This window comes from Amblyomma mixtum, chromosome 4, assembly GCF_055824585.1.
Source record: "Amblyomma mixtum isolate Tamu chromosome 4, ASM5582458v1, whole genome shotgun sequence".
Taxonomy (NCBI): domain Eukaryota; kingdom Metazoa; phylum Arthropoda; class Arachnida; order Ixodida; family Ixodidae; genus Amblyomma; species Amblyomma mixtum.
In genome coordinates this window covers 38,884,511-39,028,689 of record NC_143015.1, presented here as the reverse complement: position 1 = coordinate 39,028,689, position 144,179 = coordinate 38,884,511, and the positions used below count along the sequence as shown (strand labels likewise).

The following is a 144,179-nucleotide window of genomic DNA, read 5'->3' as shown; positions in this document are numbered from 1 at the left end:
ATCTATTTATGATATATGTATGAATATTGCTGACGTAACCATTAACTTATATAATTCATATATATTTACGCGGCGGTCGAATTTCGATTTAGGAAAAATTCTAGCGGCCCGCGTACCGTGCGATGTCAGTGCACGTTAACGAACTCCAGCTGATCGAAATTGCCGGAGCCCTTCGTTACGGCGTCCCTCATAGCTTGAGTCGCTTTGGGACGTTAAACCCCTATAAATCACACAAAAAAGAGATATCTTTACTTCACAATATTTCAAATTGAATGATAGCGCCAGTCATGAAGCGTAAATGTAACTGTGAGGTCACGGCAGGACCACGATACCTCGACAGTCACGTACGAATTCAACTCGTGTAACTACCAACCTGTTATATAACTAATAATGTTGTAAGAGAGTATTAGCTTGCATGACTTACTACAGCAGTAGAAAACTGATGTGAAAAATCGCAAATGTCTTTAAATATTGTTAAGTGTAAGGTGATGCGTTTCCATAGACGCTCCAACTTAATACCACATAGCTACTTTATCTGGGGTTGTCGTTTACATGCTACTAAAGCATACATTGGATTGCACCTGTATGACGATCTTAAGCAGTCAACGCACATCAACCACATCGCTGCAGCATCCAGCGATCCCTTGGCTATCTTCAACGCTCAATGAAGTTTGCCCCAGCACATGTAAAATTACTAGCCTACACCCCATTAATGCGCCCAAAATTAGATTATGCACCCATAATTTGGAACCTACATGAGGAATTCCTTTGTGGGAGCATAGAAGCCATCAAAATCTCGCCATTAGATTTGTTCATGCCGATTATTCATCCTAGACAAGTGTAACCGATCTTAAGGACCAATTCAGCTGGCCATTATTAAACCACCGTCGAAAACTAGCCAGTTCAGCCCTTTTTCATCGTTTCTACTATTCATTTTTATTAAACTCCCTTTTAAGCTTCCCTGTTTTCAGCTCATCACAGAAACAGTCAACAGGTGTCATACCCTTGCCCAAAAAGCGAAACATAGGCGCAGTCTTTCTTCATCCGAACAGTAAAAGATTGCAACGGCCTTCCCAATGCCACCGTAATAATAGAAGAAACATTTGAATACAAAGATAAGCTTAAATCATTAGACACATTTTAGGTTTTCGTGTACCTTTCCCCTCTAACGCTGACCTACTGCACTTAGTTTGACTATGCGGTGTTTACTGTTTTGTAATCTGTTATTGAATTCTTACCCACCGTTCAGCGCTTCTTCCTGTTTTTTATTCTTGTCTTGTTTTTTTCTTTTGTATTCGAAAGCATTTGAGCGTTGTGCATTTCCATTTACTGAGCTGTTTGCCTGTTTCATTTGTATTTTGAACCTTGATGTTGGCATTGTTCAGAATATGTTCGTTTTTTTGTTAATATTTCTGTAAAACCGACCTCTCTTGTAATGCCCCTTGTCTGCGGTCATTGAGGTACTAAAATAAATAAATCAATAAATCTGTGGAACGTAGAATTGAGTGAAATAAGGCAGCGAACACGGTGAATGTACAAAGTAGGGGACTATTTGAAGCATCACAGATGAAAAAGCTTTCCATTTCTACGTCAAAAGTCACTTTTCGCCCAATGAGAGCCCCGAAAAGAACGTTCGGGAAAATGTGCAAAGGCTTTCGGGGGGGGGGGGGGGAAGGGCGACCCCCCCCCCCCCCGCCCCCTTAGTACCGTCACTGGGTAGGATACGATAGGAAAAGACTCAGAGCGATTTGTCCAAGAGGCAAGTCATCGCGCTGTGCGGGCGAAGGCGTTCCCTGGACTCCCTGGCAGCGCTGCAACATGCTGTCGCGTTCCACTCTTTAAAGATGAAGTTTAAGAGTCCTTCAAAACTTTCGTGAAAGTTAATGGTGCAATAATTTGCTACATATCTCGGTGGACACCGGAACCGCGGCGTATGGGAAGGTAGAAAGGTGGGAGCGAAAGAAGAGAGAAAGAGGCACTAGCGTTTCGATGGAGTGGAAATGTAAAAAAAAATTCTCAGTGGTTTAGCTCAGCTATTCCAGGATATACGGAGCGAGAGGTGCTATATATCCCTGGTTGCGATTTGTTGTTTTGCTTATCGCCATGGCTACCTGTTCGACATTAAACACGAGACATCACGTGGTCAGTCACGCGCCGGTCCTTCACGGCCTCTACGTCTTCGGTCGTATCCATCTCGCCTCGGTCCTGCAGTAGGGCCAGGGCACGCCGCTGATTCCGCTCCACGTCCTGGAGTCTGCGCTTGGCGTGTGCGCTCTTCTTTCTGCTCCGGTGTCTCCGCATCTCTCTTCGCCCGGATCCTGTTGGGTTCGGCTCTGGTGCGACATTCCGTTCCCGTTCGAGCCGGTCCAGATTAAGAAAAGCAAATATTATAATAAAGTTGATTAAAAACCATCCTCGTTAAGAATTTTCATGGTCTGAACCCGTTTTTACCTATTCAAATTGAATCGCACCGGTTCAAACGGGTTCAGACCATGCAAATACTTAACGTAGGTGGTTTTTAATCAACCTATTATGTTGTTTACTTTTCTTTATGACGTCATCATGTAAAATAAAGACTGCAAAATTTGCCGAATGCGAAATATTTTGACTTTTTTAGTGTTCTCGCAGTTCTCGCACAGCTTCTGCCCACAGCGTGCGAACACTTCCTGTGTATTGCACTAAGGTATTTGTTTTGGCCAGTCGGTACATTGTTAAAACTGAAGGCACAGCGCACGAAGGACAGGACTGTCCTATGCCTTCAGTTTTAACTTCCTACGTGATCACACGGTGAGGGTGGAAGGGCGGGCGGTGATGCAGGACGTGCTACGTCCTCCGCTTAGGACGAGGGTGGGGCCGGCGAACACTCTCAAGGTTCGGCTACAATTCACACCTGCACACCGCCGAAAGGAGAATATTCGATAGCTGTCACCGTAGCTCAGTTGGTAGAGCAACGGATGCAGAATTCGGAGGTTGTGGGTTAGGATCCCACTGGTGTCATGTGTTCGCTTTTTCTTCACTCTAATTAATTATCTTTGAAAATAATTACCCTATTAAGGTCGCATTGATGAATACAAGAAATATTTAAAAAAATACACTTCCCATGTACCTTGGTTTGAATGAATGTTGGCTTCCTTCAAGTTTTCTTCGAGAGGCAGACACAAGCAGCCCGTCAGAGAATTCAAGATCCAGCAGTCGGAAAACATCAGGACAGAGCTGCCCGCTAGCGATTGGAATTCTTTATTTTTTTACAGCAGAAAAGTTTCAGTGCCTCGGCATAACGCACAATAATTTCATTGTAGTTCGATTTCATTGGGGTAGCATCTTTCTGGACGTAATCAATATCGCATGCCAGCTGTTGCCCCTTTGTGTAACCGCTGTTCATTAATTTTTTTCTCAGTATCTCAACCACTGCTATAAGGTTTTCCTCGCATGCTTCCGTCGCATTCAACAAAGAATGTTCCGATTCTGTAAAAAAAACACCAACCATTACTTCCTTTATTTTGTGGTATTAGTATTAATAAATATGTATTAACGTGTGAAACCGACGAGGAGTCTGTTAGGAAGGCTATATTGGAGGACTCCACGTTAACGTAGACCAGCTGCCGTTCCTCAAAGTACGCTCAAATCGCACAGCACACGCGCTTTTTTTGCATTCCGCCGTAATCGAAATGCGGCTTGGCCACGGGTATCGAACCCGCGGCCTTCGCATCAGCAGTCGAGTACCACAGCCACTGAGCCATCGTGAGGTGCCTGATTCAATATCTGCTGCCTGTGGCGAGGAATGCTTCTCGAAAGTAAACGTTGCAAGAGCTTGGTTGGGTCGTTGCGCCTATATTTCGTACATTTATTGTACACGACAGGAAGAAAGGGCAGCCATTCTCACTCATGCTTTATAAATTGGAGTAGTGCCAGTATATCCACTAAAACTGTATCTAAGCATGTCAAAGTGGGATACTATAAACCCAATATTTCGCATCAATCTGGCGTACAATGCTTTAGAATTACCGAAAGCACATTGCAGAACCGCCAATTAGTTTTCGTCCTAGACACCAGACTTCCTTCAGTTTTGATGTCGCATAGAATGGATGCCATTTTCGCACTGCCTGGCGCAGGCAGCTTTCGGTAGGTAAACCTACGCCCTGGCAGATGTCGCTTGGTGTAAAAAAAAAAAGTATGCCGTGTAGGAAAAAAAATATCCGGCTAAACAGAGTCATGAACCGGTTCGGAACGGTTCCTTTGAATCGTTCCGGTTCGGGCTCTGTGCCAAGATGGCGAAAGATATTTTGGTTCGGTTGGATTTAGGTTCGGTTCGATTTCGGTTCCAGGCAAAAATACCGTTTCGGTTCTGGATCCGGGCTCAGGTTCGGTTCTGGTTCGACCCCCTGTTGCCACCCGTGATATGCTTGCCTTGACTTGGACTCCACTCTGCTACCCTTAATGACAATTATTATCTTGCCTTCGCTTTACATAACCTGCCCAAGCCAATTTCTTTTTGATTTTGACTAGGGTGTCATAAATCCGCGCTTGCTTCCTCACCAACTCTGCCTTCGTCCCGTCCCTTGGCATTACACAAATCATTTTCCTTTGCATAGCTCGCTGCGTTCTCCTTAACTCACGCTGAACCCTTTTCGTTAGCCTCCACGTATCTGCCGGTACCGGTAGGATACAGCTGTTGTACACTTTTCTCTTGAGGGATATCGGTAAACTTTGATTCATTATGTGAGAGTGTGTACCAGATGCGCTGCACCCCGTTCTCATTTTTCTAGTTATTTCACTGTCGTGATCCGGATCTGTGGTCACTACGTGCTCTAAGTAGTCGTATTCCCTCGCCGCTCTCAGCGCCTTGCTACCAATCGTAAACCGCTGTTTCCCTCCTGGACTATTTATTTATTTATTTATTTATTTATTTACAATACTGCCAGTCTCAGTAAGAGACCGTAGCAGGTGGGCAATCAGTACAATATAGAGTTCAGTGTAATACAGATAAATTACAAGCAGAACAAAAATGAGAATTCTTACATAACTGTTACATAACTACTAGTAGCCAGGTTAGCAAAGAATACCTTGAAGATTCAGAACTGAAACAAAAATAAAACAACTACAGCAGGAGTCGTTCATTCCAGCAAACATGCTAGTATTTGAAGTATTTTACAATAGGAACTAGAAGAAGCGAAAAAGAAGTTAACGGGTGGCAATAGGCATGCAATCATGTCAAGAAATGTCAAGAAGTAACTGTTGGGCAGTCATCTGGTAAAATGTAGGACTATTGGTACTGATTCTCGTTACATTCTACTAATCTTGAGGTGAAGGAAGATAGTGAGTCTGACATGGTAATCGATGGATCGAGCTGATTTCATTCGCTGATGGCTAAAGGAAAGAAAGAATGCTTGAGAGTGTTCGTTCGGCATGAGTATTCAGTAAGCGTGTGTGCATCCTTGTGCCGGGGTTGCCGTGACTGTGAGAAGGATGCATATTTAGACACATCTGTACTGTAGGTGTTGTCTAATAATTGATATAAAAACTTCAGGCGGGATTCTTTTGCCCTAGGTAATAGTGACGGAAGGCCAGATGATGCGGCCAGATCGGTAGGGGAGTCAGAGGGTTTGTATTTGTTATGAATGAATCTTATAGCTTTTCGTTGTATTCTCTCAAGACGAGTGATGTTAGTGATAGAATGCGGGAACCAAACAGTGCTTGCGTATTCTAAGATTGGCCTTACGAGGGTTGTGTAGGCAAAAAGCTTGGTATTTTTAGGGGCCAAGCGTAAGCATCTTCTAAGGAAGAACAGCTTTCGCAAGGCACCAGAGGTAACATTGGCGATATGCGCGTCCCATCCTAGGTAAGAAGTTAAAATTAACCGTAGGTATTTGGTGTGGTTTAGTTTGGTTTATTGGGGTTTAACGTCCCAAAGCAGGGACGCCGTATGAGGGACGCCGTAGTGAAGGACTCCGGAAATTTGGACCACCTGGGGATCTTTAACGTTCACTGACATCGCACAGCACACGGGCCTCTAGAATTTCGCCTTCATAGAAATTCTGCCGCCGCGGCCGGGATCGAACCCGCGTCTTTCGGGTCAGCAGCCGAGCGCCGTAACCACTGAGCCACCGCGGCGGGGTAACCCTAGGTATTTATGTTCAGAGACCCTTGAAAGCGTTGAATCATTGATACTGTAGTCATAGTTATATGGCTGTTTTTTCCTGGTGACTGTCATGCAAACGGATTTTTTATTGTTTAACGTCATCTGCCAGGTGTTACACCATTCAAGAATTTTGTTAAGCGAGGTGCTCAGCATGAGGTAGTCTTCAGGATTTTTTATCGTTTTGTACAGAATACAATCACCAGCGAAAAGTTTTATGTTACAGTCAATATTGTTGGTAATATCGTTGATGAAAACTAAAAACAACCCTGGTCCTAGAACAGATCCCTACGGGGCTCCTGATGTAACGGGAACTGGTCTTGATTGAACTTGTTCGAAAATTACAAACTGTGAGCGGTTCGTCAAAAAATCCGTGATCCAGTGTAACACTTGGCCATCTCCAATTATCATACGTAGTTTTGATATTAGTTTGTTGTGGCTGACACTGTCAACTGCTTTAGGGAAGTCTAGTAGTATTATTTCTGTGTGACTGTAGTCGTCAATACTAAGGGCTAGGTGATGTAGAACCTCTGTTAGTTGGGTGACTGTTGTTAAGCCACGACGAAAGCCATGTTGATGAGGTGATAATAAGTTTTCGGTCTCCAGAAAGTGCTTTAAGTGTTTTGCTACAATGTGCTCCATGATTTTTCACGACGTACTGGTAAGTGAAATGGGTCGATAGTTGGAGGGTGAGTTTGTATCTCCGGATTTATGAATGGGTAGAACCTTTGCTTTTTTCCAGTCGTCGGGTAGCTTCGAAGTTGGTAAAGACTTACGAAAAATGATGCCGAGATATTTACTGCACCATTCTGCATATCGTTTATGTTACTGATTTGGGATGTCGTCTGGACCACTTGTTTTCTTTATGTCTAGGTTTAGCAGCAAGTTAAGAACACCATCATCTGTTATGTGGAGAGAACCGATACATGGCGTAGATGTGCAGAAACGGTTAGGGAGAATGCCGTTATCTTTTGTAAAAACAGATTTAAAGAAATCGTTGTGCATGTTAGCTTTCGTCTGTTTTTCCTCCATGGACAGGTTGGATGTGGCTGTATTGCCTTTGCGAAAATATTTCCAGAATCTATGGGGATTATTCCTAAGAAGTGTAGGGAAGGTCACGTTAAAGTAGTCTTCCTATGCATGCTTTGATATTTCTTTCAGCCTTGCGACTGCACTGGTTAGCTTTAATGATTTGCTAGCATTTCGCCCCTTTTCTTTAATTGATCTACGGAGCCGCTTGACTTGCCGTTGTGCGTGAATTACGTCCCTTGTGAACCACGGGTTGTTTCTCTTAGTCCGTTTTATTTTTCGCGGAACGAATGCACCTGCACAATAACTTACCGTATTTCTAAACTGTTCCCACAAGGTGTTCACATCAGTGGTCTCACGCGAAGCAATGTCGAAAAATGATTGGAATTCGTGCGCAAGATGTGTTACAATGCTAGTGTCGTCTGCTTTAGCAAAATTAGTTACGATCTGCATGCTTTTCTGATATACTATACTCCTCTGTAATGGTAATCGGCAGGTAGGTATACTGTGGTCCGAAATGCCTTCTATGACGTCTACCTGAGCACGGTTTTCAGGAAAGTGATCACTGATTAGTATCAAATCTAAGATATTACCAATTGTTCCGTGGGTACGTGTTGGTGCTGAAACGATTTGATGAAGATTAAAATTGAACATTAAATCGATGAGGGCCTCTGAAGCTCTTGATGTATAGTGCATTGTTGTCCAGTTTATGTCGGGCAGGTTGAAATCACCCATGATAATAATCCGTGAATTTCAGGCATGGTTCTGAAGGAATTCCTGAATTGTAGTGATGGCTTCATGTCCGGTGGAAGGACTTCTGTAAATGCGGCCGGTAACTATGTCTATCTTTACAAATTATCTTGCAGAAAACAGCTTTCGCGCAAGGAACTTCAAGGAGAATAACGAAAGGTAGCTGCTTCTTAATCAGTATTGCTAAGCCCCCTCCTCGTGAACCACGGTCTTTTCTGATGACAGAATAGTTCGGTGGAGCGATTTCGTGATTTGAAATTTCAGGTGAAAGCCATGTTTCGGTGATACCAATTACGTCTGGTTCATGACAAAGTAAGAGGCTTTCTAGTGACTGTGTTTTGTTCACTACGCTTCTTGCATTTATATTTATGATGTACAAGTCTTTGACTGAGTTTTCTGACGAGTCATTCGAGGGCTGAATTCTGCGTCCTTTTTTTTGCATAGGAACTCTGCTATTTTTTTCTTCGTCCCAAATATAAACGCGCTTATTAAGCCTTACTTTAGTTTTATTATTATTAACTTTTAGACCCACCGTTTCGCTTTCCAGTCTAACTCAATGATCATACTTGCCAATTCATCCCCCGAGTGACTTAGCAAGGCAATATTTTCTGTCCGCACATAATTAGCATAAGATCTTCATGCTTTGATCACTCTCACGTGTTTTTCTAAGGAATCTAATAGTCATATTGGTGCAAGCGCGGTAGGCATCGGAATCCATACGATTTCAGCAGCGCGAACACGGTTAGGAAAAAACAGACAGAAAGGGGGACAGGACAGAGCGCTGAACTATCAACTTTGAAAGCCATAGTTCAAAGTTGATAGTTCAGCGCTCTGTCCTGTCCCCCTTTCTGTCTGTTTTTTTCCTAACCGTGTTCGCGCTGCTGAAATCGTATGGATTCCAACCAACTAGCCCGCCAGATTGTGTTAGGCATCGGAAGAGGGAAAAGGCCAACTATACTATCGGCTAAATACAGACGAGGTTAATATATTTCTACTGCTCAGAGGTGTTCTTCCTGTGGTCTAAAATGATGATCCATGATGTGGAAACGGACAACAGAACATCATAACCAATACAGCGAGTAATTAATTAAACGAGGTTCATATAGTTTTTACAGCTCCTATGAGTTTTTCCGAGAGCTCAGTGGTTTGAACCGATGGTGGCCTCAGCTTGCTTCAAAAGTGGAAAGCCGATGACCTCTCTAATTGCTAATTTCCTGAATTGTTTAGATTCCAGGTCTGCTAAAAGAGAGAGGTATATTTGGGCAGAGTTATCTGACCACAAAAAGCGCTAAAGAAGAAGGAAGCTCCTCCGCAGAGGTACTGGCGCGCGCGTTCGGCTTGAGGGGGCCGAAGAAGGAGAAATCGAAAAGAGGACGAAGTCAGTTGTCGGTGCTTAGAGTGCCTCCCCGGATCTTCTGTGCCATGGGTAAGCTGAGAATGGCTTCATTATCTGGAAATGTGGAGTAGCGAGGAGCAGTGCAAGACAGCGCTGAAGGAAAGAGTGCAGCTGTGAGGAGTAGCCATTGCTCAGTCTGCTAAGTACAGGCAGAGGAGTTGACCGCCTGGTGTCCAGCCCCTTCGCTGTCTTAGCAGTGGTGAACTGGAGCGCACAATTATCGACATCTCCAGAAGGCGAGCAGTAATGTGCGTCCAGTGTATTCCATGCTGTGTTAGGCTGCTAGCCCTACCGCACCTGTGGCCTATTGGTTTGAGCCTCCGCTTCCCATGCGGTAGGTGCCGGGTTCGCTTCCCAGTGCTGCCGGGTACTCGGCGGTAATAGTTGGTAGAAGCTTTCCCCTTTTCTCGTGCTGGACTTATTTCGGGTGAAATGGTTTGAAAATGGGCCTTTGATCCCACCTTGTATAGCCGCTAAAAACTTACGGCATGGCGCTCAATGGCAAAAGATGCCCCTGCGCCATAAGAAAAATTATCATCACCTACTATGTGGTAAGCCATGACGGAATACTCCCGCATTCACTTTTTGCGCTTAGACAGTTACCTCAGGGGCTTTCAATCACATGAGACATGGGCGCCCTTCAGAAAACGTGTTGCGTTTCCTCATGGTCCAGGTGAACCACTTCAGTTGGCGCCATGATGGTGGCGGAAGGCATGAGAGAAAGCGCTGCTGAGATCATAACCTATCAGGCTGCAGTTGAAACGATGGCAGTGCGTTTTAAAGGAGAAATTAAATGGGCCTTCAAGGCTGCTAATGTTGACAAAAAGGGGAGACGGAACTGCATGATTGCTAGTTATTTTCCGAGTGCAAACAAAGCACGGCCACAAAAACTAACTTGCGAGTACTTCTTTACAAGACAACGAGCAGTTAAGGCACAGCGCAGGCTAGCAAGATTATCTATGCGTTTGTGTCGGCCTTCGAATGCGTCGTCTAGGCCAGCGTGCTAAAGGCGCGTCACCTTGGATGTTCAGGCATATTCTGCAGCTGCTTCGTGCTGTGTTTACTCGCAAGGTTCGTGTGACGGGAAATCTGAGACACTTGTATGACTCCAGGGTACGTAGCTGTAGAGTTGAAGCGTTGCTAAAATTATGTGACACTGTTTTAGAGAAAGCAAAATTGCCAAAACGCGGGCAGTTTGCGTGATAGATCGGAAACGATGCAAAATGTGCACTGTGTTGAATTCCCTTGTCTTTACGTGGCTTTGTCTTTTCTTGCCTGGCATATGTTAGTCAATACCCCCTTTTTCGTTTGATTCCAAACGATGCTGGAGAACTTTTTTTTTTAATATACAGAGCACACGGATGAAGCACACAGGACACAGCGCTTGTAGCGTATACTGTTCCTGCGTCCTTCGTACATGAGCCTGTATTTTGCTGGGGAAAGCTGTCTCTGGCACTAAGGACGCATAAGACCCTACTTTAACACTCTCTCTGTCTGACACTAAGGACGCATAAGACCCTACTTTAACACTCACTCTGTCTGAGACTAAGGACGCATAAGACCCTACTTTAACACTCTCTCTGTCTGACACTAAGAACGCATAAGACCCTACTTTAACACTCTCCGTGTCTGACACTAAGGACGCATAAGACCCTACTTTAACACTCTTTGTGTCTTACACTAAAGACACATAAGACCCTACTTAAACACTTTCTGTGTCTGACACTAAGGACGCATCAGACCCTACTTTAACACTCTCCGTGTCTGACACTAAGGACGCATAAGACCCTAGTTTAACACTCTTTCACTTCGTTTCAGATGAAGACACCGTCGTCGATCAGGAGGATAAGAGTGAGCTCGGTGGTGAGTCAGTTTGTGTGTGTGTGTCTTTTGGTGTCCGCACACGGTGGTACCCCCGCCCACGTGATTTCTCCTCCAGTCCTCTCCATTTCTAATTCGCTCGTGATGAAAACCAACTTCCTCTTACATAAGAAGTTGCTCAGTTCCACTGCCCGCGTACATGTCCTTTAGTGGGCTTCTCTCTCAGTAACAGAGAGTTCTGAGCACCGTCTTGATCGTTTTTTTCCTCCCGATTCTGATGCTCTCTTAAATAAGAACGGTCTCAAATTTACAAGGGCCATGAAGTAAATGCTATGCTGCTAGTCGTAAATAGTTTCATTCTCTGCACGCGTGTATTTTTTGCACGAGCATCGTTTTGCATTTTAAGTAGTCGAACTCCTGTGGCACTTCATGACACAAGTCTTCAAACCGAAGCCGACTTTAGAAAAGGCAGTTTTGTGGGAGGAGCTGACTGACGACATCTTGACATCTCAGCAGGATTCATTCTCCGTGCTGACAGCTACTGTGCACATTTAGGGAATAATACCACGTTTAGTTCTACCACGCAGATATAACGATTGGCTGGTTTAATGGGGTTTAACGTCCCAAAGCGACTCAGGGTATGAGGGACGCTGTAGTGAAGGGCTGAGGAAACTTCGACAACCTGGGGTTCCTTAACGTGCACTGACACCACACAGTACACCGGCCTTTAGAACATCGCCTCCACCGAAATTCTGCCGCCGCGGGCGGCATCGAACCCGCGTGTTTCGCGTCAGCAGCCGTGCGGCATAACCACTAAGCCACCGCGGCGGGGGCAGATTTAATGAGCGAAAAAAAGAGCAGAACGCTGAGGCAGCGTATGGGTATCGAGCGTTAGCAATATCGAAAGAATATGGCGTCATTAGCCGTCTTCGCTATGTCCGGTACAAATTTTTGTTACATCCGGATAACTATTTTTCTATGCCAACGTACACAGCGCCAGAAGACAAATTCTTTGATACTATTTATAATGTCCTACGTCAATTAGTTCCGTCGTAATGGACGTTTAAAGTTTTGAGAAATCAGAGTTTGAGGAACCAAAGGTCGTCGGTGCGAATCCCTATGATGAGCTACGCATTTATTCGACTAGTGATTGCGCCAAGGTTGCGAAAGGGGACAGTCAGTACCGATGTTAGCCTCGCCCCATGCGTCATGCAACAGATGTTTTCCTGCAAGAATGGACATTCCGTACTAACTGATATTAACAGTGAATTACAGCAGTATTCCATTCTCGACAAACTAGTACTTCGCGCCTATGCGGAAAATTCCATTAAGTCAACTATCGCTACGGACACGTGTAATTTGCTTCTTACTCTAAAACTCATCGCACCACCGTTAAACATTTGGGACAAAATCACGAAATCGTTACTGTAAAGAGTGGAAATGAATTTCGCTGTCTCATTTGTGCGTCCCATAGAACATGAGGTACTTAGAAAGCGGTCAGCTTCCCCTGATATAAGAAGTACTAGTTGGAAGCATGTAATAGCTGACGGATAGCGCTAGCATCGCGCAGCGCCCCTCGCAAAAGCTCTGGAGCACCGGTGTATTCATCGCAAAATGTTAACCGCAAGAGATAAGCCCGAATATTGCACTGGCGTACACCGGGGGAAATAACTCGTCGGGAATTTTTCTTCGATCGTAGCGCGATTGGTCTTTCTATATATTTTGCCAGATACCAGCAGCTTATTGTAAGATCTACCCGCTCTGTCTTCCCGATAGCAGACATCTAAAACTTTTTACAGCCAGATATGGTGGAAACATATGAGTAAAGAGGCTTCTGAAACGACATTTGATATTCACGAGCAGAATGTCTTTGGTCCCGTGCCCTTTCTGTAGAGCACGCTCTTTCAGTTCAGTCACCAAACACTCACTAGTCTCCAATGCTTCGCCTCCCGATTTTCCCAAAAGCTTAACGACCTAAGGGAACATACATTGGATAAATCAGGCTACATCTAATAATGTTCTATTCGTTAGCGTGTAAGTCAAATAATAGCTGCTTAGGATTAACTGAAACAAAGTAGATGAATATTCACCAGTATTATTTCATGTATTTTCAGAACTCTGAGTAATGGACGTCGGATTTCTTCCACTACTCGAAGATTTTGAGTGTAATTTTCGCCTTGCCCTCTTTTCCCACAGATGAGGAACCACGCCAGTAAGTATTACCTTCTACTTTGCATCCCAGCAGAATTACTCCACCCTGCAAACACTCCCGATAGACATTTAAAAAAAAACTTCCTTTATTTCGCGCTTCGATAAGGCAAGCACGAATAAAAATGTTGCGATACCCACCCCTCTCACAAGGATGCGCTCATTTTTACTCACACTGCTCCTCTGAGGACTGTGCCATACACGCAGTGTAATAGACATGGGTATCAACGGTGCGGGTAAGGACACGCCAATACTGCTCCGCCTCCTGACGCATCCAATAGATAACGTCACGACGTAATCACAAGTAACCAGAAGAATCAAAAGCGCTCCCTCCGTCCGCACCAGCCGCCTTCCTCGCTTCACCTTGTTTCGCAGAAATGGCAACAGGCGGCGTGGCAATCAAATCGAGTCTGCGAAGAGTGCTCTTCAAGCATTCCCTGCTTTGATGAAACAGCCGCATTGAAATATTAGCTTTATGCAGATCTGCATTAAAGGCTGAGGTATATGGCTGTCGAGCTGCTTTTGATGGAAAGGGGCCGAGAATGGCGTACGGTCAACGGTGTCCGGAAAGTGGATTGCTGTGGGCAAACACTCGGAGGCCTTAGCATACGAGAGGCGCTTTTGAACCTACCTAAATGCTTTCCTCCCGTTCGGCCTGATGGGTATCCTCCGCTTCTGATTCGACCCTGTCCCCTGGCGACCGAACCTCGCTTTGTCTGCTGTAGGGTTTGTTAGCAGGGACATGAAAAGGAAGGAGCGAGAAGCAGTAGCGACTTTTGATCATGCCTCGAAGACCTTTCCCTTTTAGATATTTTTAGCACCAGAGACCCCGTTCTCGAGAAAAGCCGGAGTCCGTCTGTGTCGCGAAAAATGCAGATGATCCACCTGCCACACACGGCAGGCGGCAATGAAGTTTAGGCAAATTAATTTTAGGGCAATTTCTGCCTGCGCACAGCGGCACTGCACATGAGCTCCTTCGTCGAGCTCGGGAAGAGCAACCTGTTTTTGAAACAGCACTGCCAGGGCAGTTGCGCATGTTAAACGGGTCGTGCGACGTTAATCAAGCATGTGGCGTTTATTCTTTGTGTGAAAAGTAAGGGACGCAGTGATGGCCGACCGCCAGTAGAGATCGCCGAAATCGTAATATTTGTTATTTTAATCTTGTCCAGAAATGCTCGTTTCTAGCGGGTGGTGGCCCAATGCAGCCAGGATTTCGGCAGCGGAAATGAGGTGGCATCGAGATTATGCGCTGCTTTTCTGACTGGTTGCGGTTCCAGTTTGAACCTAATCGGAAGCAGATCAAAATATTATGTCTCTAGCGCTGTAAGCTTTTGGCATGCCACAAAAACTGAAGAGAAGCAGTGAAAGCGAACGAAAACTAACAAGAACAACGCTACGGACGACACTTTATATTTCGCTTCAAACCTTCTTTCAGGCGAGCGCTGTTGTTTGAACAGCTTCAAGAAAGCTGCGAAAAAAAGCAAAAGCCAGCCGATGCGCTTTGCCCGCAAATAAGCAGCGAAAAGAGAGACAGTAGACAGGAGTCTACTAAAAAACCGGGGGGCACCGGTGTTAGCCTTTCATTTCTACCAACAAAGAAACACCAGGGAGCTTCCTCTGTTCAGTTATTCACCCCTGCCCTGTCTACAGCGCTTACACGGAGGGACGACGCCGTCAAAATGTTCGCCTGTGGGCTACCAATCTTCTTTCGCGTGTGTGCAAGGCGCGGTTCTGATTCGTAGCGCCCTTTCAGAACAGGGCAAGTTGGTTTGGTTTATGATCTATCGGGTTTAACGTACCAAAGCAACTCAAGCTATGAGAGATGCCGAAGCGAAGGACTCCGGAAATTTCGACCACCTTGGGTTCTTTATGTGCACTGACATCGCACAGTACACGGGCCTCTAGAATTTCGCTTCCATCGAAATTCGACCGTCGTGGCCGGGGTCGAACCCGCGTCTTTGGGGTCAGCAGCCGAGCACCATAATCACTAAGCCAACGCGGCGGCTCAGAACAGGGCGAGTGAAACGAGTCTTAGTCTGATTCTTTTTTATTTCGAATTTTCTAAGTGGAATAACTTTTCCTTTCCATGCTGCGATTTTAAACATTCTTGATGCACTGCACTCTGAAACGCGCAAGGGCCGCTTTTATTCAGACTAATCGGAAGTGAGGAAACAATGCGGTGCCCATTAGCGCTGCATCACTGGGCGAGTGGTGGAGTTAAAAAAAAAGGTCTCGAATGGCCGGTTGGTCTGATAGAAAGCACTTCACGTCTTCGTACGCTCGTCCGGCGACACGTTGCCGGTTGGGGCAGCAACTTCAAACTTCTTGAGACAAAACTGATTTATTGAAGACGGGACGAATACAAGAACTTGGAGAAAAAGGCTGGCTAAAAAAGGGCTTTTAAAGGGGCCCAGAAACACAATCTTAGTTAACTGTTTTACCTGTTGATTGCATACAGTGAGTTATAATGGTGCTAATAGCGTCGCTAATACCGCGTACATTCCGTTTTTTAATATTTTAATGTCCTCCCAAAAACAACTTCACGGCTCTGATGGTGTCGCCACACAGTGGCGGGTTTTTAGCAGCGGATATGACATCACCTGGCGCGAGCTTGATGACCGGACAAACAGTAGATATACTGCAAATTGTGTGAATAAATAGAGACACATTTTGTCACCTGTCTGCGTTTTATATTAGATGAACAAAAACAATTTGTTTGTCTTAGATAAAAGCCCTGCAAAGCAAGTAAAATAAAAATACACCACCAGGGGCGCTCTGGCATGGAAACAACGCTGCCAGTCTCAGCAAGAACGAGTTAGAAAGCAGGCAACCATGGAGTACAAACTTCCGCGACGAGCTCTGGCTGGCTGTTTTGATTGGTTGCGCCAGGTGCCGTCATTGGGAGAGCGAAATAGGAGTGGGAAGCCCCGCCAAAATCGAGTTGAGGGCAGCGTTTTGTTTGCTTGTATTTTCAAATTTCTTCACTGAATAACTCCCGTTCCTGTGCATCGATTCCTGTAATTCTTTTTAAGTCAGCATCTGTGTGACATAAAGAGCCCACCTGAAGTATAGCCGGTATTCCCCCAGGCAGTGTTTCGCAGCCCCTTTAAAAAGAAGGACCGAAAGAAAGCGGCCGAGACTGGGACTCGGTGCGCTCCTCCCGCTCTTTGTTTGCAGCGGTTTTTATCCCCTCGATAATTGGGCGGAGCTTTATTAAACCTGCTCTCGCCCAATTCCAACCAATACCGCTGCAATGACACTCTACATACAAGTGGGCGGAGCCCAGTGCTCGCCAGAGCCCGACTCTAGAGGCGCCAGTAAGTCCACTGCTTAGCTATTTCAGAAGTCGCCGACCTTACTGACCCCCACCTCCACTTGAAAGCTCATCTCTCTTCAATGGGAGACGGTCGCCACCCTTGCTCCCTGTTTCCCGCGGCCTTGGGCACCGTCCGAGGCGCGCGACCCGCTGTCGCCATTCCTAACCCCCCACCCCCCCCCCACCCCCCCGGCTTCAGACGGACACGGTAGGGGGGGAATTAGCTAATGGCGCCGTAGGCTTCTGCCTTAACACCTCCCCACCAAGAATGCTGGGTGGACGCTCGCCGTACACACAACATACAAAAGCGCGCAAAAGCACAAAAGACCTGGCAGTCAATAACAGAAAAAAAAAACCGCAACAGCACAGACCCGATCGTCAAGCGGGCGCTGCACCAGCAAGCTGCTTTCAGGTATGCAGATACAAGCACAATCCCTAGCTTGCACATTTCAAGGAGAGGCAGACGCGCACAAATGAAACCCTGTGGTAAAAACATTATAAAAGTGTACATGCAACAACACGTCAGTAAATACAAGATGAAGAAAACATATGACTGCACAGTTTTCATAAAGTTGCATATACACTGCAACACGATCCCGGCGTGGGCAAAGGACACAATATAACACGGCGCTCTCATATAAGACAAAACAGCTCACAAAAGACAAAATCAGCACAAGCACACCAGCATGGCTCTGTCCAATAATATTCAGAGTCTCTGCACTGTGAAGCGTTCACATTCCACCACGTTCCCCCACTCTCACCCACTGCCCCATTGTGTGCTCGAGCCATAGTTTACTCTTATTGCAACCTGACAGTGGCAGAGTGGGCTAAGGCTGTGGAAGTAGGCATCGTCGCCATCCACCCGGATCGAACACGTCGCCTGTTCGCATGAAAGTGAACATTACGGGCTGCAGCGTGCACAATTCTTGCATTCGTGCTGCTCCCCGGTTGTATCGCTCAGCTCCTACCGCAGCGGAGCTGCCGACCGTATGCGCATACGGTGTGCGAGCCTCCGCACAAGGCTCTCGGTGCTCGTCCCTAGACGGGCTCTTAGAATGTGGCATGGCCAGCTCAACCAATTCATCGCAACTGCCCTCTAGGTTTGCGATCCACCTGCTTCGGAGACCCGCCAGGAGATCGCAGGATGGGTCGCGTTTGGTCCCTGTCAGAGGCAGTGTAACCTTGCTCCTCTCAGGTAATGGGGAGAATTCGCCGGCCCCACGGCTCACATTCCGCTCGTTTACCACCAAGCTCATCGCGGCGTTACATGGGTCTGAGCTTTCCGGTTCGAAATAGCTTCGCTCACCCAGCTGTTCCGCTGGCTTCTCAGACGCTACAGCCTGTGCCGCGGATGCCCTTTGAGCCATGCCGCTCTCGCCACACCCTGCCTGGCATGTGGGTGCTTGAAATGACAACAAAAGGTCGCACTGGGCAACCCGGCCGGCCGTGCATTCCATGTCGTTGTTCTCATCAGTGTCATTAGCATCGCTAAAGACACGCTCGGCTGCCTCGCAGCACTCGACCTGCAGGGTCTGATCACAGGTCGAATTTTCCGCAGTCACATCCGTGCAGCTCACCTCCACCTTAGGAATTAAAAACTGCTGGTCTGGGTCAACAATCCTGTTTGACTCCGCAACGTGCGGCTCCTCGACGCTAATGATAGCTTCACTGTTTTCAGGAACTTGTGATTGCTCTTGTCTGTTCTCAATATGAACGGACTGAATTCCGCTGCTGCTATCATCTTTGCTCGCTACCTCGATCGGCGTTCGATCAGAGTACGACTGCGATTGTGCCGTCTCCGGCAGTATACACACTGCTCTCCTTGAGCATTCCTCCTCTTCGATCCTTTTCCTCTCCTGCCGTAGCCTCTCTTCGGCTATCGCTAACTGGCGCTGAGGTCTCGGATATAAGCGTCGCTTCTCTGCTTTTCTCTGGCTCGCTCGACATTGGCGCTCGCTCCTGGCCGTTACGATAGTCATAGCCATATCCACTCCGCCAACTGAATGTAGCCATTGTGCCTTGGTTTACTCTAACCTTGCGGCTCAAACACTCCCGTGGCAAGTGAAGTGAGAATGGAGAAATTCACTCTGTTGTCGGGCAGCGGCAGGTTGCGTCCTTGGGCGCAGATGAGTGGCCGCCATCCAGAGCTCGCAGCACGCCCATTACGTCCTCCCGGCAGACGAAGTCAGCAACCTCAGGTGCCGCGCCGAAGTCGCGGCACCTCGCCCCGTCGGTCTCGCTTCGCTCGCTCCTTGGCGCTGTCGTGGATTCTTGGCTCCGCGGCCCCTCGCAAGGGTATCGCCTCACTGGGACCTTGGTCCCCGGGACTCTTCACCAAGATGTTGCCCCGTCCGGCTTCCGGAAGGTACTGCCTCCAACCGCTCGCAGAAAGCCGCTCGGACGATCCTGGTCACGGCACCAGTTAAAAAAAAGGTCGGAATGTCCGGTTGGTCTGATCGAAAGCACTTCACGTCTTCGTACGCTCGTCCGGCGACACATAGCCGGTTGGGGCAGCAACTCCAAACTTCTTGAGACAAAACTGATTTATTGAAGACGGGACCGAATACAAGAACTTGGAGAAAAAGGCGGGCTAAAAAAGGGTTTTTAAAAAGAAGGGCCGAAAGAAAGCGGCCGAGACTGGGACTCGGCGCGCCCCTCATGCTCTTTGTTTGCAGCGGTTTTTATCCCCTCGATAATTGGGCGAAGCTTTATTAAACCTGCTCTCGCCCAATTCCAACCAATACCGCTGCAATGACACTCTACATACAAGTGGGCGGAGCCCAGTGCTCGCCAGAGCCCGACTCTAGAGGCGCTAGTAAGTCCACTGCTTAGCTATTTCAGAAGTCGCCGACCTTACTGACCCCCACCTCCACTTGACAGCTCATCTCTCTTCAATGGGAGACGGTCGCCGACCCTTGCTCCCTGTTTCCCGCGGCCTTGGGCAGCGTCCGAGGCGCGCGACCCGCTGTCGCCATTCCTAACCCCCAACCCCCCCCCCACCCCCTGGCTTCAGACGGACACGGTAGGGGGGGAATTAGCTACTAGCGCCGTAGGCTTCTGCCTTAACAGGTGGGATCACGACTCCCCGCGTTCAGTGAACCTACGAAAGAGAAGGATTGTACTTGCGCCGGAGGGATGTCTAATACTATCGCAATGTGGTTGCACACTTAGGGGTAACTTAACCGTCGTGCATTTTTTTTTTTCTAAATTCCCGCTGAGGCAGTGATTGCAGCACCTCCAGGCGTATATTCCAATGGAATCTCTTTGAGTGTGACCGAACATTTTTACATGTCCTTGCCCTTAAAATATTCCCCTTGGGGACACACAGACCGTATTTTGCAAAGAGGTTTCGGCGCGCTAAATTTTTTCCCGCAGAAATCGCTAGATTGAAGAATAATTGAAGAAGCTAGTCACCCGTCGGAACACAGTACGTCTCTGCTTATTTCACAAATTCTTCCACAACTTTACAGAAGCCAACCAATTAATTCCACGTGTCCATCGCATTTCCCGCCATAATCACCCGAACGCTGTTTACCCTGAACGTGCCCATACCACCACATTCCAGCAATCATTTTTCTTAAAGACTGCCCGTGACTGGAATAACCTCCCTGCTGAAGTGGCCACCATCATGATTCACCGACTTTTCAAGACCACCATCGAGGAAGCCCATTCATCAATGTAATTTTTGTCCATTTTCTTATTAATGTATAATATTTTTTTTGCCGGGTTATCCCCACCCCTCATGTAATGTCCCGAAAGGGACCTTTGAGGAATAATAAATAAATAAAAATAAATTGCAGCAACATCAATTCGAAGGGAGCAACAGACGTAAGGTGTACATCCTAAACAAAAAAGAGTATAAAGGGAGTAAGCCCTCCTCTAGCGCCCTCCCTTTTATAATAGGGAGTGCACTGGAGGACAGGTTACTCCCTTTTCACTCCAATACAGGCGTCATCATCATCATCAGCCTGACTAAGCCAGGGCAAAGGCCTCTCCCATGTCTCTCCCATTAACCCTGTCCTTTGCCAGCTGCAGCCACCGTATCCCCGCAAACTTCCTTATCTCATCCGCCCACCCAACTTTCTAGCGCCACATGCTACTCTTGCCTTCTCCTGGAATCCACTCGGTTAGCCTTACGACCAGCTGTTATCTTGCCTTCGCATTACGTGGCCTGCCCAAGCCAATTTCTTCCTCTTGATTTCCACTAAGGTGTGATTAATACACGTTTGTTCCCTCTCCCACTCTGCCCGCGTACGGTCTCTTAACACTGACACCTGCCATTTTTCTTTCCATATCCGGCTGCGTTGTCCTTAACATAAGTTGAACCCTTTTCGTTAGCCTCCATGTTTCCGCCCCGTAGCTTTCTACAGTTTTCTCTTGAGCGATATTGGTAAACTGCCATTCATTATCTACAGAACCTGCCATAAGCACTCAATCCCATTCTTATCCTTCTAGTTATTTCCCTCTCATGATCCTGATCGGCGGTCACTAGCTGCTCTAAGTAAACATGTTGACTTACTAACTTCCAGCACGTCACCATGAAATGTGAACTGCGGTTCCCTTGTTAGACTGTTGAACTATATTTTGGTTTCCTGCATGTTAATTTTTAGCCCCACCGTTATGCTCTGCCTGTCTTAACTCATTGATCATGCTTTGCACCTCATGTCCTAAGTGACCTAGCAAGGCAATGTCATCAGCGAATCGCAAATTGCTTAGGTATTCTCCATTACCTCTCATCCCCAACTGTACCCAATTAAGGCCTCTCAACACCTACGGCGATGAACAGCACTGGCGAGATCATGTCTCCCTGCCTGACACGCTTCCTTATTGGAATTTTACTGCTGGCTTTATGATGTATTATAGGCGTATTCCTGTATGTAGTGTAGGGTAAACACACAGGATATTGCTATGCTCTCTCAGGAGACGAAACACCTCATTACCAAGCCCCACACGTATAGCTGGCACTAGTGTCAAAGCTAATCAGTAAGCCTAAGGCAACCGACTTAAGGAAACAATATAATCTACAAAGAACCGACCCATTTCTGAAGAACGGAGGTCGCCTAAAAGCGCTCAAGAGAAATCGAAGCATGGGCGAAAATCGAATAAACTCCCTAAGATAAAGTGAAAGCATGGTCATTAACAGTACGGATAAGACAGTTAAAGTGGATAGGATGTCCACACAAATCCATGCTGTAAGTAAAATAATCAGGACGCAAATGAGGCATTGCTGTGGAGGAAATGGGCATCCCGTTAGTAACGAAATTGGGGGGAATGCGAGCTTTACACGCAACCCTAAAGAGAAAAGCCGCACGTTAGGACCACGAAACTTCATAACTGTTTAAGGACGGTCAGTTGACTGCGTTGAGCAAATTTGTCATCCTTAATGCGCGATGAAAAACCTTGGATAAGCCCATGCAGTGTTGCCATTAAAGTAAAGGTTCATTTTCTAAACGCTTCCCTTTCGTATGATGTCCTTGGCGTCACATTTGTATCCGCAGTAATTGTCAACGCTCAGAGGTAGGCAAGAATATAAATGTTAATACTGTTTCATTCTGTTTTTCTGCAGAGCCGAGGGCGGTGCCAAGTCCTACTGGCCCCGTCTGGCCCTCATCAACTTAGTCATCTTCGTTTGGGGAGTGGCCGCAGTCTTGGCCCTTACTTATGAGGGTAAACCACCCTTATTAGTAGCCTTTATACACATAACGAAAAAAAAAATTCTGGCCTCACTTCTCTCATAAAAATGGTCTGTAGACTTTGAATATACTTCTTATAGGCTGCATTGCCTTGTTATAGATATTTCCTTTCGTCTAGCCCTAGTCTGTACACTCTCTATACAGAAAAGTCTGCGAAACATGCACGACCATAAATCTTTGTATTTTCTATTAAGTATCTATAGGATTTGGTAATAGAAAGTGTATAAACTTTACTGACTGAAATTTATGTACAATCTATAGAGTGTGTAAAGAGGCTTTTGTGAGGGTCGGAGAAGTGATTAACGATTTCTATACTGCACTGGCTTCACAACTCTGGTCGTGATTCCATTTAATGTCCTTTCTCTTCTTATACGTTTTTTCTCTCAAGCCAAACACGGGGCACCCGCCAGAACAACTGAGCCTACCACCGAAGAGACCACCTTCCCCGACTACGAAGCCAAATGCGGTAACCACAATCGAGGCTGCCGCTGCGGAGTGTTTAGACCCACCACACTAAGATGTCAGCTGTTCTGTGTCACTGTTTCTTGTAATTTCAATCCAGGTAACGGTTTATTATTTGCGTTGCAAACTCGCAGTCAACCTGTCATTGTTTGTGATTTCACGTGCCGAGACTGGTGACCCTACTTCAGATTTCCCGCTAGTAGGAAGAGATGGTGGCTCACGGAGAGAGACACACACTGGACCGACAGGGCATTCCTTCTGCGTCCCAAGTGGCTGAACAGGAACGGGCTACGGGGGAGAAAAATAAGCGGGGAGCAAATAAGGGGCCCGGAAACGAAGAATTCCTATTGTTCATGACTGTAGCGGCTTTTAGAGATTGTTTTCTTTTTAATTTGTACGAGAGTGCAGAATGCACAAGGTTTCATGTCTTTGGCGGTCCTGGAGACATCTGTATTGAGAATTTCGAGAATTCAAGACAGTTTAATTCCAAGTAAAGTGGTGTAAGAATTGAATAGTTTTAATTACGCCTTGGTTGTAACTATCAAAAACACCACACGACAATAATTTTTTCACGCTATTTTTCAAAAACACGTCAACAACAGCACAGTAGACCCCCCGTACTGACCAAAACAGGTGTCGAGAGTAGCGGTACACCGTTCAGCAACGAGCTTTCACTCACACTCTCTACGCAAGCTAGAAAATATTCAAGCATAACATTCTTGTTCGTGTTGTCAAAAAACAAAATTATTTTGGGGGGCACGACCAATTCAGTGTCTACTTCTGTTGCCGCTCCCTTTCGGCAGGGTGCGGCAATGGTGCTCACAAACACTTAGAGGTCACTGCGGCAGCCAACATTTGAGCACTGCTAAAGCGAAACGTCCACATACTATATCGACGTCCGTGGCTATTTTGACGTCTTTGCATTTTTTCGCGTTTAATGAATACACAATTTACACCTCATCAACCAAATTGTTGAGCCGCCGCGGTGGTTCAGTGGTTATGATGCTCGGCTGCTGACCCTAAAGGCGCGGGTTCGATCCCGGCCGCGGCGGTTGAATTTCTTTGGAGGCGAAATTCTAGAGGCCCGTGTACTGTGCGATGTCAGTGCACGTTAAAGAACCCCAGGTGGTCGAAATTTCCGGAGCCCTCCACTACGGCGTCTCTCATAGCCTTAGTCGCTTTGGGACGTTAAACCCCATAAACCAACCAACATTCAACCAAATCGTTCACGGGGCACCATTTTATCACACACTGTCAGAATCACACTTTCACGCAGTTATCTTCAGAGAACGACGTAATCGTGTGAACAATAGATCCACATAATGCTCTCGCATTAATAAATACACAGCATGATTACAGGTGGTGCTTTGGCCACTGGAATGCCTGTTTGGTGTACACGCAGCCTTAAGTTTTATTTACAGCCGCTCTGATATATGCATTCGTGGGGCAACAAGGAGAAATTTAATGCACCTTTAGCGACAGTTGAAGCACTTTTAATGACAAAGGCTCTACTCCAGCTGTTAGCTTACCTAGAAAACTATAAAAAAATGAAAAGTTCGCGCCGCCACTCCTGGCCGTTTTAGGAAGTAAACAGAAGTGCGTCGGGGAATATTATCCTGCGGGGATTCCTGAGGCTATGCAGCACTGCCATTCGCTTCCAAGCGGGGTCGCGGAGGCCTTTTAAGTATGGTCGTGTAAAGTTTTCGTCAACCTATGACACGACTCTCGAAGGAAAAATATTTATTTGATCGAGTAAAATTTCTTTTACTGTTTAGAATTGTTAGGCCATCAGATTACAAAAATATTTTGTGATCTTTTAATCGTAACGTCTCCTTTTGAAAAGCACTAAATTTGCCTCTCACAACAACTGTGATAACCTGCCTACAATCTAATGCACTCCATCATGCTTTGAAATTTACACAGTTCTACCTACTGCTTGTGCATTTAGCTAGAAGAAAGAGTCTGTGATGAGTTCGAAGCCAATCATCAGAAAAAAAGTTGCAACCATACTTCAAAGTTTTAAAAAAACACGGACACTCAGATAACAGGTCACAACATGGATAATTGTAATTGGATCTCAATATTTGTAGCTCATAGTGTGCCTTCATTATCATCATCATCAACCTCACTATGCCCACTGCAGGGCAAAGGCCTCTTTCATGTCTCTACAATTAACCCTATCATTTGTAGGTATATAAATGAGCGCGCCAAGGTTTAAGCGAAACTTTTTACTGAGTGTAACGTTGTCCATGATCGCGTTATACAGAAAATTACGAAATATCATTTGGACCAATATGAAAATGAAAGTGACAAGTTCTACATAAAGAAGTTTCTATATAGACATGAAGTGAAGTCCTAGATTGTTGAAATGCTCCATAACTACAGGGAGGCTCTCCTTGAGCGTCTCCCTCGTCTCTTTTTAATCGTGCTGCAGCTCGCATTTTTTCTTTCCATTTCTTTTGGTGTCATTTTTAAGTAACAATTTAGCCTGTAACATTTGAACAGCACTAGCTAGAATTACAATTCTTTTTTAAAATGTAGAAGAATGTCTGTGGTTAGAAAAATTCAAACATGTAAAATCAACCTATTCAAGAGTGTTGTGTTACATCAGGTGGCGGGAAACTTCTAAACGTAATTTTCACGGCGATAAAACATGTAAAATCAACCTATTCAAGAGTGTTGTGTTACATCAGGTGGCGGGAAACTTCTAAACGTAATTTTCACGGCGATAAACGCGTCTTTCGCTGCGGAAAAAATGGCGTATCCAAAAACTGCCACCGAATCACTTTTAATTACACTCCATCATATGGAAGTTTACCATTCAGAAAATCGAGCATGCCCTAAAGAACGGAGATAACCTGATAGCAGTGAAGAGAAAAGTAGGCATCGGCAGAAATCAGGCGCATGCTTTAAGAGACACAGAGGGCAATGTCATCATCAATATGGATGACATAGTTAAAGTTGCCGAAGCATTCTAAACACATCTATGCATTATCCTGTTTAATCAGAACGTTAATGACAGAGGCAGTAAAGCACAGCAATGTGAAATTCCGCCAGTAACGAAGGAGGAAGTAAAGAAAGCCTTAGGAGCAATGCAAAGGGGGAAAGCCGCTCGTGAGGTGATCTCTTGAAGCACGTCCGGAGGGGAAGTTTTGTTAGAAAAACTAGCCGCCCTGCATACGGAGTGCCTGACGACTTCGAGCGTACCAGAAGCTTGGAAGAACGGCAATATTAGTCCATAAGAAAGGAGACGTGAAGGACTTGAAAAATTACAGAACAATCAGCTTACCGTCTGATGCCACAAGGTATTTACTCGGATAATTGCAAATGGAATCAGGGCAACCTTAGACTTCAATACCAAATTATTAAGCAGCTTGCGTAAAGGATACGCGACGATAGACCATATTCACCATATCAACCAGGCAATAGAGAAGTGCACACAATATAACCAGCTCCTATATATAGCGTTCTTTGATTACTAGAAATCATTTGACTCAGTTGAAACCTCAGGAGTCATACAGGCATTGCGGAACCAGGCTGTAGAAAAGTCTCACGTCAGAATGCTGTAAGATATCTACAACAACTGTACCGCTACCATAGTACTTCCTAAAGTTAGCAATAAAATTCTAATTATTAAGGGTGCAAGGAAAGGAGGCACGATATCGCCAATGCTATTCAACGCCTGTTTACGGGAGTTGTTCCGAGGCCGGGATTGTAAAAGTTGGGGATGAGAGTAATGGAGTAATTTACTAGTTTTCGTAAGTAATTTGCTATTCACTGATGACATTGCCTTGCTGAGCCATTCAGGAGATCAGCTGCAAAGCGTGATAAATAAGTTAGACAGGCAGATCAGAACCGTGGGGCTAAAAATTAACATGCAGAAAATCAGCGTCATGTTCGAAAGTCTAGCAAGGGAAAAGCAGTTCGCAATTGGTAGCAAGGTGTTGGAAGTAGCAAGAGAATATGTCTACTTAGGGCAGGTAGTGACCGCTTATCCGGATCGTGAGAGAGAAATAACTAGAAGAATAAGAATGGAGTGGAGCACATAAGGCAGGTTCTCTCAGATCATGAATGGCAGTTTACCAATATCCCTAGAGAAAAGTATACTACAGCTGTACCTTAGCGGTACTCACCTGTGGGGCAGAAACATGGAGTCTAACAAACAGGGTTCAACTTACGTTAAGTATATCGCAGCAAACTATGGAACCAAAAATGCTAGATGTAACGTTAAGCGATTGGAAGCGGACATAGTAGGTGGCGGAACAAACCCGGATTAATAATATTCTAGTCGAAATGAAGAGCAAGAAATGAGCTTTGGCAGGGCATGTAATGCAAAGGCAAGATAACCGCTAGTCCTTAAAGAAAACGGAGTGGATTCCAAGAGAAGGCAAGCGTAGCAGGAGGAGAGGGGGGGGGGGCAGAAAGTATGGTTGGTGGATTAGATTAAGAAGTTGGCGGGAATAGGGTGGCCGCAGCTGGCAAAGGACAGGTTTAATTGGAGAGACATGGGAGAGGCCTTTGTCCCGAGGTAGGAGTAGTATGGAAGTCAAAAGGGAGTAAAGTGGGAGTAAAGTGTCGAATACACTTGTCAGCGATGCTCTAATACTGCTTAGAGAGTTTTATAGCTAATCTTTTGTTTCGCGTGCAAAGGTCCTGCACAACCCCGCGGTACCCTCATCTGCACCCTAGGCGACCACTTCAACGCCAGCGCTCTGGGGACACTGCGTGACGGGCTGTGCACCGTCATCTTCTTCGACTCTCTCTACAAGCCAGGTGGCAGCACACTCAGGGAACCTTTCAAAGAGGAGTTTGAACACTTCCTTCGCCTGGCTGCTAAAGACGAGATCACCAAATACGGGATCGGCATCGACTACGCGTGAGTTGCTTGTGGGGCACCCCGCCCTGCTGATCTTTATACGCGCATAACGAACCAGGTTTTAATGTCGGGATATGACCAGAGGAAGAGCGCTGCGTCTTGACTGAAGCGCAAATCCGCTGCCTTGTAAGCGACAGTAGACGTCAGCATGCCATGCTGGGCAAGAGCGGCGCAGGACATTATAGAATTTGCAATAGATTGTGCTGACGACACACTGAACTGGGACTTTTGTGATCATGGGCCACATAATGATTTCGCAATAAAACGCCCTTTCACTGCGTTGTACCAGTGCACTTTAAGGAAGAGTCAGTGGTTGAAATGATCACCACGACCATGTGCAGCTGAGAAGTGCTGAACTCCACAAGCTATACCAAACAAATAATGCTTGAGAGCGAAATAGAATATTTAACACGCCTAAGACATACATTAGTAGAGGTAATTCCAAATGCAACGGAGATAAACCTGCAACGTCTTTACTGTATTTTTTGTGCCGCGAATGATGAACTGAGCAGCTTCTGCTGCTCCCACTTGGAAAAATTTGGATCGCATTAAGCGAAAGCCCCGAACGAAGGCGAACACCACAGGCATTAGATGCATTTTTATTTGATTGCGAGACATGTGCAGATCGCCCTTCGATTGGCGGACAAGAGAATCACGAAACACTTGAGAATGCAGGTGAGCGTGAATGAGCGAGGCATATAAAATGCAACCTCAACTCAGACTATATAGGCATTGCACGAGCTTTGTGGTCTTACAAACAGCTCATCGCGGCAAACTGAAATTTTAAAAAAATTCAGCACGCTTAATTCTCTTTTCCCAGTTCAGCCCTTGAGCAATAAGGGCACTACAGAAGTTGAAAAAAAATATATTATCGTTCAGGAGGCAAAAAAAGAAAATTCCATGGTGTTAAACTTCATTGCCTATGAGGTGGAGTTAAAACCGGTGGTGGTGGGATCGAACAGCTGTAGATGGGATGCCATAAACTCGTAAATCCTGCCATCTATCTTGAGCCTGAATCTGGCAGTCCCGACATCTTTCACGGGCTGCTTCGGCCTTGCACCCACAAGCTTTACGTTCTGCATTTCCGGATGATGGTGTCTCAGACAGGCTTCGGGATTGTTCTGTCGATGCGAAGGGGCTGCGTAGCTTTGGCATCTTCACACAACGCAGTCGTCGCTCGCCTTGCCCTAAATTCATATTCGCCAAACCAGATTGCGACGCTAGCACGAGGAGCGAGGCACGTTCTACAGACTGTTAAAGACGAGGTAGCATGGTCGTGTGCCGGAGAGGGAATGAGGGACGTCGGAGACGAGGCTAACGGAAAAGACAATGAGAGAGGACTTTATACAAAATTTACACTATTTACAAGTGAGCTCTGTAATGAGACGCTCACTGCAGGAACGCTGCATGACGACAGCTCATGAGGAGACCATTCGATGACAAAGAGCCCCCCGGCCGTGCCGCTGCCGAGGTTTTTAAAGAGTTCCCTTTCCCTAGGGTCCCTAGATGGGAGCCGGGCCTGCAGGGGAAGGAAGTTCTCACTGGCACCAATCACAAACACACACGCACTCACTCACTCCCGAGGGATCACACCGCCGTCACGCGCTGGGAGAGGGAGAACGATGCCATCGCACAGACACCGGAATGTCCTCGAGCGGCGTTCCCGCGCATTCCGAAAGCGCGTTCACACTCGGTGTAGGTGAAACGCTCGCTCCACCGGGCAGACGGACGCGGCTTCCGTGGCAACCCAGGCGCTCACCCAACGCGCGTCTCGGGGTTAGTCGGCGTTCCGCTGCAGCCATGCCGTTGTCTTCCCCCACGACGAAGGCGAGACGTAACAAGACCTTTCTGACAAGGGCTGTCTCGGTGCTGCCACATTGCGCGCTGGACTGCTGGCGCTTTCACGGTGAAAGGGGCAGTGGAACCGGTTAGCAACAGTCCAGAAAGAGGCGTCGCCCTCGACCGATGGAACGGTCCATATGCGCGGGAGGGTCACGAAATCGCGTGTGATCACGGGATTACGTTCTTACGTCGCAACTCGCCGTACAACTACCACGGATACCCAGATGCTGATAATATTGGCTTTATCTGTATTTATTGATTACCTCAAAGGGCCGTGGTACGGGGCCTTTGAAGAAAGGAGCGCCATAAAGAAAGTGTCGTCGAATTCCCGCCGCTCCATTAAAGTCATCCTACATATGTATTAAGCAAACTGCCTTTACGTTCGCATATGTGTTAATAGCTATAAACTGGCACCCTCATTAACCTCCTCGCAATACAGCGAAAAATTAAATGTAGTCTTAGCGCTTAGTTCCCCCTGAAATAGGCTCGTTGATGCCTCCGGTTTCTCTTCTTCAGTGTAGTCTTAGAGTAAAATCAGTGTGCTTACAGCGCTTAAATAGTTATACTGTACCTTTTTTGGGCAGGCAACGAAAAAATACATCATTAGCGGCTGACCCTACTACGAAGCGACAGTTGAATGTTTTGTGGGAGAACCGCATTTCCCATTATGGCCACATCAATACTCCAGCGTTTGGCGTCATGAAAAGCGACATGGTGGAACTGATTAAAAGCGTACGGGTAAGTGTCACACCTCATATGGTTTGTTTTCGCCACGCATTTTTATACCGTGCGATGGATCAGTGTTCTTGGTGTGTAGCATTGCTACGGATGCAATCAGTCCCTGACGCGGCAAAAGCATTTCTAAGGGTTCGAAATGCGAAAATTTGCTGGTGTTTAGCTTTGGTTAAACCTGGTGGGTTACGTAAGTATCCATAGCGTTCCATTCGGGATCATCACCGGTTGTAGACGATTCGGTTTCGATAGAGGAGCGGTGCGCCCGTCTAGCAGCGTCTTGAGCGCGCCGCTTAGAAAGGCGCTGTTCGCGTTCATCTGTCTCCGAAGCCCGTTGTCGTTTCCTGGCTTCGTAGCCTCCCATTCTGTTTATCAGGCGGCATAACGACGGAGCCGTCACGAGAGTGAACGCATTTTATACCCCCCCCCCCCCGTTCTCCAGCCTCCTCTCCACACTCCGCAGCTGGCGAGAGCGCGGCGAGGGCAGAGCCTCCACTCGGCAGCGGCGCGGCTACAGCTGTAGTGCGCCGCGCCTCGCGCCGCCCATCAAGGTCAAACGTGCCTCACGGCTGCCCCGAAGTGAAGGGCTGAAACCTGTCGTAGTATTGCTTACGCAATAAAAACGCCAATGTACTCGAATTCCTGTGCTTGCTGGGAAACGCAAGCAGTCTGCAGTCAATTCAATTGAATTCAATTTTATTTCCCAGAAGGTTCTGGTCGCCAGTATTCCGGGGAAAGTTTTTGCTTAATTCTATTTGTGCTACTTAGCGCAACATAAGAACGTTTCAAAGAGAGAAAAGTGCCCGATGAAAGTGTACGCTGCTTTTGTACGCGAAGATTCACCTCGCATGCATTTCAGCCTACTCTGCGTCCCTGCCATGTGGCTAGCCGCTGGAGTAACCAACTGAATCGCGGGTCGGCTACCACAATATTTAGCGCGTTAGATGCACACTTCATCCGAAAAATATATGTGGCCATTACATTGACCCTTGCCTGTGACTTATTTAAGATGTAATTAGTTTTCTGCTTTTCATTTACAGGCGCTCGCCGCTTTGATGCAGGACAAGGCGAATGCCAGCGTCAAAGCAGCCTCCACAGCAATCCTACTCCCCGTAATTGATGAAACAGTTGCGGAATTTATTGTACAGGAAATAAGGTGAGAGCGAGGAGACCACATTCATAATCGAACTTATATATGCTAAAGGTGAGCCGCCGCGGTGGCTCAGTGGTTGTGGTCCTCGGATGCTGACCGGAAAGACGCGGGTTTGATCCCGGACTCGGCGGTAGCATTTAGATGGAAGCGAAGTACTAGAGGCCCGTGTAGTGTGCGATGTAAGCGCACGTTAAAGAACCCCGGGAGGTCGAGGTTATCCGGAGTCCTACCCTAAGGCGTCCCTCGAAGATTTAAGTTGCTTTGAGACTTTGAACCCCATACAACCGTACATTATACGTAGTGATTGTAAATAAAGGGCCTTTAAAAAAAAGATCTGTACTGTTAGAATAGATAAATAAATGCCCTAAAAGAATGTAGAACCTGTGCGAAATACCGTCCTTATGTTCTGATAATTATTCGGTGGAAGCGAATTCCAGGAAACGGAAAAAAAAGCAAGGCACCCGCGGTGGTTCAGACAAAAAAATGTGATAGCGGTTAGTTTCGCCTAAATTAAATAGTCTTCTTTACTTGCGTTGGAATGCAAAACATATCTGCAGAAGAATCAAGAATGAGGACGTAAATGGCACGGGCTGTAGGAAGTGTGTTATACGCTATCGCTGAGTATCTACGTAGGATATACATGTATAATGCAGTGAATCCCCACTTTTACCTCGGTCACTCCCTATTCCTCTCCGTTCATAGCTGCCGCACTTTCGACAAAGGCGTTAGACCATGTGTTGTCGGCTGATGCAGTGTAGGTCTTCTTGAATTGCAACCCGAGTGGAAAGTTACGTTGGCGCAGGAAGGCTCCCGTGGACATCCTCGTTGGCATAGCACACCAGGTTGGCGAGGACAAGGATAACCCAAACTGCCTCATGATGCCCCCATCATTCTTGGACAGCCCCAGCGCTGATTACCCTTACTCACTGGTACGTGTCAGGAAAGTTATTTCTTCCCTCCGTAATGGCTTAAGCCTACAATATAAATGCCAAAGCACCTAATAAAGCACTGTAACTGTATGATCGCTCTTTCTGAAGCAAATTTCATTCAATGCGGACGTAGAATCTTGTCCAGTTGGTCTATCTGACAGACTGTCTACTCTGCCATGAAAAATTCTTGCGGTTGCAGCGGCAAAAGAAATTGCCTTTTAGAAATTGTAAAAACTAATATGGCTACTAACAACCGGCTACAAGTATCTAATTGCAACTAGATGCCTAAATGTTATAGTCAAAAAGTTGTTCATAGAAAATTAGTTAACTAGATTACCACTTCAGATGATTCATCGGTTTTCCGCTGTCTGCCAACACTGGTAATACTATTTCTTATAACCCATATACCTATATTTGTACTCTCAAAAAGCCTGTTGTTGAAAATCTTTGAAAGTGTTTGCTGAAACACCCGGTATGTGAATTGTTTTATTAATGGCGTATAAAAGTCAAGGAACTTGTCGCTTACGCTTCATTTAGAGCACGCAACGTTTTTCATCCCTACGCAGTATGTGCGCGCATTTGGGAAAGCTTGTTTTCACGTCTGACAATTTCGTTTTCTTGCAATACCTACAGCTCTTTCTTATTGTACGCTTTCTGAAGACTTGCCTCGAAATGACCGCGTAGAAAGATTCCTGAGCTTTTTCCTGGGGTGCCATGTCATCGTGGGAATATTGTGTGGTAGCTTTCCTTGGTATGAAATAACAGGCAAACAAAGAAATTTAAAAGAGATTGCATGGAAGGAAAAAAGCATTAATAACCAGTTTCAGGTATTTCTACAGGTCACTTCGCTTTTGAATATCTGGGCTGTAAATAATTTGGGTACTATGAATGTTAAACTCTATTTTTCCATTGAAAACGGACCCACTATTCATCCCTCGCTACTGCCTATCGCATGTCCTGAACAACAAACCAGCGCCTCTGGCACAGCGTCTTCCAAGTTATCAGCCAGGCTGGGCTGCCCACGGAGATTGCTCTGTCCGTGGGCATCGCCGCCCGCCGGTACCGGCCCCGCAACCAGCGCGACAATGGGACGCTGGACTACGCACTAACACAACAGTGCACGACCTTCCCGGAACCTCAGCTCATCGAACCGCTCCAGGTAAGAGCTCCACTAGGTTAACTGTACCATGCTGAATATGAATAGGACATAATTCATAGGGGATAAAAAATTAGTTCTAGTCAGGCGTAAACGTGACTGGGTCTCTCTGCACGTACTCGTATCCTGAGAGCAGAACACTCAGGGCAGGTGGTGAATCTGTAATGGGCTTGCATGCACACCGCTGTCATTTCCATACCGCTTGTCGACGGTTTTCACGCGGCCATGACCGTAAACCGGTCACTTGGCGCGAAAGCAGGGAAGCCTAACCATTAAAAAGATGTGAATGGGTAAAATAAAGCCTTTATTGCAGCGAAGATATGGCACTCGGCCGCTGTTGGCGAATTATCAAAAGAGAGAATTCCCCCCCCCTCCCCCCAATTACAATCAGTGAGGCGTTGTATTGGCTAGGGCTGGGCCTCACCTTGGCCGTTACTTGGGACCGAGTTGGCGAATCTCGAGAGAGTAAGAGGTTAGAAAATGACTTCACATGGGCTTGGCTTGAGGACGCCAGCCTAGTGATTTAGCCTTCACTTACGAGTTTCTTGTCCTCTATGCACGACATGCGCGCGGGGATATAAATGGCGGAGAAAGAGACAGGAAGCAAGAATGTCATCGTGCCGCCGCTCCGAGGTTGCATCAAGAATGAGTGAGACGCTTGTTCAGTACACAGCCGTCTTTCATTCAGAAAATAAAGTTGAGACCGGCAGAGTCAGTTGAGACAAAAGTTCTGTTGTTGGCCTTTCTCTAGATTTTCGCTTCCCATTATTCTTTATTCTAATCAGTGAACAGAAATGCGGTTGAAATATGATTAGCAATCGAGCACACTACCCACAAAGTGCTCCGAGTATAATTTTAAATCCCAGATACCCTTACTTGAACGTAGCGTTAGATGGGAAATAAACTTTGATTTGATTTGATTTGATTTGAACTGAAAGCAATTTCGGCCATTAGGCATGAACAGTCTGTAATTTACAAGCTTAAGTGAAATTTTCGTTTCACGGCCGCATTTATAAAATTTCTAAAGGAGTGCTTGCAGGCGCGTCGGTATGCTTTACTGCGACAGTGTTACCAGTGACACTTGAAAAAAATCCTGCCGTTGTCTGAGTGAGGCGTAGCAGAGAGAAGCGTCCACTCGGCGGAAGCATCACCCTCCTCCCCACCGCTCCCCCGTAGCAACCCACCAGTACACCCTCGACCCACATCACCCGTTTTCACCCTACAGAGGCACTACCCACCACTAGCTCACCTAACATAGTCCTCCACAAGGCCTTAACCCACTATAAGCCCGCGATCATGTGGATTGATGCAGAGAAAATGCGACTGCATTCTTCTTTCACTCGCCAGTCTATTCCATACATGATTCTATTCCTATTATGAGTCCATTGTCGTTCACTCCTTAATCTATTTCAATTCTAACTACGCAAAATGAATCACACTGTTAGATCGAGGCGCGCCCTTACAGCTTGCAGATGGCTATTTCAAGCACAACCACCGATAGGGCTTGTGAGAACCACGTTGCTCTTCACGAGCAATGCGAGAAGGCGTACCTATCTGGAGCCACATTTTATCACACATGTCTCTAAAGTAGGAAGAGGAAAGTACATAGCAGCTGTCTCTCACCGGTACTCACCTCTGGAGCAGAAACATGGAGGCTAACAGACTCAACTTAAGGACGGTATACCTTGTGCTTGGCGCATGGCCTTAGCTGCCTATGTGCCAGTAAACACAACACACACACATTCAACTTAAGGACAGCGCACAGAGCTAGGAAAACAAAAATTATATGTTTAGCTGTTTTGCTGTGAGAGAGAGGGCAGCGTTGGTGAAGGATGAAACATGGGTTAATAACACCCTAGTTGAAATAAAAAGGAAGACATGGGCTTCGGCAGAGAGTGTAACGCCAACACAAGATAACCGGTAGTCCTTAATGGTAATAGACTGGATTCCAGGAAAAAGTAATCGTAGCAGGGGCAGCAGAAAGTTAGCTCATCAAATGAGATTAAGAACCTTGCGGGGAAAGCCTGGCTGCAGCTGGCACAGGAATTGTTATTGGAGAGATATGCGAGCGGCCTTTGTCCTGCAGTGTATCAGGCTGATGAAGATCTATATAGAAGGCTGTCTATTTTGGACGTGAGCCTGCTGTTGTCTAAAGCATTTTCCTCTCAGACTTTTCCACTTCTGCTGAGTCATTCTTCGTCCGGTGTCTCCCTCCTCTACAAGTGCGAAGGGGGAGGGGGCAGAGAAGGAGAAGGAGAGAGAAAAAAAAACACCAGTCCAGTGAGCGGCCGGCGTTTCCTTCTACCGGACCACTAGCAACTTCGCATGCACAATACAACCACGATTAATTTTACTGTTTCTTCACCCTCAAAGCGGCAGTCACTGGGCTCTATCGTTTGCTTGGGACGTGGGTTGTGCCCAGACTTATCTCGAATGATCAGTGCCAAGCGCAAATGCCTCCATATTGTTCCATATGGTTGTAGCTGCTTTGGCGCCTTATCTCGACGGTTTCGTGCCAGCTTTAAATTGAGCGTGGCCAAGAGCGGCAGGCATTCTGTTCGACGATCACCGATCACTTTTGTTTCTCTCGTTGCCGCAGAGTTATTCGTTCTTTGTTCGCGCGAGTCAGCCCAGTAAAGCAAGCCTCGCGAAAAGAAGCCTTTTAGCTGTCTTTCTGACTGCTGGAATCCCTTCGCCTCTACGCGATAATCCAGCTTCAATGGCCAGACCACGTATACTCTGCGTTTACAGTGTCCGCGCGTTTGTGTAATATGATGAGTGGCACCGTAACAAAGCCGGCAAGCCCAACGATCTCTCTTCGCCCCTTGCGAAGTGCCCGGTCACGCAGGTCCATACTTTATTGCTTCTGATTCACCCTCGCAGTGAACGTAGCCATGCCGGAAACCGTATAAGCCCACAGTCTAACCGGACTAAAAAGAGACAAAACTGTACCCTGGCGCACTCAGTTCTTTGCTCCTCCTGTTGCGAGTGTACCACGCGATAGCGCTGTATGCACTCGTGGCCAAGCTGTCACGCGCTTTTCTTAACACGTTGCACATCGGAGCCTCGGACGGGGTGTTGTGGTCGGAAGTTTTTACAGCCAAGTGTGTGCCTCCTCTCCCCTGCGCAGATATGCAGGATGCGTGGAGGACTTCCTTTCCGAGAGTATTTTCTCTTCGACAATGACACCAAGAGCGACTTCGCATTCAACGAGACGGACGGCTGGTTATTCACGCACGACGGTGTCCCAGGGCTTCGAGCAAAGGTAGGAATGGGCTGCCCATAAGAGAGGACTCTCCGTCCGCCACAGCGCCGAGAGAGCTGCAACGTCTGTGGGACTGCTGCACAAGGTCGCATTCGTCCATGGGCGCCAGTTTTATGTGCATTAATTTTTATCTACCAAGGCACATGACGCTTGAAATTCAGTTGAGAATTCACTGGAACGATAGATGGCACCTACAGTCTGTAAAATGCGATCATTTATGTTAAACGCTTCGCCTATTCACACGCACATGCTGATGGAACGAGCATGAAGGAAAATATAGGACTTTCTATAAAGGGCTCTACGAACACTGTTTTGAACATACTTTCAGGCTCACTTTCATACTACATTCTCGCAGATCCAAGCTGACGAGTTGATGACGTGAATGGTCAGCCTTAATGAATAAAAAAATAAAATTGGCAGTTGGGAATCGGCGGATGCAGTAACTGCCTCATTCTATGAACACCTCAACTACGCGGTGAAATAAGGAAGAGAGGAGGCGTCGTAGGGGTGGCCTCCTGGTTAATTTCGACTACCTGCCGGTTTTTTAACGTACAGTGACTTCACGAAGCTTGCAGCCGCCTTTCTCATTTCGTCTTCATCCAAACACGCCGGCCTCCGCAAAAATTTGCTCTTTCGTCATAAAAACCAAATAACAGCATCATTTACATCATTGTATAGCGGCAAGTGTATTGCAGCGAATTACATTTATGGCGAAGCACCACCACTTTCATGCACTTTTCAGAAAGCCTTCACTAGTTTCTGGCTGCATTCGTGGAATATTTACACATGATGCTTTAGTGAACGCTACTGATAAAACTTTGATTGCTCCAAAGGTCCACGATAGAGCATGGCTTTATCAGAGATTATGCTGAGACAGGTGAGGTTCTGAACAAATCACTGGCAAATTAGCACGCACCCAGAGTCCAATTTTATACTTTGATTTTTTTTTCCAAGCTACGCTAGTCATTTCCTACCTTCGCCCCACACTATGCTCCGTCTCACAAGATGTTTGCAGCACTAGGAAAGGTTGGCCTCTCTCGTCCATTCAGGATGGCGCGCTCTACATTAGTGTGTCCCTAGGATCTTGTCGCCCCGCTAATTACTGACAGGTGGCTCCATCTATGTCAAAGAAGGCGTACTAGTAGTTAGCATTTTTCTACCTCTAGCAGGTGGCGCTTGATGTCTTTTTATTCTTTCATGTTTGTTTTTATACAGGCGGACGCCCGTTCCAAAGAGACTGGCCCCACTTTCTTTTTTTTTTGTCGCCACCTGTTCGTATCAGTTCCTCTGTTGTCATGTCACAGTTATTGTCAATGTTCCTGTCATGTGTATAGAAATTTATTCCCGCCTGGTCATTACACTATTAGGGCGAAAGCCTTTAATGCCTCATACTGTCGTCCGTCCGTTAACACAGCGTGCGCACGCGTTTAACTCGGGAACCAAAAAAAGATAGAAGAAACCCAATGTGTGCTTCAGATAGCGAAGAGAAAAATAAACCTAGGGGCCAAGTTTGATGACTGTAGAGGGATTATTTAATTAATTATAGTAAAAAAAACGACCGAAAGTGGGAATGGTCGGGGCGGGAGTGACGCGAAATTTGAATCACAAGAAGTGCCATGTGAGCGGAAGTGTAGGCGCAGTCGACGTGTGCCGCAAAATTTGAATGTTTACAAGAGTGTGTAGATGGAGCGAGGTTATTCGTGTGGAGTAATTGTAAATTAAGTGTAATTAATCGCAATTATTCGCAAAAGCAGCATGGCAAAAAGTCGTTCGCCTCTCAACACTTAAGTTGCCAAAGTGTCCTCAAAATTTTAAGCTGGGTCGAATGCAGGCCGGGGCAGCCGAATTTCGATGGTGGCTAAATGCAAAACAAGCTCATGCGCTGCGCGAAAGTCAACGCACAAGCGGTCAAAATTAATCCGGAGCCCTCCACTACGGCGTCTGCCATGTCTCATGAGAGACGATGTCGTTCTCATTTTCGTTACTCTCACTGCGACAGAACTGAATGGTCCCGACTTTTGCGCGCACGTTAACACGCTAATGGGGCTCATCTCAGCGTCCTCATGAAAACTACATTCTCACTTTCTCACTATATCTTTCTCACTAATAACATGTTTCACGTAATCCTTCCATTTATCAGCAGTCACTTGCATAATGCCTTGCCAAACCAGAGGCTCCACGTCTTCGAGCTTAAACGTCTTGTTTTGACTGGCCAAGAAACACTTTACATCGCTCCAAAGAAGCTCTATCGGGTTCAGTTGGCAGTGGTAGGGTGGCAGGCGCACAACGAGATGGCTAGCAGCTTCGACGATGTAGTCCACACGGTATCGGTCCCCACCTGCTTTCACGTTGCTGACAAGCTTCATGAGCTCGGCCTTCACCACGTCGCTGCTCCAAGCGACTCTTTTTCCAGACAGCCAAGTCTGTGTGTCCTTTTTTGAGGCTACTCATCCACCGCACTTTAGCCTGCTTCTCAATGATATGGCGCGTTGTCCATCACTGTAGGCTTCTTCGGGGACAACATTCGGTCCGCCTTCAACGTCTGCGTTGTCCACTGGTAAAGCTTTCGCTCGCTCACCTGGGTGAGTTTTGCCGTCCTCTTGATGAGCACATTCGTACTTGAACTGCCCCTGCTCTCGACGCGAAGCACTTCAAGAGTCCAACTGCGATCGCCTGCTTTGGAAAACAGCGCACTGTCGGTGTAGGGCCCACAGGCGACACAACCGACTCCGCCGAAGCCATCTTGGAAAATGGCGACGCATCACTACCTCGCAGCAGGCCACCGCAGAGCTGTGTCCGTACGGACTTTGTTGAGGTTATTTCCTGCATTGTCTCGCAAAGCTCTATAACGCCACTTGATCATTTCAGAAATGCTCGACGATTCAACCACCAAGCTCTCGTGATATAATCTCAACATAAATAGGATTCTGAATAAGAAATAGCAAAAGACAGTTTCCTCCGCTCTAATTAGTGTTTATATCCCCAGATCACCTCATATAACAAGAGAACATGTGTCATATTGTAGATTTAAATTTGGGCTACAATAGAGCGTTCTCTAATATTACTGTTTTTCTGTCAACAGCTCTGCGAGGTCAAGAAGAACTATACTTCGCTGAAGTACGCCTTGGCACCCATGGGCGTCGAGTACATGGACCTGCATTTTGAATGCTACCATGACTCGTTCTACAAGATCGAATTCCTCAGTGTACTAGCCGGCTTCTTCGACCGGAACTACACTTCGAAAGATGCGTTTGAGGAGTGCTCATCTCTGGAAGTGTATCGGTGCTGCGACGGCCAGGTGACTCCCATGCTGCTCAAGAAAAATCTAATAAATGGATGTTTTTAGTCTCATATTCTGTCATAATTTCGCACACTAATAATTTCCAGTCGCTCCGTATACCTCACCTCTTCTCTTTTCTACGTCTTTTGAGTTGCTTATTTAATGAAGCCTTCATTATGCTTGCTGTCACAAAAAGCAAAAAATTTCGTTATAATATGACCCCACAACACTGGACGATGAATATACTTCATATTAGATGCATGGGCTTGCCCATTCGATAAGGTTTTCTCGATAATAGTTCTGTGCTATCATTAAATTAACCGCTAGGCAGTCTCAAATTTTTATTTCATGAAACATTGGTTTAGCATTACCGTTTTCGCTCTCATTACTCACTAGCATTACAAGCTTATGTTCTAGAGCTCGTCAATGTGTCCCTGTAGTAAGCTGCATTGCGATGAAACGCGGCCTCTTGCGCCGTTGTAGCTCGCTGTGTGGTTGGCGCCCTGCGCTTTCTGCGAATCGCTGGTGGCAAAAATCTTTCTGAGGGGGAGGGGGGGGGGGGTGATTGCACATGTCATCGTTCAAGAGCGGTACCGGGCAGCTATAGCTTGACCACCGCAACTGACAAGTGTAAATCGCCCGATAAACGGACTGTTTGGGCCTGTCCTTGACTGACCAATAATTAGAGACCGCACTGCAGGTCTCATATCTCAACCAATCAGCGGCTCGTTGAAAATGATGCCGGGACAACTCACTGTTGTTTACAGAGCCGCAACCCGTAATGCCAGCCTTAATTGACAATAAAGCCCTCTAGAAACAAAAGACGAACGCAGTGAGCCAGTTACCAACCCCAAAAACACTCCAACTTTGTCCCCCCAACAACCCCACCGCTAGCTCTCTGCGGCATTGGGCCGTGTACCCGCAAAGATTTTACGGCGTGGGCCGCTGTACGGAGCACACCCCAAGTTGAGGCGTGGATGAAGCCCGTCCAAGGTCTCCGATCAGAGCGGCGAGGAAAGAAAGACGATATAGCGAATAGAAGGACGGAGATGGGAGATAGAATGAAAGAAGTAGGCGCAGAAAATGTAAGGGAGCTGAGCCAGGCACAGGGATTGAAAGAAGAGATACAAAAACATTGGCGAGGAGAGGAGAGAGTCAGAAATAACAAACAAGGTGGACGGCCAAGAGAGAAAGAAGCCAAGAGTGGCCAGATACTGAACAAATATTATGGTGGAAAGAAAAAGCTTAATATAAAGTATGCGCAGCTCGCTATAGGACCCGCGAAGGCCATCGGCCAAGTCAGCCGGTCTAATCAGTTCTGTGTTTCTCTCTGCCCCGGCCGTCTGCAGCTCTCAAGCGAAGTGTTCGGTGAGAGAGAGCTCCGTAGAGATTCCTACTGCGGGCGGCCGAAGAAACAAAATGACAAACCGAAAATCCAGAGTGCGCAGAACGCACAGCAGCTGCCGGACTGCTATGGGGGATGCGGAGGGCGATCGTCGCGCTCGCGAGGCTTGCCGTGGACACCACCCAGTTGTTCTTGCCGTCGAGCGAGAATCCAATCGGCAGCGTACCCTCACTGAGGAAGGGCGGGCGACAAAGACCTCGCAGTGGAGCGGCGCAAGCGACAACTCACAGAGGGCGATCCTTAAAATTCTGGAAGTGCCGTCTCGGAAGAGGTCCGCGCTTGGATGGCTGCGCTGGATCGAGAGCTTACGAAGCTTCAGCGTGGATCAGCCACCGGCTAACGCCAATTGTTTAACTGAGCCGTAGCCTTGTATAACCAATTTTTAAATTAATTCTATTATTGGGCGGGTACTTTTGGGAAGGAGCTACAGTTCGTCTCCCAACCTAATTCTTGCCGTTTGCTGTCGTTAGCGCCCACAGTCAAATACAACTCAAGAACACCGCGGCACCTCCAGCCAATGGCGTCGTCCGATTTTCATGATGTCTTGCTTAATCCCTTTTCACGGGGGATCCTGCAAGCTACTTGCGATGTTACGCTAGGGGAACCGTGACGTGATGGCATACAGGTCGGAGCCATTTGCTTCGTCTTCTCTCAGGGGAATTTGCCGCTGCATTGTCGACTTGTACCCGACCATAGGAGCTATATCAATTTTGCAGTAGGGTTGGTACTCCGCATGAGATAATAAAGATTGGACCCTGGTCGGAAAGTCGCGTTCAGCTCCACCGCGTCATGCAGCGTGCGACTACAGCCGGACGGAGCATTTCATTAGTTTCCAGTAGATTCCGTGCTGACTTCACACGACAGGATTTTTTCGCGTCGACACCGAGTTCGTTTTTCACGCCAGACATTCATATAAGTAGGGACGAAATATAAATGCTATGCGTAAATATTACGTGTTGCTGTTCTACGCATACCTCTGTTGTCAGGCATCGTTTGTACAGTGGATCGAATTGTTGGTGTTTGTCCCCGTTTCCAAACTGAAAGCTGCACGATATATCTGCATGTAGTAAAATATTATTGGGAAGTAGAACCGACGTCATTTCGGTAAATGTTAGTTTCTGTTTACAAGTTTGCTTTAGGCAGCACAGCACAGGCATCCACGGAGACGTTCGAAGCCCGCACTGTTCAGATCCATGTGCTTCTGAGTTGCCATATTTGCAGCTGCGGCAAACTGCAAAACCAAAAATTTCTGCAAGACTACACAGTGGAACTATAAAGTTAAACTGACGCACAGTTTCCGCTGCCAAAGGCTGTTGTTGTTTCCTCAAAAACGATATGACACATACCCACGGTGGGGTATGGCCAGGGTTGGTGCAAATCCAAACAGCAGGTTTATCTCAAGCGGCTTTAAAATATAAATATAGGAATCTGTGAAAAATAAAAAAATCACGAATTTTGAGAGATCTTGAAAAAATCCGAACGAATATCGAGGAAACAAAGCGATGTGGGCTGAATAACCATTTTAAAGCAATAATCAGAAATAAAATAATGTTGAGAGAAAAGTAAAGGCATCGAGAAGTTAACACGGGAATGTCCCGGTTTCAGTAATATACTTGCGAAGAAGCTGACACATTTTCTTAAGTGCACGCCCACCGAAAGAGAGGAGGACGGGAAGAGTAATCGGCAGCCCTAATTGAGCGAGAGGATTTTGCGAAAACTGAATTCTCTGCCGTGCAAACCGCCGGCAGTAGAGGATGAAATGATCTGTCGCTTCAACGTCCCCGCATGACGCACATAAATTCCACGGCGTGAAACCGAAATGCATAAATATAGGTGATATGCACCGCCGCACTGACACACAGCCGCGCCGTGGCGCTGCGGTGCGTTGCCGCTGGCCGCCATGATTGAGGTGCACGCGGCAGACGAACTCCTGCTCTGCAAGCATGTTTTCTTCGCGTGTCGCATTCAGACTGCCGTTTGGAATCCCCGTGCATCGGAGATTCGGCCGGTAGTCGCTGGGTATGTTAGCCGCACGTAACTACGTCGTAAGTGAACGCCACTTTGATTGGGCAGCTGCGCTTGTTAGCGCTGCTCGAGCCTGTCGAGGAAACGGGCGCAGCAACGAAAGGTGGTCGCGGGTTTGTTCCCCCCCGCTTTTGGGATCGAAGCTCGGGTAGTGGTCGCTGACAACAACACTTCCGTGAAACCGGAGAGCCTCGTGTAGTTCTGGCACATTCGCGGGGAAAAGATCGGAGACCCACGGCGCCACTCGATAGTTGCAGCGCATCTGCTGTGCTCCTTGCATAACTGTTCACAGCGTATGCATGCGCAAACCTGTTGATTTCCGAGCTGTGCTAGATATCCGACCTTAATATGATGCTTCAGACTTTAATCTTGGGTTGAGCTGCGAAATGTTTTGGAAGTGCATCCTAAACAAGCTCAGAACGACCACCAGTTTGCTTACAAGTGAATGAAAGGATGTGACATCGTGCTTTCTTTGACTTTGAAATGAAGTCTTCGGGCATGCGCCAAAAAAATTTTCCTCGCAGTCGTGCCCACTCAGGCGGAGTCTTTATTCGTGGACGATGTGAGCTCTGTGCTTGCGTCAGGGTGATAGTGCAAACTCACGAGCTGGCGCGGCAACCTTGATACCTACCAAAACAGCACACTAATTTCTGAGCCGTGCGCTGTGTTGTCAGATGCCGGCACGAAAAAGAGACACGACGCTGACGAAGTGCGGACTACCAAGTGTCAGCTAGCAGGTACTCTCGTGGCGTATTTTGTCAACACGGCGCGCACAGTGAAAAAGTGAGCAACTAACACGGGCCCACTAGTGCTACAAGTATACCGTTATAAGGTTTTCACAAATCTGCCACTTTCCAGACTCTCGATGGCCTTCCACGTGTCACTTGTGGTTTAAATAAGGATGTTCACCATCTGCCACCGTGGCCTGCATATGTGATCCTGGGGACCGCACTCCATTTTAAAGGGAAGCTGAAACGGTTTTTTGAGATCTCGAGGTCATTCAAGAATTCGAATCTATCAAGCGTCTAGATAAAGCATGAAAAGTATTTTTGCATTAGCATTTCAAATGGTGCCATTTTAAATGCTAATGCAACGTTTAGGCGTCTCCTCACTACGTTGTAGGAGTGCGGGGAAACTCAGCAGTGACGTCAGTGTTGCCGAAATTTCAGATGTCCGCTGCTTACGGCTGCATGCTGCATTGTGTCGTCAGATGGCGCCAAACAATGCATCGTGAGCTTCACCTTCGATGGCGTCGGTTTTCTTCCATGGAATAACCGTTTATTCGCTGGAAACGTAGTGCCGTCATATGTGACGTCATTATCGGGACCTCTGCCCGTCGCTGTGCACTTCAGAGAAGCCTGAACGCCGACGACGACTTTATTCGGCGATTACGCCACCATTTCAAATGCTAGAGCAAAACGATTTCGCAGGCTTTACTAGCACATTTCGCACATTCGGCAACCTTAAACTCATCGAATTCTAAAACCGCTTCAGTAGCCCTTTAAGGCAAGCCGCCGCGGTGGCTAAGTGGTTTTGGCGCTCGGCATTTGACCGAAAAGATGTGGGTTCGATCCTGGCTGCGGCGGTCGCATTTCAATGGAGGCGGGATGATAGAGGCGCGTGTACTGCGCGATGTTAGTGCACGTTAAAGACCCCCGGGTGGTCGAAATTTCCGGAGCCTGAACTTCAGTACGGCGTCCTTCATAGCCTGAGTCGCTTTGGGACGTTAAATCCCTACAAACCAAACCATTATAAGCCACCCTGTATGTGGACACTTCAGGAAGTGGTAACCAAGGCAGACCACTGCTGTACGCAGCTCAGTGGAGCACGCCACATGAAATCATAGGTTGGCACACTCACTCAGGAGTGCACTCATATCGCCTCACTCACACTCACGTCTGTAAGTGTGAGTGAGTGGTCGTGAGCGTGTGGACGTGAGTGTGGGTGCGAGTGAGTGGATCTGAGTGTGGGTGGTCACGAGTGTGAGTGCGAGTGAGTGGTTGCGAGTTGAGTGGATGTGGGTGCGAGTGGACGTGAGTGTGAGTGAATGGATATGAGTGTCGGTGGTCATGAGTGTGAGTGCGAGTGAGTGGATGTGAGTGTAAGTGGAGATAAGTGTGAGTGCGAGTGAGTGGATGTCAGCATGGGTGGCCATGAGTGTGAGCGTGAGTGAGTGGATGTGAGTGTAAGTGGAGATGAGTGTGAGTGCGAGTGAGTGGATGCCAGCGTGGGTGACCGTGAGTGTAAGTTAGTGGATGTGAGTGTGAGTGCGAGTGAGTGGATATGAGCGTGAGTAGAGGTGAGTGGACATGAGTGGCAATGAATGGTTGTGAGTGGACGTGAGTGGCAACGAATGGATGTGAGTGGTGGGTGGACGCGACAGCGAAGTTGGTCGCGTATTTTTCGCGACGACGATGCCCGCTTAGCTGTTTCAATGTTGTTGACAGCTGAGGGAAGCAAATATTCACTACTGAGGCCGCTCGAGGCAGCATAAGACTTCATGCCGGTGTTTTTGAACAACCGAAGCAGAGGATTCCGCTGGCACGGGAACGGCAATCTTTTGTTGCATTTGTAGCTCACCATTGGCATGAGCGCAGACACTTCGCGGATGCAATGAAACGATACGATTTTTGTGAGATCATTTATTTAATTTCGCATTGCCAGTCCTGAAAATATAGACAGGTGTATCTTGCCATGCTCCCCGCAGGGCTCGATCTCATATACACAAGACTTACAATGCTTACTGCTTAAACGACTGTCCGCTTCTTGGCAATAACTATCATAAGATGGGATTTCGAGTAATGCAATGGACTCAGGTTTTTTTATATGCCCCGGTTGCGCATTGCAGAGCTCTGCTCTGGCCGCAATTTGTTGACTCGGCCGGACTCACGCGAAAACATGACCTACTTGGCCCAGCTATTGAACTTTACAAGCCTTGCTCAGGCCCGAAAACGAAGCAAAAACCAAGTGCGCTTTTCGGTAACGCCAGAGGGTTCTTGTTTCTATCATGTACCTGAAGGCGCCCAGCATCGCAAATCAAGCATGTGGTTTTTATTTTTTTTTATGCATACCATCAGACATGGTGATTCCCCTGACGCCCAAGGAGATATCCAAAATGGTAGTATTTTATGTTTTAATTTGCGCCAGATATCATTTATTCGTGCCGATGGTGACTGTGAAGTTCACGGTGCTGAGCATTGTTTGAACGGGTGCGTACTTGCCTGAAGAAGAGGGGACACAACAAAGAAACACGCACATTTGTTGTGTCCAGTCTTCTTCGCGCAAATACGTACTCGTTCAAAGATGAACCAACTCACCCAAACAAGAGTATTACTTGTGCATTGTTTGCCACGTCCGGGTTCGCGATAAAGGAATGTCCACTGAGTTTTTTTCCTCCCCTCCGCACAACTGCAGAGAAGGGGGTGAGTCACACTCGCTACCCAGAGGGATAAGGGGAGCCGGACAGCAGAGGATTCCGAGAATACGGGAAAAGTCAAATGCTCCCCGGGAACGCTTACGTGAGGTCGCAGCATCCCAATGTGCACGTTCTTGCGGCGAGGCGCATCCGCGTCGCGTCGCGTGGCTTTTGTCCTATGCCTACACCAGCGCGCGTTGACAGCTTGTAGCTTTAGCGATCACGGAAGCAAACAGAAACAAGAGCCACACAATAGTAACAGTCTCACAGGCTGCATGCAGACGTTTCCTAAGGGGAAGAATAAGCAAGCAGGCCGGCACTCTCCTCAGGGAGGCGACAAAACTAAAAAAATGGCTGAGGCTTAGCTAAGGTTAAGCCTAGTCAGATGCGAAGCATATTGATGGCTAGGCTTGGTATACATGGCTTTCCTTGGTTGACGTTCATCCCGCTCTTCATCGGTCTCTGTGGCACGCTGAAGCTTTCGCTTCTCGTTCAAATCAGCCCTGCTTCTAGGCGGCATCCCAACACCTGGCCGCCTCGTAAGTGCCCGGAGAGCGAGGCAAGCTCAGCTTTATACCGCTGCTGTAGCGTCACGTGGTCAGCTGCAGCGCCTCTGATGTGGAGCCTCCACCGCCGCGGCCGACCGCGCGAACCGGCAGCCCATCTCTCCTCTGCTGTGACGTCATGTTGTCACGTGGTCAGCCGCCGCGGCTCTGATGTGGAGCCTCCACCGCCGCGGCCGACCGCGCGAGCCGGCAGCCCATATCTCCTCTGCTGTGACGTCATGTTGTCACGTGGTCACGCTAAAGGTCAATGGTAGCTCCACCGCCGCGCTCGACGGGCTGTAGTGTAGCTCTAGTAATATGCTTCGCATAAAAAAAACCGCGCGAGCGACGACAAGGGGGAAACCAACACTACTCCGAACAGCTACGGAGAGCTCACCATGTTTTGGAACTTAGGACGCCGTAAATACCCGCTTCCCCAGACGAAGACAAGTCCTCTTGTCGAAACGTTGGCTCAAGCAACCTGAGGTTTTCCCCTCCCTTGTTCATTTTGTGATCGCCATGGACCATCTACCACACCCTCTCTCTACCATTGACTCGCTTCCCCGCAAGACACTCACAAGACATCAGGCAACTAGGTGGAGATGGCTACAAACAAAACTCATACCCAAGTCGCTACATATACAGTAAGACTTGGCCTACGCAATACACTCCAGAATGGGTGTGGTGCGGAGAGATAGCCACCCTCTATTACTCCATGTCAGACACGCATCGCAGTGCGGTGATAAAGGGAACGGCCCCGTTTATCCCGATCATGTGCAATATATACAGAAGCGCTGATCACATGACTTTTGTGATAAGTGCTGGATGTCTGAGCCAAAGAAGCGTGCTCGTTTTTATCTGCAGGCTGACGTCACATCTTTTCCTCTTTGCAAGCAAAGTACATACAAAGCAACACTACAACACAGTTCATAGTTAATCTTTAATTCCAAGTCGTTTCGGCGTCTTGATGAGGCGACTGTAGCGATTGACTCTACGAATTCCGGTGGCTTCGCTGGCTTGACTATCCGACGGCTACTGCACACCGGCATTCTTCACTGGCGTCTTAGCCGGCGATTTGGCAGGCGACGCCGAAACTTGCGGCTTCGGTGTTGCATCGATCCCTTCTTGATGCTGATCCCGTTGAACCGCTGATGGTGCACTATCGTCGTCTAACGTCTCTGGAAGTAGGAAGAGATATGGCGTCTATTCCGGCGAACGGCTTCGTTGTCGGTCCCAACCCAGTAGGACCGTGGTGTTTGGGACGCCCGCAGGACAGTTCGGGGAGCACCCTTGTCTTTCAGCCACATCCGATTTTCTGCAAAAAAGTCTGGGCAGAGACCTGGCAGCATGACACTTGTCGAAGTGTCTTTTTGCTTGTTTCTGTATTCCTCATCCATTTTCTGCCACGAAGAACTAACGACACAGGGTTTTAACAGAGATTGAACGCAAGGTATTCTTGAGCGCAATCGACGGCTCATCAAAAGTTGTGCTGGACTGTAACCTGTGGGACCCGGCGAGTTCCGGTAGTTCAGCAAAGAAATGTAGGGGTCCTCTGCTTTCTTTAAAAATAGCTTTAACGTGACCGTGGCCGTGTTTTTCTATCGGAAGTCGTCGCGGCGCTGCTAAATTAATTCCAAATCGTTCATCGCTGTACCAGCGCCTATCACCCACAAACTAACGGCATGACTGAGCGGTTCAACCGCACACTCAGTGACATGCTCGCCATGTACTTACGTTGATACCGCCTACTCCAACTAGGACAAAGTACATTCTTTCGTAACCTACGCCTATAATACGGCTACGCACACAACGACGGGATTTTCCCCTTTCTGCCTCTTATATGGTCGCGAGCCTATATCCACCATGGACACCATCATCCCCTACCGTCCTGAGCCTTCCGAGACCACATCGCTTTCCGAAGCTCACATGTGTGCCAATCAATGTCGACAACTTGCGCGCTCTTTCACCACACAACTCCAGCGGCACCAGAAGCACCGTCGGGACCTCTCGGACCCTCCCATGTCATATCCCTCCGGTGCACTCGTTTGGCTCTGGGTGCCTTCCTCCACTCCCGGCCTCGCCTCCCGCTATCACGGCTGTTTCGTTTCGCCTTCGTCGCGTGGAAGAAAACGGCGTGGCTGCAGCGGAACGCCGACTAGCCCCGAAAGGCACGTTAGATCAACGCCTGGACACGGAAGCCGCGTCCGTCTGCCGGGATGAAGTTTTGAGCGAGCGTCTCCCCTACACCGCGTGCGAACGCACGTTCGAACGCATGAAATGCGCGGGAACGCCGCTTGTGGACATTCCAGCGTATGCGCGACGTGGATGGTATCTTTCTCCCTCTCCCAACACGTGACCGGGGCGTGATCCCTCAGGAGAGAGTGTGTGATTGGTGCTACAGTGAACTTCCTTCCTCGGCAGGCCCGGCCCCCGTCTAGGGAACCTAGGGAAAGAGAACACTTTAAAAACTCGGCAGCGAGTACGGCCGAGGGGTCTCATCTCAGGGTCTCATCATGTGCTCTCCTCATACAGCGTTTCAGCATTGAGCGTCTCGTCATCGAGCTCCCTTGTATATCATGTAAATTAGCTGTATAAAGTTTTCTCTCTGTCTTTTCCCGCAGCCTCGTCTCCGACCTCCCTCATTCCCTCTTCGGTCCGACCATGCTACCTCATCTTTAACACGGCTCTTACCGCGTTCTACAACAAACTTCTCCCGTGAATTACATAGTTGAGCCCCTTGACCCATCTCCGGATCATCATCGCCGGTGGCGTGAAACTGTACACGTCGAGCGTCTTAAGCCCTACTATGACCCGACAACTGTTTCGTCCCCGTAAGTAGCCAGGATGGCTCCTTTTCGCCGGGGAGGTAACTGTAATGGGGACGACCGGCATCCATACACGCGGTGCGACGAAGAGGTGAACGAAGTGCTGTGCTGGTTCCGGAGTGACTCCCTCTCCGTGCCCTTCTTGTGGTAGACTCCCCGGTGTTCCTCTCCCGTGTGCTTTCCTTTTGCCTTTACTACGTACAGGTAAATACCAACCTTTACCACCCGATTCTTGGCAGATCCCCCGGAGTGAATATGTGCCATTCTGTCATAGGCTACAACAACGACTCCTGGGTGTGTGCCTGCCGTGACGCGTCTTCGATCAACGGCCTCCGACCTGAGCTTCGAAGACGCACCCGTACAGTGGGATGTTTCTTGAAGAAGGAATATGTGTGAAAAATAACAAGTTGTTTTTAACTGCATACACATGTCTTGCTCGAATTATTTGCCTCAATCTAGCTAAAAGCTGAAACAGCATACGAGCTGCGCTCAAGTTTCGCATTAGGAAGTATCGTAATCGTCGGCATTTTTTTTTCTTTTCCTCTGCGTAGCGAAAACCATTGACTGCAATGGCTCTTTTCACCAACTTTGAGTGAGCGATATGGCTATTACTATCGGCCGGCTCCAAAGCTCTAATTGGAGTCAGGTGCCTGTCGGTAATAGATAAAAAATAACTATTATTATTTAGTTAATCACTTTGCTAGTTCACATGACTCGCCTATTTTTGACGTTCACAAGAAGTGGAATTACTCTGCGGCAAAAAAGCTTCTCTTTACCTCAGAAAAGATTTTTTATTTTGTACTTTAAAAAAAATCACCTGGTATGTTTTGCATGGATTGATTTCCCTGTGCTGCCTTTCAAAGGCCGCCGCTTCTTGGCTGGGCTCTAGTTCCTGTCATGTAATGCCCAATGTCGCTTTCTGGAGAGAGTGCAGTGTCAGTGAATGGGTTTTTGTTTTGTATTTTCCTTTAGAAGGGTTGCACTCCAGTCAACATCGAGCAACCACCCGGAGGCTTGCAAAACAAGAAAACGAGCCAGCAGGACGACAATGTTCGTTCCGTACGATCCCAGTACTCATTGAAATCATTTGGCAGGGCTTAAAGTGTCAGACAGCCGCACAGATTCACGAAACGCTGCAGTAATTTGGAAGAAACATTTGAAATGGGTATCCTTGTAGAGAAAGTGGTTCACCCTGCACCTCTGGGCTTGTTAAATTTGAGAACTTCAAGCACCTTTCCTTATCGTCTTCTCAAGTTAGTGCGCATGTGAACAGGAACAGCTTTGCCTAGTTACATAGCACGCATGTCCTTACCTGGTGTTCCTGCTGCTCACCCCACCCCTCTCTTCTTTCCCTCGTACGTCCCCTCCTCCCTATCCCCAAGTGCAGGGCAGCCAATTGGAACGTCCTTCTGGTTAACCTCCATGCCTTCCTCTCTCTTCCAAGTAGCCATGCTGCGCGAATGCGCATAGTGCGAAATATGTGTCGAAATTCAGCGAGAGGGCGGGAGTTTCGAAGGCATCAGCGGAACTGAAGCTGGACCATTCGGTGCTCGAGCCGGCTGTCGCTTCAGAAGAAGGGTGAGATCGTGCAGTCCATGTTCCAGGGAAACCACCAGGTCCGGGATCCGCTGCTCAACGAGTAAATGCAAGGTTTGCCGGAACCAGTTCCGCAGTCTCACCAATCTGTTGGCTCACAAACGCGTGTACTACGAAACCCCTGTGAGAAGAGATGGCGGTCTTGGCCTTTTCCGGCGAGCAGGAACAGCCGCTAGAAAATCAGAACGGCCTCGAGCGTCCGACCGCGGCAGAAGCGTTTCGATGGAGGCGAAACGCTAAAGGCGCCCGTGTGCTGTGTGATGTTAGTGCATGTTAAAGATCCCCAGGTAGTTGAAACTATTCCGGAGTCCTCCAATACAGCACCTCTTCCTTCCTATCTTCTCTCAGTCCCTCCTTTATCCCTTCCCTTACAGCGGGGTACACGTGTCCGCCGATATATGCGAGACAGATACTGCGCCATTTCCTTTCCCAAAAAACGAATTGTGCAATTTTTTTTCTGCTAGCGGGGTGTGCGAAAGCCGCCAACGAGACGAAGGTGCTGCAGCCAGCGGAGGCTCCGCGTCAGTGCACCGGTGTGACCAGGAGGGCCGGGGCCGCCCATCGCGCCCGGATTGGCCACCGCGCGGGGATCGTCCGCTGCTTTTTAGTCACTCATCGTCGAGCCGAGGCTCGTCGTCAGGCCGTGGTCCTCCGTTGGTGCGGCATCCCAATCCTTCACGCCGGGACACCTCGTCGAGCCGCGATCGTTCGATGCGTCACAGTCGCTCCGCAGGAAGGGATACGTCGTCGCGTCGTGGCCATCCGTCGCCCGCTGGCTTTGTGTCAACAGCACGGCGACTGTCGGCCAGAGCACCAAGACAGCCAATCGACGGGCACGCCGGGAAAAGTACTCAGCCTTGCATTGTGGCACCCCGATGGGCACTGAAACTACATCGGATGTCCGGATGATATCCAAACGTCCTGCTCTAGGAAACGTTGTTCTGCGGACATCCAGTGGTTATCACACGTTGCCAATTATGGAGTCCGTTTTTTCTTTCTCCTGCGGACGTCCGTAGGTCGTCAGAAATGGACTTTAATGTCCCGAGCCGGAATTTCTTCGGATTTTAGTCACTTGAATTTTGCTCCTTTCCTGAGCACTTCTATGTTCGAAAATGCCGACAAAACCACCCCTGGGTTCATTCAGGCTACGTGTACGCCACCAACCTTTGTCAGCTAAATTTAAACTGGCTGTGGGCTCATATGAAGAGTAAATCAGCATAAAAAAATGCCAATAGAAGTATTCTTTCTAGTTGAGTGCATGCAGGGACTAGCTCGGAAGCGTGTTTCTAGATTGGCTATATTCAGGGAAGTTACAAGCGCGAGTGGTAAGCTTCCAGGCTTGTGTGTGACTACCTCGTTACATTATTATTAACGTCCGCAGAACCACTGAAGTTTTCTGTGCTAGCGCTCAATGGATATTTAAGGGAGTAGAGACACCAAATTTTCGTATTGTATTCTGTCTATGGAATGATATGCTGCATGTTACCGAACATTACTAGCCACGTGAATTCCGCGAGAATGCCGTAAATAATTTATAACTTATTATTTTCTTCCATGCAGTTTTGGTTTTAAGCGCCAAAAGGTGGCTCTGACGTCATAGATGCGTAAGGTCATGCAAGGTGTTCAAAAACTGCAGTATTTATCGTTGCTTTATTCATCGTAATTCGAGCGACTGCTTGCGAATGCCGGCCCAAAAGTATACTTCAGTTTTCTTCATCACTTACGAGTACTGACCAAAGCGAGTTTATAACATCACAGTCGTGGCTCAACAGCTGGAACCGAAACTGCACGACAAAATTTTCATCACAATATTTAGCTTGGTGAATTCCGCATGGTGATTCATGTCTCGCGGACTATTGCAAAGAAAAAAACGCGTAAAAAATTTTGGTGTCTCTACTTCTTTAAGTACACGTTCCTATTCGGGCCATCGCGCGCCAGACTTTCAGAAGTGCATTAATAGTCACGCTTCTCAAATAATAATAATGGCATCAAATAATATCCCTGAGGCACAGGCGGAATGAATTCATATTCGTACCGAGGTGCACATGGTGCTCAAGTTCCATGGGCTGCACGCCAAGGACGTCGGAAATTTCCATCGCATGCGTAACGCTGCGCCGCGAGCGAAACCGAAACCCTAGAGGCGAAACCGAAACTATTGCTGCTGTGTCACAATAAACCGTCGCATTACAATAAAGAAAAAGAAAACACTTTGACAGCAGATATACAGTATCAACTTACACTATAATACATACAAAAATTAAGCCATTCAGCACTATGGCACGAAATATAGCAACAGATAAGGTAAAATATAAAATGCAAGTTACAATAGTACAGGTATGTTAGCTGTTTACATTTACATATGCACAGAATGGGACCTCGGCTCTTGGGGACTAAAATCGGCTGTGTGCTTATATTAGCATAGGTCCTTCAAATCCTGCAGAAGGCTTGATTTTGGAACTGTTCACATCAAAGATTATTAGAAGAACTTCCGTCTGGGCTAGATGGTGCATAGTACTTGAGAAAGCAAACAATAGCGCCTACAATGACAAACACCGCGGAAGAACGACGCAGGACAAGCGCTATCCTGCGCTCTACGGTATGGAACTTTGTTACTGAAAAATAAACCTTCACGTCAGTGCCATATAAGTCTTTAGGCTTGCTACAAAGCATTATTCACAGAAAGAGAAAAAATCTTAGTGAATGAATATTTTTGTGTGCGAAGCTTGCATATTATTCTGTATTTGTTTATTTATTTACGTTACCACTCAGGGCCAGTGGCATTACAGAGGGGGAATGATAAATATTCAAAAACGGAGAGAAAGATACAGTTGATTACATGAATGTTAAAGAGCACCTGAATATACAATGTTAGCTAGTACTACGCGGAACTGCCCATAATTTTCAATGCCAGCAACTTCTGCGGGAGGTGGTTCCGGTCACATGAGGTTCGCGGCAGGAACGACTGCGAGAAGCATTTCGTATTTCACAATTCCGACTTTGTGATCATGATCAATGCGGGGGGATACAGAAATCGGCTGGGGGATGAGGTGATCGCGAAGAGCGGGATGATGGTACAACTTGTGCAACAGGTTGATACAAAACACTTTTCTACGCGATGTCAGCGATGGGAGGCAGGTATTAGACTTTATTGTAGTTATACTCGCTGTGCGGTTGTAGTTAACGAGGATTAAACGCACAGAGTGATTTTGCACCAGCTCAAGATCATTAAGTTGCGATGAGCACGGTGCCATACACGTGTTCCATACTCGAGTTTGGATCGTATTTGTGTTTGATAAAGGAATATTTCAAATTAGAAGGAACGTTAAAAAAGTTGTGACGCAAGTTGCCAAGCATGCGGTTAGTATTTTCAATCATGTTCTCGGTATGAAGAGACCAGTTAAGATAAGAAGTAATGTGGATGCCGAGGCATTTATATGACGAGACTGATTCCAACGAAGTTTTATCGATGAAGTATTGAGGTGCGACGGATATTTTTCTAGACACACGCATGACTTTGCATTTGTTAATATTTAGATGCAATAATCATTCTTCGCACCAGTTCCCTTATTGTGTTGAGGTCTGAGTGAAGTAATGTAATGTTGTTAGCGTTCGTTATTTCTCTAAAAATGACGAAAACATCAGCGAATAGGTGAATATGAGAACCACAAGAGAGGGGGTCATTAATGTAAAATAGAAACAGTAGGAATCCAAGAACTGAACGTTGTGGAACTCTGGAAGACACCTATCTAAAACTGGTGTTATAACCGTTAGCTAAAACAAATTGTGAGCGATTAAGTAGACATTCAATTCATTTCAATAAGTTACAGTCAATATCATTTGTTTTAGTTTGTGAGGCAAAAGTTTGTGACATACATTGTCGAAAGCCATTGAACAATCTAGAAATATACAGTCATTTAGTGATGATAGGTCTAGAATACGATGCAATGCGTGTGCAAACGATATTAACTGTGTTTCGCCAGAGTAAGGTTTTCGAAAACCATCTTGCGCTGACGTAAAAAAGGAGTTCAATTAAAGGAAGTTAACAAGGTTGGTGAAAACTATGTGTTTGAGCATTTTGGAACAAGTACTGGCAAGGGATATGAGACGATAACTACTAGGGGATGCTTTGCTTCCGGATTTGTAGTCTGTAACCACCTTTCCGATCTTCCACTCAGTAGGTAGCGTTGACTGGTCAAGTGATTGCTGGAAAAGTTTGGCTAGCGTAATGGGGGAATATGCTGATGTTCTTTTTAAGAACTTGGGGTTAACGCAGCCATAACCCGGAGCGGAATGAACACTGAGTCCATCAACAAGCTTATTGACTCCAGTAGTAGCAGCAGTTATGGGTGCCATAAAAACATAGTCGAAGGGGTGAGTTGCAGTCATATGTATATCAGATATGGCTGCAAAGTTGTCAGTGAATGCGCGGTTAAGAATCATGGCGCAAATGTCTGAAGGAATGGGGGGAGGGGGGTCGCCTGATGGGTCAGATAAGGCAAAGCTATCGTCGGTGGAAGAGTTAATGACACGCCAGAATTTTTCACATTCGTGGTTACATGTGAGTGGAATTGCTTTTAGCGCTTTTGAGCGTCTGAGAATACGTGTTGGAAACCGCCGAATGCGAAGTCAATCGCTCACTAGTTGGTGAGTACTTTGCGATGCGGTACAGGCTTTATTTTTGTTAGATAAACGCTTAATGTAATTATTACACTAGACATCGTTTCAGTTGGTGGTAACAGTGCGTTGAGGTGTGCATTGTGCTGTGAGTTGAGTGAATATACCTGTGAACATGCTCCAGTTGATTTGAACAGTGCGGACATCAAAGCTATGGGAAAGCATCGATAAAAGAAAATAGTTCATTATTTATCGCCTAAAAATTTGCTCTGTTGTAGACACGTATTATTTTTTTTCTTTTTGTTAGTGTTCGGAGGGGCTAGATTAATGTCAAAGTGCATTAGCAAGCGCTCGCTGATGCCCAGCAGGTATGCAATAGGTGAGACTATGTGAGATCGATCTGTCAGGATTAAATCTAGCATATTCACCGCGTTGGCTGTTATTCTAGTTGCTTGTGTGCACAACTGCACTAACGAGAACACTGAGCACACATCTAAAAATTCGCGACTTTGAGACTAGAATAGGGACATAAAAGGGGAGTTGATATTATTCCATGTTATGTTCGAAAACTTGAAATCGCCGAATAAATCAATGCTTAAATAGATCATGGTGCTTTGTTTTTAAGTGTTTCCATAAAAAACTGTGGCAACAGCTAGGGAAAGGCTTAGGTGATAGGAGGTTAGACTGAAATATACTATAACAGCTTGAAACAGGTCTCAACATCATTCATACATACTAGCACATTACACGATCACGGACAAAGCAAAATGTCCAAACACAAATTACGTCTGAATTGAGATCATGCCAGAAAAGTGGATGAAATGTAGCTAACAGAAGCATTATGAACCGAAGCAAAGAATGTAATGAGCCACAAAGATACCTATCAAAGAAGACACTGCACTGAGAAAATGTACAGCATGAAATAAATGTGCAGCACAAGAGCAGCGTACAGGTCTTCAACAAAGAATTTACTGTTATTTTTATTTACCACTTCTTCATTTTACCACTCTAGCTGCGTAAAGCCATTTCAAAATTATCAAAATTGCCAGTTTTATTTGCATAGGAAAACGTTAGAGTATTAAGAACTTGATTCATAAATGCACTTCAAATATTACCATAAATCATCATACTCTTCGTCCTGGGCAACAAGAGCTGGGGCTTCGTGAGATAATTAATGTGGTGCATTAACAAAAACTTCAACATACTGTCAGCATGTAAGGATTTTATGCTGGTGCTGAAAAAAAACGCGACATTTCTTAAATTTTCACTGGCAGGAGGGAAACTTTCTTAACTGCGCTGATTTGTTCCTAAGTAAATGAAAGGCGTGTATGCTGACCTCTTACACCTGTTTTGCAGCAAAAACAGTTCCAAAATATGTAGCTTAAGATATAACACTAGTGCACTGTGAAGCTTAATGCCTTAATTCGTCCAGTAGAGTGGAGAGCTGGGCGGATTAATTGGTGCACGATTGTAGAAAGAAAACCAGCGGAAAGCACGGACACAGTACTCAGAACACAGCGTCGTCCTGTGTTCCTGTTCTGCGTCCCCGTCCTTTGCGCTGTTTTTTTTCCTTAAGTGCACTTCCTGTGAAGTTTGCACAAAAGTAGTGTATTTTTGCATTCACCATTTTTACAGACTGAGTTGTTTTATCTTTTCGACACTTCAGAAGATATGAGTTAGTATAGAAGTAATTTACGTTTAGAATACAAGGAAATACCTTGCAATGAATTTTATCATGTTTTAATTCTGTCTGGTGGGTATGCATTACGTGCCATACGGTGTTACTGAGAACCCAACACCCAAGACTCTAAGCTGGACAAAACATGTATCATATGCGGAAGTGCAAATACGGCCATGGTGCGCTGGGAGTCTTAAATGCACAGCAGGATGTGCTTTGTGTCTAGACCATCCAGGAGGGAATGTACAAGGACAGGAGGATAGTACAAACGCTAACAAAAAACAAACAAAAGCTAGCTGGGGCTCGAAACGCATTTTCGGTTCTAGCAAGTACCAACGTTGGGGAAAGCCACCAGTTTTGGGCGCCTTGCAGTTGGAAGGGTAAGAAGAATGAAAGGTCCTGGAAAGCGGAGGCGAGGCTGCATACGGCGCACGCGAGGTCGCGGTGTCACGGCTCCAGGGAAGCTTTTCTAATGAATTGTGGTATTGCTAGAACACTGGTCGTTGACCGAGGTCGACAAAGGAACATGTCATTGCCCGCGAGAGATGTCGATGTTTTCTTGCAGCAGCACCTCGGGAAAGGGTCAAAATCTTCCACTCGCCCCTGTCGGTATCCAGCGAAGGTAACGATGGGACGTTTTGTGGTGCCATTCTCGGGAAGACACTTCACAACGCACACAAGAGCCGGCTGCCTTCTCTCCTGACGATCTACCCGGCAGGAGCTACTCACTCCGCTCCGGTTCCGGCAGGAGAGACGGACAATAGTCGCGGGCGAGAGCGAATGGGGCGGGGGGGGGGGGGGGGGGATCACATGAATGGCATTAGAAGAATGCCACTGGTGCCTCCACCGCGGCTCGTACTGTTCTGGCGCAGGCTTGGTTGTTGCATTTCGCCGTAATCCCTTGTCTGCGAAGTGAACGCAGCACCGTGCCTTCCCGTGAACAGCAGAAACAGGGACGTCGCGGCCACATCGGCATTCGCCGGACAGCGCCGTACTGTCGCTTATCCTCAGACAGTCAAAAAGTCTTCGTGTCGTGGCACGCCATCTATGGATTACTACACCACGCCTGTCACTCCCCTTCGTACTTCAAGCGTTTCTCTTCTCGCTATGAAAGTATTAGCCATTGCGGCCACCAGTTCAAGCAGCGAGAAAATTTTCAGCTCCGCAGGATTCGTAGCGAGCGCCGCTCTTGTTTCGATCAAGCCATCATCAATGGACATCTTGTTCTTGCATATTAACTTAGAGTGATAAATCTATACCTTTATGCGTTGTGTCTGGTGTATATTCGCAAACTGTCATCTGGAGTGCGAGGTCAAATGTCATTGAAATAAACTCATTTTCCTGAAATTATCTGTTTTTGTGTCGTCGTCACTTTAAAGGTCGGGTACGGGTCGGGCCTTCACTAAGAGACCCTGGCCAAGCCCGAGCGGGTTCAGGGTCCTTCATGTCGGGCCTGGCGCGGGTTCGAAATTGTGGCCCGTATTGTGGAACCTAACCACACTTCCTGTTATGAAAAAAGAGTTATGTGTAGAGTTTAAATGGTGCAAGTATGAGGCTACAATTAATGAACCTAATTACAGACTTCTGTACAACAGCTAGAGGAATTTCAAGATCGTGCTATACGTGCTGCTATTTGTCTGTCACAACTGATGCAGTCAACTATTATTTCATACTTTTTTTGCCCAACAGACATGAAATGTGTGAAGATGAATAAGTACCAAACACATCCAAGCATCAATTGTGATGCCTGAAGATAGTTGTACTTCAACATATAAATGCTCAAGTCTCGATAAGCAGGAATACTGAGGAATTAAGAAAATAAAAAAATTCCCTTTGTCCGGGCTCACGCACCTGCTCCAAACACATTCTTTATACATAGCAATAAAACTTGAAATAACTCTGTAAGAAGCCTTTTGGTTAAAAAGTATAGCTAAGTATGACAGAAAGGAGTCTGTAGGAAATACACAGAAGCAGGAGTGCAGTGTGACAGCGCAGCGCGTCAGGTGCGCTTTTTAATCTCGCGCGCGCACTGAAGAACATAGCTTTATGGTTTATGGGGTTTTAGCGTCCCAAAGCGACTCAGGCTATAAGGAACGTCGTTGTGAAGTGCTTCGGAAATTTCGACCACCTGGGAATCTTTAACGTGCGCTGACATCGCGCAGCACACTGGCCTCTAGAATTTCGCCTCCATGAAAATTCAACCGCCGCGGCCGGGATCTAACCCGCGTCTTTCGGGTCAGCAGCCGAGCGCCATTACCACACAGCCACCGCGGCGGGTCGAGAGCCATGACGGGGCAACGCCGGGGAGGCAGGGCGCTGAGGCAGCGCACGCTGCCTCCTCGCCTCTCGTCTTCGCGCGCGCAGCCTCCTCCCCGTCCGCTATCACGTGACTAAATATCACGTGACGTTTAACGTCACAAATATGACGTCATGTTTTTTTGACCAATCAACGTTTCTAGCCTAAATACCCGCAAACGCTTGTTCCTGCGATGCTTAGTCTGTCACATGGTGTTCTCTCGCCTAAAGCGAGAGTGTTGCCAATTTAGCTACTTTGTAGCTAGATATAGCTACTTTTGGACTCAACTAGTTACCAAACATGTAATTTAGCTACGAGTAGCTATTTTAGCTCCTTTTTTTCAAAATCCAGCTCCTAATCTAGCTATTTTAGCGAAGTCTAGCTTTAGTACAGTGACATTGTCAAAACCTCGAAAAACTTATTGCTACAGCTGCAGACGATGGAACTGATGATGATGATGATGATTTGTGGCTGTACCCTTTTTACCGGGTGAGCGGGTTCGCGCCCGAGCCGAATGAATTAAAAGGTCGAAGGGGGGGGGGGGTGCTGCTAACGCCGGGCGAGTGTCCACCACATTCGCAGCCGGGCTTTCGTCGCCGACACTGCGCTGTTCCGTTGGCCGTCTTCTACGTCGCTTTCCGCCGAAGAAAATCCCAGTGTCATGAGTATCGTGGTGCCCTCTCGCGGCTTGGGCGACAGTTGTGGGCACTGCAGAATGATGTGCTCCGCCGTGTCCTCTTCGTTCCCACACGCTCGTTTTCGATCTGCGGCTTCCTTGGCTCCCGGTCAGTGGGAACACGCGCTTGTACCGCCGATGGTAGATGTTTGTGCGCCTGTATGCTTTTGCGCAAACGGACAAACACGCCATGACCTGTAAATAAGAAGCAATGAGTGCCGGATATCAACTCGCACCCATAGTTTCGTTTCCGAAAAGCGCTACCGTGCGACCTCCGGTGTTTCGACGCTGCTGATGTCCAGCCAGCACGGGGGATCGAGCGTGCACCATTTATTGGGGCGGCCACATCATACATGATCCTGCAGCGGTCATCCCACTTTTTAAGTGACTGGTGAAATTTCTTTTTTCGTTTGCCTATCTCGCTTGTTAGGGCCCAGTTGTTGCAACAGCTCTTTCTGTACTGTCGCTGCTGCTCGATATTGTTTTGCATGCGCAGTGCTTTGTCGAACACTTTGCCTTTTTATGTGTGATTTGTAATTTCTATTTATCAGTGGTCTGATTGCAAAACGGAATTTGAGAGCGTGGCGTACATATACTTGTAAGATTGTTAGAGATTCGGACAACGTGGCAGACAAGAGCAAAACGTACAAACAGCGCTTCAGAGACTGAGAGACTGCTGGCTTAAAGAGGATAAGTACAAGAACTGGCTCATGGCGATGTCCGAGGACCCCTTCAAGGCTTTTTGCAAATTTTGCAAATGTTCAATCGAGGCGAAGAAAGCGAGCATCGATAAGCACTCCACGTCTGAAAAACACCTGGCCTCGTGCGCCACGCAAAGGATTTCAGCAGCGTGCTCTAACTGATGTCATGCCACGTGTAACGTAAAGTCCTGTGCAGCAAGCAGAATCCACCCTTGCTATTTTTGTTGCTGAACATTGCGCGATGAATACCATCGACCACTTGGGCGAAGCTTGCAAGCGGATTTTTCAAGATGGCAAGGTCGCGTCTAAGATTAAGATTCACCGCACAAAGTGTACTAATCTTTTAGACCGCATTTTGAAAAATCGTTGCGGGAAGACATTGCGAAACAGAAGTACACCATTCTGATCGACGAGTCGACCGATATTAGTGTCGTCAAGGTACTCGGCATCGTTATCAGGTATTTTTCCCAGTCAAACGGTGAGGTCGTTTCGACTTTCCTTACCCTGCAAGAACTCGAACAGTGCAATGCTGAAGGCATCGCCTCAGCGCTTTTAGAAGGATTGCGGTCTAAGGGCTTGAACCCCCAAAACCTTGTCGGCATTGGAGTAGACAATGCAAGCGTCATGACGGGCGTGAATAGTGGCGTCTACACTCGACTAAGAAACGAAATGCCCCATCTTGTTATGGTGCGATGCGTCCGCCATTCTCTTCAGCTTGCAGTTTCGCATGCGTCCGTTGCCTTGCCACGAAACATAGAATTTCTGGTCAGAGAGACATACCGATGGTTTGCTCACTCCTCAGCAATGAAACTGGAATACCAAAGCTTATACCGCGAAATAAACGATGGCGAGACTCCGCTTACTATACCGCTAGCCTGTGACACACGCTGGCTGTCAATACACACGGCAGTAAGTAGGATACTTGCCCAGGGGACTGAACTGAAGGAAGTTTTTGAAAAAGCACAGACAGACAAAAATTGCTACACGGCAATGATGCTTTATGAAATGTACAGTGGCCCCAAGAACAAATGCTACGTATTATTGCTGGACTGGGTTTTAGCGGAACTTGAGCGTGTCAACAAATGCTATCAAGCGGAAAAACAACACCCGATGAAATTGTTCGAAGACCTGATTATCCTTGTGAAATCGACGGCCGCAAAAGTATCTTTGCCAACCTCCCGATACGACGTTTTAACGAGCATCTCGACCCAAAGCCGCACTTTGGTCACCGGTTTGAAACAGCACTCCGAGACGCATGCTTGCCACACGACGATTAAAAGGAGCTGCGCCTTCGCTCGCGACGTTTCATTGTGGAACTCTTCAACCAGCTGTGTCAGCGGCTTCCAGAAAACATTCAGTGCTTGCAAAAGGCTTCCCTCCTCTTAGTATAGAGCACGCCCTGAGAGCAACACGTGAGCCAATTATGGAATTGGCGTTCTCTGCGTGGAAGCCGTGTCCGCTTGTGAAACTCAGTGGAGGAATTTGCGGCACGTAAAATGGTGCTCCACGAATACAACCGATGGTTTCTGGGCAGAAGTCGGTTCCTATAGGGACGCGCAGGGTGAAAAACCCTTTGCCGAGCTGGCCACTCTCGCCATGACAGTGCTGTCATTGCCTTTCTCAAACGCTGGAGTAGAAAGGTACTTTAGCGACATGAGCATTGTGAAGAACAAGCCTCGTAATAGGTTAGACACTGACACACTAAATGCGCTACTAAGTGTGCGGGACGGGCTTCGGAGGCACAAGAAAAAATGCCATGAATATAGCTTGCCAAAGTGACGTGGTAGCAAAAATCGGCACCTACTCAACGGCAGATGATGATGCTCTGCAAGCTGCAGATATTATTCAAGAACTGTGTGTACAGCACGACTGATTACGTTTATGTACTCCTGTATAGTCCCAGGTAGCACACGGCAGCGGGCCAATATTGGAAATCCACTGGCAAAGCGTGGCCCTAACTAGGCCCAGAGTTGCCAGTGAGCATCCGATATTGGTTGTGCCACTCCTTACCACATCCAACAATGGCCCTGGTTGTCCGTCGCTTTACCAGTATTGGCTGAGCCGTAATTAGATCCTGGCTATCATGGGCCAGGTTAGCCAGGATTGCCCCACTGTTTGCCATTGCTGGCTGTGCCATCATCGAATCCTGGCTATCATGGGCCATGTTAACCAGTGTTGTTCCACTCTTTGCCAGAATTGGCTATGCCATTTCCGGGAGCTGGCTATATTGGCCTAGGATTGCCACCGCTTATCCAGTGTTCAAAGAATACTGGCAAACGTTGGTAAACATTGTGTCATCCATTAAAATGGGTTCGAAATTATTTTTATTGTCGAGTACCATATCGGCAGTCCATAATTCTCGAACGCGCTAAAACATGCGAGTTCAAAGATTTGTTTTTATTTATTATTATATTTTAACCGAACACTTTTGGAGTTTGTGAGCAAAGCTACCCGTGATTCCGTTGGAAAAGCTACACTCTGGTTGCGCAGTGAGCAGCAATAATACGTTTAGGAGAATTGCGATCGAAGTCCTGTTGATCAGAATTAACGTTCAGATTACACCCGAGACGCCTTCAACAAAAATTGTCAACAGGCGCCTTCAACAAAAATCAAATAAGTTTGATTTGATTAAATTTTTGGAATAAAAAATCACTTTTTTTTATTCGCTCTAGGAATTCACTGCCGCAGTGCGCAGCTGGTGTCTGCTTCATGGAAATCGCGATACAAACGTAATAGATTAGCGCAAGTGCATTCGCTAAACCGAAATTGTGCTCAGTTTTGGCAACGTCCAGAAACGAAGCAGTCGCCTCGTAATTTCGAATTATGCGTTGCGCTCGTGAAATATTAGGTGGGTGCTTCATAAACGCACGCGGACACGTGCTAAGCGATTCCTACGCTTCCCTACCTAGTGCCCTGTGATCGCGCCTTTCCCGTGTTTTCTGATTTGCTATTTCCTTCCCTTTCTGCAAATCGTAGTGTTGGAAATTGTTGTTTTTGACCATTTTATTCTTCTGTTGCGTAATTTCCATTGGGGGCAATATAGCTCTTGCTCACGTCCTTGCATATTTACTCGCAAGTTTTTTTTTCTTTCGAAGATGACCTTTATTGATGAAAACCATCGAAAGTAGTTGCGAACCACAATTCAACATGCCTTTGTTTGTTTTTGCTTTTTTTTGCCCGAAACTTCCACACCAACAAACAATTTGAGTATTCCTCGACGACCACTGAATAAATGAACTGACAACTGGCGTTAGACGCATGTTAACCTAGCTTGTTTGGCGTAGGTACGGTACATGAAACTATGAAAGAGCACGCATTCTGCTTGGATATTTTTTTGCTTTATATTTTTGTTATTATGTGGTAACATTTTAAGCTATCTTGAACTAACAGAAGCCACATCATACGGCCCCACAAAATACGCGAGTGTCTGAACTCGTTTTGGCGAAATTCATCTTGAAGCTCCAAGTTTTTCACTTCAAAATTTTCGGGCTTTTGCTGCAGCTTTTTAGCAATACTTTGGCGCTTCCGTGTTTCCCATCCACTTGTTCCTTGTAGGTATTGCTTTCCGTACTGCCTGTGGCCATGTGACTCATTCTCCAAAAATTCCAAACCCTTTTCACGTGTTTTGGCCCCTTTCCCTCTCTCTTTCAAGTATTCCCATATCTCCCTACCTGTTCTCCCGGCCGCGCCCTTTTCTTAGGTAGCGGATGCATTCGGGAATATGTCCTTTACCGCTTATGCACGACGGAAATCAGAACCGTTTAATTAATTTTTCACTGCAGACCAGTTGGTAAGAATATGTGTAATACTTCCGTACTGTTTCTTTTTGCCTTCTACACTTGCAGACTCAATAGAAAATCCGCAATTTCTGGTTAAAGCTTTTGCCCAAGTTCTCTCGCAATGAAAAAGGGCATTACTCTGGACTATCAGACTAGTATTTTTGTGTGGTTTGCAAGTCGCAGTTTCGAATCCGATTATAGCATGCATGCGAAGCGACTAAGGTAAAACAAAGGTGCCCTGAGTTCCTTGCGTTCAGCGTATTTCGCAAGAAATCGCAAGCCGTATTTTTAACCCTATTAAAAAAAACTAATCAAAAATGTTGTTTTGACGTCCATGTGGAAGAGACGCTACAACCTGTGCATATTTACTTGAATAAAAAATTAGCTCGCAATTTAGAGATACGAGTTATGATATTAAAACAAAATAATACATTAATCTGTTTTCAATATCACATTAATTTGCTTATCTCGCATTGAATATATTTACTGGGAGTGCGACACGACGCACTGGACTAAATTAAACCATTTGGTATAAGGGAAGTTTAGTAAATTAAATTCCACTTTGTGCAACTAATGTGGTGCTGGTTCTTAAGAATAAATTTAAAATTATCCTGTAAAATATGTTGCTAGTGTCTTCACGATGACTGTGTTTCACAAAATTCGGTGTTATTTAATCATTTTTGTTTTTATTCTGTGATAGCCATAATTCAACTTACCATGACATCATGCATCTCGATCGTTGCAGGCTTGGCGCTTCGTGAGGCCATCGTGCAAGAGCTGGACGAGGAATTTGTTTGAATGCAGTCCAGCAGCCCTCTTGCAAGTGGAGTGCAACGATTACTTCGGATATGACTAATCAGTTCACTGGAGGACAGCTCCATTGAGCATTTTATGGATGCCTTAGCCGTGCTGCAGCAGCTTGCCCAGATGCTTTGCCCAACCTGATCGGCACGCACCAAACTTGAAAATAAATTGTTTTCCCACAGCCTCTACCACCATGCTCTTGGGCCCCCTTTCTTTACTCCCCAGGGTGGCTGGTGGTAGCGCAAACCATCCTGTGCGGGCTAAAAGCATGATTCTTGTAACTCAAAGCAATAAACGGGTCTTTTTTCTGGAATTCTTTCGCACCCTCTATTATGAATATTTGCTAGGTAGAATGGTATGTACATCCATCCACAGTGCCGGTCATTGGCTAGTGGGTTAATTGCATGTGCCAGCGTTCGAAAGCTGGATGCCATTATTCGAAAGCTGGAAACCATTATTCGAAAGCTGGATGCCATTATTCGAAAGCTGGAAACCATTATTCGAAAGCTGGCTACCAATGTTTGAAAGTTGGCTACCAATGTTTGAAAGCTGGCTACCAATGTTTGAAAGTTGGATACCAGTATGAGACCCTTGCTGGCCCATGCTGCAGAACGAACATTGGTACTGCGTTGGCCGTTTGATCGTCCGAACATTGGCCCAAAACTGGCATGAAAGTAGGTCCAATGTGTAAAGTGGTAGCGCTCGGCCCAAATGCCAGTGTAGGACCGATGTTCGTGCCAATTTTCGCCAACAGTTGACCGACCTTCGGCCAATGTTGTTGTGCTGCCTGGGGTTGTACGTTTCCTGCTTATTGTGCTGTATATATTGTATTCATCCGGTTTTGCTATTCTCATGAAAGTTCGGAGATTTTTATCACTCGGCCTTACCATATGTTATGGGTTGCGGTTATGTAATATAGTGCTTTTTTTTTGTTCGCCAATGTGTTTGACTGTACGCTCAAAAGTACCTACGATAAAATCTCTATTGCACGTTATGTGTATCAAATGCTATTCTAGATTGCTTCGTTCGTTGCAAATGTGCAATTTTGTTTTCAATTTATGGCATCTTGCAATTTATGCGGACGGAAAGGTTTTCCACTCCGTACGAACTGCGCAGCCTAATTCGTCTACGTTAACGTTTGGTTTTCCCGGTGCGGAAGATTGCGCTCAGCTTTGTTTTTCTATAGTAATGTATTTTGCTTATGAACACATGAAGCAGTGAAATATGCATTTTTCATGTTTTCTTCAGCAAGTCTGTTGTTAGCTTTTGTGTAATCAGTGTTCTAACGATCGGTTGAACCTTTTTGCCGAGCGTTCATGGCTTTCACATATGTCTGCATGTGTAGACTTTCATCAAAAGTTTTTTGTTACTAAAATCAACATCCAAAAAGATTTCAAGTGTTTTTGTGGTGATTTTTTGTTCATCAGCCTGAAGTTGACGTTAGTTTACTAATGTCAGACTTTTTTTTAAAGTGTCTTCTAGCAGTGTATTTTTGTATCTGATCATTATCTGATGAATATACCACAACTGGGCATCCTCCATGCCACTGAATGGCAATTAAATGTGGTTTACAAACAAGGCAATACAATATATAAATGCTTGGCGTAGGGCTACAGAATAGGCACTGTTATGCCGGGAAACCCGCCCGGATTCCAAATCTGCAGGCCGCAAACTTTCTGCTGCGAACGTCCCTTTGACAAGCCCTGGTGCTGCGCCGCAAGGCAACGCGCCCTAACGCTCCCTTGACAAGCCACGATGCTGCGCCGTAAGTCAGCAGGGTCTTAAGGAGAAGCATCGCCGAGCAGCGTGCCTGGACACGTCGCTGGGTGCCAGACTACGAGGCGCCCGTTTCCCTTTCCTCAGGGCGTCACCGCGCGCGGAAAAATTTGAAGCGGGTGGCCGGCGCGGTCGCTGGTTGGTCCTTTCGGACTGCCGTCGAGTGCTGCCTTTGGATTGGCCAGTTATGCCCTAGGGGCCACCGTTCCTGAGGCTATATAAGCCCCACCGCTGCAGCTTGGGAAGTGAGAGTCACAGAGTGTGACCGAGTGACCGACCCACCGTGAGTCGAGTGCTGCTCACGAGTGGAGTCGGATGGTGTGACGTGCTGGTGTCTCGCTGATCGTCGCTGTGCGAGAACAGTCGCGTTGTGTAGCTCTCGGCCCCCGTGCCGATGTTGAACTATATTATGCCCTGTACATAATGTATAAAGCGTTTTCTTAGTCTCACCGACGCCTGACTCGGAGTCTTCACTACCGCTAAGAGAGCTGGCAACGCTCAGTCACAAAACGGGTGGCGAGCGCAACGGGACCACCTCTATGGCACAACATTGGTGGCAGCGGTGGGATGCCCAAAGTCACAACATTGGTGGTAGCGGTGGGGTGCCCAAAGTCACAACACTGGATGGCAGCTATGGGATCGACCGACATCAGCTACCTCGGCGCGGTGAGTGCCTGAAGTTTTCCTCAGACGCCAGACTTTCTCTAACACAGGTTATAGTAGCTTAGAGAAAGAATTGGTGTAGCATTGTGTTAACCTTGTGTGTTTCAAGCCTAGGAAGAGTGTTTTGAAAACCAAGGGATGCTGAATGGGTAAACAAGGCAGTGTGAGAAATGCTTGCGCGTGTCTAACTAGTAGCGATATAGTAGTGTACGGCAAGTAGTTTCTAAAAGGGCAAACAGCAAGAGCCAGTGTGAACGATGGAGAGTTACAAGGTTAAAGAACTTCTCCAAATTTGTGAGGAGTTGGGCATTGATTTGGGCTCAACAAAAAGAAAGAAAGCGATCCTTGAGGTCATGAGGACTGCGGACGTGACGGCTGAGGAAGCCGAAGAGGCCTGGGCTGATATCAATGAAAGGCGTGAACGGGAGGAAAAGAGAGAAAAGGAACGTCGCGAGGAGGAAATGAAAGAAAAGGAGATGCGAGAGCGCCAGGCGCTTAGAGAGCACGAGGTTAAAATGAAAGAGCTGGAGCTCCGAAAAACCTCGCCAGCGCCTAGTCTTGCTTCGACGACGGTTCCCTCTAACGCTCCAAAAATACGCGACCAACTGCCGCCCTTTGTAGTCGGCGAGGATATGGCTAAATACCTCGTTAAATTTGAGCATGTGTGCGAACGGAATGACATTGAGCGATCCCTCTGGGCACAGAATCTGTTAGCCTTGCTTCCCGGGGAGGCATCTGACGTGATAACTTGCTTATCGAAAGAGGCGTTTGAGAGCTACAGTGATGTGAAGGAGGCGCTATTGCGAAAGTACAAACTGTCGCCCGAAGCTTTCCGGCAGAGGTTCCGGTATGCACAAAAGGGCAGGTAGTCACATGTTGACTTCGCGTTTCGTCTAAAAGCCGACCTGGTTGAATGGCTGAAAGGCGAAGAGGTTTACGACGACCGCGATAAAGTCGTCGAATGCATCGCGTTAGAACAGTTCTACCGTTGCATTGATGAGGATGTCAAGCTCTGGCTGCAAGATAGGCTAAAGGAGGTTAAGCTAGACAAGGCAGCAGAATTAGCTGGAGAGTATTACCTCCGCCGCAGCTTGCACAGCAGGGCAGTGCGTGTAGAAAAAGCAGATAAGAGAGACGGGTTTTCAAGGAAGCCCGACGATCGGAAGCAAATCAAGCGTCGCGAGTTTCGGAAAGACGAGTCCCTTACCAAAGAAACTGTGAAGGAAGGGCAGAATGCATCTCAGAATGCTAGCGACGGTCTCAAGCAGCGAAATGATGCGACGCGTTCTTTTGAAAAACGGAAGCCGTTAATCTGCTACAACTGCAAAAAGCAAGGGCACATCGCGGCGAACTGCCAAGAGAAAGTTGCTTTTGCAACGATACGGGAAACAAACAAAAACATGCGACTGTTGGAGCCATACATGCAGGAAATTAAAGTAAACGGCAAGAAGTGCAGAGCACTTCGGGACTCGGCAGCAACTATGGACGTCGTCCACGCGTCTTTCGTCTCCTCTAGTGACTTTACAGGAGAATGCGCTTGGATACGGCAAGTGGCCGAGGATGAGAGTGTCTGCTTACCGATCGCAGCGGTCATCATTGACGGAGAGTTTGGAAAACTTAACACAGAAGCCGCTGTGTCTGCCGCCCTTCCGGAGCACTTTCCCTACCTGTTCTCAAATAGCTCGGAGCAGATGCTGAAGGATCAGGGCAAATCATTCTTTGCCGACGTGGCGTACATGGCCCTCACGCGATCCAAAGCGCGCCAACTGTCGAGGGAACTGGACTTTGAGTCGGTGAACGAACAGCCGTGCGGCACGCGGAGCGATCAAGGTAACTTGAGTGGCGGGCAGACACGGGAGATGCAGAGCTCAGAGACTGGCTTGGGAGAGCGTGGTTTGGACGAGACTGAGAGGGATACGTGCACTGCTAGCCGCGATCTAGACACGACGCCGCAGTTAGGCGACGCGGGCTCAATACTCGCTCCGGTTTCCGCCGGCTGGCAGGAGCTGGCCGTCGTTGAAAAGGAAACGCTCATTCGCGAGCAGCAGCAAGACTGCTCAATAGCCGATCTGATGAAGAGCGTCAGACTGGGAGTGGAGAAAAAGAGGGTTTCATTTTACGAGAGATCTGGCTTATTGTATCGCTGCTACACCGATAAGCAGGGTCGCAAATATGAGCAGATTTTGATCCCTCGAAAGTATCGCTGTCAGTTACTGGAACTCGCGCACGAAAATGCGTGGGCAGGGCATCTTGGCTTAAAAAAGACCAAGGCTAGATTGGCTCAGGAGTTTTATTGGCCGTATTGTTGGAAGGATGTCGAACAATTCGTGCGATCTTGCGAAACCTGCCAGAGAGTGGGCAAATCCACTGACAAGTGGAAGGCGCCGATGAAGTTAGTGCCAGTCATAACAGAACCTTTTCGGCGACTGGTAATTGATATTGTAGGTCCTTTGCCAGAATCAACGAACGGGTGTAGGTATGTTCTGACGGCCCTGTGCGTCGCGACCAAGTTCCCGGAGGCGGTACCACTTAAGGAGCTAAATTCTTCCCAGGTCGTGGACGCTCTGCTCTCAATGTTCGCACGCGTCGGGTTCTCTTCTGAGATCCAGTGCGACAATGGCAGCGTCTTCACCAGCTGCCTAACTTCTACCTTTTTGGAAAGATGCGGCATTAAAGTGGTGCACAGTTCTATCCATCACCCGCAATCTAATCCAGTAGAGCGAATGCATTCGGTGCTGAAGCGCATATTGAGAGCCCTGCGCTTTGAGCGTCACTGTGACTGGGAGGCCTTCATTCCCGCCGCTATGTTCGCCTTGAGGTCTGCTCCCCATGAGAGCACAGGCTTTAGCCCCGCGGAGCTCGTGTATGGCCGAAGCCTTAGAACTCCGCTGCGCATGTTGCGAGAGTCTTGGGAAGGCAGTGATGACGACCCAAATGTAGTCTCCTACGTCCTCGACCTTCTTCAGAGGCTCGGGAAAACAAAAGATATTGTAGAGAGGCACATGAAGGCGGCGCAAATCTTGTCAAAGGGATATTACGACAAGTCAGCAAAAAAACGCACCTTCGAAGTAGGTAGTCAAGTGATGTTGCTGCGTCCGTCGAAGAAAAACAAGCTCGAGGTTCACTGGGAAGGACCCGCGAAGGTTGTATCGAAGCTTTCCGATACCAACTACGAAGTGAAATTAGGGAGACGGCCCAACAAAATTTATCACAGCAACTTGACGAAGCCCTACATTCAGCGTCACGCGATTGTAAGCATGACGATAAATGCTGCCGATGAGGAAGGGGCGGAAATCCTGACGACAGCTGACATGAAATATTGTGGTTTAGAGCTAATGTTGGAACAGCTGACTTTGGACGCGCGTCTAAGTACCACCCAAAAGGAGGATTTAAAGGGAATAGTTTCCGAGTTTAAGGAGGTTTTTTCGAACCGTCCCGGAAAGACCACGGTCTTAGAGCACGACATCGAGCTAACATCTGAGCAACCGATCCGCAGTAAACCGTATCGTTGTTCACCCGTGCAGAAAAAAATCATGGCTGAGGAGATTCAGCGCATGCGTGACTTGGGGGTTATAGTGCCAAGTGAGAGCGACTACACATCGCCCCTGATACTTGTCCAGGTTCCGGGAAAGGATCCGAGGCCATGCGTCGATTATCGACGTCTGAACGCGATCACCCGAGATCAGACATATCCGATACCGAACCTAGAAGGAAGAGTGGAGACGGTGTCGAAATCAAATTATATATCTACGCTGGACCTCGTCCGAGGCTATTGGCAAGTACCCCTTACGGAACGGGCTAGCCGTTGCGCCGCGTTCGTTTCCCCGTTCGGAACCTTCCGCCCACTCATGCTGAGCTGCGGACTTAAAAACGCGCCGTATTGTTTCTCTAGCCTGATGCACAGAGTGCTTCATGGTTTGGGCGAGTTTGCATTGCCATACCTCGACGATGTTGCCATCTTTTCGGACACTTGGGAAGAACATCTCGAGCACTTGCGAGTTGTATTGTGCAGGTTGAAAGAGGCAGGCCTCACTGTGAAACCAGCTAAATGTCACCTAGGTTGCGGTGAGGTGACTTATTTGGGCCATGTGGTGGGGCGCGGCCGGCGTAGACCTTCCGACATCAAGGTAGCCGCTATTGTAAACTATCCCCAGCCAACCACTAAGACGGATATAAGGGCCTTTTAGGTTTAGCTGGATATTACCAACACTATGTGAGAGACTACTCTGACCTTGCCAGCACGCTAACAGACCCGCTTCGAAAATCGGAGCCCGTTAAGGTGACGTGGGACTCGAAGAAAGAGAATGCGTTCCAAATATTGAAACAAGCCTTGAGCCATAAGCCGATTCTAACGGCACCAGACTCCGAAAGGTTTCATCTTTGAATGTTACGCGAGCGATCGCGGAATGGCAGCGGTGCTATGCCAAGAAGATGCTAGTGGTCATGAACGACCAATTTTGTATTTGAGTTGCAAACTAAGTTGTAGGGAGGAGGCAGAGGAGAGAGAGTGCGCCTGCCTTGTGTGGGCAGTTCAGAAGCTGGCTTGTTGTGTCTCCGGTTCTGAGTTTGTTGTGGAAACGGACCATTTCCCTCTAGCCTGGTTAAGTAACATTTAGTCTAAAAGCGGTCGTTTGCTGAGGTGGAGCATGACCCTCCAGCAGCACAATCTCGTTGTCCGCTATAAGGGAAGGTTGAACGCGAACGCCGATGCTCTAAGTCGTGTATTTTAGGCCTCGCTTCTTTCAGTGACCTCCTCGTTACTTACCTTATCTCGCTTTGCGACAAACTATCATGTTCAAAGGAAGAAAGGGGCAAAAATGAATGACCTCATTTGCTTCCTCAGTAGTGTGTTTTCGGTCCAAATGATTTCAAGGGGACCAATATGATTGTCATTATTATTGCAGATTATTAAGTTCTCCTGCTATTTTGGTGTGTGGATACCTTGCAAAATGGTTGTTTGAACCTTGTGTACCAGATCGTACACATGCCTCTTGTTGCAGCGGGAGAAAAAGTGGGACATCAATTTAGTTAGGTTGATTTGGATTATGGCTTTGTCTGGTGTTTGACGGGAGACAGAGGGCACTTGCTCGTTTTGGGTGTTGCCTTTTGCCGGTCGGTTTTGTAGTCTGCAGAACGACCAACCATGACCGGTGGCGAGAAGCAAGGGGATCGGAACGAGAGCAGCGAAGCTGGTCGAGGTGCCTTGGCGACAACGAGGTGAACAGAGCTCCTGGCCTGCGAGTGGGACCTGGTGCTCGTGAAGTTACCAGGACGTGAACTTGGAAGAGCCTGAGAAGAGGCGCGCCAGGCATCCGAGCCACGTGGAAGCAGCTCGTCTTCCCGGCGCCTTATCTGATGGCGGGGGTGCTGTTATGCCGGGAAACCCGCCCGGATTCCAAATCTGCAGGCCGCAAACTTTCTGCTGCGAACGTCCCTTTGACAAGCCCTGGTGCTGCGCCGCAAGGCAACGCGTCCTAACGCTCCCTTGACAAGCCACGATGCTGCGCCGTAAGTCAGCAGGGTCTTAAGGAGAAGCATCGCCGAGCAGCGTGCCTGGACACGTCGCTGGGTGCCAGACTACGAGGCGCCCGTTTCCCTTTCCTCAGGGCGTCACCGCGCGCGGAAAAATTTGAAGCGGGTGGCCGGCGCGGTCGCTGGTTGGTCCTTTCGGACTGCCGTCGAGTGCTGCCTTTGGATTGGCCAGTTATGCCCTAGGGGCCACCGTTCCTGAGGCTATATAAGCCCCACCGCTGCAGCTTGGGAAGTGAGAGTCACAGAGTGTGACCGAGTGACCGACCCACCGTGAGTCGAGTGCTGCTCACGAGTGGAGTCGGATGGTGTGACGTGCTGGTGTCTCGCTGATCGTCGCTGTGCGAGAACAGTCGCGTTGTGTAGCTCTCGGCCCCCGTGCCGATGTTGAACTATATTATGCCCTGTACATAATGTATAAAGCGTTTTCTTAGTCTCACCGACGCCTGACTCGGAGTCTTCACTACCGCTAAGAGAGCTGGCAACGCTCAGTCACAAAACGGGTGGCGAGCGCAACGGGACCACCTCTATGGCACAACATTGGTGGCAGCGGTGGGATGCCCAAAGTCACAACAGCACTTAAAATCCTATTTTGTTAAAGTGCTCAGAATTGAGCACTTCATCAGTTTTTCTTTTTTTTCTGTTTTACAGTTGAACATTTTGTTGAAAATTTGAGTTTCGATTTCATAGGCCTTTGGGTACACCTATAAAATATACGTACTTTATTTTTACATGTTTACAGAGCAGTACGTGATGCATTCGCTGCACGGCTTTCGTGAGCTCGCAAGCCTTGACGCCTTGCAAAAACTGCGCCTGCCCTAAATTATTGGAACAAGAACCCGGAGGACATTTATTATTTGTGCATACATGTTCTGCGTGGTTGGCTTCAAAGAAACATGACTTGAGAGCTGTATTTGCTTTTTAGGGTGATACAGCTGCAAATAAATGTGTTATACACATAAAGTATATTTTCAAAAATCGCTTGAAAAACATTTAGCTACTGTTAGCTCCTTGCTGGATTTTTTAGCTACTTCTAGCTACTTTCAACCTGACATCTAGCTACGTTTGCTCGCCAAAATTTGGCAACACAACGAGTCGCTTTTGCTAGACACCATACCAGGGCTGTGGCATGTTGCAAGTTGCGCGTCCGCGCCGAGGATGGCGCCCCGGTCGAAACGATTGCAGCGATCCTGGTATCGGCGGTAAACGGGGCTGCACTTAAGCCTAACAAAAGAATTTTTCGACCACTATCAATAATAAAAACATGCTTATGAACTAAATTATAACCAGCCATAGGTATTAAAAATAAGACATCAAAGAAATTAGTTGCGAAGATGACGACGCGGGTAACGCGGCAGCAGACGACAAGCAGACGACGCACGGTCAGCCGCGCAAGCGAAAACGGCGACGTCGGCGACATTCGCACTGCAGCAGCGTCATTGGCGTCATGTCGAGTCACACAGTGAGCTTTTCTTGGAGTCTTTATACTAAGAACTAGCACTGCAGCATATTATGTTGTCCCTAGCTCAATGCACTGTGATTTCTTCTACACGAGTCAAAGGTTGAAAATTTTCTCTGCCTTTCTCTGCGTGTGTTTATTCATAGCCACAGACTGATGCGTTTCAATACAGGTCAGATGTTTTACTTCCCTGCTATTTACCTAAATCTCTTACAAAGTCGCGTACAAACGTATATTCAGTCATGTAGCATTTTATTATGTATACTGTACCTTGATACCTTTTTTTATCCCCTATATATTCTCTGTCTTCTAGGTTTACATAATGGCGTTTTTTATTTTGATTTTTAGGATGCCTGTTACTGATACTGCAAAGTCACTCATACTTAAAATCACTTTTTGGATATCGATTGTCACTGCTGATGTTCTCTTAATAAATTGTTATTTGTACAAAACCATTTACGCTTTTCGTTCTCGATCGAGCGCAGCTGCTAAGCAGTCGCGCCGCTCGCCACCATACACCATGCTACATCAACAGACACATCGAAATACAAAAGCGAGTGAGCAGATTCCGTAAGTACTTAGGAAATCAAGCGTGAATGCAGCGCGGGATCAGTTAATCACCACTATTTACAAAGCTTGGATCGAGCTAGCGGCCGCCAGCACCAGGAACGCGCGAGTACAGTGCACTGTAGCGCGAGCAACCGGCCACAACCAGCCGCCTAAACGCGCGCCGCCATATTGGATTTTTGATGCGTTTACCGCCTCTCCCAACGTTACTAGAACCTACTCAGTTTCGCAGCTCCCCATACCGCCCAGCGGAGGAGAGTGTCCCAAGCGGCGGTCACGAGAACTAACGGCGCTGCAGTCGAGTCTTGCTCCCTGCCGGGCGCGTCGTCTGCTACACGCAGCGCGGAAGCGTGGAGCGGCCGGCACATATGAGATTTTGGCGAGCCGCATTCGGGCTCTACATGGCTGCAGTAAAATAATACTTCCATTACGGCAGCTTTTGCTTCGAAGCTGCGTGTTATCTTGGAGAACACGTTTGTGTGATGCGAAATTAGGCTGTTAATATTGGGAAAAAATTGCAAAAACGCTGAAATGACTGTCCGTGGAGTCATCGTTGGGATACCCGCTATTGCATCCCGGTGCAAAGCAGGTCAGCATGAAGAGGCCCGATGTCCCAAAATACTAAAAAAAAATTCAGGGGCCACTTTGACGATCTAAAGTGCGCGAGGCGAAAGCCCTTCCACGCAACTTTGGCCGCTCGGCCGTTGGCACACACGAGGCGGCTATGGGGCGACTTGGTTTGGCTAGCCATGACAAATTGGGTCGAGACTAATTAGTCATGACCCATGAATAACTAGTCATGATTGATTAATTACGAACTAGTTATGTCCGGTTAATGACTGGCTAGTCATGACAAACAAGTCATGACTAGTCATGACTAACCAGTCAACTACTAATGGCTGGTTAATGACTAACTTGTCATGACTGCTTAATAACTAACCAGTCATGACAATTAGTAATTGGTCATGGTTAGTGATGATTAATCCGTCATGACTAATGGCTAACCAGTCATGACTAGCCATGACTGGTTAATTATTAACTAGTCATGACTAACCATTAATGACTAATTGGGTCATGACTTGACCCATGACTTACTAGTCATGATTGGTTATTGACTACCTAGTCATGATTGCTTATTGACTAACTAGTCATGTCTGGTTAATCACTAACCAGCAATGACAAACCAGTCATGACTAGTCATGATTAACCAGTCATAACTAGTCATGACTTGTTAAGGACTAACTAGTCATGATTGCTTAATGACTAACCAGTCATGACTAATGGCTAACCAGTCATGACTGCTTAATGACCAACTAGTCATGACTAACCAATCATGACTAATTGGGTCATGACTAATGACCCATGACTTTCTAGTCGTGATTGGTTATTGACTAACTAGTCATGACTAGTTGGTTAATGACTAGCTAGTCATGACCAACTAGTCATGATTGGTTAATGACGAACTAGTCATGTCTGGCTAATGACTAGCTAGTCATGACCAACATTACTAGAACTTGGTTCTAGTAACATTGGTCATGACAAAAGAGTCATGACTAACCAGTCATTAACCAGTCATGACTGGTTTGTCAGCGCTGGTTAGTCATGAATAGCTAGTCATTAACCAGACATGACTAGTTAGTCAATAAGCAATCATGACTAGTTAGTCAATAACCAATCATGACTAGTAAGTCATGGGTCAAGTCATGACCCAAATAGTCATTAATGGTTAGTCATGACTAGTTAGTAATTAACCAGTCATGGCTAGTCATGACTGGTTAGCCATTAGTCATGGTTAGTCATGACGATTAATCATGACTAACCATGACCAATTACTAATTGTCATGACTGGTTAGTTATAAGCAGTCATGACAAGTTAGTCATTAACCAGTCATTAGTAGTTGACTGGTTAGTCATGACTGGTTTGTCATGACTAGCCAGTCATTAACTGGACATGACTAGTTCGTAATTAATCAATCATGACTAGTTATAACCAGTCATAACTAGTCGACTGCTTAATGACTAACCAGTCATGACCAATGCGTCATTAGTCATGGTTAGTCATGGCTAACCAGTCATAACTAATCACTAACCAGTCATGACTAGTAATGACTGGTTAATGAATAACTAGTCAATCATGACTAACAGGTCATGAGTGATTAATGACTGACCAGTCATGACTGGATAGTTAGTCATTAACCAATCATGACTAACTAGTCATGAGTTAATGGCTATTTGAAATGCCAAATGAGTAGTGACTTCAAATGCCAAAGGCCCTGGTTCGATTCTCAGCCTCGTCAGTTTTTAAGGCGAAAGCCTTTAATGCCTCATACTGTCGTTAGCAGAAACGTCGGCAGGAGTGTCGACAGACGCGTCGGCAGAAGTGTCGACAGACGCGTCGGCAGCCGTGTCGACAGACGCGTCAGCAGATTCGTCCGCCTTTCGGCGTCACTGCTTAAAAGGTTCAAGGTTCCAGCATGAATAAAGGCGCATCTAGTGAATGCATGGGCATCATAAATAAAATAAAAGGAGTAAAGTCAGGAAAAGGAAAATAAAAAATAGAAATAAGAAAATAAACAAAAATAAAAACAAAATAAAAATAAGATGTGAAAATATAAGTAAAACAATGAAATTAAGGAAAGTAGCAAAAAATAAATAAGAAACAAATAATGAAAAATAAAAAGTAAATAAAAACAAACAGTGGCCAGGAAACGCTTTCGCCTTGCAACACTTTAGAGAGCCAAAGTGCCCCCTGAATTTTTTTTAAGTAGTGACGCCGAAACGAGGACACATCTGCCGACACGGCTGCTAACGACAATATGAGGCATTAAAGGCTTTCGCCTTAAAATTAACCGAGAAGCAGACGACACAAAACGGCTGTTGCGAGCGCTCTCTTTAAAAAGGGCGCAACAGGGCCAGCGAGCCGCACCGAGCGGCGACGAGGGAGCAAGACTCGATCGCAGCGCCACTAATTCGCGCGACCGCCACTTGGGACAGCTCTCCGGGCAGAGCTGTGAAACTGAGTTTGTTCTAGTAACATTGGCCTCTCCCAGGTGCCGCCACCATCGCCTTAGAAAAAAAACGTCCCCATTGGCTCTATGAGAGTGTCACTCCCTTGACCATACTTTCATGCAAGGAAGCCGGGGAAAGAGCGCGGTTTCACGTGTGGAAGAAGTGTCATTTTTTACTGAAGGTGCGGCTGTAAACCTTTGGCCCTTTGGTACCTGCTGCTCTGGAAGTTGCTCAAAGCGGCTTCTTCGGTGCTGTTGCATGCACGCAACGCATGTAGTGGAATTCTATCCTCCACAAAGGTAAGCTGAAGTGCACATATAGCAATGCCTATGATCATAGTCATGTGTGCGCTTTGTTACAGTCGCGCTTGCTGTGTGCTGCTGTACAGTACGTGATTGTTCGCAGCGTGCTGCGCGGTGTCGGTACTGTTTGGCGTGGTGGAGTTATGCAGAAAGAAGGCAAGTGATGACCCGAAGAGAAAGCGGCGCGAGAGACAAAAAAAAAAGCTTTTCAGCTTCTTCATTCTGTGCGCACTCTCCAATAGGGTTCTTCGACCGGTACGTCTTCTGTTTCGCAGTATTTGTCCGGACGTTTGGAAACCATACCTGTCGTGGACGTAAATGAGTTGCTCAGAAACTGTTATAGCGGGACAATCTTTAGGGCCAAGCAACCCTGAGCTACCATGTGTCACGTGTTGGCGGCTTTCCCGCCAGTCTGTACCCTGCCACCAGCAATAAAGGACGCAACATATAATTGGCGACGAGGTAAAAATGGCAACTGCGCTGGGCACGATTGGGGAATTCGTTCCAACAGAGGCGACGTCTTGGCCCTTGTATTTGGACCGCCTCGAATTTTTCTTTCAAGCAAACGACATCGACGGTAACGAGAAGAAGCGAGCAACGCTCTGCAGCGTTTGCGGCCCAGCAACGTATGCCATCGTTCGCTCCCTTTGTTCTCCGGATGCGCCGTCGGCCGTGGCCTACGATGAGATCGTCAGGCGTCTCTCAAACCACTTCTCGCCGCGACCGTCGGTGACAGTACAGCGTTTCAAGTTTGGCACACGTCAACAGCAGCCCGGTGAGTCAATTGCCGACTACATCGCAGAATTGCGACGTCTCTCGGAACACTGCGATTTCGGTGCGTCGCTCGATGACATGTTGCGCGACCGGCTAGTGTGCGGGGTGCGAAGCGAGACCCTTCAGCGTCGGTTGCTGGCGGAGCCGGAGCTTACGTTTGCTACAGCTCGGGAGAAAGCCATTGCAATGGAATCTGCGCAGCGACAGACCGAGCAAATTCGCGGCAGTGCCGCATCGTGTGAAGTTGGCAGCGTGAGCGGGCAGCGTTTCGACCCGTGTGTTGCGAAGGTCTCTGCGCCAGTGACAGCCAAGGAGGGTACCCATAAGCAGGCTGGTTCGCCTGGAAGCACAAGCGTATGTTTCCGCTGCAAGGGTGCGCATTCGCCAAGCAGTTGCCCATTCATGAATATGCAGTGCCACTTCTGCAAGCAACGAGGGCACATAGTGAGAGCATGCAGGAGGAAGGCGGCAGCTCGCGCTTCGGCTGAACCCAACTCTCAGAACAAAAAACGGGCCAGTGGAGGCCGTCACAAGAATGCTGCGTCGGACGTTTACGACGTGTTCGTGCTGTCTGGTGAAGAGCCAGCCGTGAGAGTGGAAGTGCGCGTCAACGGAAGTCCCCTAGAGATGGAGGTGGACTCTGGTGCAGTGTGTTCAGTCATCAACGACCGGACTATGCAGAAGCTGCGAATATCGAAAAGGGCGTTGCGCCCAAGTACTCTTCATCTCCGAGCTTACAATAACAAGGAACTACGAGTGTTGGGTGAACTGACCGTGAAGGTGGAATTCAAGGGGCAGGAACATCGCCTGCGATTGGTGGTGGTTAAGGGTGCTAGTATCGGACTTCTCGGTCGGGACTGGTTCAAGTCTTTGGGAATAAGTCTGAGTGGTGTTCACAGTGTGTACGAGCCGAGTCGAACTGGCAGTAGGGGAACAACAGCCTTGCTCAAGAAGTATTCTTCAGTCTTTGAGCCTGGACTTGGGACAAGTAAAGGGCCTCCTGTACGCATAGAGGTGAACCCGGCAGCTCCGCCGCGATTTCTGAAACCACGACAAGTACCGTTTGCATTGAGACCGAAGGTGGACGAAGCACTGGACAAGTTGGTGAGCCAAGGCATTTTCCAGCCTGTGCGGCACTCGAAGTGGGCAACACCTGTCGTTCCAGTTATCAAAAAAGATGGATCGATAAGGATCTGTGGGGACTACAAGAGCACAGTCAATCGTGTAGTGCAGTGGGAGACGTATCCCCTGCCGACACCGGAGCAGCTGTTTGCCAGGCTGGCAGGTTGCTCGAAGTTTTCAAGGCTAGACCTCGGACAGGCGTATCAACAGAAGACTGTTGATGAAGAAACAGCTGACTTGTTGACGGTTACAACACATCGGGGACTGTTCCGCGTAACCCGTCTTCAATTTGGCGTGGCAGTGGCAGTGGCTGTCTTTCAGAGGTACATGGAAGAACTGTTGCATGGAATTGATGGTGTTCTTGTGTTCTTGGATGACATCTTGATCGGTGGAAAGGATGAGGTGCAGCACAATGCTCGTTTACAAGAAGTGCTCAAAAGAATTCATGAAGACGGTCTGCGACTAAAGTTTGACAAATGTCAATTTGGTGTTGAGGAAGTGTGTTACTTGGGATTCCGTGTGAACTCTGCAGGTGTGCAGCCGACAGAAGACAAGGTGCGTGCTATTCACAAGGCCCCAGAGCCGACATGCAAAAAGGAACTTCAAGCCTTTTTAGGAGCTCTGAACTTTTACAACAAGTTTCTTAAAGGAGCAGCTCATGCCTTGGAGCCACTGTACCGGCTGTTGGACAAGGGTCGCGAGTGGCGTTGGATGGAAGCTGAGGCGGAAGCATTTCGCCAGGCGAAAGATCTGCTACAGTCATCACATGTTCTGGTGCACTATGATGTCAACAAACCCCTAGTGCTGGCCTGTGACGCATCCCCGTACGGACTGGGTGCTGTGTTGAGTCATGTGTGCGAAGATGGCAGCGAGAGACCGGTTGCATATGCGTCGAGAACTATGAGTGCGGCAGAACGGAATTATGCCCAGACAGACCGAGAAGCGCTCGCCATCGGCTTTGGCATAAAGAAGTATCATCAGTTTCTATATGGGAGACATTTCAAAATTGTGACAGACCACAAACCCCTCTTAGGACTGTTGCACCATGCCAAGCCCATTCCGCAGGTGCTATCACCACGGATGCTGCGTTGGACCCTCATGTTATCGGCTTATGACTATGAAATTGAGTATCGACCAGCGGAGAAGCTTTCCAATGCTGATGCATTCAGTCGTTTACCACTGAGAGCCAGTAGGGCAGAGGAAGAGGAGCAGCGTCTTTGGGAAGTAGGGATGCTGGAAATGGCGCCGGAAGTAGCATGGAACTCTAGGAAGGTGGCAAGATTCACGTCAAGGGATAAGCTGTTGGCTAGAGTCTGCAATTGGGTGCAGCATGGGTGGCCAGAGGGTAAGCTGCCAGAAGAGTTTGCAGCGTTTGTGAGCCGCAAGCATGAACTGTCGGTGTACCAAGGTTGTTTGCTGTGGGGCAGTCGTGTGGTCATTCCAGAGCCAGCTCGACCGTATGTCATGGACATTCTTCACACAGCTCATCCAGGAATTGTCAAGATGAAGGGGCTTGCCAGAGGAGCCGTGTGGTGGCCAGGAATCGACAGAGATGTTGAGCAGAAAGTGAGAGACTGTGCACGTTGTCAGGAATCCAGGTCTGCGCCAGCAGCTGCAAAGATTCACCCTTGGGAATTCACCAAGCGTCCTTGGACAAGACTACACATCGATTTTGCTGGGCCCTTCCAAGGCAAAGTTTTCCTCATTGTGGTGGACTCTCACTCAAAGTGGTTGGAAGTGTGCCGGATGAATTCCATGTCGACAGCTACAGTTTGTGCGAAGCTTCGTTTCCTTTTTGCTACCCATGGCATTCCAGAAACTGTTGTTTCTGATAATGGCACTGCCTTTTGTTCGGAGGAGTTCAGAGACTTCATGTGCCGGAATCAAATCCGACATGTGACCGTTGCCCCATATCACCCTTCTTCGAATGGTCAAGCAGAACGCATGGTGCGCGAAACCAAGGGAGTACTCAAGCGAATGGTTGGAGGCGATATCGACACACGTCTGGCTAGGTTTTTAATGACCCAGCATATCCTGCCTCATGCTACAACAGGCAAGAGCCCGGCCGAATTGCTAATGGGCAGGAAACTTTCAACTGTGTTAGAGCGTCTGCATCCTGACCTGCAGTCCAGTGTGCAGCAGAAACAAGAGCAGGTGATGCAGCGCCGTAGCCAGGCAGTGCGACTGTTTGATGTGGGGGATCGAGTGTTTGTGCGCAACTATCTCTATGGGCCCAAGTGGTTGCCGGGCATTGTGGATGCTGTCACAGGACCAGTGTCGTACTTGGTCATCACCAAGGACGGTCGTCGATGGAGACGTCATGTTGACCAACTCAGAAGTCGTTCTGCCAGCTACGCATTGGACAGTTTCGCTTCTGGGATGTGTGAAGAGGAGGAACCGCTGGTTGCTTCCCCGGCAGGGTGTTCCGGGCTTGGCATTCCTTCAAGCCTAGAGGACCCTGGAAGACGGGACCAAGGAGAAAGACTGGAGGAGGCTGCAGCGCCCAGTACCGAATCTGCTTCCTGTGGTGAGGACCGTGAAGCGAGTGCTTCCCTTCAAGTCCAGCGACCACAGCGCCAACGCAGCCGCCCTGCGTATCTGAAGGACTTCGTGACGTAGGGGGGAGGAGTGTTATAGCGGGACAATCTTTAGGGCCAAGCAACCCTGAGCTACCATGTGTCACGTGTTGGCGGCTTTCCCGCCAGTCTGTACCCTGCCACCAGCAATAAAGGACGCAACAGAAACATGACTCAGAATCTGACAGACTCACCAAAGGTACTGTACCTTCTGTGTTGTAGTACCTTCGGTGAGCGTCGACAAAAATGTTGATCAACTTGACATAGAGTCTGACAGAATGTATGAAGTAGCAGCATTTTGTGACTGGGATTGCGCCGGGCGATCGAGTGCCGGCGCGATCCTGCTGGCATCGTTATCAGGTTTGCTGCTGGCAAATGGAGCTGTGGCCGATTCAGTGGCAGGTCAGGAAATGCAGCGGTGACACTTCCTCATTAGTAATTGATGCTTATGTGGGGCCTTCAAATACACATTCTTCAAAAGACTTTCTGAACCCTTTTGTTGATGAACTACTTCCTTTTTTGTCGCATGGGCTTGTCTGTGGCCAAAAGATTGAACTCAGACTGAAGGCAATAGTATCTGATGCCCCTGCTTGGTCCTTCATAATGATGTCGGAAGAACACAGTGGCTATAATTGTTGCTCAAAGTGCACTGTTGAAGACACATGTGGCAGGCAAGGTTGTGTCTTGATTCATATTGTCCTCTCCGCACTGATGAGAGCTTCAGGGAACAGCATGATGCCAAACATCTCCTTCATTTGCCCATTGATACATTGATGCTGTCCTTGTGGGTGTTGTGAAAAAAGTTGCTTTTTGTATGGGTATCGGGACTTTTGAATTTTCGACTGGGGGTCCGCTTGCTCGTGTCATGTTCACTGAACAAAGCAGTGCTTTGCGTCCACACATTTACGTATGAATTTCCACAGAAGCCACGGGGCCTTGACGAGCTAGATCGTTTGGAAGGCAGTAGAATTCTGGCTTCTTTTGTTCTATACCTATTTTTTGTGTAAATTTTTATATCGCCATTGTTTTTTCAGACCTTGAAACAGACCAGCAGGAACTGTCAAGCACATTGGGTCGGCATGACAGGCGGCAATGTATGTATTTTATGCAGCTTGAGCCAAGGATTAATAGAACACAGTGCACTTCAGGTGGATGAAACCAAAGATATATTCTTTGCATCATATAGCACTACTCACAGTACTTTAATGCTCTGACAGTAGAATTCTAGCTTCTTTTGTTCTATACCTATTTTTTGTGTAAATTTTTATATCGCCATTGTTTTTTCAGACCTTGAAACAGACCAGCAGGAACTGTCAAGCACATTGGGTCGGCATGACAGGCGGCAATGTATGTATTTTATGCAGCTTGAGCCAAGGATTAATAGAACACAGTGCACTTCAGGTGGATGAAACCAAGGATATATTCTTTGCATCATATAGCACTACTCACAGTACTTTAATGCTCTGGCAGTAGAATTCTAGCTTCTTTTGTTCTATACCTATTTTTTGTGTAAATTTTTATATCGCCATTGTTTTTTCAGACCTTGAAACAGACCAGCAGGAACTGTCAAGCACATTGGGTCGGCATGACAGGCGGCAATGTATGTATTTTATGCAGCTTGAGCCAAGGATTAATAGAACACAGTGCACTTCAGGTGGATGAAACCAAGGATATATTCTTTGCATCATATAGCACTACTCACAGTACTTTAATGCTCTGACAGTAGAATTCTAGCTTCTTTTGTTCTATACCTATTTTTTGTGTAAATTTTTATATCGCCATTGTTTTTTCAGACCTTGAAACAGACCAGCAGGAACTGTCAAGCACATTGGGTCGGCATGACAGGCGGCAATGTATGTATTTTATGCAGCTTGAGCCAAGGATTAATAGAACACAGTGCACTTCAGGTGGATGAAACCAAGGATATATTCTTTGCATCATATAGCACTACTCACAGTACTTTAATGCTCTGGCAGTAGAATTCTAGCTTCTTTTGTTCTATACCTATTTTTTGTGTAAATTTTTATATCGCCATTGTTTTTTCAGACCTTGAAACAGACCAGCAGGAACTGTCAAGCACATTGGGTCAGCATGACAGGCGGCAATGTATGTTTTTTATGCAGCTTGAGCCAAGGATTAATAGAACACAGTGCACTTCAGGTGGATGAAACCAAAGATATATTCTTTTCATCATGTAGCACTACTCACAGTACTTTAATGCTCTGTTTAGTTAGTTTATTAGGATCAAGTATGCTAAGTATTTAATTTTAATTTGAGATCCAAGTGAACTTCATTAATTATAGAAGTGTTTCAGAAACAACTCGTTCAGTTTTTTCTGCCAGTGCACCTCCTACTTGGTTGTTTTTCCTAGCATTTAGGGAAAGGCCACCAAATATGATAAATACCACATGGCTGTGCTAATGTGCTGTCATGTTGCAGTGCTCCTATCCATGTTTTAAACAAAAAAACATGCATGCAGACCATGCCCAAATCAGCGGCCACTGTTGCTGTGAGCATAGTCATGAAAGCAGATCATCATATTCGATGGGAACACAGAAAGTGCAAGCCATGATCAGCAATTAGTGAAGCGCAGGTCATCTACAGCCTTCTCAGTCGGACACATTTTGCATAATTTGTCTTAGTTCATTAACTAAAATAGGTAGAATACAAAAATACTGTGCACTACATGACGGCAAACAGTATGTCGTTGGTTTCATCTAGCTGCGCTGCCTCGTTTTTTTAAATCTGTGGCTAAAGTTATGTGATAGTCCCTGTGCATATCATGCTGCCTCATTAATACGGACATCTTGAATTGTGGGTCATTTCTTCTGATACCAAACATTTGAAATGCATACGTTATCAGGAACACTGTCCAGACAATTGATGGGATTGTTGATCTGAATCGTTTGGCAGGCCTTGGAAGAATAAAATGTTAGACAGCCGCACACATTCATGAAATGCTGCGGTACTTTGGAAGAAATATTTGAAATGGGTACTCTTGTAGAGATAGTGGTTGACCCTGCTCCTCTGGGCTTGCTAAATTTAAAAACTTCACGCACCCTTCCTTATTGTCTTTTCAAGTTAGCACACATGTGAACAGGAACAGCTTTGCCTAGTTACAAAGCACGCATGTCCTTACCTGGTGTCCCTGCTGCTCACCCCATCCCTCTCCTTTCCCTCGCACATCCCCTCTTCTCTTTCCCAAAGTGCAGGGCAGCCAACTGAAACAACCTTCTGGTTAACCTCCATGCCTTCCTCTCCCAAATAGCCACGTTGCATGAATGCGCACAGTGCAAAATGTGTATCAAAATTCAGCAAGAGGGCGGCAGTTTCGCAGGCCTCAGCGGAACTCCAGCAGGACCGACCGGTGCTCGAGCCAGCTGTGGCTTCAGAAGAAGGAGGCGTGCACGAGATGGCGCAGTCCATGTCCCCGGGAAACGGCCAATGCCGGGATCTGCTGCTGCACGAGTGCAGCGTGGTGTACGAGTAGAATTTGCCGCAACTTGTTCCGCAGTCTCGCCTACCTGCTGCGAGCGGGGTGTGCGAAAACCGCGAGCGAGATGAAGGTACTGTAGCCAGTGGAGTGTGCAGTTCTCTCAAACTCTCAGCCGCCACACCTTAAGGGACGCAGGGTGATAAGCGATTTCAAGTATATTGCACAAACATAGTGATCTGTGAGTTACTCCAGTGTGACAGCTTCCTGAATAGTTCAGATTTCATGCGAGCAAGAAACAATGATTTTCCCAAACCACTTGCCCCAATAAATAGCTAGTGTAATGAATGGAAGTTCTGTCTCGTCTATACATCCTCTGCAAAGTGCATTTCCTCCACATTATTTCAGCTGGAAAATGAAAACAATTCATTCTGAATACATGCTGTTCTTTAAATCTCTCTTGCCATCTTCAAAATTTCAGGTTTTTTCATTGGTTGCTATGTAATTGTACCGCTAACTGGTACAGGCAGATTACACTGACTGTAGCCATCTTCTCACATTGAGAGCCCACCTGCTTTTTTCCGATATTTATGCACAGTAACTGAATTAAAGCTTTCGTTAGCTCCATTCACCTCAGGCTGTGGAGCCAGAGCGATATGGCAACAGTATACTGAAGTAAAAGTCATCCAGTACCCGTCTGACATTCTCCCACTCAGTTGGCTCAAACCTTATTCTTGCAACAAGAATGAAATGTGTTCCAAATCCCACAAAATCTCCCCAGCTTAATTGGGCAATACCCATCTGTTCAGAAAGCTGGTGAAAATAATCATGGTCTAAGACATGGCACATTGTCCAGCAGTTAGAAAAATCAGCCATCAGAAGTTCATTTGCTTTATGTTTGCGCAGAGTATATGGGCACTTGATTTCAACGGCTCAGTAGGAGCCTTCTACAGAATCGTATAGAATCCTGTTAAGCGAGGCGCCCAGCCATGGGAAGCGTGGATTAACGAGGAGTACGCAGCTGGTGATATCAGGAGCATGGCCTATTTTTTGCAGGAAGTCTTCATACCGCCGAGCAGCCACAGTTCCATTTCGATCCCATAGCTGAAAAGAATCAAATATGATTTAAGAAGTATTCAAAATAGATTTGCTTCTCAGGTCCTTTTTACCATCACTGTGCATGTGAAAAATATCATGTTATCAATACATGTTATCAATGTAATAGACAAATTCATGACAACCAAAAGGAAAGAATACGTACTTGACTGCAGGGACCCTAGAAAGATCTTTGGCTGCCGTAATGCCCTGAAGGCCCTTGGTCGTCCATGGCGACTTCCGTTTCATTACTTGCCCAAATTTAGACTATGTTAGGCGAAGTTTCCATTCTTTCTGCCACATACTTTTTGTTTGCTGCCAAGTGCGCCTTGCCAGTCGAATGTCCCTTTTGCTGCCTCTGTCATCACACATATTTCCTGCATCGTGATAGGGGTAGCCCATGCAAGAGCAACACAATTTTTTTCCTCCTGTTGGTGTAAAATCGACTAGATGGATTATCACTAAAGGTCTAGAAGAAATGTTTCATATTCACCTGCTACACGAACGCAAAGTGTATAATACATTCTCTTGCATCCACCCCTTGAAAAGTAAAGCACTGGCTAGCTGTGCTCTGAACATTACCGTCGCTGCACCAAAGAACACCATTTAAGCAATATATCATTTAGCCCTTACTGATGTGCACAATGCTGTTTCCATTCAGGTATGCTGGAGGAAGCCATGCAGTTAACACCTCAAAGCATTTCCAGGGCGGAATATTTTCTGTCGAAGTTACTGAACAATTTTCCACCCCGGAGATGACTATGTCAGTGGTGGTCCAGCCATTTCAAGTTCTGGAGCAATTTTCGGAGCTGAAAAATATCCATTTTGGAGCACCTTTGTGCCAGAATGATAATCCTGGAGCAACCCGGGACCACATTTGGATGAAAGGAGTCACAAAGAAGAGTTTGTTTCTAAAGAGATAAGGTCCAGCCATGCATAGCTAGGAAGAAAAAAAACAGAGGAAGAGGTTCATAAAAAACATTAGCAAAACATTTTATTAATGTTGACAATGTCTTGGAGGCAAGTTCAGCCAAGCCTGCTCGGCTAAACGTCCAAAGAACACGTTCACTAGAACCATTCTTTTTTTTCATGTTGGCTCTAAAGTTAAACCTGGTCATAAAGAAATTTTTAAAAAGTCAGATTTTTGGTTACACCCAGGTTTTCTTGCATGCATTTTCGCGAAATGAACCAAAAGGACACTGCAGAATGAAAACAAAAATAATAAATGTAGGTGCAGTCATCTTCAAAACATTTACAAAAAACAGTGTTACTCGAAAGTTATAAACGTGGAGAAACGTTTCGCGATCGCGCTGATAGCGGGACTGCGGCAGCAGCCGCCGCCACCTCCGCCACGGGCATAGCGACCGAGCTGGAGGGGAACGCGTGCATGTGGCTGCTCCGCCACCATAGACCGACTGCAGAGGTATGTTACATGAACCTTCCGGCATGTTCCCTCGCTCTGTCTTCCCCTTGCTGCCGGCCCCACTCCTGACATGCCAGGCCACTAGAATCGCCCCTATCGAGGTGGCGTAGCCAGTTCGATACATCAAGGTCAACCGCCGCAACACCTTGGTTTGACATACACGCGCTTCAATGGGGGCAGTGCTGGGGAATTCACAAACTCTGTAATATTGAGGAATTTGCTACATTCAGTTCGTTACATACAAGTTTGAACTGCATCTCGACGTGGAACTTTTAGCGAATTCGTCAAGCTCGCAATGTGAATCAGCAAGGCCGAAATTCCCTTGTTTCAACAAAGCTTGATTTTGTTGGACCTGCTCCTAGCGTGTGTTCTTCAACCCAGAAGATACTTCAGCCCTCTTCAGGGTTGACCGACATGATGTGCGAACATGGAGGAAGGAAAACTCCCTATCCGAGCTGTACGCCAAAAAGTATGCCGGAAGACACGCACTTTTGCAAGAACTACTGGGAATCTTTGGCCGACAGCGCAGCCAATAGTAACACTAAGCGCAGCATTGTCGTCTGCTGCTATGCCTGCTGCACATGCGCAAGGGTGCTGAGATCAGGGGCGCTGAGATCAAGAAGAGAGCAGAGGGGAGTTCTTTCCTTCCTCCATAATAGGCCTCTTCGATTTACCGCGCTCGGGCAGCCCGCTGGCTGCCAGAAAATTGGCTCCTGACAGAATGTCACGTCATAGTCACGTGAACTGGCAGCCATCGGAAACTGTAAGATTTGAGGAGACGGCTCGTGCGTCCGTGTCGTCTGCTGATCACTTTCATCATGACTAGCGAAGCGGTAGCTGCTCTTGCTGCGCTCATCGACGCTGTTGACCGGAGCGAGCCAGTTGACAGCAAAGATGACAACGGTGGCGACTTCGTCGCGCTTCTCCGGCGGCGCATTTAGAGAGGCAGGACCGTCGGAGGGTTCCACTGTACATGGAGCAAGTCATGCCCACGTATCTGGAATTTGAATTCAGAAAACTGTTTCGGATCTCAAGAAACTTGTATGCAGACTTGACAGGGGAATTTGAGGCGTCGGCTTTCTATCTGGCAGGATGTCGGGGGCAGCGCCAGATATCTGCCCAGAAAACAATGCTCATCGCCCTCACGTACATCGTGACTCAAATGACGATGTAACAGATTGCCGACAAGTTCAACGTCAATGAGTCGACAGTGCGTGCTGCAATCTGTCGGATCCTGGATTTCTTGTTCCCTATAAGTGAGAGAGAAATTAGCTCACCGGGTAAAGATGAGCAACAGCGCAACAAGGCAGCTTTCTGCCAGCTCGACCGTCGCGGACGAGGGCTGCTGGATGTCATCGGGACAATCGACGGATGCCACGTCCGCATTGCTCGACTCGCGCAGTCGGAAGAAAGTTACTACAATCGAAAAAAGTTTCATTCTTTCGTACTCCAGGGGGTCTGCAACGCTGACATGATTTTCATTGACGTCTTCTTTGGCTTTCCCGGCAGCGAGCACGACTCCAGGATTCTCCGTGAGAGAGCTTCCTCTTCAAAGACGGAGCGTCTACATGCCAAGGTGAGTTAAAAACTTATTGTTACATCACTAAAGCGTGTTTAATGCATATATGATGCATGGATCGAGAGTTAAGAAAACGGAAAGCGGCGCGTGCATATATATATGAATGATCGATTGTCATGATCGTTTCCGCTAACTTTAACGAAGCTGAACTGTGAGCAACAGCTATAGATAGTGATGCTCGCAATTAAGGGTTTAAAAATGTACATGCGCTATAGCCGGTCATGTACAATGGAGGTTTTTCGTTAATTTTTATTTCTTGCCTGTGAATTCGCGCAGGAGGATACCTTTTGGGCAACGCTGCATATCCACTGCTGTCCCCGTGCCGCCAATCTGCGACCAACTGGCAGCCTTGGATGGCAGCATTCAACAATGCACATAGTCGGCAGCGGGTTGTTGTGGAGGGAAGCTTCAGCTTGCTGAAGGCGCGATTTCAGCGGCTCCTGTTCATTGACATCGCCCCAGGCAGTGCACATCGTGCTGCACAACAAAGCGAGGAGGTGCGGCGACGCAATGGAAGTCTTGGAAGCGGTGGACAGCGGAAGCAACGTGTCGCCAATCGAGCCTGCCGACGACGAGGAAGAGCGTGCAGTTTTGGCTGCAACTTTGAGCTACAGCGTGGCTCAGAAACCTTAATCGTGCAGTCTCCCACCTGCCCTCATTTACTTTTTCGTTCCTTGAGTATTATGCAGTTTGGACTTGCGTCACTCCATTACGTTTAAAGATAAAATTGAGGCTGCAAGTCATTCACCATGCCCATGCATTGCTTTAAAATTTATAGTACTAATTTAAAGTCAGTGGTACATGCGTGTAATGAAAGCAAAGAAATACCTTGCTTTTATGTTACAACAGATATGTTGTTAATGTATATGTTGTTGGGACTATAATTGAAGCAACGCAACTGGTATGATAACTTGCGGCCTTTCTATCTTTTCTTTAAATGCAGCAGAGTGGTCTTACATTTTTTGCCAAGTATTTTTATTGTCCTTTTTTGCAATGTTTTTTACAATAAAAGATTTATTATGCACATCGCAGAAGATGATGCAGTGAAAAATGGTGTATTGCTAATTGCAACACTGCTGTCCTTTCTTCATATCAAATCGGATATGATTTTACCTTGTCACAATATCAGAGGTGTTGATTTTCTAATGGGAATTTGCTGGTTTCTGTTGCTTTATTTGTCCCAGAAGGAATAGGTTTTCTTTTAGTGTATATATATGGTCCTAGTAGGGCATAAACTGATTTTGCGCTGGGCCCTTCTGTCCCTACTGGGAACTTCTGGTCCTGAAGTGGGATCTGCTGCTCCTACTGAGAACTTTTTCTACTGCCTGTCAGCTGCAAAGACTGCTTTATGTTGCAAATGATATGGGCACACAAAATAATGTCCATATGTGTGATGTTCATGAAATAAATTTGTGTACAAATCATGCAAAGTTGCCTTTCAATTTTCTCTTCATACATTCCTGCATTCTGTCCCTTGAAATGACAAGAGGCAGTGGCTAAGCTACTGGAAGGGGAGTGTGCGATAGAGAAATTGTAGACAGTTATGCTCTACAAGTAATCAGAAGGTATATGAAATGAAACACCAAGATGTTATAACATGGTTGCAAAATACATGGAAAGATAAATCACTAGGTTTATTTAAACTACACACATATTGAAATGTAATTGAGGATAAGAGATGAATTTACAAGTGTGTGTATGCACGCACACATGTAGCCAATTAATTAGTGGAAATGTATGGAACTGAACAGAATGAAACAGAAGCATAATTAATGGAAGTTATAAAAATGTCAACTCCTGAATAGACAGAATAAAAGACAGCATTAAAAACTATGCATTAGTTAGGAGGCTTGGAGAATGACGTGAGGAAGAGGCCCATCGTTCAAGTGCTACAACCACCCACTTCAGTGCTGCACTCCTCGTCTAGTCAGCCGCAATCTTTCCTCCTTCCGTGGCCATCCGCTGCTGTCTGTTAGCTTCAATCACCACAAGATGGCTGACAGCGTGTTCAAATATGCATTCTGTCCCCTGAACAGTAAATGATAGAGGAAGTGTGCAAGCTAAACTCCTGGAAGGATGGTGTGTGTGCTAGAGAAATTTTAGACTAGTATGCTCTGGAAATTTTGTTGCCGTCAAGATTATCAGTGTACACAGAAATGAGTGATGAGAATGTGCATTACATAAAGCACAGAGATATTATTAGATGGCTGTAAAATTTATTAAAGTATATAGTACATAATGTGAAGTGCAACCAAGGATAAGAAATGAATGTACAGGGTCAATCACACTTAGAGGGAACACGGTTCCGTATAGCTGCGCACATGCAGAATACTATTCCGACCAAGTCAGTGGCAAACTCGTGCAAAGGGGCAGATGACACGAAGCACCATGTTGAAGTCCCTCTTCTCTTGCACCACTCTGCATTGATTCATGAACGGGTTAGATGCAATGGCACCCCGCAGTTACGTGGCCGCGCGGAGTCATGTTCCCTCTAAGTGTGATTGACCCTGTACATGTGTGTAGTGTATGGACACACGCTCATACATAACTTTGTGGAAATATACGGAACTGAACACAAACAGATAAAAGCAACTATGAATGAAAATTATATTGAGTGCTGACTAAAAAAAAACATTAAAACTATGCATTATAGTAAGGGCTTGGAGATTGGCTTGGAGAACGGATTGGGGCATGTATCGGCGAACAACCCGAGATAAGTGCCTGCCACTCAAGTGCAGTAGCCACCCACTCAAGAGCTGCAGTCCTCCTCTCTTCAGCAGCAAGTTTCCTCTCTCCAATAGCCATGCGCTCCCTGTGCTGCTGCTGTCTGTTAGCTTCAGCCACCTCTAGATGGTCGACGGCATTCTCGAGCACTGCACGAGAAGTATCTGTCCTGGGCCTCTTCCTGGCTGGGCCTGGTTTCTGTTGCAGGGGACTTGGGGGCTGCGAGTCTCCAGCAGTGCTGCCCCTGCTCGTGCTTGGCTGTGAGCTGCCGGGAATTGGGCTCGCTGTGGCATCTCCACTTACTCTGCTGGGGCCAGGCCGGGGGATGGCTGCAGGCTCAGCCTGGCTACTGGTGGCAAAATAATGTGACATCATTATGCATGCCTTGCACTAAAAAACAGACTTTGTAGTGCATATGTGTAACCTCTACACAAAGGGCACTATCATTCATTTAGTCATTTAATCTGCACATAATTCTCCTGACAGCAACAACTCAGTTTGGAGCATGTTTTAAACTTTTTAGAGTACAAGAATTAACGTGCACCAAAGGCTTTTCAATTTCAATTGCAGATTATTATGCCATTTTGTTGAAAAAGGTCTACCGTATGGAATGAATCTGTCTAGTTTATCCTTGTGCCGTAAGCAGCCATTTGAAACAAATAGAAGCAACTTTATAATGCTGACACCACATCTATGTTTACAAAGAAGCTGGAGCACAGAATTTTTCGAGAAGTGCTAACTAAATTCAACAGCTTTAATGCCCTTCCAAATGTCACAAAATCCATTAAAAAAATGAGAGCATTTTATTGTCAGTAATTCTGAATGGTGAGAGATGACAGACTAACGCTCAAAACATGAAGCCTTCGATAAGTGATGCCATAGTGTTAAACTTCATGTGCCAGTGTGTACTGCTGTGTTGTGTGTGTACTGGGCCACTATACTTCACATGTTGGCCACATTAATCAAGAAAAAGCACTCATTTCTACACAAAGTCGAATTTTTCAATGCATTTTCCATATGCTCTTAAACCAGATGTGTTGATGTTTGCTGCCTGCGTTCAAAAAGATGTCCAAAATTGGTACAGCTATTCTGTTGCACATTCTACCGGGACCCAAAAAGTAAAAAAATGTCGCAAAATTCTTCACAGGCTTGTGGAATGACTAAACTGCTTCAGGGGCAAATGTCACATATGCATATAATCAGGAAAACATAATAAGTTTTCCATTCAGTAGACTCTACCGAGATCATGCTCTATAAACAATCTTCAAAATCAAATGTTCTCTGGTCCGTCCCTGATCGGCTGTTATGGTGTCACACAGTTTTATATTTTTTCTCAAGACCCCTCCACTTGTTTTCAATTTGCGAATAAGTTAAAGGGCATCCAAATTTTGAATTCACCAAATCGGCCAAATTTTCCCAGAGTTGTCTTTCAGTTTGTAGGCGTTTAGAAGGGTCTGTTCTGAAATTTTCATATTCTTCAATCAGGAACAGAACTTTGGCTCGAGGCCACAACTCCTCGGGCTCGGTGGGGCAGGGGCTGCCAGCACATTCAGCCAAACGTGCACTTTGTCTGCAACCTAACGAAAGCATGTATGTAGCACACTACATGCATGCGGAGCAGCCAGAGAAAGTCTAGCGCTGTGCTCTGGCAGCTCGCGGGCAGCCAGAGGCGGATAATCGAAGAGGCCCAATATGGAGGAAGGAGTGAACTCAGTAGAGGCCATTACGTCACATTTTTTGAAGCCAGATCCCCCCTGCTCCCCCTCTACTTGGCCGCCGTCGTGGCGCGCTTGCATAGCAGGCATTGAATCAGACGACGCTGCTGCACCCGGCGCTACTATTGGCTGCGCCGTCGGCCAGACTCCCAGTAGTCCTTGCGAAAGCGCGACTTCCAGCACACTTGTTAGTGTACGGCTCGGATAGCGAGGGCCTCTCTTGAGTTTTCCTTCCTTCATGCTGTAGTGTACTAAATTAGGGGTAGTGGGTCGAGGGAAGGCCCGTGCCAGCAGAGCACGCGAAGCAGGAAGTGCCAAAATCTCGGGCTGCCGCGTGGCTGCGCTGCTGCGCCTTTCACTTGGAACTGGTACCGTCTCGTTCCACCTGACCGCACCGCAGCGGCTACCGACCGGCCTGCTTGCATGGTCGAGCGTGCTTTTCCTTGCAGTAATGCACTGTCCAAGACTCATGAATGCTTTGAGGACAAGTCATGCTGTTCAGTAAAGGTGGAATTATCTCATTGATAATTTGTCATTTAAACAATTATGCAGTGGTGCAGGAACTGCAGAAACGCATGCCGGACCTTCGCACTGACCTCGGCTTAAAGTACTCACGATGAACCTTGAGATGATCTGATCTCCACCTTTATAGTAGATATATGCCGCTTCGATGAAGAAACTAGTATCAGCAAGTTCCTTTCAAAAAATCATGTAGCTTTGGCCTAGCAACGATCATTTGTATCACTCTAGATGCTGCAGCACAGGTTTCTAGCGTACAGCCACAAATGGTTCAGACTTTAAGATAAACATCTGTAAGTGTGGCATTTGGGATGGCAGTTATTTAACACTCCTGAAGTACAGAGGCTAGAAGGTTTTCCTAGTGTCGCGATCGGGCCGGCGCAGCTGAAATAACTTGCTATGCTCAAGGCAGATGGCGCTGCCGCCCGCTGGCGTGCGGGCAGGCACAAGAAGCCCCTATGGGTAGTGCTCGCTGGTTCAGTCGGTTGATCGTGTGTGGGTTGCTATCACTGCTTTTACAAGGCGTTAAAGTGTTAAAGACGGTGCAAACACTGGCATAGGTTCTCTTCTCATTTAGATTCGACACGGACTAGCTGTAACACCGACATTGTGCTGCGGCAGGAGCAAATGCAAGCGTCACGTCAGGCCTCACCTACTGCGCCGTAAAGAAGCGTAAAAACGCATTTTGTACATGATACCGAAATGAGAAAAGGAAGCGGCACAAATTGCAGGGTGGAACGTCTTTATTACACAAGGTTCCATGACAACAATGTACTAATGCCTTTTTTTTATGCGAAGCGCCCTGTGCGAGGCTACTGACAGCGCCTCATTTTCAGCAACTTTTTCTTTTCTCGCTGCGCCGCGCTCTTTGCTTACCGACTTTACAAGGAAATGCATCCTAGTCAAGGCGTAAAACTTGACCACTTCTGTCGTAATTCGACGTCCATGCTCCGCGCAGCCCACACCTTGAAGCTCACGTCCCTGAAGAAAATGCAGAAAGCTGACCATGCTATCTGCGTGTAGCTCATTGCGGCTGAAAAACACCGTAAACGCGTCCTCAAGCTTAGCTATGAGCTGTTCAATTGGCCTTGATGGATAAACTAAGCCTCCGTGGTCAAAATTTCGAGTAAGTGAGGCATTGTTGTTTGACACGGCTTGCAAAGGCGAAGTGCTGAAACGAGTTGCACATTCGGGGCAAGGAAATCTTTTAAGGATTTTGCTTACAACATACCCAGCTACATAAAAAATTAGTCTGCTGTCACTTTTTTTGTCTACACAGCCCTGATGATCGCTCAGGCTGCTGTGCTCCTCGAGCAGCTCTGCAGCAGAAGCCAAGTTTCCGCCATCCAGTAAATTATCGACAAGTTCAGTTATTCGTTCATTTTTTTCTTTGGGAACATCAGATGGTTGCAAGAGGGCAGTCACGACTTCTGCAGGTACGTTTGCTCCTTTTGGAGGCTTTGCGAGGCTGTAGAAAGAAAGGTTGTTGATAATTATCAAAAACTGCCCCACAGTTGGATGATCATTGCAACCGAAGCACTGGCGCACAATCCCAAATACATTCTCCATATCCTGTCTTGGCTTAGGTTTGCAGTCAACAAGTACTTGTATTGCAGCGACGTGGTCAGGTATTTTACAAGCGACAGTGTGCTTTGCAGCGTTACACGCAGCCCAAGGGCAGTTCCTGCACTTAAAAAGTCGCCACCATACTGTGCAGCATGTTCCTCCCATTCCTTGAATCAGCACGAAGGCCTTTTGATGGGATTCTAGATGACATTATAAAAATTAGTCTTTCCATTAGTTTTACAAACCGTTCTGTTGGTTCGATGTTTCTGACGTTGTCCCTTTGCAAATGGTCCCGGTAAAAGAAAATACCCTTTAGTACCTTCTGACTGAACAGCTGAAATGCAAGGTTTACTCGCATTTTTTCGAATGCGTTTGGATGCACATGTGGTTGCGTGATGTGTGGCATCACCTTCAATGGCACAAATCGGCCGCGCGCACTTGGCAACTGGCTGGGCGAACGGCGCGGCTTGCATAGCGCGCCAAAAGCCGCACGCCTGGCAGCTGCAGCGCCACCTACGCTGTGCATCCAAACCGGTTTCACAGGGGCCCCTTGAAACGGCGGCCGTTCACGACACTAGGAAAACCTTCTAGCCTCTGTACCTGAAGTTTGCATGCTAAAACACTGGACAGCTGGGGCCACATCATTTGCTTGCGTTCCAGCGGTAGACTGTTTCGACAGCAGCGCCCTCTCGTGCTAAAATTTGTGGGCCGCTTCAGCCACATGGAGAAGCCAGAGTTTGGTAACCGATCTTTATTCCATTAACGCTGGGCATGTCGGTGCCAGATGCCAGTGTGGCTGGGCGTGACAGCTGCTTCTGTAGGTCACGCTTGTGCAAAGGGTTCCAGGGTTGCCAGTCAAAGCGTTGAAGCGCCGCTAGTGCTGCAAGGTCCAGCGGTGAAATCTCGGTCCAAAAAGCCAGTTCAGCAGGACAGACTTGCTCGGTAGCGGCATCACCATTCAGCAGCTGGCATGTCAATACCGCGGCAGCATCGAAAATTGCCATCATCTGCAGGACCCGAGAAAGAATATGATGTAAGCGTCTGGCTGCCATATCGGTGCCAGGTCCCCCCTCCCCCATAATTCACAAGAACTACCCCGTTGCCTCATGCAAACTCCAAAGCTGAAGATTATCTGAAAAGCACACTTAAATAGAAAAACAAGCTTTGCTACAAGTGAGCTCGACGACAACGAATGAATAATGGTCTGTCGTTATGGTCTTGTTTCTAATAAGCAAGTGCTGCTTTCAAAATATATGTGAGAAGAGTTTATATTTTTTGTTGTTTTTTGTACGAGCATTTTGTTTGTTTTTTCACTGTATTGCTGCGCTGTATGTTGTGTATTATGATACTATTAACCAGCACACCAAGAACCCAACAGCTAACACTGTATAACTAGAAGCCATCATTTTTGTATTACTAATTAGTTTGCTGCACTGTACATTCTTTTTCTTGAAATTTATGTAACCACTCCCCTCAATAATGCCTCTGGCCCTGAGGATACACGAAATAAATAAATAAATACTGCTTTTAAAACGTGATGCTAATTTAAAGACGTTTAAGTACCAGAAAACAGAAATTAGTTCTGCACAAGTAGAAACTGTTTGGGTCAAAAAAGTACACCAGATCACTTTCCGTTAAAGTACAGTCGAGCCTACTTATAATGGTTTGGTTTATTGGCATTTAACGTCCCAGAGCGACGCAAGCTGAGACGCCGAGTGAAGGGCTCCGGAAATTTTGACCACCTGACAGTACACGAGCCTCTAGAATTTCGCCTCCATCGAAATTTGACCCCCACAGCAGGATTGAACCTACGTCTTTCGGGCCAGCAGCGAAGCGCCATAACCACTGAGCCACCGCTGCGGCTCCCTACTTATAATGGCCACAGTTATTAAGAATACTCAATTATAATGAAAAATGTGCTGCCACTGTCTGGTTTGGCTTGGTTTATAGGGGTATAACGTTCCAAAACGGCTCAGGCTATGAGGGGCGCCACAGTGAAAAGCTCCGGAAATTTCAGCCACCTGGTGTTCTTTAACGTGCACTTATATCTCAGAGTACACAGGCCTCTAGCATACCGCCTCCATTGAAATGAGACTGCCGCAGCCAGGATCGAACCCGCACCTTTCGGGTCAGCAGCTGAGACCATAACCACTGAGTCACCGCAGCTGCTACGCTGCTATTGTCAAAAAATGCATTAGGGCAATGGGACTGCGTCCAGGCACAATGAACAAGTGCAGCTGTGTAACTCTGTTAGAACGAGTGAAAAGGAGTCAGATTTGGCTCCACAATCAAATAATCTGCACACCTGGCAAGCGCGGAGTTTGAAGAGCGCCCCCCGTAACACCCATCCTTGGAAAGAATCTGGGGACCTTGAAGAGGCAACAGGAAAGGAGAGACACTGCCGACAGAACGGCACAGTTTTAACAGATGGCGACATCAAAAATGAATGCCTTGAACAGGTGACACAGCGCTAATGGAAGGTACTGCAAGCATGCACGTTGATGCGCTTCTCTGCACGAGGTGAACGACTGCCCCTTGGATCGGCAAGCCTAAAAAACTGCAATATTTTGGGAGGTGTGCTCTCATATGCTACAGGCTGAACACAAAGGCCTGCATAATGCATTCCTAGAGTGGCTTGTAGAGTTCAACCATGATACAGCGAAAAAAAAATAGGACTGCCTGCTCGTGCTTGACAGCTTTGCAACACACCAAGTGTTGTTTTATTTATTTATTAGTACCTCATAGGCCCACTAGGGGCATTACATGAGGGGTGGGCATACATATCATTGAAAAAAATCAGTGATGAATGATTTGAAGTATTCCAGGCCAGGATGGATAAAAGCTTCAGCGGGGAGGTCGTTCCAATCTCTTGCGGTCTGGGCGAAGAATGATTTTAGGTGCGCAGAAGTAGATGCTCGAGGTGTATGAACAGCTTTCGGATGACTGATGCGAAGTGAAAGGCGGTATGCAGGGGTGATAACGGATTGGCCGAAATGCGAATGATAAAACTTGTGGAAAAGGCAGAGTCTGGCTATTTTTCGACGAGATTCAAGGCTGGGGAGGTTAGCTTTTGTTTTCAATGCTGTTACTAGTTCTCTGACTAGTGGCAACGCTCTTCTTGCCACTGAATGAAGAGTGCAACATTCCGCCACCAGGCAAGAGCGCCATTCAGGTGCATGCTGATAGCAATTAATGGCAATGTTCCGGTATCTTTGTTTGCTGCTGCGTAATTAAGGCCGTGTGCACAGGACTGACAGCAGGATGCATCGGAAATTGCTTTCGTAAAGCATGATTTACAGGCCAAGAAATCACAAAACATTGTTGAACATCTGCATTAGACATGTGGATTTGCAACGCGTTGTTGATCCACAGATGGCCGGACATTATTTTGCCTGCAAAGACTCCATGAGATGCAGATCATAACTCTGACACTGAAAAGTTATGCACTGATGAAGCCACTGCTCAGATTATGAGCACTCTCCGACTGCCAAGAATATGATAGCGAAGAGGCCACCTTCCACCAGTTGCACGTTTGCTGTAATAGCGATTAGCTAAATTGTGCACTTAAAGCAGCTTGCTGCTTGGGCTCAGCGAGAAACATGTATTACTGCTCTGCAGAGCTTGGAAAGTGTTGTGAAAGGTTCTCATTCGAAGAAGCAGACATGGGTAACAAACTTTTCTGAGAAACAAACGGCAGTTTTATTGGACTTTGTCCTTTCTATAAACTGTAAAGTCCACTTACAAACACAACCCACGCGACTGTCACATTCGTTACGAGTGGGCTCGACAGTATCGCGCAAGTATCGACTACCTGGCACAGTAGAGTGTAAATCGGGAGAGGGAACGAGCATGTGCACCAAACATGCTGCTGAAGGGGGTGTCGTCTGTTTGGCTTCGTGCAGGGCAAATGACGAGAAGAAAGTTTCATGGATGAATTCCGAGAGTGTTTCATGTCCTATCTGCTGCATGTTTGAGTCTTTGGACTGGCGCAAATTCAATGTTCCAAGTATGAAGCTAGGGTGGCTGCATTTGCTGCAACTCATTTAATGCGCAGATGTCAACGGTCCTTTGCAATTCATTTTTCGCAATGAATGAGACTGCTTCCTGGGGTATGCTAGGCTGTTTACTTCAAATGTGTGCTCCTTTCACATACCTCACCTGCAGCTTCTTGGGGCTTAGAATCATGATGGGCAGGGATGGCTTTGCACCAGTCAAAACAGCCTAGGCAGACTACGCTCACTCTAGCAGCAGGAACTGTGGGCCCTGCTCTGTCTGCCAATGCAAAATGTGCGAAACCAAGGAGGAATTATTTGCTGCCAACATGCACAGCCGCTGACCCAGCAGCAACAGTGAAAACTGACACCCATCATTTTTCTAAGTACACACAAGCACTGCGAGAACAAACAAGTCCGCTTGTTGAATACAACAGGCTTTAGAAGAAAGCTTACAACAGAGCACGTTCCATGGCTTGAGCGGGTGACCACAGCATGTAAAATAAATAAAATATGGCTTTACCACAAAGGAATGTATTGAAGTGATATGCAGTATCTCATACTAGAACTCTTCACATCGCAAGAACTCTGCATTCACTCTGCTGACAGCTGTTGAATGTGGTTATTACAGCACACGGGGAGAATTTTTTTTGCAGCCATTCATACAATGCGACAAATGGTAAGGCACTTTGACCAGTACCTTGCTGCTGGAAAGCATCAAAGCAGACATGCATAAAAAGCCATTACTAAGGCATTTGCACACATACATTTCCTTTTGCTGGTGTTCAGCACTTAAAGGGGCGGAACGTGTGGTAGAGGCACTCAGGATTTTGTTCTCCTCGCTGTCCATTTTAACGGGACAAAAATACATGGGTCCCAATGGGCGTCGTGCATTTTCATCCTGTCCATTGTCAGTACATCAAGTTCTCATATTGATGAGGTGTGAATACATGAAAAAAGTTTGGTCCCCAGAAAAACTGTCTACAGTTCGAGCCATCCATATCAAGGTGGTCATTAACGGTGGTCGTATTAACGGGGCATGACTGTATAACGTTGGTTTGGCTGTATGGCGTTTAGCGTCCCAAAGAGACTCGGGCTATGAGGGATGGTATAGTGGAGGGCTCTGCATAACTTTGACTACCTGGGCTCTTTCGGGTTGGCAGCTGAGCACCTTATATACGGCGGCTTAAAATGTGTGTGTTCGAAAAATGTCTCACAAATTCTTACTTCTTTTGTCTGCATCCCAGTTCAGTTTGTGTGGCCACATACACCCACAGCAAAAAATTTGCGGAAGGCAGTATTAGCAAAAAAATTTTGACGCTGTCTACCCATGCATTCAGGAATAGTGATTCACAGCATAATTCTGTTTTTGCAATTACACAGTGCAGAATTTAAATCTCAAGCTACAGTTACGTTTCTTTCACAGAGCTGCTTTGCAAAATCTTTGGGCGGCGAGTGTACTATTCAAGATAGGTGCTAGCTAGCGAGGCAAAATTTATTGCTCTGTAGCTCCTCTATGTGTGAAGCGATAGATGTAATAAGTGATCTGGTTTTACCCAAACATCCGCAGGGAAGGTTTTCAAAGTGCTGGATTTCAGTGAGATGTATGGGCAAAATTGAAAAGCGTGGTGAAGAGCAAAGCTGTACGTCTTAATGACAGCATCATGTGACAAATACGCACAGGTACGGCAGATACAAGTGACCTTAAGCACTGAATGACAAGAGCTGCAGTGCGACCTTGCAGGCATGTGTCAGCGCTCACTAGACAAAAATTACCAAACGATCATCTAAAGATGCTGTGAATGGCAGTGCATATGCATCTCACTAATAATGATTCCACCTGACAGCTACGTGCAGCCCAATAATGGGACAATTAGGCTAACTGAAGTTCAGAAAACTGCATTCTAAAGACAAAGATGGTACTTGAGCCGAAAACGAAGCTTTAATAAAAAATAAAATACACCACCGGCTGATTTTGAAAGCAAATTGCTGTGCACTGATTGGTGTTTCTGGGTGCGGCTACCGTGATCACCGAGTCCTTTTTCAAAGTGACATCTCACACATCTGAACAGAGTACCGGGGAAATTTTAAATGCAATTTTCTCACTGATAAATGCATTTTTTGCTGCATGGCAAACGCGAAGATATGAAATGATTTTTAGTCCGAAAAATAAAGCAGATGGAGTTGTCCACAGAGCCCCTTCCAAGGTACGTAAGCAAATAAAAACTGAATAAAAAAACCGTTTATGCTGGGCTGCCAGAACACAGTGTGCACGACTGGTGGGAAGAAGCCACAATCACAAGTTGTGCAAGATGCACATTCAGAGAGGACTGGCATCTCTGGACACAAGTGATGCTGCGCGTTTAGGGTTTGTCGGCCGGCCCAGCAGGCAGCCCTGCACACAGCTGCACAGGGCTTAGGCTGCGCTGGCTGATGCACAGACGCAGCGCACAGCTGGGTCGGCCCTGGCACCAGGCTGGGAGTCTCTTTGTGCACAGCCCGCCGCCGGCGAGGCCCCAGAGAGAGGCCGGCTTCACTTCCACCACCAGTGACCTTAAAACCAAGTGAGATTTCAAGGCACGTGGGAAGGGGCTGAATGGAGCAAGGTTAGGTTAGAGCAGGCTGAAGGTGCCACTGGGTTTGCTGTATCCTCTGGCCACGTTCATGTGGCATGCCAGCACACTCATATCTCGATAAGGTCCTGGGCAGCGCAAGAGGAAAAGGTGGTGATAACAAAACACCCAAGAAATTTGCACTGATATGCATTCTCCCCTGTTAAAAGGCAACTCCGGTCATTTCTCGATGTTCACAGGTGCCGATAAAACTTCCATGGCAAGTTGTTTTTTTCCCACCCAGATCAGATCACTTTTCTTTTGACACTAGGTCATATGTATAAAAGAGTAATTATACTAAACTTACCTAAGCAGTTGTCATTTGCACCACTGGAGGTCATGGAGAAAGAACTACAGATTTGAAGTCAGTCTTTGTATATGCTGTACTGTCGCCGATTCGGTTATGGTGCAGCGTGCAAATGTGGCTCGCCTGCCAAAGGGGGAGTCTTCATTGGCATCGCGCAAAGCAGCCTTCCAGGCCGTGTTAGGGAGTTTCAATTTCAGTTCAAAGTTTTTGTTTATTTGAAATTACTGTTCAAGTATTTAAAGAAACAAAGTCATGTATTCAGATGAGAATGCCCTCAGCAATACAAATCGAGTTCAGACAAAAAGTTGCTGGAACTGCCTATTAAGAGACTCCTATTATGAGCAAATGCACCACAGGATGAGTGAGCAACAACATAGAATGTGTTGTTTTGTTCATCTTTATTTGCACTATGTCTCAAAATTACTTGCCCAGCTTTTATCGCCCTCTTTTCTCAGCTGTTTCGGGAAAAACCAAGAACAACCTTTAAATACCTCTTGCACTGCCAACACTGTCTGCTGCTTAATCAAATAAAAAAGGGGTTCAATTTAAAATTTGAGGTATGCCTGTTGGGTATGTAAAAGCTACCTCTAAGTTCATTTTTCCAACTTTTTCCATACACATGTTTAGCACCTTTCATGCAGGAAACACTATGTGAAATCTGGATATGTGTATCAATCTAGCCTTTTCCTTCAGGCATTGTCATTAGTGCTAGCACAACGTCTAGAGCATGCATGAGCTGCTAATACTCCCAGTCAAAAACTTTTGCCCAGAGGTGATAAACTTGCACTATCTGCACACATGATTGAAGCTGTTATGTGATAAAGCAAGTGAAAAACACATGCCAATCATTCTTTGTAAATCCCAAGGATAGTGCTGGGTTTTGAGAAAAACCAAGGCAAAGGACCTGAACTTCGATCTTGATCCCAACAAGAAGTGAAACTCCGATACTGCGCACGGATTAGACAAGGCAGTTTGCAACTATAACTTGTGGCACCAATTACTACAGAATGCAGCTGCACAGTCTGCAGTGGCAGCACTGTCACCATGCACACAGGTCCCCGGAAAAATTGTAACATAAAAGTAGTCGTGCGCTTTAAAAAGCTTGAAATTTTACTTCACACATTGCTCTGTGTAGTGAGTGCATTTAAAATTAAAACTTTGGTGTCCTTATACTTCTTGTGACTTCAATTAAATTCAGAAAACGTTTCCCCAGCGCCGTTGCGCCCTACTCGTATGCAAATGTTCGAGCACATCATGCGCTGCTGGACAATAGACTCTGCAATGCAGCCCCTCCTATGCACAAGTCTAGCTGAACTTCTTTTTTTTTCAGCGCTTACCCCTTTTAGAAGGCTGCCCTCATGTGACCCGGTCTGGAAACCATCTCACAGCGCTCAATGAACTTTGCAACAAAAATCTTGCACGGCATCCAGCGTGGAAATTGTACGGCTGAGCCAGTTACTTGGGCGGAGTGATTACACTGAGAGCTATGGTCAGTGGCAGATTTGAAAGCTCTAAAACCTGCATGACTTATTCTCGTGTTCCCCGCTTTGGCGAACGCGGTTGCTGCTCCGAGCGTCTTCCCTTTAACAGTCCCCTCTTTCTTCTCTCTTCAGTCTGCGGCGAGCGTCTTCCCTTTAACAGACCCTTCTTTCATCTCTCCTCAGTCTGCGGCGAGTGTCTTCCCTGTAACAGACACTTCTTTCATCTCTCCTCTGTCTGCGGCGAGCGTCTTCCCTTTAACAGACTCTTCTTTCATCTCTCCTCAGTCTGCGGCGAGCGTCTTCCCTTTAACAGACCCTTCTTTCATCTCTCCTCTGTCTGCGGCGAGCGTCTTCCCTTTAACAGACCCTTCTTTCATCTCTCTTCAGTCTGCGGCGAGCGTCTTCCCTTTAACAGACTCTTCTTTCTTCTCTCTTCAGTCTGCACGGGACGGCGAAAGTGGCCCGGTTGGGGGACAGTCGACAGGCCCATGCACTTCCTTAGGTCACAGCGGCAGTAGCAACAGCAGCAGCTTTCTGTATTTGGTGGCGAGAGAAAACACTCTTTTTGGGAAAGTAGTAGCTGCGAGCGAATGACACTTATTGCTACGGCTTAACGCGGTTTTGCAAAACGACAGCCCGCACCTCTCAGCACGTCTCTCGTCACGCGCTCAGCGCTGGCAGCTATGCAGTTGTCAAAAAATAATGCCCCAACTTACCATGCCGCGGCTCATGTCGCAGTATCATCAACATTAAAGCAGATGAATGCATAGCGCCTGCACTCAGTACAGCGAAAAAAAATTAAGAAAAAAAAAATGAAAGGACTCAACGGAACAGCGTAATTGACTGCAAGAGCATTACCATCGTAGCATACCTTATTGCCGTTGACAAGGCCCCCGCGCACCGTCATGTAGACTGGGAACTTGCATTTAGCGCTTGAATTTACAAGGCAGTAACAGGCTTGCATGTCAGGACCAGCTCCAATGTATGAAGACCCGCACCTGTCACGCATGCTTTGGCAAGTTTTTCGATGGAGGCGGGCACGCGCAGCTTTGGACAAACTTGAACAGGCGCCATGGTGCAGTCGTGGTTTACCACATTAAAAGTCGGTAATATCTTTCGAATAATAAAATACCTAACAACTTCAAAAAATACTTTAAGGTAGTGTTTTATTTTCCAAACAGACGAAATAAAACAAGTTTTATTTAGCACACCTCAGTTCTTTCTCGAGATCTCGTGAGACATTGACTGATTATATTATTTCCTTGTGTATTCAACAGAGACAGGAAACCAAGCAGGAAACAATACTTACGGTTTCAAATTTCTTCTGGTAATACTTTGCTTCTGAATATAGTTCAACTGAGTTCGAACCGCACTTCCTTTGAAATTGGAGAAAATGATCTCTTCACTAGCGCTACCTTCAAAGTGTTGCAATATACCGCTTTTTCTCTTTGTATTGACGCGCTTGAGTCTACCTGAAGGCCGCCACCACTATAACTATTCTAGTTCACTATAGCCACCACGGCGCCACCGCGAAGTTCGATGCTCGAGTTTGTGTCCGTGCTGTCATTGCGATGCACATGCTGACAAATGCTGAAGACAGTTGTGTATGACAGTTCACACAAAGCGTGTGGCCGGAATCAGTGTTATAAGCAGTGAAAACATCTCAGTTGACTTGGAACAGTGCGTGGCTTTATTTCCCCAGCCTGCCGGACGCCGTCCGTTCGGGCTCTAGTGTGCGACACGGTTCTGATGTGGGTGCTTTCTTCGTCCTCGTCCCTCTGCTCGTCGTAGCGGCGTGAGAAGATTTTAGAAGAAAAAATGCAGTGTTTTGCGGCCAAAAGGGTAAGCTTTTGGAAGTTAGGAGGTCTGGTATGTTGCTGAAGGCAAGGCTTAGTGGTGCTTTCGAATGCCTTTGTCCTTTGTTGTGGCTTTCGTCGCATGCAGTCTCGCAGCGCGAAATTGTTGATTAAGAACTTTACTTCGTACTTGTGGCACTTTTATAGCGGGAGCACGCCACCAGTGCCCTCGATTACATTTTTGCTTTGTTTTGTCATTTGTGTATCCAAAGCGAATCAGCCTGTGAGGAACGCCGTTAAAACGCTTCGTCCATCGGCGCGCTGTGTAAAAATGTGTCGGGAAAACGTCACCAAGAACCCCAGGTGGTCAAAGTTATCCGGAGCCCTTCACTACGGCGTCCCTCATAGCCTGAGTCGCTTTGGGACGTTAAACCCCAATAACCCAAATAAACCAGTCACCATCCGTGCTTGCCTTTGTCCTTGAGTGGTCTCTCTTTAATATGCATGTGCTTATTTACTTATGAATAGCCTCTGCCAGTTCAAATCTTCTAGTTGTCGTATTATTGTTACATCGTGGGAGGGAACAGCGCGAACAAGACGACGGACAAAGGAAGAGGACACAAAGACGAGCGCTGTCTTTGTGTCCTCTTCCTTTGTCCGTCGTTTTGTTTCGCGCTGTTCCCTCCCACGATGTATCAGTACAAACTCGCCCAGTTATCCATCCTTCTTCATTGTATTATTGTCACTTTCTTGTCCTTGGTGGTGAGCACCCTTCTACGACAGCTGATGCTAGCTGTTGTGCGAGTTTATATTTTCCTAGGGGTTGGTACACTGCACAAATGACAAACGTGTGGTTTCAGTCTTCTACCGTGACCAACATCTCTTCCCCAACCGACAGTAGTTCGTGTACACAGGACTAGTTGCGTTTGACATAGATGAAAACTCCTTCGCCCTTTGTCTTCTCTGCATAGACTGCATTTTTTTTGGAAATCAATTTGTTAGGCATTTGCTGTATTACTCCTAATATTTCCTTCCACAAAGATAATAATGTCCTGTGCAGAGACATTTTTCTGAATATATCCTTAGCAGATCCCAGTGCATTCGTGGACTTCTTATGTGTGTGTATTGTATCTAAGCAGGTCTTTCATTGTTCTTCGATAATGTAATCCTGTCCGAGTACTTCACAATCTTCTATCCAAAGTTGTTCCATGTCCATACTATCTGATGTTGGCAAAGTTGCCTTCAGTCTATATTCTGATTACGCTTGCATCGTGTTTTTTTAGCAACAGTTCCCGTTTCGAGCCCATACATATTTATAGTCTTTCTCTCTAGCCAACTTCTTTGCCATGCATAACGGCTTCTTGTTATGAAGCGCTATATTCTAATTGATGTATACCTTCTCTTCTTTAAGGGTCATTCTCTTCGTGATTTATGTGTCGTGGATTTATGAGCTAGAAAACCTCAGTATTGGAGGCACCGACCCTTCTTTACATTTCAGTCTCTTTCTTGTCTCTGTGTGCTATGTGGCGCTGCCAGCCCAAGTCTTCCGGCTAGGAATTGTATCGTGTCGCTCAGATTTGTTATTTTTTTTTTCTGGCATTCCATGTGCTTCAGCATTTCTTGTAGACTAGTCCGCTAGACTTGCTACCTTTGCTTTTATTCGGCAGATTTCAGACCGTTGCACCTGTAGTGGCTCTAGTTGTGCAACCACTCCTTGCTCGTGCAGTGCAACCAGCTGGGGGAGGTGAAACCTTAACTACTATTGAGCGGCAGTGTTTGTGGATTAACATCAATTAGCTGTTCGATTTGTTTTCAACAGGCGGGAGCAAAAGTGAAAGCACGACGAGAATGGTGACTGAACTCCATGAGATAGGCTCGGTGCACCCTTCCTAATATACTGGCCTGTTTGCCCACGCAGTTTTGTCTGGCAGGGCATTTTCGAGAGAAAAGCCACCAGGAACTGCTCTTAGCATTCGCGGTGACAGGCCACCTGTGATCTGGGCGAGTGAGCTAGCATGTGCGAGCCTATTTGTCAATCTCTGTTGCAAGTCGCTATTGCAGTGCAACTTTGCACTTAGGTTCTGCATGTTGGCAGAGTAGCACGTGTCTTCGACTTGGTGGTGGTCAATCCCACGTGACCATGTTATAGCATGAACGCTGTATTAGCTGGTTGCTTCTATTGTGCAGTTAGCCTATGCGTGAAATTGTGCTGGTAAGGACAGAAAAAAATTTGTTCAATGCGTCAGCAACCAATGAGCTGACATATTGGTTGCTTTTGTTTTATCTGTTTTCTGCATTCTCTTGGTGACTTTAGTTTTGATGCAATAACCTTAACAAATGTTCTCTCGTTCAGGTGGGGAATTTCATTACCATATTGTAACACGGTTGTTTTTAATTTGACACTAAAGGTGATTTGGAGTACTTGTGCCGAGAGATTTCAGCGTTCTAATGACGGAGGTGCTACTTTCACTGCAAATGAGGTTTCGTATAAGTGGTATAGGCTCCTAAGAAGAAATACATGTGTTGTCACTACCAAGCAAAGTGTGAAGTGTCGAGGCAGTCTTTTGTGGGCAGATCCCCAAGGCTAGCCTGTTCCACCGTTTCCTTTGATACGATGATCATGGATTCCTTATTGGTCTTGACGTCGCGGGTTTCAGGGAAATGGCGAGAAACTTTACATCCACTTTTCTCTGGAATAATTGTCTTTTATTGCAGGATAAACGGTACCATTGCCAGTGATATCCATATAATCTATTTGACTAATGACAAAAGTTTTAGTCTGTTGTCGACAGAGTCCCTTTCAAGTGTTCCGAGGTGTAGCACTTTCTGCTGATATGTGCAGCTGCTAGGATTTGTTTGCAATTAATTTCATGGGAACCAAAAGTTCAGCTTGTTAGTATGGTGACATCTTCGGTAGTACATAGCAGAAAAACAAGGGTTAGAAATAAAAAACGAACATTTGTGGCTCGCTGTTATACCTTATATAAACAGAACAAGATATGTATCTTTCCAAGCATTGATGGCACAAAAACCTTTAGTGTCCAACCCTAGGTAATGGGAAACCAGTATAAAAAATGTTTTGAGTATCAGTCCTTACTAGATGATTTGACAGACGACAGCAATGCAAAAGATATTGAACTTCCGATATGCCAAGGCAGTGTATAACATTACATGAGATTAATGCAGTACTGTTGGTTTCAGATTTTTCTAATACCTGATTTTGAACAGGTCAGCTTCCCTGTATGATAGGGTAGGTGCCAACATAGGTACTGATTCACTGGGTCTCATGTGCTCAGTTTTCCTGTTTTTTTTTTTCTCTTTTCTCCTCTCTTTTGCCTGCTTCACAGCACTTTTATTCCTTGCAGTGTCCAGCTGTCACTGTTGGGACTTTTGCCACTGTATCTGTCCCTGATCCGAGGTAGCATTGCACAGCCTTTTTTGTGCATTTAATAGTTTTATTCTGTCAACTTCCTTCTTATTTTTTGCTCTTAGTGTCACCCGCTCCTCACTGGGCCTAACATGGGGTGCTATGCCACAAGTCCGTATTTCCGTAAGAACAAAATTCTCAGGTGCCATGTGTAATCCTACATCTGCGTCAGACGGTAATAGCGGAAAACCCAATTTTTCCTAGAATCCTTCAATAGGTTAGTATACGAGTGGTTATCATGCTGACCGGCCCATGTTAACCCACGTAATGAAAATTGAGGTGCGAAACAGGCCTGTAGCATGCAGGGATTTGCTCTGGTCATCTCGTGGTGCAGATCCAGGGCACATCGAAAATGCCCATGGCACTGGTGTTGACTTTCACGGCCTTGCTCAGCTGAAATGGTGTGGTTTTATGGGGGTTTAACGTCGCAAAGCGACTGAGGCTATGAGGGACGCCGTAGTGGAGGGCTCCGGACATTTCGACCACCTGGGGTTCTTTAACGTGCACTGACATCGCACAGTACACGGGTCTCTAGAATTTTGCCTCCATCGAAATTCAGCCGCCGCGGCCGGGATCGAACCCCCGTCTTTCGGGTCAGCAGCTCAGTGCCGAAACCACTGAGCGCCGCGGCGGCTGCTCGAATCAAGAATAATGGAATTGAGTGGGCGAGTTGGTTTTCCATCTTGACAGTGAAAGCACTCAAAAGGACAAGGACGACAGAAAAGGAAAGACATACAAAGCGCTTACTTTCAACTGATTTTATTTCATGCGAAAAACAACTTTATACTCATAGTAATCACTTGCGCATGCTTACAAGAACATTACTAACGAGTGATAGCTGGCACGTTCTTTCAGATAACCGGCATGCCCGATGTAAGATAGGACATCTCTTTATCCGACAACAAAATTGACGGAGCGCTTACGCAATCATCGCCCGCTCGTGCTATCTCAAGAGCCTCCACAATCTCTCTCGTTATTTGACATCTACTTTTAAAAAGTACCTTACACCTGTGAAAATCGGGACGGCAACCTTCATTGCTTTTCTTGCTTTTCCATTTGCACTTCAGACAATGGATACTCAAGTGCCCACTTCTTTTGTTTTCCACGTTGTAACTATGCTCTCCTAACCTCTCGTTTATGCATCTTCCCGTCTGTCCTATATAACATTTGCCACATGTCAAGGGCACCCTATACACGACGCCTTCTACGCATCTGACGAATGGCTTTTGGTGCCTGATTGTGCAAGCAGCCTTTCCCTGGTTTCCAGAAGTGCTTTTCTTGCATAGGGCGCTCAACTTATTCGGGGCTGAAGACAAAACGTTTACATTTACCCTGTTGCCAATTTTTCTCAGGTTATGTGATAGCCTATGCTTATATGGAATAACAGCCAATTTTCTTTTTTCAGTTGTCTTATCCTGCTCTTGCTGGGTCGTAGTTTTCCTTTTTTTCTTCCTGACCAGTCCTTCGGCCACTGATACCAGCAAATGAAGCGGATAACCCGCGTCTTGCAATCTTTTTGATTGCAGAAACAGGGTCTCCTCAGTCACATGAGGGCATGACTTTTTTCTACAGTTTAGAAACCCTAAACGAGCTATGTTTCGTTTTATGAGCTTGGAATGCGCAGAAGGGAAATGCAAAGGCATTTTTTCTTCCCTAGGATGATAACTCCAGCAAGTGTGATTTTCTAAAAACTTTAACCTGATGTATCCATTGTCTGAAGTGCAAATGGAAAAGCAAGAAAAGCAAGGAAGGTTGCCGTCCCGATTTTCACAGGTGTAAGGTACTTTTTAAAAGTAGATGTCAAATAACGAGAGAGATTGTGGAGGCTCTTGAGATAGCACGAGGGGGCGATGATTGCGTAAGCGCTCCGTCAATTTTGTTGTCGGATAAAGAGATGTCCTATCTTACATCGGGCATGCCGGTTATCTGAAAGAACGTGCAAGCTATCACTCGTTGGTAATGTTCTTGTAAGCATGCGCAAGTGATTACTATGAGTATAAAGTTGTTTTTCGCATGAAATAAAATCAGTTGAAAGTAAGCGCTCTGTATGTCTTTCCTTTTCTGTCGTCCTTGTCCTTTTGAGCGCTTTCACTGTCAAGATCCAATCAAGAGGAGAAACGGCATGCTACTGCGAAGTTCTCAGTGGCCGTCACTTTTGGGGTTTGCTTCTTTCCCCTATCAGAACGTGGCAGTTGTGTGTGGCGTTCGGACGCCAAACGTGAGAAAGCCAACCTAAAAGAATTTTTCAGAAACACGTGTTTAAGATTCAGTAAGTGGAGGCGTGGTACTGTGATCATGTTCAGTGTTGGCGGCCATCAATTTTGCAATGTAATGTTGCACTGTATGACCAAAATTGAATAATTGATTCATTAAACTAATTTTCTTTAATTGCACTCTTGTCATGGACAGAATGCCCGTCTTGCTATACAATCTACCCGTGCAGACCACCAGCATTGACACATCTTTCTTGGCTGTAAAAAAAAAAAATTATTTGCTATAGAAATGCTTCGTGTATAGATATAGAATGGAAAGGGGGTGGGTGGGGGGGAGGAGCAGGAATCACCGAGGTATAGTTCATAGAGCACATTACACAATAAGTGACAGTGTTATGTTGGGATCTTTTCAGCAGCATGTTGTCTTTTATGCTACTTTGTGTAAAAATAATTATATCTGTTAATATCCCAGTGATCAGTGATAGAAAAGAAACGTACCCTCACTCTTTCCTTGGTTTCATATAGCTATAATTTACGTCAAAAACTGCAGTAAAGTGCACTTTCAGCTGCTTCAAAAGCTTCTCCAAAGTGACTTCGGCCAATTGGATCACTGTACACAAGCAGAGAATGTATATAAAAAGTAAAACGTGAATTTCTCAAACTAATCAATTGGGAAAAGTGGAACTATAAAAGGGGTGATTACTGCTATGGTAGAGTTTGGTGCCTTACTAGTAGCTATAAGCTACAGTGTGCACATTTGGGTGTTTCTTCGTCTTTTCCTTTTTCCTTGCTCTAATGTGTAGCCATCACCCTGCAGGTTGAGGGCAGCAAAACCCCAGCTGCTGCTCTTCTGTCGTGGCGAGCACAGCCCAAGCAGTGGCCACTTCCCCTGGGGCTGTGTGTGCATGGCCCCCCACTCGTGCTCTTCAAGCTGGGCACCTCAAGGATGACTGCCACAACTATACTGCAACAAGTAGGTTCTTAAAAGGAGGCGAGAACAATCGGTGAGTGCAGGTTTCTGATCTCTGCATGTAGAGGTCTGCTGATCTGCTGTTATTCAGAGCTACTTGTCACGGGGCCTCTGTAGCTCAAGTATTCAGTTGCTGTGCCTGTCATCGCTGGTTTAATCCTGGTCGGGGCAGCTCCATTTTTATAAACACGAAATGCACTGCATCAAATGTCTGTTTTGTGCTCGCAGGTCGCTTTTCAGGTTGACTTCATGGCACAAAAAATGAATAAGAAGGCAACACGATTGATACAAGTGGTATCTGTTCCTTTAGTCATTCAGAGACGCAACAGTTTTTACGAAGCCACCATCGGGTCACGACCACGGGTGATAAGGCAGTTGGAGATGAAAACAAATGTCTTCTCTGAAACACGTGCAGTGCTCTCTTGTGAGCAGCAGTTTACGACAAGTGGATGCAACGTGGCCTGCTATTGAATCCGGCCTTATTATGGCGAGGCATCTAGAGCAATGAAATGGTAGTTCTCTGAAAATTGCTCGAGTGCAGTTGCCTGGATTTTTATGCCTAATTTGATGTGCTTTGAAGGGGTGAATCCCCAGCTGCTTGAGTATATCCTTGAATTTTTCACAGAAGTCTTCGGGCAGGAAATAGAGTGAAGCCCACTTATAACGATACCGAGCAAACCAAAAATCCGATCATTATAAAACAGATCATCGTTACATCCGGACTGTTGACGGGGCAGACTGGTCTTACAACTGTTTTCCTTGTTTACCAACCAAAATTGATGCAACTTGGCATGCTTGTGTAGTTTTTCGTGCGGATTTCAAAAATGAAATTACTTTTTTTGTGAAGCAATTATTTCAGGAGATTAGTCTAATTACTGCAATAACAATTTAACCTTCAGATTAACACATTTCTAGACACTAGAAAGAATAAGAAACAGAATGTTGCAAGCAGTTTTTTGATTGAACAATGATTTCTCATTTTATTGCATGATGAAGTTCATAGGTCGAAACACAGTAGCGTAATGGTCGCAAAAAAAAGCCATTTTAAAAACTTTCTACAATGAAATTTAAAAATTGCTTGCAACATTGTGTGCTAAGCACATTTGGATTCATCCTGAGAGAAAAAAAAAAGTATTACTCTATCCGCAATGAGTGTCGAGATATCGCGTTCATATCTTGAGAAAATGACAAAAACAAAAAGAAGTCATTTTTAATACAGAAAAGTGAAAAATATGCACATGTACACTACCAGGAATGGTTGATATGCTCCAGGGGCATAGTCATTTTGATCGCTACCACCTCTGTGGTGCTTTTTCACAGCGTGCTTCACAGTTTCTGCAGATGCGCGCTTGCTTGCAGATGCAGTGGGCCGACACCTGTCCCAGGAACTGGGGCACCAGGAACTGGGGCACCTTTTGTGCTGTGATCTGACTCGTGATCATTGGGTGTCACTTGATAGTAGGTAGCCATCACAGCTTTTGACATTTCCTGTATGTTGCCAATGTGGGACTTGAGTGCCCAGCCGTAGTACGAACTCAGCTTGTTCACAAGATCACCAGTTAGTCTTCCTTTACCACCAAGTGGTTGTGAGCCAGAACCTTTTTGTTGTGACAGCCGTCCGCTTTTGCACGTGGTTGATGCAATCCTCTTTTTTAACCTCGGTGCAGCCGTACACTTCGTCCTCTTTCAGGATAAGGAAGGGCCGGCTGTCGCCATCTGACAGCACAGTTGTGTGTCTGAGGTTGTTCTTCTGGAGAGATCTTCTGAAAAGAATGAGGGTTGCTTCTACTTCCGTTTCACCAGTCTTCTTATCAGTATTTTTTTTTGGCAGACATGGCTGGCTCTCCATTCTTTGTTTAAGGGGTTGTCCACTTTCAGTCCCTGCTCGCAACCCGCGTAAAAATAACTGAGGACAACGTAGTCTAGGACAAGCCCCATAAAAAGCTCAGTGACGGTGCCGACTCCGATGTGCGAAGAATATCCGTGAGTCATCTAATCATCACAGGACATAGCTACATTGCCAGGATTGTCGAGGTTCAGTTTGCCATACAGCTGCCGGACTGACTCCGCGCACTGAACAGTGACTCTTTTGGCAGCATGAGCCGCGGCAGGCGTCAGCTTTCCTTTTACGTAGCTCTGCCACGTTTCCGTGTACAGCCTGCGATGAAAAATATTCATTGCGGCAAAGATGTCGTTGAATGCAGTTCGCTGATTGGCCGGTACTCTGCATCGCGCGCACAGCCAGAATGTTCACCGAAAAAGGATCTACCATTTGTTTTCCTTCAACATGCAGTGAACTCCACGCCGATGCCTTGTCGCTGCAGTTGGCACACATCAAGAAAAGCTTGATGGCGAGGCCGTATTCTCGATCACCGCGGCTAATTTTCACACTGCCGCTGCACGTTTTGCACTTTATGCCATCGAGAGGATTGTTGAGTAACTAGGTGCACACGCAATGCGAAGCTCGTCGCATCAAGTGGACAGATCGCGGCATCGCTGGCGGCAAAGTCGGCCTTCCGCTTCGTTGCTGGAGTGAAATCGAACTTCCACAGTTTGGCATCTGCTCTTCAATTTTCATTCTCCAGATCAAAAGGCGTCAGCAGCGTTGTATCACGACGAATGTGGCCAATGATGACCGGAGTGTTCTCACTTGATGGGCCTGCTAGGCCTAGCTGATCCGTAGGTTCGCCGATGCGGTCACTTGACGCTGGAGCCTGCTCGTTTTCAGCGTCTCGCAACACCAAGTCACCTCCCTTAATATTGCCGATCAGTGATTTCTTTCTTCTCTTGCCTTATTTATGCCGCGTCGTAAACTTTCTCGTCGGCGTAGACTTCGCTGCGGGGGTCCCGGAGGCATCCGAGGCTGACAGCAGCAGACAAGATGGCATCCTAGGGCGTGGCTCCGACTGTCCCGATGCGTGCAGCAGACGACGAGAGACGCCAACAGCCAATGGCGGGGTCCCTTTTTGTCACGTGCGCCAAGCAGCGAATAGGACCGTGCATCAGCAATTTTTTTATTTTGCTTGTTTTCATCGAACCAACAAGCGAAACGATGCACTGGAGTGCGAAATTCGAAGGAGAAAAGCCACTCTTTCTGATGAGACCAAGATCGCCGTGAGTCTGGCCTTGGAACAGAAGCTATATCTTTTTGAAAATGCGTGATTTTAGAGTAAACACAGGCTTGAAATGAGCCACTTGTTATAAATTGATATCTCACCTCAAAAATTGGCAAGAGAGAGCGACTCCACAACGCGTTTCCCGTATCCCTGCTTGAACACCCGGATTTTCCCTTGGTCCAGTGGTTGCAACACTGCCGTTGCGTTCGGTGGCAGAAAACAAAGCTCGATGTTTTTGAACGGAATATCACAGTGGTGAGGTGAGCAATTGTCGAGCAGCAAGCAAATCTTGCGTCCGCTCAACGCAAGCTCATCGTCCCAGTCATGCAGCCAAGTCTCAGACAGTGCCCTGGTCATCCAGGCTTTGCTAGTTTTGTACGTTACTGGGAGCGAGCGAGGAGTACCCTCGAAGGCACATCGACAACTTGACCTTCCCTATCACAAGTGCTTTGTTGAGTTTGTTGCCATGGCACTTCTCATTTTTAAGTGCCGAGGTTCTGCTTGGCAGAATCTGCCAAAACAGACCGGTCTCGTCTGTCTTATATATAATGCACGGTTCGTACGTGTGTGTTACTTTGTGCCACACATCCTCGATCCACTTGTTGGCATTGTCTGAGTCAACTGCCTGCCGCTCTCCAGCAACAACCTTTCTAGTGATGGCATACCTGTCCTTGAACCTCGGCAGCCATCCACTGCCCCCAACGAACCCTTGGATATTCAAAATGCAGGCAAAGTCTTGCGCTTCTGTTGGAGCATGGGGCCACTGACGGGACGATTTTGCGCACGGACGTCCACAAACCATTTGTCGAGAGTTTTCTCCAGTTTTCATAGGCATGCTTCCGCGTGGGGCGGCCGTCAGCATTCGGCCGTTCCCGTGCAATGGCTTTAATGGCCGCCTTGTTTTTGATGATCGTGCTCAGCGTCCTTCGCGCAGTCCCAAAGTGTACTGTGACATCCGATGTTTTTTTTCCGCGCTCGATACGGCGAAGAACCTCCACTTTGTCGCAAAGAGGCAGAGCTTGCCGCTGCTTCGTGGCCCATCTTCGTTGAAACACGTGCGTGCACTGAACGCCGCAGGTACGAGCGGTAATGCAGGAACGGTTGGAACAGCGCGAACACCCGCACACCAACACACAACGCACAGCTCAGAACGGCTGAACAAGAACAAAGAAAGTATGGAGGATGAAAAAAAAAGAGGAGTGCGGTTGGCGCGGTGCTACGTCACATAGCCATCCTTCTCTCAAGTCTCCTGACTCCATTTCTGTCCGGTTTTTCCTCTTTCCTAAGACGTGGTAGGCCTGGAGCTGCAAACACGTGGCGAGCAGTTGGCGAATAGGAGCGCAGTAAGGCAGTGGTGCGAAGGCGCCAAGCATTCTTTCCCCCTTCCCAAACACCCCAGTGGGACCAAGGCAGCCCAGGGCTGCTCGGCCGGTTCGGTTGCTTCCCGTCCACTCTCTCCTTGCGTGCCCTCAGAAGGTTTGTTTTTTCTTTCTGAAACAGCGCTGTGGCCCGGCTCTGCCGGCTTATGTGGGTGTTCACCGGTTGCACGCACAGCAGTTCGATATATCCAATGTACTGCTAAGACAGCTTTGAGTGTTCGGTGTAAGGGATAATTCGCTCTACCCGGGTTCGTCATAAACGGGTTTGACTGTATTCCTTTCTTGCAGCGTTGTCACTTTTAGATCTGTAGTAGAACTGTGCTGAGTACAAAAGAACAAGACGATACAGGACTGGACGAAGCGCAGCTCTCAACTGAATCTTAATATGCAAAATGGGACATGTAAAGGAAAAGGGAAACCATCAAGGAGCATGCGTAAGATCCTTATCTTGAGTAAACGGCATGAGCCGTCTTCGAAGAAAAGCCACCTCCCCGGCCAATAGCAGTATAGCTATCTGCGCGTCACTGCCCGTGGGAACCCAGAGGGTGGGGTCGTCCGCGTCCTTCTGTACCTGCCTATACCTGCCTTCTAGTGCATGTTTGTGTATTCCTCATCGATTCCATGGATGACTCCCTTGCCACAACTTTCTGGTGCGTTTATGTAGGGGGCCAGACCACATTCCTTGTGTCCGATCGTGACTGTTTCAATTTTCTCTGCCTTCCTGGTGTTTTCGTAGCTAGGCAAGTGGTAGGTAATCGTTCCTTGCTTGGCGTTTATAACCAGTCTGTCCTCGAGTGCCTCCTCTTCCTTGATTCTGGCTTTCGGCTGCTGCAGTTCTCATCTCGGTGGTGCTCTTCAGCATTGTAAGTCCTTCTTTGGTTCGCAGAACCACTTTCCACCCGTTCGCTGGAAGTCTTGGGTGGTCTGAGGCTGTTGAACTATCAAAGCATTCCCGTCCTGCCTCTTTATAGGCTATGGTGTCGCTCTTCGCATTGGTCTTCGCAACAGAGGTGGCGTTCGCTGCAGCCGTGTCTACGGCACCATGTTGGCATCCTTGGGGGCATTCTTTGTTCTCGATTTTTTCGGCTTACTTCTTCAGCCTCATGATCCATTCCTCTTTTTCTAGTTCCTTTGGGTCGATGTGGGTTTTGCACCACAGTAAGGCCCATCGTCATCGTTGAGCCAGTTGTGGTCAGCAGTGGCGGCAGCTCGCCGGTCGCTGCCTCCCCGGTCAGTCCAAGTAGGCCTTTCGCGGTGTGTCATGCTGGCGAACTTCAAATGATGATAAACACTTTAAAATACGCTTACAGGCACAAATGTGGTCTCCTCGGATTGCTTGCACCTTGTCAAACATGTTTGAAGCACTTTTGCGATCAACGTAGGAAAAATGCCGCCATTAAACCACTGAATTCGCGGAGCCGACATGAATGTGTCTGTACCTCTCGACGCCCCCTGGTGATCCCCCAGCACATGTGAAAATCTTCCTTCGTAGACGAAGTAAGTGGAGTTGGAACTTCATGCTTCAAAGGCACCGTCGCTGCGAAGACACTGCCAACTGCCATCAAACGTCTCAGGACATGCTGCTTCGGCTGTCTTGAGACATGCTTTGCGAAAGCAGTTTTCAAAAATCTTCTTTATTGTGGCTTTCCAGGACGCGGACAACATTTCAAGGGCCTGAAAAAAGTCCACTTTAGTGGCGCGTTCGAGTCGCAGTTGAGTGAAGTGTCAGCTATATGCGCACTTTACACTACTTATTATGCCCTGGTCCAGCGGCTCAATTAATGAGGTGCAGTTCGGTGTCAGAAACTTCACCTCAACATGACTGAGTTCCAAGATGAGGCACACTTTGCGTCCAGCATTCTTCATGTCCGTGTCGAAGGCTTGCAGGCAGCCATGGAAAATATCACGCGTCATCCATGCCTTTCGGTTGGATGCGTAGTCTATTTGCAGCTGGCGCAAAGCGCCATGACTTTTTGCTTCGCCCCGTGACGAGCGGCACACGCTTGCCGCTGCCGTCCATGTTGATGTAAAGCAAAACCGAGATGGACACTTTGCTATGTTTCCCTACGTGATGCGTTTCACCTTTTAATGCCAACATGTGATTCGGCAGCATCTGATAGAACAACGCTGTTTCGCCGGCGTTGTAGACGTCTGTCGGATCATAGCGCGCCAGGATCTTCGGCACTTCCGTGCCAACCCAAGCAGCTGATCCTGTTGTATTAGCTGACGTCGATTTGCCACTCAAGATAGCGTGACGGGTTTTGAAGCGGCGCAGCCACCCGCTGCTCGCCTGAAAATCCTGAACAGACAGGTGAAATTCGTCGCCTTTTGTTGCAGTAATGCGCCGCTGATGGGGTTGTTCTGTTCCCTAACCGAGATGAACCACGCAGAAACAGCCTTATCCACATCGTGATATGTGGGAACCTTCAACCTTTTTCTTTGCGCGTTTGTTACCTTCTTCAGAGATTCGAGGATAGAGTCCTGTGCCTTCAAAATCGTCGAAAGGGAGCTCTGGGGTATGCCGAACCAGGCGGTGACATCCTTATTTTCACCATTTTGTACGGCTTGGGGCACATCAGCTATTTCTTCAAGGATTAGGACTTTGCGTCTGCCCCTCATGCTGTCTGAGGTGTCAGGCGCGCACACAAAAACGCAGCCCAAGGCACATCGACGCGCACAATAAAGCAGCACAACATCGTCAAAAAGCCTAACATGCACACTTCGATGCCTAGGCCTAGACTGTGTACGCAGAAAGAAAACCAGCGCACATGAGCAAGGAGGCGCTGGCACGAGTATAAAGCCCTTCTGGGCCCACGAGTAGAGCCCTTCGATAATTTGAAAGTAGCGACACTCTCCTCCACTCCGGCGTTTTCCTCCTCGAATATCCTCGCCCACCGGCTGCGCGCGCTGCACACGGCACGCTTTTTTGGGCATCACTCGCTTGCCGTCCGGGCAGTTGGCTGGCACATGCGTGCGCTCCTAAGTTCGCGCTTTTTCCATACTGTTATTGAATAAAAACACGAGGAAGACATGCGACAAGCTTGACTACCACGAGCCACATAAATTAGCATCTCGTATGCGCAATGAAAGTGCCAATTACAAGCGCTTGCGGCATGAACAAAACCACTTGCTGCATACATCTCACATTCCTTTTGACTTTTCAGTACCGTCTGTCTCAACACGGCATAGTATATGAAGCATAATATTTACAATATATTTCAACATTCCTGAATATTTTCAGCATGCCAATGTTCCGTTAAGTGTAGATTCACTTCGAACTAATTATCGCGGAAGTACAGTTTATGAAGTTCTTCATGAGTGGAATTTCAGAAGTGGGATGGTTGCTGGGAACAAGCTGGGGCATTTGCTTTGATGGCCGTCCTAAAATTTTTCATTAAGGTTCAGTCTGAGTTTGGCACCGCACTGTGAACATGCAACGGCTTAATCGTTTTTGTAGTTGAGAATTTTCGCGGCAGCTTGAAAACGAATATGAACTTTTTTCTATTAAGCATGAAACGACTTTAGCTCCCGCTGTCGGCGACCTTGAGGTGATGTCGAGCCGAAACCTAGAGCCAAAGATCTGCGCACCGATTTCCCGTCATCCAAGGAAAGTGTCCGCACCCCAAAATTTGACCTTGTCCAAATTTCTTCAAAATTGGTGTCAAGTCTAATTTGAGTATGGCCAATTCAATGGTGCCCTCCAAAATTACATGGGCTATCCCCAAAATTTGTCTCTCTGGAACCCATAAATTTGACATCGTCCATATTTGACCAACATTGGGGGTCCAACCTAATTTGACTATGGATACTCAGTGTTGGCTTCCAAATTTAGGTAGACCACCCCCAAAGTTCGCACACTTGGGCATTTTCCGCCCACATTCTATTCCTTTTTAAATCCGCTTAAAGAGATGTTACGTTAGGAAAGAAAAAAACTGATAGCAACGACCGTGACAAAGCCCAAGAGAAAGTTATACGGTCTCAACAATTTGGTCAGCCAGAGTCAGGCTATCCTAAAGCAAGTGCCTGACTAATATCAGTCTTGAGTATAAATACAGTCACAATATGATACAGACAGACAGTTTTTCAGATGCAATGTTTATTACAGATGAGTCGTGTAGTTTTACACCGAAAATATACATAAAAACTACAAATAAGCCAGCTGTGGACATCTGTCACGGGTTGGGTGCAGTCCTCAAAACAAAACAGAGAAAACAAAAGCGTACTTAGGGAAATGAAACAGCTCAGGTGTAGGCCTATAGTTTTTGAGCGGATGATGTATTCAACAAAAGGCTACGCAACCATTCTCAACTAAACCAAATGATCACAAACTGTAGAAATGAATATACAAAAATGGCATGCATTGGATATTTACAATGCTTCAGTACATTCAGGCAACACTGGAAAGCACTGAAGTGATTAAAAAATGAATGATTTATGTGAATGCAATATGAGGTCTTTTCCAAGAAAGTGGCATTGATACATCTCACTTGGTAGAAGTGTAACGGTTCAGCAAAACAACAAATAAGCGTAGGTCGTTAGACAAGTTGCATTCATAAAAAAAAAATCTAGGTTAAATCTCGCTAGGGACATGCGCCGCATTACTGCGATGTGCACCATTACCAGAGGTTTGAAAAATTTACCGCACCGCAGATACCGCTGCACGGATACCAACACTTTTGCTTCCACACTTGCTATTGGCAATATCAGGTGTGCTTTGAGAAGCCTCAGTTCGAACGAATATCTGCACTCTTACCCTCAAGTATGTGTGAACAACGTCAGCATCATGTTATGACAGGAAGGAAAAAGTGTTTGCACTGAAATGCTTTTCATTATTGTTTCCTCAGTTTTCGACGGGTCGACACGGTTCGATAGCAGTGCTTCTTTGTTTGCACGGAAAAAGTTTTCTGCTGCTTTGACTTCAGCCACACCTTCAGAAGGGCTGGTGAGTGACAGGTGCGATGAAGAGAAGTTCTTGAGCTCAATTAATTTGCAACTTGCATCATTGGATCTTGAGAAGCCCGGCAGTTTTCGCAATGAAGTCTCTTGAATATTTTTGAGATAACGTAGCCAGCAAAGTAGACTAGTGACTGTTCTCCTTCCGTGCTCAAGTCTAGAAGGTCAGTGGGAGCCGTTATGCTGCTGTTTTCGCTGCCTTTGTTCCAGTGTTTACCTGGACTGAAACCAGTGAGCAAAAATCCTTCATCGTCCGAGTAACTGCCATAACTGCTTGGCCTGAGGAATTGCGCTAGTGTCGCACTCCTGAGGCTGCACTTGAACTCGCAGAGGCGTGGAATAGGGTTTTTTGAGCGCAAAGTTGAGAACAAGTTCTCAAGCCCATCTTGGCTGAACCTGTTTAATTGAACATATTCGAAGTCGTATGTATTAAGTAGCTTGTCTTGAACTTCAAGGGCCGACAGTGTTGACAGAGTAATGCCTGTCTGAACTGGCTTCCAAACTGCTTTAATCTGGGCACCGGTAGCAATTCTACAAGATAACTACTACCTCATTTAAAAAAGATAAGCTGTCGTCATAGTTTCCTTCAACTGGGCTGCTAAACGCGAGCTTGGTAGTCCTGGAAGCCAACAAGCGAAACCAACGAAATACTGTTGCGACAAACCATGCCGTCGAGAGCGCATTCTTCGGTATCAAGCCTTTCTGTACCAGAAGTTGCAAACCAGCTGATGTGTCATTATGAAATAAACTGTAGGCCATGCTGACTTTCATTTTGTCATAGTGACTAGGATCGACACATACAGCATTTAGATGAGGAGCAAGTTTCAGTTCAGATTTAGCATCACGCTGGACAAGAATCTTTATATATTCAAGGTTTATAATGTCTGTTGGCAAGTCATTTTTCTGAACTATATCAACCGGAAGGTAAATTAACTGACCTTTAGTTAAGTGGTTTCACGCCGCATTTGCACGGAAATGCGCAGCAACTTGGCATAGTGCTGCAGTGCTGCACTAAAAGAGCGCGAATAACGCAAAGTGCAAGCGCGCAATGCTAGGGAGCTCGGTCGTAGCAGCGGCGGCTGCCTAAAAAATGGCGGCCACGAAAAATGAAAACAAAAAAAAAGCGAACTTTTCGCGCGCTTTTCCCGGAGACCGCCCACGGAGCCAATCACCGTTGAGAAAAGCGCCGATGGGAGAGGGGAGAGAGGAAGATCGGCGAGGCTGCGTGATGCGGCGGCATAGTTCACAGAAAGACGTTACTTTCATGTCGATGCTGGTGCCCTCTAGAGGACTTGCTAGATACGATGTTCGCCAGAGTCACCTGTGCTACCCAGATGGCGCGGCAGTGGTGCCTTGTCATCATCATCACAACACTGCTAGCCGGGTAGAGCCGCGCTAAGGCCCACAGCCGCGCCGCAGCAGTTTTTAGGGGCGTGCATTTTTCAGCCATTAAAGTTCACAGTATACTTTTATTCAATTCTTCCTGTGCACCTTAAGGGGAGACACTGCAGTTTGACCTTTTTCTTATTTCTTAAGTTACGAAGTTGAAATTTTTACACCTGATGTAGTTTCTCCTGCTGATGACGAATATGCAATTAGATTTTGCCTAGCTTATATAGATGTCAAGATATTTCTAGTGTCATGTTGTGTCACCTTGGCCAGAATTGTGGCAACTTGCGGGGGAAATACTGGCCTGCATTTTACATGTGCATGTTCTAGAAGGACCAGGGAAAGCAACCATAGCACCCGATAAATTGATTGTAATTTATATTTATGCACAGAAATATGTATCTGTTTTAGTATGATTGCTAAAAAAATCTCATAGGCTTTCAAATGCAACAAAAAATCATGCAAATCGGACCAGTAGATCTCAAGATATCATGGGAAAGGGTTGTCAGTGTAGTGAAAAAATCCATTTTGCAAGAAAAGAAGTTTGAGAACCCAGTAACACTTTATTATGGCCACTAACAGCCGTGCATCTGCAAGGGTTCATCCCTAGAATGCACGAGGCATGTAGTCAGAGTCTCTTTCAGTTGTGCGCATTCTTTCCATAGCGCTACGGAACCTTTCTGCTTGTAGATGCTTTGCATCGGATGTTGCAAGCGGCGCCGATCCTTCTCAGCTCACCTTTCAATAGCTACCGTGCCATGATTTACGCTCAGCTGCTGCAAAATAGCTTCGGTGGCATGCTCCTTGCCGGCATTGAATCTTGTTACTGCTTCGGCAACAGCTGACTGCACTGCAAACAGAGGCGTGCTTGGTCTTGGGCACCAGGGACCGAATGACAGAGTGAAGACTTTCATTTGAGTTTCGCGTTTTTCCCCGCTGGCACCGCTCCAGCAGCTTCCTGTCGGAGAGGCGGACAAAAACAGGTTTTATAGCATCTGCGACATACTTTGGCAAGTTACAGCGATGCTTTGGGGGTGGTTCATTCTTCGCCAAAGCCTGGTTGTCCTTGCACCAGAATTCCTGGCCTTGAGGACAGAGACCATGGTTTGGCCCGTCATCTGTTGATATCGCCCTGGTGTGTTTTCAAAGCCCATCCAAATACATGGTGAGCTCTGTAATGAGCTCACCAGTCAGCTTTTCTTTAGCGCTGAGGTTTGGTCCGTTTTCTCCTTTTATGCACTAGGTTTCGAAGTGCTGTCCCCATTCTCTTGCTGACGTGGTATGTGCAGTCTTCTTTCTGTACCTGCACATATCCGTACACCTTCGCCTCTTGTAGGCTGTTGAAGGCGTGGCTGTCGCCATTACAGAGCATGGTGACACAGCGCAGCCCATACTTTTCCAGTGAGCGGTTGAAAAGAATCCTGGCTGCTTCGACTTCCATTTCACCTGGCTCGCTCGAAGTGTTTTTCTGGCATTTGTGTTCCGCTTGCCATGCTTCAAATTAAGGATTGCCCTCATTCAAACCGCAACGGCATCCCAGGCAGAAATTGGACAAAACAACAAAATCGAGGACGTAGCCTGCGAGGAGTTCTATTACGGTTCCAACTGTGAGCCACGTTCTATGGAACGACACAGCTGTGTTTGCTGAGTGATCAAAGTTCAGGTTCAGGTAGGCAAGTTTCACCTCATTAGCACAGTAATTCCATCACTTGTGCAGCAGCGTTTAAGCAGGGCTCGGGTTGTCGTTCAAGTAACCTTGGTATGTTTTGCAGTGCATACCCCACCGGGAAATGTTGGGCGCGGCGAAAATATCTTTCAATGCGGTCTGCCCGTTTCCCGTGCTTGCAGCCGCACGCATGGCAAGAACGTTGACTTCGTAGGGCTTTCAGGTCACGTTCATGCCTACTCTAGGCGAGCTCCAAGTAGTTTTTAACTGCCCGCAGTCTTCACAGTTGAGCAAGAGCTTCACAGCAGTTCCGAATTCCTGCTCGCCTTTTGCAGTGTTCACAGAACCGCCGCACACTTTGCATTTCACACACTCGAGCAGCTCATTCATGGAAGTCAGGGCTAGCATCGTGAACGGTGTTCTCGATGCAGGTGCACCATCGATCGTTGCTCCCAAGAGAGATTGCTTTCGTGAAGTGCCTGAAACTGATGAAAGTTCACGCCGCGCCTCTGTCGCGTGACGTTCTAGCTCCGTTCTGTCGGCATCAGTCAGAAACGGTGTGTCTACACGGACGGCTCTCCTGGCTCCGTCAGTTGTTGCAGCATCTTGCAACAACGGCGCGGCAGGGCTCGTAGTGTCAGCGGTCTCCGATGCTGGAGCATCTGGCGACATTTCGCGTGACTACGACCGTGGCGGTGGCGCTTGCCGTTGGTTTTTTTTTCTTTTTTCCAAATGTATGGCCAGTGCGGAACTTCCTTTTATTGCCAGCCATTGTAGTGCGTTCGAAAAAGCTCTCTCTAAAATGGTGGACACAATGCCGTTTTCTTACATCTTTTTAGCAGACGATTTCTCAACATCCAATAGGGTTGCGTTAACACGTTTTGGCGGGCTAGTTGGTTAAGCATCTTGAATGAACAGCGCGAACGAAGACGAGCACAATAGACTGCTCGTTTTCGTTCGCGCTGTTTATTCAAGATCCAATAGGGAGGCAGGATTCAGGACACGTGACTCGAAAGCGCCAATGTGGCATGAGTATGTTTAATTTTTCACTGGCTTGTTGCGCCGCTGTTTCTAGAAGCACAGATGGTTTTCCACCGAAAACGGATAGCTAAGAGCTTCGCATTTCAAATGAGACCAAAATGGTTGCGCTCTGCGGTTCAGTTCTTGTGCGGTATGCGTTTGAATTTGACCGCTTTTTAGTTCTCGCGAGAAAAACTGCCACACAGATGACTTTGAAGAGCAATAAGTGGATAAATACTTCATAGATAGTTGTATTGTTTTATGCATGGGTTCTTCAGAACGTCTAGATTCGGGAAAAAATACTTTGAGAAGTCGATTTTTTGGTAATTTTTCAGCTGCAAACCCCCCGTGTCTCCCTATAAGCGTCACTAAACATGCAATCAATATTTGGTACCTATACTCCTGCAAGAACTCGACTCCGTCCTCACATGTTTAGCTTTTCTTACCATACCTGCTTACTGGCCAAGTCTGCCAGCATTTTGGAAGGCGCTGGTATGCATAGCACGAGTGTGACAGGAGACGACACAGCAGTCTGTGCGCCACAACTTGTGGGCCCATGTGATTAGGGTTGCTGCTCTTCCATGGCTCTGACGTTACAAGCACGGCCCGAAGCTCATAAACCGAAACTGAAATTGCTCAGTATATTTTAATGGTGCAGTTATAAATTATTTACTACACGTAAATTAATCCTGCAGCGTGTATCATAGATACTGGCGCAATATGCTACATTTTAATGAAGGAAAACCAACTTAAAAACTCTGGTGTCTCCACCCTTTCAGCGATATTTGTGGCGTGACATTGTAAGCTCAAAAGCGTTGGGAATGCCTGGCAGTTTGCCAGAGCCAACTGTTTCTGTCTTAGGGACGTAGTTCAGTTATAACTGGATCTTAAAGTAGAAACAATAGGTGGGGTGCCTGCACAGAGCACTCGGGCAAAACTGAAGCAAATAAAACTAAGCAGGTTAGATACTGTGTTCATGCTGTACTTCAATACACCGATATGAGCTCATGTCTGATGGGTACACGGCAAGAGATACATAACAGCTTCTCGAAGCACTCAAAGCCTCAGCATAGAATATTGGCTTACGGACGAACCAATTACATTGTGCTTACTTATTTTGTCGAGCAGCGCATCTGTAAGACGATTGTTTCTGAGCTGGAGTGCTTCATTTTCTTTTTCAAGCTTCCTTTTCTTTTTTTTTTTGCATTTGAGCTTTCTAGCTCCAGAATCACAGCAGCTCCTTTGCTGCTGGCTGGTTCATCATCTAAAACGGAATACATACAGAAATGTATGCAGGGTGAGGACCTACACATCTGTTGTGCATTCAGAAACTGAGGTGAAAATGCCCTTTGGGCACATCACTTCCATGAATGCCTGCAAGTAATGAAATGCAATGAAATGAAATCTTTATTTGCCATTAAATACAGATGGGGGGGATTGTAGAAAAAAAGCTGTCCTTGGACAGCTTGACGGGTCCACAATCCCTTATTTTGGCAGAGTGGCGGCATCACGTAACATATTCTTGATATGCAAACATATACATACATATTTAATATGATACAGATACAGTACTCTTAGTAAATGAAAACAACAGAAAACAACAACAAAAAAGAACAGAAAACAACAGCGGAACTCACTTCTACAAATCCAAACGAAAACAATAGCAAGGCTAGATAACATTATATAGAAACCAAATACATCTGCCGGAGGTCCTTGTAGGTTGCCGTGAAAAGGTCAAAACGGACAGAATTATAATAATTCAAAAGCGTTGGTATTGTGTACTTAAGGCACTGTTCCCCGTAACTTGAACGTGACATTGGTACTGACCAATCCTTGAAGTGTCTTGTAAGGTAACTTGGAGTTTGGTCCTGTAATTGGGATAGGTTACGTATATTGTTGATATTCCTGTGGATTTCTTGTTTATATACATGGCTTAAGCGATATCTATATAGATTGTGAGCTGGAATTACACCAGAGTTGCTAAAGAAAGTTGAGGTGGAAGCAGTATAAGAAGCATTATATGTGTAGCACATTAATCGCTAGATTAATGTCTAGATTAATGTCTATCATATGTTCTTATCTACATGATATGTTCTTATCCCTTTGTTACTGTGAAACAACAGAATGTTAATAGCTCTTATTTCATTAATTTTGCATCAGTGCCATCACAGCAAGCGTGCATGGCGAGCAGGGCAACAAGTGCGCTCGGCACTTGTAGGTGACGGGATTTCTTTTTCGCTAAATCACGACCAAGTGATGGGTCGAGTGACGCAAGAAAGTTCACATGACAGCACGGCTCGTCACTTGCCGTCATCACTGAGGCCTTTGCATGAAAGGTCGTATGAATTGAGCGAAGCCTTGCAAAATAAAAATGGGCTGTGATGCAATAATAAGCAGCATCGGGGCCTCGCAGCTTTCTTCATCTTCATCATACTGACTAATTATTCTCTCATGTAGAGCCACAGATGCTGCCATTTTCCTTTTTTTTTTGAGTCTCTAGTTGGTGGCAGGTTCTGCAAAGCAAGTATCACGTGCTGCTAAATTATGACCCACCTAGTGAAGTGGTTCACTCTGATCAGCACCTAAACTCTTGTTGTTTTCATTCATGTGTTGACATATTATTGGCGTACTGAAGTTCACACCACAAGAAGGAAGGCACATTTACAGCCTATTTAATGGCAGTGAAAGAAGCTGAATGAGAAAGGGAGAGAAAAAAAAATCTTTAGTTGGACAACTGGTCAAGTCAACTTTGGATCTATCTTAACCCTGGCAAGTCCATTTCCACGTTCATAATTTGGCAGCCCCCAGTAAGTGCTCTCAAGTACCGGTCTTAGCCCCAGACAGAAGAGCCACTTAGGGAACTGTGGGGCTGGGAATGTGCCAACAAAAAAAGAATGGCAGATAGTGTGGCATGGTTAGGCCAGATGCAAATTAGGTGCACTTAGCACTTTGCTTTCGGCTCGAGGCTTTTCAAGGTCAAGCAGTCTTCAGACAAAGGTCGGCAAAATCGGACTTAAAGCTCCGCCTTTAAAGTGGCCACAATACTAAACAACAACAAACTGTGTTGCACAACTCCGACAGTACATAAAAACTCGCTTCCTCAGGCGGCCGCAATCCCTGTAAAAAGCCATGGACTCGGTGAATTCCCATGTTCGGCGGGACACATAGCCGCTGTCGCCTCCTCTTTCTTGCCTCAATAGCTTTCATTTCGCTGGTGTAACGGTCCCTCAAGCGTTTCCAAAGCTTTAGGCAATCTTCAACTGAAACAAAAAAAAAAGCAAGGCAAGAACTACAGACAGTGATCGTGCACCAGAACCGGAGATGTTTCGACACGAGTATGCTGCATTGACTCACCTGTCGAGAGGCCTGTGTGCAAGCGGATTTGCTCCCAGGCATTGCTTTTTCGTTCCACATCGTGGTAGTCGATCCTTTTTGTGTCATAGACACAAGGATGCTGCTGCACAGCGTCCAAAAATCTCTCGACCCTGGAATCGGTGGGGTCCACCATGGTCTCGTTGGAGGCGGCCATCTTGTGCTAGTAGGTAGCAGCAGGGATGAGAGAGGGCACGCAGTGAGGACGATCTCAGCGTGGCCCGTGCGAAATGCATTTCGAGCTGGGAGCCGCCAAACATGCTGGTGGTAGGGCGCCACTGGAGTATGGAGGGTCATGTTTTGCCGTCCTGACGTCACTGTGCCGCGCGTCACCATAAGAGGGAGATAATGCTGCAAAGCTTTCCAATCATTGTTTGTTCATTCTTAAAAGCTGCTAGCACATGCAGTTATTGTGCTGTTTGTGATGCAACACGTGACCGTATCTATCTCAATTGATCACACCCAGGGGGAGCCGATCCTATGTTGTTAGACTGTTGTGGTTACTTTGCACGCTGTAGCGCGTAAGTTTGTTGTCAGCTTTAAATTGAGCACAGCCGAGAGCAGCGGGCATTCTGTTTGACGACCGTCGAGCACGCTTGTCGGAATGCCGCTGCCGAGTCATTCAGTTTTTTGTGGGCGCAGTTTCTTTTTTGAAGCCCTTTCCGCTGTTTCTTTGACTGCCTTCACTACTACGTGACACTGTTCCTAACGCTGCTTATGGGTTGCTTCATCTGTCTCTGCTTATTCCGCTTGCTTGAAATGTTGTTCATCTCTGTCAATGGCCTTGATTGAATGACATACTCCTGCCAGATGACTTATCTTGGTGCATGTGTTGCACTGGGATGTGGCGGGCTGCTGTGTAGCGGCTTCACTCCAATAACTTACTGTCTGCTTTACCTGTGCTCCCATAGCAGTATGAACTGGCTGCACTGCAGCCATGTGCTGTGTTAGCCTTACTTAACTCTTTCCTTACCACAGGAAAAACGACCATTTTTCACATGTCTCAGACAAAATTTTTTTTTAGAAAAAGTGCGATAGATAAAAATTATATAAAATGCATAACAATAATTCAGATAGAATGCGCTTTATAATTAAATTTATTTGAACACATATTCTGCTTGAAATGCTGTGAAAAAAAATCAGTAAACACAACAAAAAGTAAAAAAGAAGAGAAGTTTTGTGTTTATATGACAATAACTTTCCAAACACTTGTACTAAAAAAATTATAGAAATTACAAAACAATTCAAATTCTTTCTAAAACATGGCATTAAAGTTTGAAAATTATAACTTGAATAGTTTTCGAGCTAGAATTTTTTTCTTCATGCCTCTTGAAAAGGCTCGTTTGAGAGTGCCCTTTATGATTTTTACAGTCCAACAAAAAAAAATTGGAAGTGTAATGTTATGCGCCAAACGAAAGCTTGGTAAGCGTGGTTTAAAAAATACAAATCAAAACTTATTTAATTTACGTCAAAAATTCAAAAAAAAAATAAAACACAAGTATAGGTGTGATATTGCGATATATAGTATGCGATAACTATAGCTGCGATGTAGCTGCAGAATCGAAATCCGACGTTACAACAACTTCGTCCGAGTCACTGCTGCTCGGAGGATCTTGAAAATCAGCTGCAGAGGCTGGAGAATCACGTGCAGCGGGACTCTTCTGAGCGCGCGAAGCGCCCGACCTCGACGCGACGCCATCCTCACCGCGTATTATGTCGCAATAAGCCTATGCTCCAAGGGCACTTCAAAAATGCACGACTGGCGGGGAAATTACGAACTAGGCCGAAAATGGAACTAACCGTCTGAACAACAAACCAGATGCGCCCGCACAAGCGGACAGGAAAAAGAAAGCGAAACTATCAGGCGAATGTTCCGGGATCGGTTTGCGCAGTTACAGCGTCTGAACCAAAATCCGATAATGCAACATCGTCACCAGAGACTCTACTACTCGTAGAATAGATAATAATTGCAATTGCAGTAGAATTGCGCGCAGCAAGATTTTTCCGAGCGCGCGCCGTCTGCGCGCCCGACGCCATGCACGGAGCGTCCGCGCCGTACCCTCCGCTTCAAGGGCATTTCAAAAATTCGCGCGTCTTGGGAAAATTGCTCTCTACGCAGAAACCGAAACTGTAGTCTCTGGAGAACAACTTAGATGGCGCCACATCACCGTAACTGCTACAATGAGGAGCTTCGGTTCGCACAAACAGACCGGAACGAGGAATCTGAACGCACAGGCGAGCGTTCTGGGCTCTCGTTGCCCAGTTTGGGCTTCGAAACAATACCTGACGATACAGCATCGTCGTCAGGGTCCGTGCTAATCGATACATCAAAAATATGTGGTGCAAACGCAGCGTTAATTGAGTGGAACGGGGTTTTTTCGAGCGAGCGCCATTCCCGATGATGACGGCTTGTTCGGAGCGCCCGACGCCGCACACCCAACTTCAAGCACGTCTCAAAAATTGCCGCTTTTTGGCAAAAATATAAACTAAACAGGAAGTTGAAGTTTAATGTGTGAACAACAAACCGAATGACTCAGCAAGTCCGTAGCGGTCGCGCTGCCGTAGCGCTTCGAATTTTTCGATCACCGGTGATCGAAGCAGAGTGGTGTGGTAACGAAAGAGTTAACATGCTGGAGTCATTCTTAGCCATTGCCATTGCAACTAAGAGTTTGACTGCTGCCTTGAATCGGGTGTGTTTAGCCTCAGTAGGCTCTGCAGCGAGAAGTAGGTGTTGTACCTGGAGCTGTCAGGAAGGCAGACCTTTCTCTTCCTCTGGTACGCTGTTGACATTGAACAGTTGGACATGCTAAAGAGGAAAGTAATACAATGCCGGATGAAATTTCACCTTGCTGTCAGAATTTTATTATTTATGGCCGGGCCTTGAAACACACACAGACATTGTCTCTCCTGAAGTTCCATGGGCACAAGAAGAGGCTTCCGAAAATGGACAGTGTACATGGCTGGTGGGAGAGAGACTGGCTTCTCACTCCTCTAAAAGGCAGCAGACTCCATCTCATTATTCTTAAAGTGTAAACCCAAAAATAATGGTCCCTGAACAAAAGCAAAGTTACACATCTATGTTTTTCAGTATGTTCTGTCTCTGTCTGGAATAGCGATTGCTTTGTGGCTTACAGTACTGCATGTAACAATACTGGGGTGCAGGTTATTCACAGTATAACTAAATGAAACTTGCTCATTACTCCGGGTTTTGTGGAAATTGACATATTGTTGCTGATTTTGGCCGTTCACAGTTCAGGATATTTGAAGCCTGTGTATGATTCAGAGGGGTACATGTTTCTTATCATTGACACAGCACACGAAGGGATGACTTCTAAATGCCCAATTCCAAGCCGCCCCCATATCCATCGCGTGAATCGATGGTATGCCACGTGACGATATCTTTTGGAATGAAAAGAGTAAAGACGTCTTTCATATTGGGATTTCTGCATTTACTCAGATCTGGTGCATAGCACCTCTGTGTCCAAACAGAGAATGAAGAAATACTCATCTTGGCAGATGCAGCCGTCGAACTGGGCTACGCACTGTGCGAAGTGTCGGCAGCACAGCCACTCCGCTGCTGTTGGCATAGCGTTGTAGTGGCCGCATGTACACCTGGGTGCAGTCGCATTTCCTTCATGTTCAAGTGCAGTGTTTATCTCTGCACACATTCACTTTCTGGGTTAAAAATGAACATAATGTTATCATAGTGGCTCTATCGGAACGTTTCGGAATATGAGAATGGCCGCAGCACATCATACAAATGTTCGTTTCGGTCCCAAGGAAGGACATAAAGAAAAAAGCCATTCGTTTCACATTTACCACTGCACACTGTGTGCATGTGCTTTTACACACATACACACACAAGAGTGATGACAGCATGCTGATGAGTCCTCTCTCTTTCCTTAGTAAACTGATCAACACGCACCCACATGCACACATATTTTCACCTTTCCACCCACACACATACAAAGGTGATCATAGCATGCCGATAGGTCATCTCTCTATTCTATCGCTAAGAACACGCAGTTTTGAACATGCACGAAACCCGCTCTCATGCGCAACCAAGCAAACAAAAAAAAGAAAGGCGACGTACAGTGTTTCTGTTCATGGAGAACGACGCTACATTATAGTGCAGTGTTTGCTTCAAAAGAAAATGCTGGACCTCGGTCGCATATTCCGAAGAGACATATTTCGCTATCTGCCAGCGCTTGACGCAGGCATACTAGTTTGGTTTTAGAAGTTTTAACGTCCCAATGGTATTCAGGCTCGGAGAGATGTCGTAGTGATGAGCTCCGGAAATTTTGATCACCTGGGTTTCTGTAACCTGCACCTACATCGCCAAGCACACGGGCCTCCATCGAAATGTGAGCGCTGTGGCTGGGACCGAACCCCATCTTTCGGGCAAGCATGCTTCTGATTGTAGTACGTTCGTAGCACCGTGGGATAGAAATAAAATGACAGCACGTGCACTGCACAAATGAATACGCGTGATCTGAACAGTCGTAACTGTTCAGAGAACTTCAACTTTCATTGCTTACCTGCACATTGATGGAGAAATAGCCCTTGCAGTCTCGGTAGACTTCCGCATCTTCGCCTCCAGGGCTGTTGATGCAGACATGCGTGCAATCAGTGCAGCCAGTTACTCCAGGAAATTCGGCAATTTCATACAAGTCCCGCGTCAGCTTTCCCAACTGCGAGATGGCTGGAAAATGCACAAGCGTTGGGCGCAGGTGCTTGGCAATCAACAAGGTGACCTTGGCAACTGCGCGGCACACCGTAGACTGTGAAATCCGCACCAGATTCCCTGTGGCAGTTTGAAACATGCCGGCCCCATAAAATCTTAGCGCCAGGAGCAGCTGCATCATCGGAGGCACAGGCTGTCCCCTGTTGTCGGGACTTTTGGCACAGAAGCAACATGGTGAGCAGCTCCTGCACGGCGTTCTTCGAGAACCGATAGCGAGCGAGAAACTGCTGGTCGTTGTACAACTCCATGGGGTTCCCCCGATCGCATAACGCTGGTCGGGAGATCTTCGGCAATGAATGGGCCTTCGAAAACACTACGTCCATGGCGTGGCAAGCGAACTCGAACGCGGCTACCTTCTGCGCGACTTTCGTTCGGTAGACGGTCATGTTAGAAAGAAATACGAAGGCAGCGTCAAGCTAGCCCCTGAGTCGACTTGAAAGTTGGACCGAATGGGATCGAGCCAAATCGATCATAAGTCGCCTTTCAAGTCGAGTTTGGTTTATGAAACACGATGCAGCTGCCTTGAGACCGATGGAAGTCAAGTTTGAGTGAAGTTAGATTTCTGCATTCGGGGGTTAGGGACAGCTCTACGGTAAAGTAGACAAGCAGAAATCATGCAGTGCACATAGGAAATAAAAATAAGGACGGATTTGTAAATTATGATTAACAGCCAATTAAGGAGCTGTGAAGTTTCCAGCTGCAATTTTGTTTGCTTTGGTTTATAGGGCTTAAACATCCCAAAGACACTCAGGCTATGAGGGGTTCAGAATGAAGGAGTCCAGAATGCAGGGCCCCAGAGATTTCAAGGACCTTGAGTTCTTCCATTTGCCCTGACATTGCACGGGCCACAGGTGCCTTGCTATTCACCTGTATTGAAAAGCAGCTATCCTGGCCGGGATCAAACCCATGTCCTCGGGACCAGCAGTCGAGTGCCCTAACCACAAAGCTACCACAGCTGGGTGCAACAATTTTGTCTCCATGCAGTCATTAAAAAGTTCTCACACAACCTCCATAATCTAGTATATGTAGCAGCCTGGTTAGCATTTGTCTTAGCTTCGATTATGGTATACACAGCACAAAAAGACATTGCATAAACTAAATTCTCACTGTAACTGCTAGGCAGGCTGTTTTTAATCATTAAGTTTGCACCAGCACGCCCAAGTAGTATCACAAGATCCCTGGCAGTAACGGCTGTTGAACCCATGTGTGTACAGACACCACTGCCGAAGATGCCAAATGTAGTGATACCTAAAAATACATTACCAGATCATGGAAATGTGCAAAGGCACCCTAGTTTGCATCCCTATTATTTATAAAGGAAATGCACACATCTTAGCCCATACCAACACTGCACAGGCTCACATAGTTGGCAAAATATATAAAATTGTTGTTTGACCTTGAAATTCTTGGCTTGATAACTTGCCAACAATGCACTTGGACACAGTGAGGCAGCTGAAAGGGTGTTTGCCCTTCTATCTGTGTCCGGAAAATGAGGACGCTAGTTTGTCTGCCATTATGGTCCGCAGGATTCTCCTGGTGCATGATTCTGCATTTATTCCTCCTATGCTGGAGAACTGGTGAACCTATGAAGTTTATATAAAAATGTTAAAAAAAAGCAATTTTGTTAGGAGCATAAGTGCACGCAATATCAAAAGCAAAAAGACCTTAACATTTGAATGAAAATTGGTTGCAACATTACCTAAAAATGAGTACACATAACAGTAGATACCCTCAACGGGAATAACTGTTGAAACTGAGGCTGAAACTTAAGGTGGGCACTAACTAATATCTGAATCCGATAGTCCCCTCAACATGCAGAGGACATCGATACTTAGACATTGGACGTTAGGACCATTTGTGGACGTTCTCCCCCAGTAAACCATAAAACGTTACGTCAGAAAAATTTTTACCATGGACATTAGACGCCTCCACCAGACATCTATTTTAGTACCGGTTACCAAAATCTACGTACCTACAACACCAAAATTAGTGTTCAGTCTGAGATATAGTATGTAGCGCAGACATCCAGCTCGACATTTACCAGGTATTTGTGCATGGTGTAAGTACGCCTAGTCTACGTAGTCTATACGTCTATATAGCTAAGGAGAGCCGGCTGGGACCCTGGTGGTGGTCGTAGCATGCCGGGCACAGGCCGCCACATGGTTCAGGAAGTCCCCGCCAGTAGGGATATCTTTGCAGAGGGTGCAGAAGTCCTGCCATCTGACCACTGCATAAGACTTGTCCTGTGGGAACTGCCTGGAGGTGGGCTTAAGGAAGAGGGGAAAGTGGTCCGACCCCCAGGTGTCGTCTCCCTTCTCATAGGCATACCGGACCCCTGGAGAGGTGAAGGCGAGGTCCAGAGTTGAGGATTGCCGGAGTGTAATGAAGGTGGCCTCAAGAGGTAGAAGCCTGCCTGTAGCATGGTCTGCAGGAGGACTCTTCTTGAGCGGGTGGTGGTGCGGCAGCCTCATTGCCTGTTGTGGGCATTGAAATCGCCGCATACCAAGGCCTTGGCGCCAAGGCGGGCAATAATTGGTGCCTTCATGAAGGGATCCTAGCGCTCTCGTGGCTAATTGTAGGTGGATGCTACGGTGGTGTCTGTGGCACCCATCCTCACCGTGACAGCGCAGGCCTCCAGTGGGCCCGAGAGTGCATCATCCAGGGGTACAGCGGCGTGGGGGAGGTCAGCTTGCACATAGATGGCACTCCTCGGGCCCTGTTGCTGGTGGCCAGGATCGAGGCAGGGGGAGCTGCAGCAGGCTGTTGTGGTGCAGCGGGTGGCTCCTGTGTAGCCCAGGTACACAGGTAGACGGAAGAGGGAAGGCTCCAGGTGGGTCTCCTGGAGCGGCAGGACATCGAAGGGCAGGCGGCGATCTGTGAATAGGCAGGCCAGCTCGGCGTGCCTGGCGCGGAATGACCTCACATTCCACTGTAGGATGAGAGGCTTTGAGGCGTTCTTAGTGCACCTGTCCATGATGGTCGCCTGGGAGGGGTCTGCGCAGCCAGAGTGGCCATGCAGAGCCTCCTTGCCTCTGAGTTGGCTGGAAGCTGAGGGAGGAGGGCCTGGACAGCCAGGCGAAGGGCAGCTGTCACGGCACGCTTAGCTGGCGGAGGTGATGGGGTGCTAGATGGGGCCCTGCAGGACCGGACAGCCTCTGCGTACGTGGGCCTGGGGGTGCCGGCAGACTGGGGGGGACACTGGGTTCCCGTAGCTGCCGTGGGACAGCCCGATGGTTGTCAGCCGTCAGCTGGGGGTGCCTCAAAGACCACCACAGGGATGGAGAGGAGGGACTGCAGGCCGAGAAGGTGCAATCGGGCCTCCTCCGTCAGGATGTCTGTCAAGATGCGGTTGCGGCGCCGGTTAATATGAACCTCATAGACTCCTGGCATGGAGTACAGGAGTGTACTCCAATCCTCCATGACTGCGGCCTGGAGTCTGGCTGGCGGCCGGGGCCAAAAGAAGGTGGTGGTGAGGCGGGTATTGCGGGTCGCTGGGTGCCGGCTCCTTCGGCACACCGGAATCCACCCCGTCAGGTCCTCCAGCTCGGGAGGTCGGGTGGGGGGACTTTGCGGTGGGGACCCTGGGGGGTTGGTACTTGATGCCTGGAGTTCCATGGGTTCGTCCTCCTGGGTGGGGGCTTGTTGTGAGCTCGTGGGGCATTCATACTATGCTCCATGTCCTCAGCAAAGGGTTCCAGGCAGGGTGTTTGGGCAGGCGCTTCTAGTGTGAGGACGGCCGGGCTGGTATCCAGATTAGAGGTGATGGATACGGGGTCCTGAGGAGAGGATCCTTTCGGCCCGCGGTCCCTTTGTGCCCTCTTGGTGGTGCGTGGGTTAGGCAGGGGTCTTAAGGAACTGTGTACGGGACCGGGTGACGGCCGAGGATGTTAGGGCCATGAGGGACTTCTGGGATGCTTTGGAGAAGGTGGGAGGGGGTGTGTCCTGCGGCTGCTGGTGGGCCCTGGGTGTGGGAAGGGGGCAACGGCAGGTGCAGCCAAAAGGTGCTCGCCTCTCTTCCACTCAACCAGGAGGAGGTCCACTCGGAGGCGGAGGTGGCACAAGACAAATTGGGGTCAGCCAACATTGCTAATGCTGGAGTTGAGCCATCTTGATATCATGAAATCTAGATGATGTTTTTTACTAGGCTGGATGCAATTGATGCTGCATCATATCATACAAAAGCTGTGTAAGAACGGTCCGTGTGCATTCAAGCAGTTGGGTAGCTGTCCCCAGAGGGTTTAGTTGTGGCCTGATCAAGGGGCTGCAGGACCTCTACTGATGCTGCTAGTAGCTTTCACTCGTGTGGTGAGATTTTCAACCTTGTCACATTCTGAGAGTTCCACAGTAATAGGGGTGCGGAGTCTTGGAAGTCTGGCCATCATGGCTTGTTCGCTATTCCAACTTGGCAGTACTTTCTGCACTACCTCAAGACAATCCAAAAGCATGCTTTTCTGAATTTCGTTAAGGCGTGCTCGAGCCTTGGCACTTCGCTTATACCGACCTACAGTTGCCCTTGCTTTTGCACAAAGCTGTGCAGGCCTGGCCACATCTTTTTTGATATCACTGATGCACAACTGAAGTGTGTGGCTGAAGCACAGCATGCCCTGCCATGAGGATCGCCCAACCGCCAAAAGTTTCTCCCGTTGTCATTGACTACAAAGGTCGGCACCATTCCGTCAGATGGAAGTTCCCGCTCCTCTATTACAGTTCCAATGAACTCCGCCAAGTTCTAGGCAGTGTGAGCATTTGCCAATTGGGTGCAGGCCAGTATGTGTACATGTTGCACAAACGCCTTATCCATCACATGGCAAGGGAAACTAGTATACGCTCGCGACATCCGACCATTCATTATGATCAAGAAGGACTCCACTCCGCTTGCGAAAACCTTTGTAAGCCTCATTCTCACCTCTTCTTGTTTTGATGCATAAAGGTCCGGAATAGTAGCCCTCAAGAAAGTCTTTCGTGACGGCACTGTGTAATTGGTCATGGCGAGTTTCATTCATGTCAAGGAAGCCAGGCTCCTCAGCAGTGGAGTATGGTTGCATACCACGTGCAATGAATTGGCCGACCATCTTTGTCATCTGTTGCGCTTTTGGTGCTGTCGCCTTCATTTTTGGCGGGAAACAATCAGTTACTGACGGTTGCTGAACACTCACCTGGCTCATCTTTTTCAATGTGGCAGCGGGTTAGGATGCTTGACAGATGCCCTGGTAAGCCTTAAAGAAATCGGGGTGCCTTTCCCAGTGTGGTTGTAATATCGTCGTCGTCCCCGTTGGCGTCTTCAAAATGGCCTTGCATTTCAAGCAGCGAGCCTCCTTGCTGGGGCAACTTTCATGAAGTAGCTCCATAATACCTCCATAATACACAAATACCTCGGTGTAATCATATCCCATGACCTTAGATGGAGCTCCCATATAACTCACATTACATCCAAGGCTCTAAAAAGACTCTTCTTCTTGAGAAGGCGCCTCAAACTAGCACCATCAGAGACAAAACTATTAGCCTATAATACCCTTGTAAGGCCAATTCTTGAATACTCTAATATTGTCTGGTTTCCCTCTACTAAAAAACATGTAAGTAAACTAGAACAAGTACAAAGGAAGGCAATCAGATTCACTTTTAATAAATATAGCCAAACTGACTCACCAACTGACCTACTCCATAAAGCTGGTGTGCTTACCTTGCAGAAGAGAGCCAAACTAGCACGTCTTAGATTCATGCATCAGTTGCTCAACAATCAGCTGCATATTGACACTTCTAAGTATTTATCCTTTACAGATACCAGGCCCACACGCCATAAGCACTCTCATACTTTAAACGAGTACACTTTCCGGACTGACTGCTTTAAACATTCATTCTTCCCACTAACCATACGCGAATGGAATACCCTTGACCCAACTATCACAAGCTGCTCATCATTAAACACCTTTGTAGCCCTCGTCGAACACCAACTGGGCACGGAATAAATACTTTACGTACTTTTGCGTATGCACCCGCCTTCCAGTCAGGCACCGATCGTGTTCATTGTGTGCGCATTTCTACATGTTCTTCCATTGCATTACCTTCCATTTTTGCCTATTATTTTTTAAAATATTGATTCATTGGCTTCCAGTGTCTGTTCTCTGTTTCCATGATTACTGTTCTCTGTTCCGTTCATTTGAAAGTTTATACCCCTTTACTTCTATTCTTGAGTTCTTGTTAAACGCCTTGCCCTCACAATGCTGAGTGTTTACCTTTGTGTTATGTTTCCTTGCCTTATTGTGCTTACTTATTTAGACTGTTCAACTTATGCCCTTCCTGTTATAATCCCATATGGGATTGACAGTATGTACCAATAATAATAAATATTGAATTGCCTTTTGTAGGTGCACTGGCCATGGCGCCAGCGATTGAACCAGTGGTCGGACGGATCGAATGTCGAACACTGAATCACATTCGGTGCACCGACTTGCCACTTGCATTGCTTGCGTTTCTATAGGGACCGTGTGGCACCTGTAGGGGGCGCGGCGCTTTTGGGTGAAAGCGCCACCAACGGCAACTATTTTATTCGGCATGATGATAGCACGCCAGCTGTAGTCAGCTCTTTCACATGCAAACACTTGCACGTGATGGCTTCTGCAGTTGTGAGAAAGGCAGGTTTCTGGCGCATAAATAGCACTTTTTTTTTCGGCCTGCAAACGAACAGTAAGGAAGCAATCTATACCGCAGTAAACGTTTTCGGCGTGAAAGAAGAAACCGGCGGACAACAATGCAAAGGCAGTATTTTGGAAGGATGATGTACTCACCAGGTGAATGTCAACAACGAGGCATGCAAAGTTACAATCGAAGGAATACATTTTGACTTTGTGTAATGCCACCTTCTTAGTGGAGCAGGTAGTCTTAATTGTTATAATTTCTGCGTGGTGCTGTGGGCTTTGAGCCCCCGCCTGCCCGCGCTCAACGTGCATGCCATCTCAGATATGCGCGTGAACCACAGCAGGCTGCAGAGCTAGCTGCCAGCGTAGGCTTGCTTCTTGCACGGACGACGCTGCTCATGTCAACAACGTCAACAACGGCCGTCAACTGGCCGTGTGACAGGGGTATAAAAGGTTGATTGCAGTAGAGGAGAGAGAGAGAGTGTGTAAAAGAAAACACTTCCGCTGCTATGGGAGTGCAGACGGTCACGGTGAGGCGCCTAGTCAGAGGTAATTGGGAATGCGGCAGTCGATGGGGCTGTAGGGGTCAGGTGTCGTCGGGGGAGATGCCTGCTAGTTTTTGTAGAAGCGGCCGGCCCGTGCTAGTTTCTTGGAAGCGGCCAGCTTTTATGCGCGAAGTAGACAAGGGCTGCTGGAGCGGCCTTGCATCGCTTGGTCAACGAACATGACACTCCGAAATCATGTTCAGTGCCTAAAAAGGACAGCTCTTCTAGCACCAGGCTTTAAAAATGCAATCACAATTGATTTTAAATATCGGGGCTTGCTTGTCTGCCAGAATGTAACGCACGTGTACAATCTTAACAATATGCACTC

General features: G+C 46.9%; 1 protein-coding gene, 1 long non-coding RNA gene and 4 pseudogenes across 3 annotated transcripts; 2 read left to right on the top strand and 4 right to left on the bottom strand.

The window, feature by feature from the left end:
- Window positions 1-30,168: 30,168 nt before the first annotated feature.
- On the top strand, window positions 30,169-87,670 carry LOC149346284 (uncharacterized). Its single transcript, XM_089541277.1, has 12 exons — window positions 30,169-30,267; window positions 31,302-31,417; window positions 32,217-32,343; window positions 33,317-33,502; window positions 39,847-40,062; window positions 41,394-41,412; window positions 85,215-85,274; window positions 85,468-85,527; window positions 85,721-85,780; window positions 85,974-86,033; window positions 86,227-86,281; window positions 87,496-87,670. The coding sequence occupies exons 1-12, from the start codon at window positions 30,229-30,231 to the stop codon at window positions 87,668-87,670; spliced, it is 1,173 nt and encodes a 390-aa protein (XP_089397403.1). The 5' UTR covers window positions 30,169-30,228.
- On the top strand, window positions 85,970-92,292 carry LOC149346283 (uncharacterized; annotated as a pseudogene). Its single transcript, XR_016292369.1, has 3 exons — window positions 85,970-86,033; window positions 87,393-91,707; window positions 91,987-92,292. The product of XR_016292369.1 is annotated as an uncharacterized LOC149346283 (transcript).
- A 6,678-nt stretch (window positions 92,293-98,970) lies between these two features.
- LOC149346282 (uncharacterized) lies at window positions 98,971-107,707 on the bottom strand. The gene is made up of 2 exons (XR_016292368.1): window positions 107,498-107,707; window positions 98,971-99,241 (listed from the first exon to the last, which is right to left on the bottom strand). It is a non-coding gene; the product is annotated as an uncharacterized LOC149346282 (long non-coding RNA).
- Window positions 107,708-124,282: 16,575 nt separating this feature from the next.
- LOC149346281 (uncharacterized) lies at window positions 124,283-125,379 on the bottom strand (annotated as a pseudogene).
- Window positions 125,380-126,475: 1,096 nt separating this feature from the next.
- Window positions 126,476-128,307, bottom strand: LOC149346280 (uncharacterized; annotated as a pseudogene).
- A 3,292-nt stretch (window positions 128,308-131,599) lies between these two features.
- LOC149346279 (transcription factor Adf-1-like) lies at window positions 131,600-132,084 on the bottom strand (annotated as a pseudogene).
- Between the last annotated feature and the right edge of the window lie 12,095 nt (window positions 132,085-144,179).

Coding starts and splice junctions, on each gene's coding strand:
- LOC149346284 (XM_089541277.1), top strand. CDS start 30,229: ATGAAAAGCGACATGGTGGAACTGATTAAAAGCGTACGG. Junction 86,034..86,226: donor TCGGCATGACAGGCGGCAAT/GTATGTATTTTA, acceptor TTGTTTTTTCAG/ACCTTGAAACAGACCAGCAG. Junction 86,282..87,495: donor TTGGGTCAGCATGACAGGCG/GCAATGTATGTT, acceptor ATCAAAATTCAG/CAAGAGGGCGGCAGTTTCGC.